This window comes from Neolamprologus brichardi, chromosome 7 (assembly GCF_056152115.1).
Source record: "Neolamprologus brichardi isolate AB-2024 chromosome 7, ASM5615211v1, whole genome shotgun sequence".
NCBI classification, from domain to species: Eukaryota; Metazoa; Chordata; class Actinopteri; order Cichliformes; family Cichlidae; genus Neolamprologus; species Neolamprologus brichardi.
Window position 1 is genome coordinate 66,969,557 of NC_142110.1, and position 143,774 is coordinate 67,113,330.

At 42.4% G+C, this 143,774-nt stretch overlaps 8 protein-coding genes across 10 annotated transcripts in view; 3 read left to right on the forward strand and 5 right to left on the reverse strand.

Annotated features, from left to right (window-relative positions):
* Positions 1–437: 437 nt before the first annotated feature.
* Positions 438–8,793, reverse strand: LOC118455224 (peroxisomal trans-2-enoyl-CoA reductase). The gene is made up of 6 exons (XM_087844199.1): positions 8,524–8,793; positions 7,285–7,392; positions 3,958–4,097; positions 3,741–3,837; positions 3,048–3,172; positions 438–2,212 (listed from the first exon to the last, which is right to left on the reverse strand). The coding sequence occupies exons 1-6, from the start codon at positions 8,606–8,608 to the stop codon at positions 2,036–2,038; spliced, it is 732 nt and encodes a 243-aa protein (XP_087700325.1). The 5' UTR covers positions 8,609–8,793; the 3' UTR covers positions 438–2,035.
* A 934-nt stretch (positions 8,794–9,727) lies between these two features.
* spata2l (spermatogenesis associated 2-like) lies at positions 9,728–13,870 on the forward strand. 2 transcript variants are annotated; one of them, XM_035913477.2, is made up of 4 exons: positions 9,728–10,444; positions 11,169–11,518; positions 11,595–11,888; positions 12,009–13,870. In XM_035913477.2, the coding sequence occupies exons 2-4, from the start codon at positions 11,171–11,173 to the stop codon at positions 12,903–12,905; spliced, it is 1,539 nt and encodes a 512-aa protein (XP_035769370.2). In that variant the 5' UTR covers positions 9,728–10,444; positions 11,169–11,170; the 3' UTR covers positions 12,906–13,870. The 2 variants fall into 2 exon arrangements, with proteins under 2 accessions (XP_035769370.2, XP_006803998.2); XM_006803935.3 differs by having other exon boundaries at positions 9,728–9,966.
* A 748-nt stretch (positions 13,871–14,618) lies between these two features.
* On the reverse strand, positions 14,619–17,157 carry pdf (peptide deformylase, mitochondrial). The gene is made up of 3 exons (XM_087844202.1): positions 17,055–17,157; positions 15,349–15,959; positions 14,619–15,249 (listed from the first exon to the last, which is right to left on the reverse strand). The coding sequence occupies exons 1-3, from the start codon at positions 17,057–17,059 to the stop codon at positions 15,092–15,094; spliced, it is 774 nt and encodes a 257-aa protein (XP_087700328.1). The 5' UTR covers positions 17,060–17,157; the 3' UTR covers positions 14,619–15,091.
* Positions 16,502–31,333, forward strand: LOC102779684 (uncharacterized). Its single transcript, XM_087844200.1, has 9 exons — positions 16,502–16,622; positions 18,456–18,577; positions 18,786–19,009; positions 19,113–19,214; positions 20,331–20,432; positions 21,106–21,219; positions 22,341–22,449; positions 22,721–24,369; positions 30,910–31,333. Exons 2-8 carry the CDS (start codon positions 18,472–18,474, stop codon positions 23,929–23,931), a joined length of 1,968 nt encoding a protein of 655 aa, XP_087700326.1. The 5' UTR covers positions 16,502–16,622; positions 18,456–18,471; the 3' UTR covers positions 23,932–24,369; positions 30,910–31,333.
* Positions 31,334–32,124: 791 nt separating this feature from the next.
* Positions 32,125–43,743, forward strand: tat (tyrosine aminotransferase). Its single transcript, XM_087844201.1, has 12 exons — positions 32,125–32,243; positions 33,877–34,181; positions 34,285–34,389; positions 34,520–34,587; positions 34,763–34,921; positions 35,359–35,497; positions 35,582–35,634; positions 40,224–40,376; positions 40,531–40,659; positions 40,867–40,950; positions 42,881–42,979; positions 43,070–43,743. The coding sequence occupies exons 1-12, from the start codon at positions 32,239–32,241 to the stop codon at positions 43,208–43,210; spliced, it is 1,440 nt and encodes a 479-aa protein (XP_087700327.1). The 5' UTR covers positions 32,125–32,238; the 3' UTR covers positions 43,211–43,743.
* Positions 43,744–50,166: 6,423 nt separating this feature from the next.
* LOC102797781 (phosphatidylinositol N-acetylglucosaminyltransferase subunit Y-like) lies at positions 50,167–50,576 on the reverse strand. The gene has a single exon (XM_006803936.3). The coding sequence runs from the start codon at positions 50,567–50,569 to the stop codon at positions 50,357–50,359; it is 213 nt and encodes a 70-aa protein (XP_006803999.1). The 5' UTR covers positions 50,570–50,576; the 3' UTR covers positions 50,167–50,356.
* Positions 50,577–50,721: 145 nt separating this feature from the next.
* Positions 50,722–52,033, reverse strand: pyurf (PIGY upstream open reading frame). Its single transcript, XM_087844569.1, has 2 exons — positions 51,780–52,033; positions 50,722–50,860 (listed from the first exon to the last, which is right to left on the reverse strand). Exons 1-2 carry the CDS (start codon positions 51,980–51,982, stop codon positions 50,725–50,727), a joined length of 339 nt encoding a protein of 112 aa, XP_087700695.1. The 5' UTR covers positions 51,983–52,033; the 3' UTR covers positions 50,722–50,724.
* Positions 52,034–75,947: 23,914 nt separating this feature from the next.
* Positions 75,948–143,774, reverse strand: part of galnt18a (UDP-N-acetyl-alpha-D-galactosamine:polypeptide N-acetylgalactosaminyltransferase 18a) — a 232,302-nt gene continuing 164,475 nt past the window's right edge. Inside the window, exons 7-11 of one of the 2 annotated variants that reach the window (XM_087844204.1) lie at positions 133,455–133,640; positions 131,566–131,703; positions 115,107–115,202; positions 96,383–96,547; positions 75,948–81,375 (exon numbers count right to left, since the gene is read on the reverse strand). In XM_087844204.1, coding sequence (XP_087700330.1) covers positions 81,229–81,375; positions 96,383–96,547; positions 115,107–115,202; positions 131,566–131,703; positions 133,455–133,640 — 732 coding nt within the window. In that variant the 3' untranslated portion in view covers positions 75,948–81,228. Of the gene's footprint in view, positions 81,376–96,382; positions 96,551–115,106; positions 115,203–131,565; positions 131,704–133,454; positions 133,641–143,774 lie in introns of both variants that reach the window. The other variant, XM_087844203.1, reaches the window with a different exon arrangement.

Below are 143,774 nucleotides of genomic sequence, written 5' to 3' on the forward strand. Positions count from 1 at the left end.
CCAACCCCAGGCTTAAACTGGTTTGTTTTACTTACTTTACTGATTTCACCCAAGTCAGGGTTCAAAGAAAATACCAATTGTAACCAACAGAAAGTGTCAGAAACTATTCATGATATTCCCAAGAAGTCTGTTCAGGTCTTCTATGGTTCATGGGAGGCTTTCACCTATCCCAGCTGACACTGGACAGGAGGTGGGTACACCCTGAGCTCCATATAATGACTAACAGTGAGTAAGAGGCAACCACAGGTCACACCTACAGCAGTTTACAATAACTAAAACGTGCCGTACATGTCTTTGGACTATGGGGTGAACCGGAGAGTTTGGATAAGCAGAACATCCTACAAGCCACAATGCTAACCAGTGCTGAGGAAGTTTTCTAGGGAACGCCACACCTCTGAGCAGTGATACACCTGAAATAAAGTACACAGGGTCAGCAGTATTGTCTATATCTTGTTTATTTGTGTTTGTAAAACGTTATTTTTGCATTTTTGCACTACGAAGAGGCTGAAATTGCTCAAGCTGCTGAATCTGTAACCAGGCAAATGTCGCAATTTTCATCCAGTTTAGCTGCTATACTTGGATCAAAGCGCCGGCTGGATCATCTGACTGTATCTGAGCTTTCCAAAACCAACAGTCTGACATGTTGTATGAACTTGCTCATTTAAAGCATGCTGCAAACAAAGCGTCTCCTCGATGATCTAAAAGCTTCTGAAAGGATTTACAGAGGTGGCAAAAAGACGTGATGTAACTTTCTCTCACGCCTTTAAAACAAATCCAGAAACTTCGCAGAGTGAAGTGAAACACTGAAGCTCTCAGAGAAGCGAGAGGGAGGAAGTGGATGCAGCGATGGTAAACTTTTAACGCCACCACTGGGATCATGTAGCAACACGTTCTCTTTAGTCGTGGATGATACATTTCAACCATACTGAACTCCTAAAGTCTGTCAAGATACATCCACTACGGAGCCCCGCAGGGGACATGGGAGAAAAAAAAATTAAGACGGACTTTTGCAAGAACAAACTCGGGATCTCGCAAACCTTTTGCGAGATCTCGCAAAACAAACTCGGGATCTCACCGCATTCTTCCCGTTAGCTCAAAGCTAACGGGAGGTCGAGACCTACTACAGCCGGGAGGAACACCGCTTTCCCGGCACATCGTGCCTCGACCTCCCGGTCAGCTTCGAGCCAGCGTCCGAAGAATGCGGCTAAAACATTTGCGAGATCTCGCAAACATTTTGCGAGATCCGGAGTTTGTTTTGCGAGATCTCGCAAAACTTTTGCGAGATTCCGAGTTAGTTTTGCGAGATCTCGCAAAAGTCCGTCTTAATTTTTTTTCCCCATGTCCCCTGCGGGGCTCCGTAATCCACAGCTGAAGTGTGAGAGTTTGTTCTCTTCAGCTTTTTAACTGGACCGGGAGGTGTTGCCATGGAAACACAGTTACATTTAGTGCTTCTTTGAGGCCCGGCGACCTCGCTGAAGACAAAGAAGATTTTTGTCTTGCGCTATTTGCATGTTTGGACATTGGGGCTTTGTTGGTAGTAACAGCCACCTGCATGCTGCTGTAGAGCTAGCGTAGTGGTCAAAACTTCCACTCAGTACAGTCTCTGTCTGTAGATATATTTACATTTTGGACCAGTTGTTGGGATCTTGGCTAACTTGGCCACAGTCGTTATCAATGTGAAGTCATTATTTACCTGCTCTGTCTGATTATTTGGCCTTAAGACGTCTACTTATACCAAAAATATTTAGCAGAAGGAGCTGTGTGTCACATCTTCTGTTGATGGCAGAACAGACTATGTAACAACGCACAGAAACAGATAATAGGAAGAAGGCGTTGGTTTTCTTACATATCCCATAAAAAGCACATGCTGAGAGAAAACTTGCTAACGATGTGAGAACAGGCAGGAAAATATGCGACGCCTAGCATGGATGGGTTTCAGAGTTGTGTGACAGGAAATCAAAGGAGACTATTTCTGGAGAGTGCAGGAGAAGAAGCAGTGCGATCCTGTCCAGGTGAGGCTGGAGGAAGGTGGGGTCTAAAGGTTCCTCTCCAGAAGGACGCTCTTTAAGTCTGCAGGGCAGTTGATGGTGAAAACGTTGTGGGCGGTGTTTCGTCTTTCGATCAGGGCAGCAACAGCCTCGCCCAGGTCCAGATGATTGAGGAAGCCGGGCGCCATGTGATCAGGAGTGGCTACACCTGTGTTAATCTTCACCTGTCAGAAGAGAAGAGGAGAGGGGCTGAATGCAAGAGAGGGATGACTGCAGGATGTAGAGCAGGTCGTCTACTTATGTCGGGGTTTGTGCTTCGAGCTTTGGTTCCTCCTGTCCTCATAAAACAGGTTTCAACCTCTGAGTTAAAGCTGTGGGGAGATTAATCAGCGTCCTGTGAGGAAGCACTGGTAGTAAGATCAAGTTTTAGCTGTGAAATGGCTCATCCAATCATCTCACAACTACTCTCAACAGTTTCCAAAGGCGATTTCTGAGATGTACGAAAACATCTGATGCATCAGGTTGGAGGTAGAGACGAGCAGTTCATCTAGTTTGCCAGGCGTCAGATCAACTTCTCTGATCTTATGCAGGAGATCAGGTAAAGTTTTGATTAATAAGGGCTGATTTCATCAAAGTTGTTTTTCTATTTTTGCATATTCCTGACTAAATATGCATGTTTGCACAAAGGCAGAAATATGCACGTGCACTATTTAGATAAAATGCCTGATTAACTTCTGTCATGCACGATTACAGAGTAAGGTTATGTAATGTGGATGTGTTGAAATGTGAGCTGGTTCTCACAAAGGCACCGAGGAAGAACTGAATCTGCATGGGTGGTAAAGTGGTGTCAGTGTTACAGATTTCCCCTGAGTGAGCAAACGCCAAAGAAATTCAGGGCTGTGCGTGTGAACACGAGAAAGCAGAGAGAATTACATACGTAGATGATTGTGGAGCCAGGCGTGTGAATTGAGCTGCAAGCTGACTTCTTTTGGTCAAGTCTAAAGGGTCATGAGTCATGTTAGCCGACAGCCCTGCTGTGCAATCCCATTAATATCTCACCTGGTTGAGTTTGCAGGGCACCTCGGGGTACTCCTCACGGAGGACGTGGCAGAAAGCCAGGGTGCTGGCAGCGCCCACTGTGAGGAAGCCTGTACCAGGCATCAGCAGCTTCTCTCCTGCTCCTCCTGTGGCAAAGCAGCAAAACGCTACATAAACACACCAGGAATGCAAGGCGAGCAGCTATCGCAGGTGACCCTGCACGAGAGGCAGGGCACACCCACGGACGCAGCGAGTCCGTCAGAGTGGGAGAACATGCAGTGAGTAAAATAACACGGCAGCTGTTTTGCTGACCCCAAGTGGACGGAGAGAATAAAGAGAGAAAACTTGTCTGATCCTTTTGGTACATTTGAATCTGAATCTATCGTTCCAAAGATGGTAATGCTACCATCCAGCTACCACTAACCACGCGCCCAAACAGTCTCCATGCTACCCAATCACTTCTGAGCAAAGTCACGGAGAGAGAGGAGAAGCATCGGTGAAGCAGAGCTCAGCAACGTCGCCCTGAGGTCTGCCAGATGCTACCTCAGTACTACTAGAGAGAAGTAGAACAAAGGCAACGTAGCACTGCGCCACACACGGACCGCCTCATCCCACTGAGCAAACACACGTCGTCGCTACAGGAGAGGAGACATAGGCGACATCAGCAATACATCGACGTCGTGGCGACGGAGGGTGCTGTCTGCGATGCCTCACCTGTGATGAACGTATAGGTGCAGTTGGAGTCGTCCCTCACCAGCGGGTAGAAGGCCTTCCATGACACAAATGTGCTGAAAAGCAACGTCTCAATCACCTGCAGATTTCACAGGAAAGAAAACATCACAGCACCCCAATGTAAGTGTTTACATGCTGCATGAGTTTAAAGTGAGGCAGAAGAAATGAAATAAGTATATTGGAAAGTGTGTGTACTGACCCAGTGTAGATCTTTGAGGGACTGGGTGTGTGGGGGTCCTCCCTGCCACCAGCTGAAGCCCAGAGAGGAAACTATGTCGGTGACTTTGCCCACCTCCTTCAGCAGGGCCTGCTTCGCCTGCTCGGCTTCCTCCTCTGAGCCTGAACACAGAGACGCTGGACTTCAGGAGAGGACAGGCAAACGTGTTTTCTCTAATGAGTCACTGAGATCGGCATCGATATAGAACTTCAGCCCTACTGGGGAATAACAAGACTCTGATTGTACATCGCAGTAGAAGATAAACACCTCCCTCACCTGCTTCTGTGATGTCATCTCAACTATCACTGACGTTTTCTTAATAATGTTTGGTGTGTTTATGGGGTGTAAGCCCTTTCCATACTGGATACTGTAAGCTTAGTGGCACCTCCACCTAATAAATCAGCAGCTGAAAACAATAATTTGACTAAATCTGAAAATAACAAATCACATTAACGTTCCTTTTTGCACAGGACGCACACTTGATAGGTTACGGCAGAGGTGGACGTCGCTGATGTTCGTTACCCCAAGGTGCAGTCTTTTGCTAAACCCAAACAAGCAGTTATCAGGTCAGTAAATCATTTCTGAGACAATTCAATTCAATTTTATTTATATAGCGCTAAATCACAACAAAAGTCGCCTCAAGGCGCTTCATAGATACAGAGAAAAACCCAACAATCATATGACCCCCTATGAGCAGCACTTTGGCGACAGTGGGAAGGAAAAACTCCCTTTTAACAGGAAGAAACCTCCAGCAGAACCAGGCTCAGGGAGGGGCGGGGCCATCTGCTGCGACAGTCGCTAAGATGCAGACAAATGATGACAGAAGAAATGGGAACTTTATCACATTGTACGGTGGAGGATTTGTACTTGAATACAAGCCCACAGACTTCTGAGACAGGAGGTCGGTTGGGTTTAATCCCCCCCCCTCACTAACACACTAACACTGTGCAATTACAGCAGTTTGAAATGATCAATTTGTTCTACTAACAGAACAGTTAAGAGTGTGGTGTCATGTCTCTAAGCTGATTATTCAGTACTAGAGATGGACCGATCCGATATTACGTATCGGTATCGGTCCGATACTGACGTAAATTCCTGGATCGGATATCGGAGAGAAATAAAAAATGTAATCCGATCCATTAAATATCAAAAAAGCACCTCACAAAACTTGCGACACGGCGTAACTCATAACCGTAGCGGAGCAGTGTGGTCACGTGATGCAGCTGTGTGTATTTGTAGCCTCACCAGCATTTCATCTCCGAGGAAGTTTTCCCAGAGAGAAGTAAAGCAAGTGTGTAAGTTCATCTCTGAATGTTTGTAAAGCATTCCCACGTTAAGCTTAACAACAGATATATGGAGCGACTGCCTCTTCTTGCTGCTACTTCAATCATAAACTGATCAATGATCAGCTGATCGTCTCTCTTCTTTGTTTTTGTCTCACTTTGCACCAGAAAGAGGAAACCAGCGGCTGAACAACAGCAGCACGTTTAAGCTTGATCAGCTGTTGTTAGAATTTATTTAATATTATTTCTACACCAGGATACTTTTCTACAGCTGACGTAACTGTGCAGGGGCGGATCTAGCAAAGTTTAGCCAGGGGGGCCGATAGGGCATGAACAGGGAAAAGGGGGCACAAAGACATACTTTTCTTTCTTATTCTCATTTAAAATGTTGAGCTTTTAATAAATAATTATCTGAATCTTACAACCAAAGTTTTAATCTGATGTAAAATATATAGAAGTCCATTACTGTGTATAGTAACTGTTAAGTCTAATATACCCTAGTAAGCTAGACTACTATACCCTATTAGTTAGGTTGCTTAATATTTCTGCTAAGTCCTCTTTAAAACACCAGAATAGGGAGGATGGAGCAGGTTTAAGTTTATTAGATTGATCAGTTTTGCTGAACTATGAAATATTTTGGGTGCAGTGTATTTTTTACATACAGGTATAACAGAATAGCTTTAGTGTTGTTGTTTATTTAAACTTGAGTATGAACTTATACAAAAAGCAGCAAGATATTAAAAAAACAGTTTTATTGATTAAAAAACACTATATCGGATTCATATCGGTATCGGCAGATATCCAAATTTATGATATCGGTATCGGACATAAAAAAGTGGTATCGTGCATCTCTATTCAGTACAAATACGAGGGGACGAACCAGCAGGGCAGCACTGACATGTCAGAGGCTCAGATGGAAAATTCTGCAGCTTAAATTGGCCGCCAAACAGAGAGGGTGTGTTTGGTGTTGGACGTGAGGAGAGGCAGGCGTGTTGGTGAGGTTGCCTGCCTGAACTAGCTCACAGGCTTTGCACCATTGCTGCTCTATGAGCAGTTGGAGACTGTGTGAGCGAACGAGTACAGACGTTTTTACATTTTCATGCAAGCTGGACGACCCGAGTCTGAAATAAGAATTTACAACATCAGCTCCACTTGGCACAAATTTGAAGGGTCACACTGGAGTCATAGGAAATACCTGAGAGTGCACATGAACAACTATGTAAATGTTCCTGAAGCTTTGCTTTTTTACCTGTAAAGTTCAGACTTCTAAATGATGAGTTCGGTTCATGCAGCTTTAACCTGCATGAACCGAACTCTAACTTCTGGAGTGTGAACTTGCACAAGACGCTGTCTGCCCTCCATTGCTGAGCAAACAGTCCAGGGGAACGTGCCAATTTGGCAATCTGGGCTTTAGTCCAAGCTGAACATGCAGACTGGAAAAGCCAGGATTGAACCACCCACCTTCTGATGAGTCGATGATCAGCTCTAACTCTCACCTATGGCCCCACAGAAAGTTAGTAATGAGGAGTGCCTGGAGTTCATTCAGCTGATGTGGCTGAAACATAAGTACTGCCTCTACACCCTTATTCCTGAGCTCACTGTTAAAAAATGGCGCAAAGAGGTTTTTGAGTATTTTCTACAGATAGCTCATACACATACACAACCTGATACTAAGAATGAAGGTAAAATGAGATTTTCTCATCAGAGTTGGTGACCATGTTGGAAATAAAAACTTCATTTTCAGATCTCTAACCGGCTTTCTAATAAAAGAGTAAATGAGCCAGTTATGGTGCTTGTATCCACCTGAGAAAGATTTCCCTGCATGTGAGGGTTTCTACAGATTTAGTGCAGTATGTTGCCACTCCCATACTTTGCAGGCTCTCTTTTGCACATTCTGACTAAACACAGTTTGGATTTGTATTTAAAGTGTTTGCCGGGGAGGAATCAGTAATTATGCGATAAGAGCTGCGGACAAGCGCAAACAATCCTCAGAGCAGAGACGGGCAGGATGAGTAACCTGACTTACCCACATTTCCCACTATAGTGGTGAGGTTATCCTTTGTGTTGGGAGAGACAAACGATCTGAGTTTCTCCAGGCGGCTGCCGTCCCTGGAGATCACTGCAACTTTAAAACCTTGACACACAAACACACAGAGACAGTAGGATGGAGTGAACCTGTGTTGTTGTGCTGCTTCTGTCAAGGTCATCAGAAAGTGAAATCTGACCGGGAAGTTGACAATAACTTACTGCTCAGTTCAAACAAAGAAGCTTTGAGCATGCAACCAATAAACTCTCATCTCAGCTTCTTCCTTCCTGGAGGCACAGAACGGTAAATGCCCACAACAGATTCCAGCTTTAAGAACACAACAGAATCCAAACAGGGATGAAGCTGAACTGAAATTATGCTCTTTTAACTCCCGCCATAAACTGTAATTTAGTTTAAGATGATGATGATAGGAGTTCAGATCAATTTAGATATGATTTTATGAGACTGTGCTGATAAAACCACCCACACAGCAATCCCAGATATGACAAAGCCAAACTGTACAATGACACACACAATGACACACACACACAACTGCCTGGGAATGTTTATTCTGTCTTTACTGTTCCAAAGATTTCCTGATGGGACATGCTTTTATTGACAATGAAGCATTATTATGAGAACTCCATTGTGTCATATTGGTAAATCCCCCTAAGTCTTGATTAAAGGAAGATTAAAGGAACCTGTACAGTAGTAGTGGGAACAGCCTGTTGTTTTTGACACGTCTATGATTATTAATCCAACATTTTATTATCAATATTAGATCATTTGTGTTGCAGTTTAGTTTTTTGAGAGTGGAAGGGGATTTTTGGTAGATCAGTTGTCACATTGCGCGCTCAATTTTATTTTTACCCTCATAAAAATGTGATAAGCGGACCTGTCGGTGTAGAGCGTGGCATAGAAACCCCAATACAGTGAACCGGCAGTTTTACGCACGCGGGTGCGTGCACTTATGGCGGGTCATTATTTAATTGTCTAACAATTCAGACACAATAAAACAATAATAATAAGTATAAAGTATAAATAAGTAATAATTGTTTTTATTAAAAGTGGCCATACCGCACAAAAATCCTCACGCGTAAAAGCCAAGGGGAAAGACACCTGCGCGTAAAAACGCATAGATGTCCCAAAGATTTATCACATTAACAATTCACCGTCCTCTTCTATTTCACTCAGTTTATTTTCCCTGCCAAATGTCCTTCGAGCTACAGAGAAGCTTACCTTTATCCAGCAGTCCTTTAACGATCCCGGAGCCCACCTTTCCCGCTCCTCCGAGCGCTAACACAACCCTGTCCGAGTTCGACATGCCGACTGTAGCTGCACAGACCTGCTGGAGGATGGAGGGTGGAGGATGACTGCGAAGTGAAGCTGCTGGCTTGTGCAGAGCATCCTGGCCGGACCGGGATGCTTTAAAGGATCACGGGTCCGCCCTTGTCTACGGGGTCACTGAAGCCACGCCCATATTCTGTCTCCGTGTGTATGCGTATCCTGGCACGGCTAAATGAAAGGACCGGTGGGGAGATTTAAATGTGGGAAGTGGGAACATATACTGAGCGTGAGGGCACCTTTCAGGGGTGAGGCTAAATTCAGATTTGTGACCATTAATTCAGGCAGTCAGTTTATTGGCTCGATGACCAGTTTAAGTTACTACTGAGTTCAACATAATATTGCACATAATGATCTAGAAAGGTGGTAAAGCAGCATATGCTCCATGATGGGCCTGGCTGTTCACCGCTTTATGAGTATGCAGTCAGGTCTGCCCCGTGTGTGGTGTCAGATTGTGGCAAACTAAGATGGGAGCAGCAAAAACATTCATCTCAAGGCTTCACAAAAAGGTTTCTGTAAACCAGAGATTATGGTTACATCCATCTGTTATATACAGTCTATGTTAATCTGAACTCTGCATCAAATGGGCTCAAAACAAACAAAACCCCGAAGGTGTTTCAAGATTTTGACAGAATTTACAGCCTTGATTGGGACATTCTGTGACCTCTTGTCACTTTGGGTAATGAACTTGTGGTATATTATCAGGAATTATATTTCGTTAGTGCAATACAACATTTATACTTTTCTCACAAATCTATTGCTCAGAACTAGATATAAACAGAAACACATTAAATCCGCCCTAAAAACAACCACAGAACAAATACTTTTACAATTTATTTGTATAATGTATGGATATGTTCCCATCGCACCAGAAAAACTCTGCTAAAGAGTTTAAACTAGCTGCTCACCTGTGATCATGTCAGTAAACGTCCTCACAAAGACAGGAAGACGTGTGTTTGTGTGTCTGCGTGTGCCGTGTCAGTGGTTCATGCAGAGGTGAGGCTGCTGCAGCAGGTGAAATGCTGCCATCTAGTGGCTGAAACTAGACGCAAGAAAACTGTTGATTTAATCGATTTATTCGGTAGCACACTTTGCAGCTTCTTCCTGTTTCCACCTTTTCTGTATTTCAGCCCGTTTTTACGTCACTTTTCTTTTAATTTAAAGTAATTGTTCCACTGTTTCCACCCACCTAACGGCACATCCAGGAACAACTACCAAACACACCCTGTATAAACTGGAAATCCCGTGCCACGTGACAATGTTTACGTTACCCAGATAATCGAGCAGATTGTCGTGCGGCCGGAGTCGCAAAAACAGCTGATTACGTGCCAGGAACAGGTGAGTCTGTGTGTCAGACACACGTTTTATATCGAACAAAGCCAGACTGGCCCACCTGTAGCCAGCTGCGTTACGTTAGCTTCGCATACCTACGAACTTACCTTCTTCATGTTCTCTCAGTCCGAATTTTCCTACAAATTATACCGGTTTTCTATTGCCTCGCGCTTTGGCTTAAAAACACACATTTTAAAACTTAAATCGTTACGTTTCCAAGTTTATCGGGAGCGTACGTGTAATTCGGCGTGTTTTCAAAACGACATAGATGTCTTCTTAATATGAAAAATGTACATCTTCCTTGGGGAGGTTCAGCCGCTTCCTCGCACTTCCTGGGTATTTTCCCACACAGACTGAGCCTGACATCACACTGGAAGGTTGATAAAAGTTGATTTCGCTTTCGTCGACGGATTATATGTCGGCCGAACTGAAGAACAGCTCGGTGCCAAGCTTCCCGGCGCCACTTCACCGCAAACTGGATAAAGTAAGGAAAACAAGCCGGTTTACAATGTGCGGGCGGGGGGTGCGTTCACTGTCCGACCCGTAAGTTCTCTGGGGTAACTAAAGTAGTAGACGCGGCTAAGCTAATGCTAAGTGGGGCTGTTAAAAAAGGTTCTGTTTTTCTCGTTGATGAGCTTGAAGTTCCCGGATGTTCCCTGAAAACACGTTAAAGTTTGTTAGATGTAAAAAACACAAAGTGAGTCAACTTATTTTCACTTATTGTAAAGTTTCACTTTCGTTATTAACATGTGCGCAAAACGAGCCGCAGCTGATACAGAGTGTGATATTTAATGAGGCTAAAGGTCGAAATGTTTTATATTTCCAGTGGCCACAGTTACGTCAGCATGTGCTGCAGACATAGCAGGAACCTGGAAAACACCTGTGTGTGTGTGTGTGTGTGTGTGTGTGTGTGTGTGTGTGTGTGTGTGTTTAACTTTAGTCACACTGTAACTCTTTATTGAATAGTTACTAACAGAACAGAGAAATATGGTGCTTCTGATGTTAACAGTCTGTAGGAGGTTCCACTTGCTGTCAATCCCATTGGAGTGAAATGAGGTGTAATTCAATCCATAGGACACTCCCTCAGTGACATCTGTTGACAGCGGGCACTGTTAGGTCGATGCACAGCAATAAGAAAAAAAAGTGACTCAGTTATTAGGATCATCTTGGTTTATTTTTGTCTCTCTCTCTTAATAAATGGATGAAAGAGATGAGCTTCTCCCGGAAGAGAGACGTAGATCTCACGGGCGCCTACGATCGCAGTTTGGAGCGCCAAATCGCGGAACGGGGCTCGAGCCTGCCGTGCAGAGATGAGGAGCTGTGGAGAAAGGTGGAGGGACTTATGAAGGAGGGAAATGCTCAGAAGATCCACTGCCTGGGTGTGGATCCACTGAGGGTGATGGAGGAGTCGCTCAAGGCAGTCACAGCAGCAGGATGGAGCAGACGAGTTGGAACCAGAGGAGGCCTGCAAGGCCTGGCCAAAGCCTTCGAGGTGCTGGAGCAAGCAGCCTTGAACCTGTACCTGGCTTCCTGGAGGAAGGAGTACGCTGTAATCCAGGTGGGCCAGAAGGAGAAAAAAGTTCACGTGTTAAAATAATCAATCTGATTTTAAAGTTTTACATTTTGTGTCACAGATGTACTCCGGCACGTTCACGCACTACATCACCCCGGTGCTGTCGACGGCTCAGATCGAGAACCTGTTCAACCTGTTGGGGTACGAGCTCGGCGCGTCATCGTCTGAGCAGCTCCATCTCCAGACGCACAGAGTGAACTCCACCTCTTCGGATACCCTCCTTCAATTGTCTTGCGCCTTCTTCCTGGCCCGCTGCGAGTGCCACTTTCTTACAACGGCGCTGGGGAAGCGCTGCGGTGACACCCAGTGGGAGCTGAGCGCAGTGATGGAGAGGCAGCGAGGAAACGGCCTGCAGGTATGTGACGCTGATGCTGAGATCTTTTGGGTTTTTTCCAGCCTTGGTGCAGCCAATCGCTTCATTGTCTGCCTCAAGCAAGCTGTTTTAATCGACTTTATTACTTATATCTCCCTACAGGTTGCTGTGGAGAACACCAAGAAGATGCTGGAAGTTGGCGAGACCCTAATGGAGCAGCCCGATGGAGACGTGGATCTGTACACCGATCCAGTTAATGAAGGGGACCCGCAGATGGTTGTCAACAACGAAGAGAGTCCCTGCTCATTCATCTGGACGACAGCGGACAACGTATCACCCACCACTGTCCAAACACACAGCAACGGAACGACATCATCGTTCCCACCGCGAGAGCCGAACACCGGCAGAAACTCCTCGGACAGCAAGAGGCCAAGCTGGCGTTCCCCTGGTGCTATGAGGCTGGGTAAAACAAACTCTGAGCCTCAAAGTCTGCAGGTAGATCCAATCGAGGCTCTGAAGAGCGAGGATGGCGACTCCAACCTCTGCAGGTGCGTCCAGAACTCAGATTCTTGTTCTTACTGCTCTGAATGCAAAACCCTGCACGATGAGACCTGTGCGGTCCTTACGATTTGCAGAAAGAATGTCCACAACGTGAAACAAGTGAAGAAAATGCCGAGTGGAGGCCTCAGATCACCCACTCTCACTGGCAGCAGTGCAGCAGTGAGCTCCTTACCTCTGAGTGAAGACCCCGCATCAATAATTGCACTCCCTCCTGCCATCGCCTACCACGAATGCTGCGATCTCAAAAAACCAGACCCTCAGATCCTGTGCCACGTGTGCAGAGTCTTCCACTCTAAATCCTGCAACATGGCGAAATCCTGCCAGTCACACCATGGCAGCACACAGCTGGGACAGTGCTCCTCCTGTGATAAGTGGTGCTCCAGAAAGCCTCTGGTCCTGTGCAGATACTGTGGAAACGAATATTGTAGTGCCTGTTGGTTCAGAAATCCAGTTACATGCAGGTGCGGCCAAACATTTGACCAGTCAACATCTGTGTGATAAAGGTCTGACAAGCTTTGCACTTACGAGATGCATTTAGCAAAAGTTACAGTGACTTAAATCTGCGTACTGGAACTGAAAACGCTGCCTTGAAGTTCTGCCATTGTGCCATTTATTTGATATTTGCATGTAGCCTCTGTGTGGTGTGGTTCTGCGCTCGCAGGTCGCTTTGCGGTAATGTTTGTGTCCTGCAGCAGACTGCAGTAAAAGGGTCAATGTGCCATTAAAGTGTATGTGTGGTAAACGTGTGTAACATGGGATGAATTGGCGCGATCACCGCGGTGTGGTGGGTATGATTCAATATAAAATCAGTCAGCATTTAAAATGTAATTGCTTCATAACTAACACTAAGAACCTTAATTTTTCTGTATTAGAAGTTTTCAAATATTATTTTTTGGCAGGTTATGTGGCTTTCCTCATTTTTTTTTTTTCTCGAGTAATCATTTGGCCGAGTGCTGAAATCTGCTTGTTTTTGCCTTTAAGGTGACTTCACTTGTCTAAAGCACATTTTCTGAAATGTCAGTGGCAGCTGGAAGCTTTGTTTTCCTAGCTTTTCCACTGTCGCCTTAATGCAACATCTCAGGAACACTTTAAGGGAGTCTTTCCACGTTTAGGACAAACATTTGTTTACACCAAAGGATTTGTCAAACTGCATTGTACTAATCCTGCAATGTAGCCTGACATGCACCCTTCCCAGAAATGTAGCTGCACGGCACAGCGGCGCCGACCTCGGCGGCGGTCATGCGTCTGTGTGATATTCATACACGGTGCAAAAACAAAAGGATAACACTTCTTTCTGTAAAATCCTTTTGTAACCACCTGGTGTCAGCCTTCTATCAGAAACTTTTCCTGCAGTAATTCACTGAGCGTTATGTTTGAAATGAATTTGTGTTGCTGTCTTTAAAGACGTCTTGTAACTAATCCGAGTCTGTCTCTGTTTTTTATCACCATTCCTGCTGTTGTACTGTGACAGATGCTGCATAGCTCATAGTTACTAATGTTAGAATATCTCATGATTTTGCATCATCTCGTGGTTCAAAGTGATATTATATCTATTTGTTATTGGAACCAAAAATGTTCATATTTGGACAAAGATCACAGTAGCCAGAGCTTGGTGCTGCTTCGTCCTTTTTCAGGTGCTCAAGCACTCCCAAATGTCTTCACAGCACACTTAAATAAACTATAGATATAGTAGTAATAATGTTTTTAGGATCATTTTTTCTGATATTATATTTTGCTAACTATCTACAGCAGCCAGGATAGTCCAGTGTTGTTGATGTCATGATGTCACAGTGCTCTGACAGAGGTGCTGCTGCTTTAACAGCAGATGACATCATAGATTGACTCGTTTTTGGAACCGGCCCCCCAGTGGCCATTAGAGGAACTTCTGGCATTTACCCACATTTACTTTTAAATTTTTAAATTAAATGCCTGAGAATTTCTTTGTCTTAACTGGCTCAACAAAACCTAAAACCTCATTTTGCGATATGAAGGAAAAAAACAATGGTTAGCCACTTTGCTAAGCTAGCCTTTTTGTTTCAGGTTTGACGCGTGCGCACATAATAAGGGGAAGTTTGTGGGGTCATGTGACTCCTCCCTCCACAAAATGATCCCTGTGAGCGTCCCCTACTCCAAACAGGGATGTTGTCAGAAAATAAAACTATAACAGTAAAATGCTAAACTGTTGGAAAGTTGGTGATTTTTGCACATTTTAATTCAAATTCAGTTCAATTTAAACTGAAACTCAGGTTATGTGTTCATCATTACCACGGTGGTTTAGCAGTTTGAGAAGTTTGTGACACAAAACTCTTTAAGCTTGACAAAGCTTCGCACCACACCCCTCAGGTATCCTGTAGACAAAAAAACAGCTTTCATAACTTCTATAATTAACATTTTAATGACACAAATAATTGCTTATGTGTTGAAAACCAGTTTCCACGCTTTATAAAGCAGCAATATTTTAGCCCACGTCAGTGTTTTGGTGTTCCAGCTGTTAGAGCCTTTTAACTGAGTCCTGCCCAATCGTATCTTTTCTTCACTATGATGGAAGGAAACAACATTTAAAGATCCATTCTGCATCCTTTCAGCATTTATTGTTAAAGTACAGATCTGTGGTCCACAGAAACCAGAAGACACGTTCACACGTGCATCGCTGTTAGCCAGTCTGCCCTGAGCAGGTGTTCACTCTACTCGTTGTGTGCCTGCCAGTTGATATTAATGAAGGTCTTTGTGTCCATGCGGTCGACGTAGAGGACGCCGTCCAGGTGGTCCATCTCGTGCTGGACGATCCGAGCCGACCAGCCACTAGCCTGCCACGTTACAGCTTCGCCATTTTCATTGAGACCTGCAGGGTGAGAAGACAGAAGCCCGAGACAAAGGCACACCTTAAAATGTGGACGCTCTTAAATGAGACGTGTCACTGTTGAGCTTTAAGCATGCGTACCAGACACTTCCACAGACAGGTAGCGGGGAACCGTGGCAGAGAAGCCCGAGATGCTCTCACAGGCCTCCTGAAACAGCAGCGTCCGACCATCCAGCACCCTCAGCTGTGGGTTCACAAAGATCCTTAGGGGCTGGACGGAGAGACCGCGGACCTCCCTCGTGGCAGGCGAGCTCTCTTCCAACATTTTTTGGGGATATTCCAGAGCCAGGATCCGGAGTGGCACGCCAATTTGAGGCGCACTCAGTCCCACGCACTCAAGCTTCCTCATTACTGCCACCATAGTTTTGATGACACGCTGGATCTCAGGTCCCGTTACAGCTGAAGGGTCCACAGCGGCTGCATGTGAACGCAGCACCGGGTCCCCTACCTGACACACGTGGCTGTACGGAGGACTGGGGGGGGATATGATCTTGCGTTTGACGTACTGCAGGTAGGAGCGCACTTTGACGTTGCTGGATAAGGAGCGTCTACAGGGTGAGGTGTGTGGAAGACGGGTGGAAGCTGCTGCCATCAGGCTCAGGGCTCCGGAGCGATGGCCTTTAGATGCATACAGTCTGAACCCGGTCCAGGAGAGCTGGAGCAGAGACGCCGAGGACGTGTTCATGGTGGGACTGAGACAGAGACAAAAGGAGGCCATTTAGGTCAGTCAGAGAAAGCAAAGATATCTTTTGAGACTTTGTTGACTTCCATCAGTAAGAAGGTTTAAAATACTGCTCATTCTTCTTTTAAGAGCTCACCACAGATCATCACATCTGCCACCGCATCTCTAGCATCCCCATGCCTGTTTTTTGCTAGTGCCACCATCTCCAAACCATACAGCAGATCTCACCACCACCTTCTAAGCCTTCTCTTCAGTTGCATGCTTTCCTTCTGTCATAAATCACCACTGACACTCGCCTCCACCCACTCCACCCTGCCTGCACGCTCTTCTTCACCTCCCTGTGTACTGTACAGTCTCTGGAAACCACCCAAGTATTTAAACTCACCGATCTTCTCCTCCTCTCATTCACACAGGTAACCATACAAATAAAAAATAAACTGTGATGTCTGAAAAACTAAAGCGGCCGTAACAACACTGCTAAACTGGTAATGGTGCCGTCATGAAGAATAACAAAAAAACTCAATTTCCCAAGTCGCACCTGTGTTTCCGAACCAAAACAAAGATGGCGGACACCGGCTAACACGAGAGGGCCGCAACTTGGAATTTTTAAAAAATCTTTTTAAGTGTTTAGTGGACAAACATTTTATTTTAATGACTACAACTAACACGTCCGGTAAGTCTTATGGCCTTCTTTATTTTCAAGCATCGCCGTTTGATGCAGAGAGCTCGATGGTTAGCTCTGTCATTGAAATATAAGCTGAAATTGAAATATAAGCAGTTTGTAGCCCAAGAGCTACAAACTGCTGCTAGCATTAGCAGCCACACTTAAGCTTGTTTATATCGCCGCATGATTTCTTACATCACGCTCTTTAATATTACCCTCAGCACACATCAATGAGAGAAACACCTGTTTAGCGTTAAGTCATACGCCACCTAGCGGTTTGTCCGGGTGCAACGAAACATACGCGCCAGTTCAAGAGCGACCGTGAGCTGTTGAAGCTAGGTCGTTAGCATGTTGATGTAACAATGAATAAAAATAAAAAGTCAGGTAACTGTCAGCACTGACTGAGCGCAACAAAAATGAAGCCGTGCAGCTTCCCGTTACCTCATAGAACCGTCTGAGCTCCGCTGTGGATTAGACAAGACCACATAGTTTGGAGGGTGAAGTCAGGGCAGAGACATTCACGGCTCCGGTAAAGTTCTTCCTGGTCAACCACGCTTTCACAATAAAAGTCCATGTGCTTACCTATGTAATAGAGCAGCCCTTTTTTGTCATTGTGCATGTACAACGAAATATGGGCCAATTATGGCCAATAGAAAAGGCACACATGGGAGAACAAAGTGCTCAAAAGTAGTGAAAAGGACTTGATCTAAGTGTACAGTGCATGTGTGAGTGAATTACTCAGACCGTGGCTCGGATCAGATGATTGTATCACGTAAACACGTTTTGTTATAAAAACAAATAGAATCACTAGACACATTTATTGGCTGCATAGATATTAATTATCATAGGAAATTAAATCTTGATGACTGATTTTGAGCAATTCTTATACAGTTAACTAGTTAGTTAAAATTTAATAACGTATAAACTTATTGAAGAAAGATGGAAACACCTTAATATTCATCAGTTTATATCTCTATATATCCATATACTGCTTTAACATTTATTTCTCCTTTTTATTTTATATTGTACTGTGTTCAACTTTACAGCAGATTCATCTCAAACTGGTAAATGTCTGTTAGGCCTTTAAAGCCTGAACCATTAAATAGTTGACAAATAATAATGATACTTTTTATTTTAGAATCGAGTTGAATTGAATTGAATCTTCTCACAATTAAAAAAACTTGTACTCGAGTTGTAACCCTTTAAAGCCAAGCATATCGTATTTGATACATGTGTTTTTGTGAGTTTATGAGACTTCTACATCATCAGCGTGACTTTTTTTACCCTCAAAAAATGATATAAATTGCATGACACATTTTTAATTACTAAATTGCAAACATACGGCTAATGTAGCAAATGTGATACAAATTAAAACTCATATATGCAGATTAAAATTTGATATATTTTTAGATATATTTTGTCTAAAGGTTCAACAAACACTCCATTATCAAAAAATGAAAGATTTCTGGCTGTTATTTGATGGTTCAGGTTTTAAAAGGTTACCTGGTATCATGTTTGCTGAATCTTTGTGCAATCTATTAGTTTTTCGAGGAGGGAAAAAATAACACCGATGACAAAGTCTGAAAAACTCAAATATGAAGCAAATATGACACACTTGGTGTTACAGAGAGAGACGGGGTTTCTTGCTTCCTAAGCTTTTATTTTGAAATGCTAAATAAAGGCATGCAAAGGAAGTTATTTGCAACATTTTTTTTAAAAAAAAAGCCGGGGATGTTCAGATGCGTAACATCCTCAACTTGCCGGTACATGTCCCGCTGTGGTGGTTCGGGGGTTTAAGTAGGTGCAGCGGGCTGATGCTCTCCTCCGTCTCCCTCCACACAGCCCGCGGAGCTGAGCCATGGACGGAGGGGATCTGCGGGCTGGACGCATGCAGAGCTTCTCTAAGCTGCCTGTGTGGATCATAGAGCATGTCTGGACTCACAAGATGATGGATATACAACAAGGTTGGTTCTGGGGATTTTAATAAAACGTTTTAACACAACAAAAACTTTATTGAACACCTTTGTCTGAGTGTTTTTTTTATACTGATGTAGAAGAAACGTATACATGAAACTTGCAAAGCTAATCTCAAACAGCAGAGACAAAGAAAGTCTTAGAAACAAATGTATTTTATTGCTTGTGACATGCTGGCTTCATTTTGTGCGCTCACAGTTTTGGACCTGTCCAGCTGGCCAGATGTGGACTCCCAACCTCTGAGTCTGGACGACTCGTGGAGGCTGCGCGTCGTCTCTGCTCAGGTCTATTCCATCATAAAGAGCAGGGACCTGGAGCACTTTGAGAGGGTGATAGGTTTTCTGGAAACCACGTACCGACTTCTACCCAGACTGGTTCCTGCCATCAAACACATGAAGATCATGTTTGGCCTCAAGACCATGGTAGGGAAATACGTAGTGGTCCAGTAAGCATGTACAGGAATGTGAAATGGGGTTGTTTCTTCGTGAACGTTCACCTCCTGGTGGTTCCTGTGTCTCCTTCCAGGTCATTATGTGGATGCTCAAAGAGGGCCGGGGAATGGTTGACACCGTGTCAAAAATCGGCCAGTTCTTCCCGAGCAAACTCCCCGAGTACCAAGACCAGTGTGTAAGTGACCTGCCCTGCACCAGAACTAACTGGAAGCCACTGTTGAACTGGTGGAGACCAAAACTGAGTTAAAAGTATCTGCCTTAAATTATGCATAACTCACCGAACAGCTCCGAACCACTGGGGCACCGGGGGTGTCCCGTTGGGTCTGAAGACTAAATGGGGTACAGGATCGGACTTGTTCTGGCGCGTCCAGGCTTTGTTATGTTCATGAGCTTGTATGTGCTGCTGCTGTCGTGTCCTGCTGAGGGAGGCTGCTACCTTTGAGCAGTGTTGTTGTCCGTTGGAGTTTCCCAGCAGAACTCAGCACTGGAACACAGTGATGGCTGTTGTTCACCTGTCAATGATTTTATTATTGTGGCTGATTGAGCTCTCATAAATGTCTTATACATGTTGCATCGATTGTTTCCTTTAAACGAACCCCTTAGACATCAGGAAGAACGATAGACGGATGGATACATACTTAGAAAATGATTGTGTTACAGCAGGATTAAGAATATAAATGATACATTTTTATAAGAAATATTCAAGAAAGTTAAAGGAAAAGTTCAGACACCAGACAGGAAGCATCAATCTCTGGATGTCTTCCATAGTTTGTGGGGGGGTTTTCCTGCCTCCCTCCACTCACCCCCCAACCGGTTGCTCAGATGGCCGCCCCTCCCTCAGTCTGTGAGGCTGCTCCTTCCCACTGTCGCCAAGTGCTCATACTGCATTGTTTGACTGATGGAGTTTTCTCTGTATGTTGTCCTGACAAAATAAAGTGTTGTGAGGCGACTGCTGTTGCGATTTGGCGCTATATAAATAAAATTGAATTGAACTATTTGTTAGTTTTTGCCTCCTCACAGATGGCACACTGGTGGCGTGCTGTCATAGACTGTATATAATAGATGTACTTCATCGCTGTGACCTCACCCGTTCTTTCTCTTTCGTCTTTCTGAAGCCTCGAGCGAGGCTTTTTTATTCCGTAAATAAAGTAAATCGTTCATAACATTTTGTGTAGTTGCATATTGAAAAATGTGATAGCATACCTGGAACTGGCTTTTGGGAACAGTTACAGTTGCCTGCATGAAAAACTTTACTTATATCAACAGGTGATTCTATGTGTTCTTTGCACAGAGCCAACGTGAAATGTTCCTCATGAGGAAGAACCACCTGGACTTTAGGACTCTGGCACAAACACTTGCTATGGACAAAGACAAACTTGAACATTACATTAAGGTAAATCTCCTTTAAGTGATTATGAGACAGATCCAGAATATTCTATATACATTTCAGTGATTCGTGCACATTCAGCACATTTCTAAATCATACAGTTTGGGATTTGTTGGATAAATTCATTGCAGTTTCCCCAAAGTTATGCTTTGAGACACACTGCTGTCGGGTTTGATCAAGCCTCGAATGTTTGGAATTATCATAAAGGCAACCTTGCATGTATTTGTACAACTAGATTTCTTAGTAGAGAAAAAATGAAGCGGTCCTAACTGTGGCCAGCAGGGTGCGCTGCAGAGCTACGATGTACAAAATCTTTCCGTGACTGCAGAGTCGTAGGGCTGCCAACCTGAAAAAGTGATCAAGTGTGGAGGAACAGTAATGTGCTAGAACTTTGGACATTGGCTGCTCGTTCTCAGTCTTTGTACCACTTCCAGAGAAATGTTTTTTTTTTACACTTAGCATGAATCGTTCAAGCAGTTTGACAGACATAAAATCACATTTTTGCACCAACAAAGTGATTCCCAAACACGTCTTTCATGATTGCATGCTCAATCATCCAGGTAAGGAAAACCCAAAAAGTTGATTCTGCCCATCTGGACGTAGAAACGGGGTATGGCTCAAGACTTTTGCACTTATTATGCTGACTTTAATGGGATGATGCATTTTGTCTGTCTTGCAGAATGACATGGACGAGCAGTATGGGGAACGGTATGGCCAGAAAGTCGAGGACAGGCTGCTGCATTATCTCCATGAGCTGGATGCTGTGTTACAAGGAGATACCTACATTGATAAGGTGTGTGTGTGCATTGTTTAACCCTTTAAGACCTACCATAGAACCAAGTCCACCAGAGCTTATATTATATTTTTACATACTGTGGAGCCATTTTTGGGAGCATTTCAAGTTGATATACATCAATACAACCATCATAGCCCAAATTTTAATAATATCTCTGCATTAAGTGCATAGTAATTACATAAATTGCAAAAAAATGCAATAAACTACAAAAAAATTTAAAATTGTTTTTGTTTTTTTAACATATATTTCTAGTTAGAGAAATTTAAGAGGCTTATCCCTCAAAACTGTAAATACAAAAAAGTTGCACAAAATAGTTTCCCACCACAGGAAATTTATTTTGAGTGTCTTCATAGTTTTATTTTTGAAATACACCAATTTTTATACACTGCAGGAAAAACGAAAATAAATATTATAATGCAAATTTGCAAAAAAGCAGCATATGCATCAAAATAAACTATTTCCAGCAGTGCAATATGAGTCCTAAGCATCCCAGAAACCACACAGAAAGTCATGAAGTCAAAGATAACTTTTAAAAACACCAGTATAGGCTCATGAGGCCCTGATGGTAAAAAAAACTACATTTCCGCGAAAATGACGTCACTTCCTGTTTCGGGCAGGTCATGGCGGACATGCGATAGTTCGTGCTGATGGACGTAGGAAGTGTTATGAACAGCTGATCGGATCGGCAAAGCGTGTTTCTGGAATATTATGTTTTTGTTGCTGCAAGTGCTTTTTATGCAGTTTTTGCAAAACTATATGTGGAAGGAAACTGTGACCGAGGACAAGCTGATGGCATAAGATGTAAGTACAACTCCTCCGGTTTCATATGCAAAAAAAATTATTGCGCTAGTTCACGTGGTTGCAGAGCTACCGGGATTTAAAAATAGTTACGCAAAACGGAGCGTGCCGCTCTGACCGGTTTTAAAGGGTTAAAGATGCGTTTGTAAAAATGAGAGTTTGAATGTAGATAAACTGTCCCGTTGGCTCTACAGCGACCTCATGTGGTCAAAAACTCCACAAGTTTCCTTTAAGAATGTTGATGAGGGAAATGAAGACGAGCAGAAATGCCAACAGTGAGAATGTCTCGCTGTGATGACTGAACATTTGTGCTTCACTAGATCCTGAAGAAACAGAGCCCTGTGACTGAAGAGGAGAAGCTCCTTTTAGAGGTGATAAGCTCTGACTCCACCACCATAGCTGCGACCCTGAAGAAGCTGCTGCACTGCGGTAAGAAACAGCTCAACATGAAAAGTTCACCTCAAGTTTCTGTCATAAAAAGATAATAACTTTATATTTTATTTAATTTTTGGGTCGATTTTCTTTAGCTTTGAGTCGTGGCTTTTACCATTTCTGCTGTTTCTTTTTATTTATGTGATTTTCTCCTTTTAAACTGTATATTTTTACTGTTAGGACACAAGCAGGATTCGATCTTCTCTGTGTGGAATTATGAATATCCACTGTTATCAGTATCAAGCGTGTCGCTGTTTTCTTTCTTTAGATGCTGCTTCCTGTCGTCAGTCGTCGATATCTCGGTCGCCTCAACTCTTTAAGTCGGCTTTAAGCCAAACAAATCCAGATGTTCATCCAGAGGAGGCTCCTCGCGACGTGTCCGAAGATGGCTTCAGTTTTTCGGACAGGAGCTCAGACGTTAGAGGACATCAGCAACCAGAGGAGGAAGATGAGGTAAACAAGAGAGCGGAGGAAGAGGGCAGCACAAGTGTTCAGGAGGCGGCCCCCACCCCTCAGTTCTGCTCCAAACACCAGCGATGGGTGAAGAGCATCCTGCGGGGATGCTCGGAGGAGCTTCTCCTTCAGCCCAACGTTTCCTCATCTCCTCTGCTCTTCCCGTCGTCGTCTTCTACTTCTTCATCGCAGGACCTCACACCATCTGACCTCCTCCCCTGTCCGTCCGATCAGCCACCTTCGCAGACCCGCAGCCCTCCTCGGGCAGCAGTCCGAGCATCCAGAACAGCAAAACCCAAATACAGGCGCAGCTCCGGGTCACTCGGATCCTCAGGCGACGCCTCACAAGCACAAATCCTGCCTCAGGCCTCGTCTGCTCGGAGCTCTCCGCTGCCTGCTCTGCTGTCACCGGTGGTCCGACTGGTGAACATCGGCTCCTTCGAGACGAGCTGTAAACACCAGCACGCATCACCAAAGCAGCTTCTTCTGGCAGCTTCTTCCAGTTCGGAGATGCTAAGTTCTCCACATCACACCTCAGGAAACGTAAAAGACAACAACAGTTCACCTCCCTCTGCCTGGTGTCGCTCTCTTCGCCATCGACAAAAGAACAGCAGACCTCGATCAGGAGCCGCCCGACGCTCCTCCTCTGCCGCAGGCAGGGACAAAACCAGCCGAGGCCTCAGAGCTCAGCTGAGGCTATCGCTGCCCAGTCAGGGTGTGCTGCTGCACTCCAAGCTGCTACAACCCTACGTGAGTCTTACCAGGCTGAGCTCTGAGCAGTGTCACCTATCGACCCAAAGGAAAGCCTCAGCCGGGCAGGAAGAGCGCGTGGAGCAAGGCAGCGACAGCGAGGAAAGGAGGAAGCAAGAGGAGGAAGACTCTTCCTTCGATGTGAACGCTCTTTACTCCACTGATTCCTCAAGCAGTGATGGAGAGGAGTCACCTGACCGTGACCCCGATTATAGACCTCACATCAAAAAGAAAAGACTTCTGTTAGAGTATGAAAATGCGAGAGTGTCACGGTGACAGCAGCTGAACTAATTGAGGAGTTTTTAGAGTATTTTTAGATGCCGCGTGAAGATGCAGCCATCAGTGCTCTCTAATGATCGGCCTGTTCTTGTGAGCCAACATGGTTCCTCTACGCTAACTGAATGTAGATGTGCAAACACAGAACATAGAATTGTTTTAAATAGATTTGTATCCCTATTAAAATTTGAAGAATGTAGCACTCAAACAGGTTCAACTGAAAGGAAAGAAAAGCTTCTTGTAAACGTTTGTGTGGTGCAGCTTTATTGTAGCAGGCGTGTATCGAGTGTTCTGGTTTATGATAACAGGTCTCTGATTATATAAGTAAGAATAAATAACCCAGAGGGGATCGTTGTATTTTCGTAATGTGTTTTGTTTGGCTCCGTCAGCAGGTCCAACATTTCAGGACTTTTACCCCTCCTGGAAGTCCAGACCGAGGTAAATGTTTTTGATTATATAATTTCCATTTGCACAGCCAACTTTTGGCTTCCTGTTTTCATAGAAATAAAAACGAGGATACACTTTTTTAACCTCCTATTAAATGTAAAGTTGTTCTCAAAACGTTCTCCAAGTGGGGAACCAGCTTCTTATAGAAAGCACGTATTACTTCTATTTGCACCAGTGCAAACCTTTTCACTGAGCCGCAGCACAGAGCGCTGCTGTGTAACGATGTGCTCTGACTCTGTGATGGTCAAAGCTGTAAAATCAAGTTACACCTGAGGGTCATCTTCAGTTTACACACAGTATAAAAGCTCAGGAAGCTTTGAGCTGATGCACAGGAACCGACTGTGAGGCTGCAGACTGTGGCTGTATCCCAATTCAGGGTCTGCAGCCTTAACGATCCTCGAGGGCCGCGTACTCAAAGACCGCTAAGGCCGGAAGTGCGAGGCTTGTGAAATGGGACGGTCTAGCCTCCGTCGCGCAGCCCAGGTTGCCTAGCAACCATGATACTAACAGCTGGAAACGTTTCATACAGCTTTGTTTGACAGAAATGAAGGAGAAAATCTTTTGTTCATTTGTTTGTTTCTACATGAGCTTTGATCATTCTCTGATTAAGCTCAGCTATTGAACGGCGTATATTTTAAAGTAAAGGCTTTAAAACCAAGTTAGTACAAACGTCACTAATGTCACATAACTTTGCCGACATGTGGCCAACAGGAATGTTTTAATGTTCTTCGTTATTAAACATTTGCACATAAATAAGTGACATAATATTCAGTACTTACTTAAAGTTTACTCTTCGGCCGCCCCTCATCCGCCGTTTTTTTTCGGCAAAATTATCCACACCCACTGCCGCGCTATGCATTCTGGGATATGTTGGGCCACGAAGTCTGCACCTCCACGTCCTTAAACTTCAGGGAAATGAAGGACGCATTTGAGGGCCGCATTTAGAGCAGCCTTCAAATTGGGACAGCCTTCGTCGCGTCGATGTGACGTAATCGGCCTTAAAATGTGGCCTTTAAGGCTGCAGACCCTGAATTGGGACACAGCCAAAGAGAAGATAACGCAGACTGGAAGCTCGTCCGTTTGTTCAGATGAGGTGAAACTAGAGCTCTTTGGCCACAGAGACGCTGCTTATGTTTGGAGGAAGAACAGAGAAGCGTACAACCCAAAGAACACCTCACAGTGAAACGTGTCAGCATCTGAAATAAAACCAGGATGTTTGGAAAAGCTGTGTCAAAAATTCTTTTCTCACAAGTCTTGGAAATACTTAAAAAACTGTACATCCTGATGTCATTTGTGTGGGTTGCATCTGATTATGGGTATATTTGCAGTTCTCATCTGGTTACAGCAGCGGTCCCCAACCCCCGGGCCTCGGACCGGTACCGGTCCGTGAGTCGTTTGGTACCGGGCCACGAGAGTTGAGGCTCAGGTGTGAAATGTATAGTTTTCAGGGTTTTTATCAGTTTTCAGCGTTATTTTGTTATCGTTTTTATCGTTTACTCGGTTTTCCTGGGTCTTTTCATGTGTGTTATGAATAAATCATCTTTTTTTCAGTACTGGTACTAGTTTTATTTTGTTGTATTTATCCGCGACACCTTAAAGGCCGGTCTGTGAAAATACTGTCGGGCATAAACCGGTCCGTGGCGCAAAAAAGGTTGGAGACCGCTGAGTTACAGGTTCCTAACACCTCTTTATTTTTATGTTGTATTTTTGTTTAAGCTATGACACCAGTCTGTCCAGGGCTAACACACACAGACGGACAATCACATTCACACACACAATTAACCCCACTGACTGCATGAGTCTGGACTCTCTGGTTACTCCCACAGAGGAACATGTCACCTCCACACAGAAAGGCCGCGCGTGGGGTTCAAAACCAGGATTTTGTTGCTGCGAGGCAACAGTGAGAACCACTGCAGGATGATGACAGAGCGACTAAAACAGATGAATATTTGCTGGTTGGTGGTGTCGTGTGGCTTTAACACTATGAGCTGTGCTGTAGTGCTTTTGGTTCTATCACTGCCAGCACTGCTTCTAATTGGTTTTCCTCTCTGTACTCCAAGGACCAATCACTGGTAGTCGTGTATACTTTTCCTCTGCAGGATATCTACAAGTCACGGGTCAGCACCGAGGTCAACCATCGTCCCACCCACTGTTTGCAGATGTCTATTGGAGGGAACAGTAAATAAGCGCAGCGTCATGGTGGGGGGTAAAATGAGGACATTGTTAACTAGCTTAGCTCATCCTGGCCTTGAATGATAGAGCCAGGATGAAAAGATAAACAGAACAAATAGCTAGTGCAGTGTTACCTGGAACTACTTTCTTCTGTGGTTTTTGAGTCATCACCTTTTGTATATCTCAAAAACCATCAAGGATGAAAGCCTGAAATGATCACGGACTTGCTTTATTTTGCATTTTTGTGAAATATAATTAAACGCCATTCAGAAATTGTCAGTAACTATCTTTTGCAATGTGATTTTAGGACAGGATACAAAGGAAGATGAGATGTACGTCACGTGATGAACTCTGACCCTGTGATGTGGTTTCACACAGTTTGTGTGCAGCTAAACGCCGTCCCCGGAGGCTTTTTAACCTGTAAAATCAGAACCTGCAAAGCTAACAGGTTGCAGATGTCAGACGTGTTTTCTTCATGGAGATGTAGGCCGACACAGACACAGAGTTTACTGACATCAGCGATGTGGTGGAGAAGCACAGGAAGGGGATGAGCAGGCTCTACTTCCTAAGGAAGTTAAGATCCTTCAGTGTGTGCGCCAAAATGATGAGAGCTGGTACCCTAACTGAGTGAATCGATTGGCTGTGGTGGAGAGGACGTGACCGTGACAGTGTTGTTCCCTGACGGATACTGGACATACTGGACATACTGGACAGGCAGCAGAGCTCCTTTTCAAACAGACCGATTCAGTTTTGCTGCCTCAAACACAGAGACAGAAAACCTTCACGCCTCATGCTGCCACCTTCTATAATCCAGTATATCTGCCACAGAGATCATGTGACCTGTTCGCACCTGCAACACAATCTAAATCACATCGAGGTGACAGTAATCTCGTTATTCGCCATTATAAACAAAACGGAATTATTACGATGATGATGATTTCAGCTACTGTCAGTGCGTCCTGTTTTATTTTCATTTTGCTGTGTGCGGTGTTGGGGAGTAACGGAATACATGTACCGCCGTTACGTATTTAAAATACAAAATATGAGTAACTGTATTCCGTTACAGTTACCGTTTAAAAAGGTGGTATTTAGAATACAGTTACTTTGTTGAAATAAATGGATTACACGGCGGTACTTCCCTGTTTCATATTGTGGCGGGTCAGGACTGTTTGGGTTTTGTTTGACAGCTACGTTCTGTTGTTCCAGGCGGCAGCGTTACGGTTGCCATGGTTACAGGGTGACGCTCTCTCTCTGCGTGTTTCCTGGGTGAGAGAGGCCTTTTTGTTGTTGTTGTTGTGCTAAGCTAATAGGCAGAATGCTACAGGTATAGCTCTAAAGAATGTAGCATCATAGGCAGTGTAGTCCGTGCTGCAGGGAGAATGGACTGCCATACACGTTATGTGTCTGTGAGCGAGGGAGGGAGAAAAAGGAAAAGTACGAGCTGTCATCGAGCAGAAACGGGAGCTGGAAGCATGTAAATATAATAATAACCACTGCAGCCAAGAAGAGAGCCTGACGAGCCCAGTTGTAAGTAAGCTATTAAGACTCGACTGTACACCGTGTTCGTGTTTTCCTCCAAAAACAATAAGTTCTGTTGGAGCAGCCTTTCAACGCCTCTCTCTGTCTCTGCTAGCAAAGTTGACCCAGACAACAAAGTAAAGCTAGTTTTCAGCTACGAGCCGACACAGAACCCACCGTATTAGCCAGAGGTCCCTTTACTACGGTTCGGAGCCGCGGACCTTCAGTAACAGTAATAAATCACAGCAATAGTACATTCATGTAGTTGTAAACAGCATGATAATATATTAAGTAATCCAAAGTATTCAGAATAACGGAATACGTTACAGAATACATTTTGGGGCATGTATTCTGTAATGGAATACATTTTGGTAAATGGTAAATGGACTGGTTCTTATATAGCGCTTTTCTACTCATCTGAGCACTCAAAGCGCTTTACACAACTTGTGCATTCACCCATTCACACAAGCACATTGATCTAAGTGCTTTCTAAGTAACATTCACACACATTCATACTCCGATGGATGCATCGGAGAGCAATTTGGGGTTAATATCTTGCCCAAGGATATTTGGCATGCAGACTAGGGGAAGCCAGGAATCGAACCACCAACCTTCCGATCAGTAGATGACCTGCTACAGCCACCCCCCAATACATTTTAAAAGTAACCTTCCCAACACTAGCTGTGTGTGTAAATGTAAGTCCAGAGACGGTCATTTCTGAGCTTTCCCATAAGACCTTAAGTCCTTTCTTTCATTGTTGTTGGTGTTGCTTCTTTAATCATATTTTTCTGAGCTTTTGCTGATGTTAAAATAAAGTGACTCATATGAAGCACTCACATTGCTTCTTTTTTGCCTCATATCAGTCTATTGGCTGATATCACCAGATGCTGGTGCATCCCTGCTGAAAATGAATTTAGTAATTTTTCTTTATTTAAATAGGATTATGGTCTCGGCTATTCTTCTTGGCCTTCTGTTGATCAACAGCCACACGAAACTTGGTGACACAAGCAGTGTTGGGGAGTAACGGAATACATGTACCGCCGTTACGTATTTAAAATACAAAATATGAGTAACTGTATTCCGTTACAGTTACCGTTTAAAAAGGTGGTATTTAGAATACAGTTACTTTGTTGAAATAAATGGATTACACGGCGGTACACAAGAAGCCAAAATATCTGATTACTAACTCTTTCTCTTATTTGCTCAAACAATATTTTTTATGGATCTGTGAGTTATGGGATGAACAAGAAACAGGGTTTTATATATGTTTACAAGTATAGATTTATCTGGCTCCTCTAATAAGACACATTTCCTCACACATGAAAAAGCAAAAAAACAAACAACAAATGATAGAAATTAAACAGGGAAAACACTTTTTTTCTGGCAGTTTTTGTTTTTCAGCATTTTGAGGGAGGAGATCACCACCACAAAAACAATCCACCCTCTGTGAAAGCACGAAACCCTCCACAGGGCAGCAGCAGATTAAAGATGGGGCAGAGGCTGTTGCTTTTTTGTAAACAGGAGTCACTCCCTGCTGGTCAGTGGACATAACGCTGGCTTCACCTCTCAGACCTGAAAGCTAGAGGAGAGTCTCCTTTTCATTGACATTATTTTGAAACGACTGCATGATGCTTGACTGATGGGCCGTTGCATAAAGAGCAGTTTCCCACCTGTTCACTGGCAGCCGGTCAGAGCACTCGCTGTAACTGTCGAGCATTAAGTGTGTTTGGTTTGAAGTTCTGTTTGTCTCTCGGCTATTGATTGAGAACACAGTGATCTGGCTGGCCGCACACATAATTGCATAACATGTTTTTCTCAGTCAAGCATCAATCTTAGTATTTCACAGCCTCCATGAATCAGTAACTTTTTGTCTTGGTACGGGACGTAAACACGTAAATGATGCGCAGGAGCTGCAGAGACTGTAAATTGTTCTAAGGTGGTTCGGTTTGGAGGAGTTCACTGACCACTCGGTGACCACACAGACCCCAAATCATCACTCCTCCTCCACTGTGCTGACAGCTGCTCTGAGGCCTTTCCTCCAAATGTTCTGCTGTGTATCATAGACAAACATTTCCACTTTGGTCTCATCTGTTCAAGAAATTTTGTGCTTTGTTTAGATGCAGCTTTGCAAACCTGAGTTGTGCTGCCATGCATTTAACATGCTAATCGAGGCCTGTAGAGTCTGAGATGGAGATCTTTTTGTTTTGCCGTTTACTTGAGTATTGCGTAGTCTGACCTTGGGGTGAATTCGTTGGGGAGTTCTCACTATAGAATGATGGACTTGTTCTGAAATGACCTCTGAGATGGATGAGCAGCAGCACTTTGTCTTTCCTTCTTGGCGTTGTGTTAATACACACGAATGCTGCAGATCTCCAAACTGCCAGGACCTCATCACTTACCGATGATCAGATAATCTAGTGCATTTGATAGACAGCATCTGGCTGCTGCTTACACTCTTAACATCACTAAGGTTGGACTTGTACATTTTCATTCCTTTAAAAAGGACGAGAAAGGTTGAGCGTGTCATGGTCCTGGGTCATTTGACCCAGTGTTTTGCATCTTCCTGTGTTTTGTACTATGATTTATATATACAAACTGAATCATCATAAATACATTATTTTATAAGTTTTTACTTTGTTTCTTTTATTCTTCATTATCATAGCACTAGGAATAAATAATAAGGGAAGGATTATGGATCAGCACCAAAATGCAAACTTGTGGCCATACAGTATATACAGTATTCTGGAGATCACTGCATGTGCATGTGTGCGCGTGTGCGTGTATGTGTTTTATGTGTATAGATTTTTTTAAAATTATTACTCATGTTATATTATTTTCCAGACATGCCCCGTAAGGACACGAGGAGGAAACAGTGACAAAAGCAGCTGTGTGAGGCTGAAGGCAGTGGATCCCTCAGCAGCTGGATTACAGGACAGGTCACAATAACACATGTATCAGTTGTTGCATCGCAGAGGTATTCAGGTATAAAAACAATAATAAACACAATTTCTTGGTTCTATGACATTTCTGTAACTGGAAGGTCGCCGGTTCGATCCCCGGGCTCTCTGTCCTGGTCGTTGTGTCCTTGGGCAAGACACTTTACCGATGGCGCCTCGCTTCTGTCAGTCTGCCCCAGGGCAGCTGTGGCTACAACTGTAGCTGCCTCCACCAGTGTGTGAATGTGAGAGTGAATGAATAGTGGTATTGTAAAGCGCTTTGGGTGCATTGAAAAGTGCTATATAAATCCAATCCATCATTATTATTATTATTAAGTGTGGATAATTAAATAATAGTTTAATACCAGATTGCTAGGCAGAGCCTAGTTTATTTTCTCACAATTTTTTTCATAATTTTTCTGTTGTCTTATGGTTTTATGTGCATAAAGCAAAGAAGAAACCTTGTTTATTTACGAAGCAGTGGAAGGTGATGACATCACTTTGATTTTTCCCGGGAAAAGCTTTGATCTGGATGGTCTGATCAGTGCTGGGATGTAGACTCATTCATTTCCATGGAAGAAGGACTCTTCCATGGAAAGTGCGTTTACTGGCCAAGTATGCTCAAACACATACGAGGAATTTGGTTCCGGTAGATGGTGACTCACAGCAGTGTAAATCACAACAATATGTAAAGGACACAACACACACACACACACACACACACACACACACACACACACACACACACACACAAGTGTATTTAGGTCATTAAAAATTAAAAGCATTAACATGTTAGTAATGTTTTGGCATGAGATGAAGATGACTCTCACTTCCTGCAGATCTTCACATGTCCCCGGCTGTGGGACTCATATTTGCAGTTCACGATCAATAGATTTCTGCCCTGCTATCAGACCCTCGCTTTGGCGCCAGCTGATTCTGGCGTGACGCACTGAGGCGGTCTCCCTGTGCGTGAGGCCAACTCCTCTCTTTCACTGCTCCTCCACATGCTGATTGATGCTGGTAAGGTTTTGTGGTGGTATGGTTCTGGTTAGTGATGCAGGAGGGGTGTGATGGTACAACCCTCAACCTCCACCAATAGAATTTTGGGCAGGGCTCAACACCCATTTTCAGGGATCTCCTATAAAGCCGGGTTTGTACATCCTGGCTTCTGTTCTTTAATTTAACTGAGAGCGATTAAACTGCGCTGCTGCTTTTTGGAGACTTTGACTAAATCATGAGGTAAGTAAACAACATTATTATTATTATTATTTTTAATTATGTAATTTCATTAATTGGCAGATTTAAAATCACGTGGCATCCTGATAAATTACAAGTTTTATCTTATTTTAAGATTTATATTACACATTACAGCACTCTTATTACAACTGGATAACTTTATGCTTTAAACCACTTAATACTAAAACGCAGCTTCTTTGTAGACCGATGAATCTATGAATGAATTATCAATGAAATATTAACCTGTGAATGCGGTCACTTTCATTTATTACAATCTTGAACAGAAAAGCTTTGAAAGTGTAATCCAGCAAAAGACATCAAAATCTGAGCAGATCAATAATTCACGTTGATGAGGAAAATATATAAATTGTTTCTTGTTTTTTCTTTTTTTACGCACAAAACCTCAATTTTTCAAGTCTTTTTTTTTGTACCTCATAGATGTTTGTTCACAATGTAGGCGAGACCATTAACAACTCTGCAAACTGTTACAGTATATATATAGTATAGTACACACACACACATATATATATATATATATATATATATATATATATATATATATATATATATATATATATATATATATATATAGTGTGTGTATATATATTAGTTTAAAAAAAAGATAATACCCCATAGATAATACGAAGGTTGTTGGAAGATTTTTAGTATTTTATTTTAGTATTTTCCAAACACAAAGTTCACACAGCTGGAAGTAAGCAGGAGTAATCAGGCCCAATATACACCAAGAACCCCCCCGCTTTTTTTTTTTTGTCTGTAGCCATTTGTTCATATACCAGAGATGACGGAGCCAAATTAAAGAAATGAAAACAGAGTTGAACAATTAAATAAACTAAGTGTATTTAAATAGTTATAGAAAGGAATTAAATGCATCAACATCAAAAGGCGAACCCAAAGGATTAATTCATTTATCGTATTTCATTGGACTCAACTTATGCCACTGTTCACACTAAAAACACAAAAGTTAAATTAAGTAGAGCAATTAAATGCATAAAAAATACAAATAAAGATTCTAATTAATCTAATTAATGTAAAATGTTCATATTCATTTGAGTTAATTTTTGTGTTGATTTAATTGTTTTTAAAATAAACTTTTAATTTGACATACTTTATGTATTAATTGGTAAATGTATGCATGTACGTATTTATATATTATTAGTTGTTGGTGACCGCTCTCTTTAGTAAATAACTAAACAAATAAATAAATAGAAATAAATAAACATCTTATAATGCAGAGGAATCACTGATGATAAAATCAGTCATAATAAAATAAACAAAGGAACTAATGAATTTATAGAATTAGGATTTTTCTGCATTGGTATTTATATGCATTTGTATCAATTTACATATTTACAGAAACTGGAAAAAAATAAATTAAATAAAAAAAATACGTTTACATTAAATAAATATATTAATAAATATGTCTGTAATACAGTTACATATATATACGGAAAAATTAAATAGATATAAATATGATAAATATCAATACATATTTTATATATTTAATATATAAATATTGTATATACCTCTGTAATCTAGGAGAGTATAGATACAAAGTATGGCACATTACAAGTCTGATTAAACGAGTCATTTGTTAATCCTGTGCTGGACTCTTTAGTTCCAGGATGGAGACCAAGTCTTACAAGGTTCAGATGAACGGGAAGGGAGTTTGTGGCAAAACTACGGTAAATGGAAAAACCCTAAATGAAAATGGAGTGAACAGAAACGGGGTGAACGGGAATGGCGTCCACCATGTCAACATCAAAGGCGCCTTATACCCGATCAAATCTAAGAGCCGGAGGCAGAGGTGGGAGGTGAAGCCGTCGGAGATGGCGAACAACACGCTCAACCCCATCAGGGCCATCGTGGATGGGATGAAGCTCACCCCGAACCCGGACAAACCCATGATCGCACTTTCGATCGGTGAGGAGATTCCTCGTAAAATTCACTTTAGATTTGGGGGGTTTGCCTCATGATTAATCTTGTTTTTTTCTAACTGCTGATTACCCTCACCTTTGCTCCTCAGGGGATCCCACCGTGTTTGGAAACCTGCCCACAGATGGCGCAGTGCTTCAGGCCATGAAGGATGCCATAGACTCCCAAAAATACAACGGCTATGCTCCCTCTGTCGGTGAGCCATCCCTAAAGTGAAATGATGTGAAAAGATAGATGCAAAGATAAATATGTTGTTCTAAGAGCCAGCAAAGCGCAGAAGAAACTGTTGAACACATACAATCATGAATCTCTGCGTCCACTGACAGGTTACCTGCAGAGTCGGCAGGCGGTGGCAAACGTCTACAGCTGCCCTGAGGCTCCACTGCAGGCAGAGGTGCTCACTCCTCACACACATCTGCCCCTAAATCTGAAATGTGAACTACACCTTTACTAAAAACTCAGCAGCAAATGGCTTCGGCGTCAATCTGCTCGTTACAGTGGATTGTTTTGAGTTCCTGTGTGAAATTAACAGATTCTCTGAACTAAAGAAGACCCCGTCTCTCTTCCAGGATGTCATTCTGACCAGCGGCTGCAGTCAGGCCATCGACCTGGCTATCAGTGTGTTGTGCAACCCAGGAGACAATATCCTGGTACCGTGCCCAGGCTTCTCCTTATATAAAACTCTGGCTGTTTCCATGGGCATCGAGGTCAAACTCTACAACCTGCTTGTAAGTGTGGGGACAGTTTATCTGTTTTTAATGCTGGACTAAACACGAAACACTTTTTGGGCTGGAACGGTTACGATTATTACATTTTAGTCTTTTCAAGTACATCAATCATGGGTAAACTAAAATCTGCCACACACACCAAACTCTTAACTCTGTTAAAATGAAGTCAGTCAGCTTGTCTGTTAATTTCTCCCAGATTTCACATATTTTAATGACCACATCACAAAGGAACAACAGAGCAGGAAACATGTGAATGAGGCTGGTGACGGCGAAGGCTGTGGAACACACAGCATTTCTGTTTTCTGTTAACTGGATTCATTTATATCAAAGAATCCGATTTTATGAGCATGTAATTTGTAAAGTTACTAAAGTAAAAGTGGCATGAAAATAATATACAAGTAATGGTGCATAAATATGTATTATGATTATTTTCACAGCCGGAGAAGTCGTGGGAGGTTGACCTGCAGCACATGGAGAGCCTGATTGATGAGAGGACTTCCTGTCTAATCATCACCAACCCATCCAACCCGTGTGGCTCTGTTTTCAACAAGAAGCACCTGCAGGAGATCCTCAAAGGTTGGCTGCCCTCAGAGTGCAGAAGAATTCCAGTTTTGTAAACAAACAAACACAACATCTCTCAAACATTCTTCCTTTGTCCAGTGGCCTCCAGACACTGTGTCCCCATCCTGGCCGATGAGATCTACAGTGATATGGTGAGTGTAGCAGCTGTCGACACAAGCTGCATCTCAGCACAGGTGGGCTTGGCTCGTGCAACACCAGCGAGGCACTTTCTTTTTGTTTTAAACCACAATGACAGTAGATGTTCTGTTCCAATTGGTGGCATTTGCCCTGGCTCTGCATGCACTGATGTACGTGCACAACCTCACATCAGCACATGGGGGGGATTAGTGCCTCTGTGCAGGCCGGTGGCAGGGAGGTCAGCAAGGACAAGCAGTGGATAGATAAAGATTTAAAGTGAGACCGCAGCCATGTTAAAACATACAGTCCAGTACTAAATATAAAAGGTAAATCATTCTTGCTCATACTCTTCACATGTTTCTATTTTATCATTTTGTCGTCAAAACTGTCAAAGCCACAAAGCGTCACACAAATGTTTTTGGACATTTAAAGCAAAAAAGGAGCAAAAACATATGATTTGAACATTTGAACAAGTATCGAGTGTACACTCACAAAATAGTACTAGCATTGTATAACCAGCACTGCTCCAAAAGGAGTTATGTTGACATTATCTAATACGTGTATGGTTTGTTCACCTGTGTGGAATATTACATTTCATTCAGCTTCATTTGGATCGCACCAATTTACAGCAGTTTTCTCAGGGCAGCTTAAATAGTGAGGTAAAGACCCGAGCAATCAGAGGATCCTCTCTGAACATCTCTTGGTGATGGTGGGGAGAAAGACCTGCCTTTGAACAGGAACAGACTTCCTGCAGCAAAACTGTGGTCTGTTTTTCTAGGCCCAGTGACCGATGACTTACAGGTTTTCTTTAAAGATTTCAGGTTTGATTAAATGGAATAAAGCTAGAACAGATTTTTGTCTAATAAACAGAATTAAATTGTATTAATTTATTTTATTATTATTCTTTTATTTTATTTTATTTTATTTTGTTTTGTTTTGTTTTGTTTTATTTTATTTTATTTTATTTTATTATTATTATTATTATTGTTTTATTTTATTTTATTTTATTTTATTTTATTTTGTTTTGTTTTATTTTGTTTTGTTTTGTTTTGTCTTGTTTTGTTTTATTTTTTATTTTATTATTATTATTATTATTATTATAGTTGTTGTTTTATTTTATTTTGTTTTATTTTGTTTTATTTTGTTTTATTATTATTATTATTATTATTATTGTTTTATTTTGTTTTGTTTTGTTTTGTTTTGTTTTGTTTTATTTTGTTTTATTTTATTTTATTTTATTTTATTTTTTATTTTATTATTATTATTATTATTATTATTATTGTTTTATTTTATTTTATTTTGCTTTATTTTGTTTTATTTTTATTTATTTATTTATTTTTAATTTATTAATTTTATTTAATTTTAAACAGAATTTACATTTTTATTTCTCATCAGCTTTGCATTATCAGAAACTGTGAAATATTCCCGTTTCTGAAGATTCTTTCAGATATTTTTTCAAAAGCAAAACTTTTCCAACATATTAAAACAAATCAATGTCTACTCTACATCGAAGGATAATAGGGTCTTAAATATTGTTATATTCAGAACTAAATATGTTATATAAACCTTCCAGTTACAAATCCTTCTCTGCTCATTATCAGCAGTATTGCATTTGCTCATAATAAGAATAATAATGTAGAGTAATGTTTATGAGGACAAGCTTATTGTCCTCACATTTGCTAAAATATTTTCTCGCACTTGAAAATAATAAAATTAGATCTCCGCTCATAAAATGTGAAAAGTTCTTATTCTGCAACTCTTCTTGAAACCGTCAGTGATGCAACACATTTTAACATGCATATCTTATAACATCAGCATACGTGGTACAAAGATTCTGCATCTATGTCAGTCTGGGAAAATCTGCACTGGTCAAAGTTTAGTTGAAGGTCATGCAAATATGTCCACAGATAAGCAGACACACTCTCTGGCAGCCATCAGATTGTTTGTCAGCTCGCAACAAATGGAGATGAGGCAACAGTGCAGTAATTTTCCACTGAGAATTCAAATTGATCTGTCAGAACACCTTTATTTCCTTTTTATAGGCTATAAGCACATCATATGCATTTATAATAACTATATTTTAAAAATTAGATGTACATGTAGAGTGTTCTACCTCTGTCATAAAAGGTTCCCGAAATATTTGAATTTACACTCGTTTTTTTCTTTCTTTGTTGCCTCACCTTTATTCTCCAGGCATGTCTCTGCTAAATGTCACCAAACAGCTTAAAAAAGAAGAGGGAGGAGTGTTGACAGTAGACAGTAACTATGATGCTTTAGCATCTTTTAGTTCGTGGGGGTTGTTTTGAGGAGTTTCCGATCATCTGAACTTTGTCTCAGTTTGGGTCTTGTTCGGATTTATTCCCAAAAGACTTTGTTACATCTGAGCTGTTTTGACTTTTGCACTTTACAATGAGTTGGTCTGTCTAATGAGTGCAAACGAAAACAATCGATCGATCAGTCATTTAAGAGGCATTTAGTATATGCATGCTGCACACGGCATCGTCTGTGATATTTCCTTTGCCGTCTTCACACGTTTTCATCTCAGCTCTGGAGTTGAGATGAAGATGTGTGCTTTTGTGGAAAAACACTGGGAAGCCTTGTGTCGCAGTGAACTTGCTGACTCGCCTGCTTGATGATATTAAAGCTGAACAAAAAAAACTTTTGAAAGCAGTTTTTGTGTGTTTGTGGGAGCTGTTGTGAGTGCAGTAGTTTAAAGTCGGAGTTACTGGGTTCTTCCACAAACCACCTCGCCACCATTGGACCGTTCCATAATGAGCATGTGCAGACCAGAATGACTTTGCACTTTTTTGGCTGCATGTGTTTGCAATTACTGCAGCTGTCTGGTTTTGTTACAGAAGAACCTGGGGAGGAATGGGGGCCGTGTGGTGGGTGGAAACGTGGCCTCAGTGGTGAGGCCTGTCTTTCAGTGAGCGGGGGATAACGGCAACTGTGAGCTGCAACACCGAGGACGTTTCAGGCAGTGGGTCAGTGCCCCTGCCCCTCACCTCTGTAAACCCTTCGGTGATAAATTGTGGTTTTATGGGGCACGTCTGCACAGTCAACATGCTCTCTGTGGAGATGTTTGACCTGCCTATGAGTCACAGTTATAAACCATGCACACAGTTGCACGTGCATTTACTCCATTGTCTCCATCAAGCTTTGTATTGCATCTATGTTGAGCAATGCTTTGCATTTGTCCTCCTCTTGATCTGAGAGGCATTTAAGACATTTGTGCCAGAAAACGAGTTATGCAATCACGTTAGTGCAGCTGTTATGTCATTCACTTCAGTCTGGCCAATAGGATACGGGGTAGTGTCTTTTCTCCACGTCACGCAGCTTTAATAAGAACCAGCTTTCTGTGGGTGAAACGTTTCTCTTAGTGGTTACCTCAGCATCGGCCTCTTTAACTCTCTTCCTTTTGTTTCTCTCTGGTATTTTTGTGAGACTTTCAGGAAGAATATTCAATTCAATTCAATTCAATTCAATTTTATTTATATAGCGCCAAATCACAACAAAAGTTGCCTCAAGGCGCTTCATAGATACAGAGAAAAACCCAACAATCATATGACCCCCTATGAGCAGCACTTTGGCGACAGTGGGAAGGAAAAACTCCCTTTTAACAGGAAGAAACCTCCAGCAGAACCAGGCTCAGGGAGGGGCGGGGCCATCTGCTGTGATTGGTTGGGGTGAGAGAAGGAAGACAGGATAAAGACATGCTGTGGAAGAGAGACAGAGATTAATAACAGATATGATTCAATGCAGAGAAGTCTGTTAACACATAGTGAGTGAGAAAGGTGACTGGAAAGGAAAAACTCAATGCATCATGGGAATCCCCGGCAGCCTACGTCTATTGCAGCATAACTAAGGGAGGATTCAGGGTCACCTGGTCCAGCCCTAACTATATGCTTTAGCAAAAAGGAAAGTTTGAAGCCTAATCTTAAAAGTAGAGATAGTGTCTGTCTCCCGAATCCAAACTGGAAGCTGGTTCCACAGAAGAGGGGCCTGAAAACTGAAGGCTCTCCCTCCCATTCTACTTTTAAATACTCTAGGAACAACAAGTAGGCCTGCAGAGCGAGAGCGAAGTGCTCTAATAGGGTGATATGGTACTACAAGGTCATTAAGATAAGATGGGGCCTGATTATTTAAGACCTTGTATGTGAGGAGCAGGATTTTGAATTCTGGATTTAACAGAAGGCCAAAACAGGAGAAATCTGCTCTCTTGAAGGGCTATATGAAGGGCTCTCTTTGAGCTGCTTCAGTCAGCAATAGTTGCTGTGCATCTGCAACTTGCTTTGCAACCCACCTCCAGCCCTGGGTCTTCCCGTCCTTCCTCTGATCTGCCTGAGAAAGTTTGGTCTCTCTTTAATAACCGAGCCTTCGTGTTAATAACATAATTTCAAAATTACCAAGAATTCCTATGATTTTTTTCCACTTATCTCCAAGCCCTCTCGTTTTTCACTGTGGTGTCAGTCTGTGGGAAACCCAAACTGATCCAAACAACAACAGCATGCCTCAATGAAACATCTGTAAACGTATGAAAGTCAAAGGAAGTCAAATATCTGCATATGTAATATAAAGTTTTTATTCTTGTTTTTGCCCTCAGGTTTTCCCAGGATGCAGTTCTCCTTCAATGGCATCCCTCAGCAGTGATGTTCCCATCCTGTCCTGTGGCGGTTTGGCTAAACGCTGGCTGGTGCCTGGCTGGAGGATGGGATGGATCCTCATCCATGACAGGAATGATATATTTGGAACTGAGGTACTTTTTATTTATTTATTTATTACAGTTAACTCACGATTTGACCTGATGGGGGAAGCGTTGCGTGATTGTTTCAATACTCAAACCCAAACACACAATGATATACAATAATTTGCACGTTACATTTACCCGACTGCCACGTTTCTTCGTTCAGATTCGACAGGGTCTGGTAAAACTCAGCCAGCGTATTCTGGGAGCCTGCAGCATCGTTCAGGGGGCGCTGGAGCGAATCTTCAACAACACTCCTCAAAGCTTCTACAACAGCACCATCAGCTTCCTTAAGGTAATGGAGAGAAGTTGTTTTAATATATTCCACCTTTATAATTTACTGGAATTTGAGTAGCAGTAGCTGACCCTGGTTCCTTTTTTGTTCCTTCAGTCCAAATTCTTGTTGTTATGTCTTAATTCTGTCTCAAAATCACATAGTAATGCACATTAATATGCATCACATGACACTGTGTGAATGGTTGATCTTTTTTTGCTTCCTCAGTCTAACTCAGAGATTTGCTTCAGCAAGCTGTCCTCTGTCCCCGGCCTGACCCCTGTGATGCCTTCAGGAGCCATGTACATCATGGTGAGTGTTGAGCGTGTGGTTTGCATTCAAATTTCTGAGCCATGATCATTTTCTCAATCACATTTAGTTCACTTATCATCATCATTTTTGCAGTGAACTGTGCTCTGTGCCCAGGTTATCACATTTTATGGGAAATTTCCACAGTGTCAGGATTTTGCAAATGACTCACACTTAATTCAATTCAATTTTATTTATATAGCGCCAAATCACAACAAAAGTCGCCTCAAGGCGCTTCATAGATACAGAGAAAAACCCAACAATCATATGACCCCCTATGAGCAGCACTTTGGCGACAGTGGGAAGGAAAAACTCCCTTTTAACAGGAAGAAACCTCCAGCAGAACCAGGCTCAGGGAGGGGCGGGGCCATCTGCTGTGATTGGTTGGGGTGAGAGAAGGAAGACAGGATAAAGACATGCTGTGGAAGAGAGACAGAGATTAATAACAGATATGATTCAATGCAGAGAGGTCTGTTAACACATAGAGAGTGAGAAAGGTGACTGGAAAGGAAAAACTCAATGCATCATGGGAATCCCCTGGCAGCCTACGTCTATTGCAGCATAACTAAGGGAGGATTCAGGGTCACCTGGTCCAGCCCTAACTATATGCTTTAGCAAAAAGGAAAGTTTGAAGCCTAATCTTAAAAGTAGAGATAGTGTCTGTCTCCTGAATCCAAACTGGAAGCTGGTTCCACAGAAGAGGGGCCTGAAAACTGAAGGCTCTGCCTCCCATTCTACTTTTAAATACTCTAGGAACAACAAGTAGGCCTGCAGAGCGAGAGCGAAGTGCTCTAATAGGGTGATATGGTACTACAAGGTCATTAAGATAAGATGGGGCCTGATTATTTAAGACCTTGTATGTGAGGAGCAGGATTTTGAGTTCTGGATTTAACAGGAAGCCAAAACTCTTTGGTTTGCAAGTTTCTAAAGTGACGCCACACAGTGTCCTGAAAGAACACAGAAAGTCTACATGATTAATAGTTCCCCTCTCCATCAGTCTGATTTCTGTTCCATAATGTAAGCACACTTTTCAATGTTTTTAAGTTGGCATATTAAAACAGAAACTTTACAGAAGCTTTTAGACCTTTAATTTATACTTTGAATGAGGTCTTTAAGCAGCAGTTACAGCTTTAATCTCTACAATATTTATATTTATTTGCGTTCATCATTCATCTCCCTGTACCTGCTGCACCCCACAGCACGATGATGCCACCGCCGTGCTTCTCTGTGGGGCTAGTGTCAGCAGGTAATGAGTGTTATGGGGTTTATAATGAGTTTAGGCGTGTCCATGTGCAGATGTGAGATGTAGATACATGGACAAAGTGCTACTATGGCAACAAATAGTTACATTTTGGCCTTTTGGACAGGTTGTCATAGTTTATATTTCTCTTTGCCCATAACATAAAAGTCTGATTGATGGGGTGCTGGTGAGATGGTGGTGCTACCAGCAGGTTCTCCAGGACTTCTGAAGCTCTATCAGAGCGACTGTTTGGGCTCCTGGTCACCTTTGTGATCAAGGACCTACCTGCCTGGCCAGACTGACGGATGTAGGAAGAATCCTCACGGTTTTAAATTTCTCCCAAAGTTTGGCCGCTAAGCACCCGGGGACACTGTTGGCAGATGTCTGCTTCACCATAGTTTTATCAAAGAGATCTACTGAGAGTTTTGGTGACGTGAAATAAAAATCCTGGGATTTGATATCCCATGTGAGAAATTCTCAAGTCTCTCCAGTCAGATGATTAAGGATGATTCAGGCAAATTTAATACAGCTGGGAACACTTCGGAACTACAAAAAGGGTCTGAATACCTTTAAAAATGAACGATTTCATTGACTGGTGGGAAACTTCAAAGTGTGCACACTGTAAAGGAGTCTGGATGATGTCAGCATTCAGAGTTCAGAGGTTAGACCAACCATGGTGTTTACATTTTCCAGGTTGGGATCGACATGGATCACTTCCCAGATTTTAAGAACGATGTGGACTTCACCGAACGGCTGGTGACTGAGCAGTCTGTCTTCTGTCTGCCTGCTTCGGTAAGACGCCATCACCTTTCCTCTCACTGCTGATTCGTCGGTCCTCACGCCGACATATTACTAAACTCCGTCCTTCCTGACGCTTCACAGGCGTTTGAGTATCCCAACTTCTTCCGCATTGTGGTGACAGTCCCGGAGGAGATGATGCTGGAGGCTTGTGCTCGGATCAGGGAGTTTTGCCAGAGCCACTATCGCCCCCCCAGCCGTGACAGCAATGACCTGGACCAGTAATGCAGGGGCGCTGTACCAGTCTCACAGCTGTCCCACCACAACAGTACCCTGAAATCTTTTTTTCAGAACCTGCCATGGCAACAAAAAGCATGCAACAGCATATCTAATGGTGTAATTTTTTATGTAGACTCTTAAGAAATGAACAAATGTGATATTTATATTTTATACTGACAGCTTGTATTAACCTGTACTTGTATATTTGTATAAATTGTAGTTCACTTACACACCTCTTTGATATAATCTGCAGCTAGCTTCTTTGTTAGGTTATGCTTGCTCTGAGCTACAAGTAGAGGAAGTGAATGTGTTTGTTTGTGTTTATAAGCCTTGTATACTGATAATCACCTCCATCTATCTATCTATCTATCTATGTAGATAGACGAAGTATAAATATTGTGCATTATTTTCAGACAGCATTTTGTTTTGTGCCATTGTTAACAGTTAATATAATAAACTGTACTGACATAACAGGTAAAGGATAAATATTCAATGTTAAAGAAAAATCGCAGAATAAAATATAAATGGAAACAAAATAATCCTCCTCTGATGATTTGAATCAAAAATTTCACATTTGGATTCATTGCTCTATCAGACAGTTCAGTTCCTGCGTAACTTTCACAGCCTTTTCTTCCCGTTTCTTTAAGAATGGCGTCTCGACAGCCACTCTTCCACTGAGAACGTTTGTGATGAGGCTTCAGTGAACAGTAGATGGATCAGCTGAAGATCCCTCAGGTCCTGTCAGGTCTCTGCTGGACGTTTTCCTCATGACTTTCAGATACTGTTTATCTGCAGACAGTATTTTTAGACCCACCAGTCCTCAGTTCAAAGTGTGCTATCTTTGGCATTCTGCAGAAATTCAACCAAAGAAACTGGAACAAATGATATTTTTGCTACAAGCAGTTAGTAACAAAGTGTAAACATTTGTTTCAAATTGGTTCTTTGCTAAGTTGTATCTACACAACCCTGTTTCATCCCTCGGGTTGGGAGTATTTTTATGCAAAATTGATTCATAGATCAGTGTAAATGATTTAACAAAGAAAAACTTTAAAAGAGATTCAGAAAGAGAACTGCTGCTCAACAAGAAAGTCTGTCTGATTCCTACGAAGCAACATATAAAGAAACGAGGGGTGACTCAAGACTTTTGCACAACTGCAAAGCCAAATAGAGTTGATCAGCATCAGTCACTACATGACAGAAACACACGGTTCATGTTGTTTATCCATAACTGATGAGGCTTATTGAACAAAAACATGTTAAAATGAGGTTTTAATCGTTTTAGTCATCTTCGTTTCTTATCAATTCTTATAAATATTTAGAGAACTTGTGTTTACAACACAGTTGAACAAATATTAGGACTCATAATATGATCATTTTTTCATTTTCCAGAAGCTGAGTTTTGTCTCTGGATTAAAATATTTTTAAAAATATTTGATGCAAAACAAATTATTACAAAAACAACACATTTCAAGGGCGATCGTGGCTCAAGAGTTGGGTGTTCGTCTTGTAATCGGAACGTTGCCGGTTCGAGTTCCGGCTCGGACAGTCTCGGTTGTTGTGTCCTTGGGCAAGACACTTCACCTACCGCATACTGGTGATGGTCAGAGGGGCTGATGGTGCAATATGGCAGCCTCGCTTCTGTCAGTCTGCCCCAGGGCAGCTGTGGCTACAACTGTAGCTGCCTCCACCAGTGTGTGAATGTGAGAGTGAATGAATAGTGGAATTGTAAAGTGCTTTGAGGGTCTTGAAAAGCGCTATATAAATCTATATTTAGGTAATAAAAAAAATAAATGATTGACTAGCACTCCAGTAAAATATTAAACTTACATGCATGCAGTTATGAAGCTTAACTTTAGTCCTGGCTTAACTGATTTGGTCAGAAAGAAAACAAATGAGTTTACCTGTGCAGGTATTTTATCTCATGTTTGAGCTAGCTGGGACTTAAAGACTGCCTTTAATCTCCTTATGCACACCGAATGTCCTCCATCACTGAAGCTGATCTCTTACATGCTGCTCTATCCAGAGTTGGGACCAGGAAGCAGAGTTGCAGTCTTACACGCCTCTCTGCAGCTTCTCTCCTCCTGCTACCCCCCCAAAAACCCATCTCCATAGAGACTGTGTCTGCTTCCAAAAAGACAAAAAACAAACTAAAAACCAGCAACAAACAACTTAAACATTTACAAAGAAAGAACAATACAGTATCCACATCTGAACCAAAGAGTAAAACAGTGAAATGTGGATTATTAAATATTAGGTCTCTCTCCTCCAAGTCTCTGTTAGTACATGACTTAATAAATGATCGACAAATTGATTTACTCTGCCTTACAGAAACCTGGTTGCAGCAGGATGATTATGTTAGTTTAAATGAATCAACACCCCCGAGTCATTCTAACTACCAGAAATCTCGAAGCACAGGTCGAGGGGGCGGTGTGGCAGCAATTTTTCACACCAGTCTATTAATTAATGAAAGACCAAGACAGACTTTTAACTCATTTGAAAGCCTGATGCTTAACATTATCCACCCCAGCTGTGTAACTCAGAAACCAGTCTTACTTGTTATCATCTATCGTCCACCTGGGCCTTACACAGAGTTTCTGTCTGATTTCTCAGACTTTATATCTGATTTAGTTCTGAGCTCAGATAAAATAATTATTGTGGGTGATTTTAACATCCATGTAGATGCTAAAAATGACAGCCTCAACATGGCATTTAATCTGTTGTTAGACTCAATTGGTTTCTCTCAAAATGTAAAAGAACCCACCCACCACTTTAATCACACTCTAGATCTGGTTTTAACATATGGCATAGAAACTGAACATTTAACAGTGTTTCCTGAAAACCCTCTCCTGTCTGATCATTTCTTGATAACATTTACATTTACAATAATTGATTACGCAGCAGTGGAGAGTGGACTTTATCAAAGTAGATGTCTTTCTGAAAGCGCTGTAACTAAGTTTAAGAATATAATCCAGCCACTGTTATCATCGTCAATGCCCTGTACCAACACAGAGCAGAGCAGCTATCTGAACGCTACCCCAACAGAGGTCGATTATCTTGTTAATAATTTCACCTCCTCACTACGTACGACTCTGGATACTGTAGCTCCAGTGAAAACTAAGGTCTCTAATCAGAAGTACATGACCCCGTGGTATAATTCTCAAACACGTACCCTCAAGCAGACGACTCGTAATCTGGAGAGGAAATGGCGTGTCACAAATTTAGAGGATCATCTTTTAGCCTGGAGAAATAGTTTGTTGCTTTATAAGAAAGCCCTCCGCAAAGCCAGAACAGCTTACTATTCGTCACTGATTGAAGAAAATAAGAACAACCCCAGGTTTCTCTTCAGCACTGTAGCCAGGCTGACAAAAAGCCAGAGCTCTTTTGAGCCAACCATCCCTTTAACGTTAACTAGTGATGACTTCATGAACTTCTTCACAAATAAAATTTTTATCATTAGAGAAAAAATTACCAATAATCATCCCACAGATGTAATATTATCTACAGCTACTCTTAGTTCCATTGATGTTAAGTTAGACTCTTTTTTTCCAATCGATCTTTCTGAGTTAACGTCAATAATTACTTCCTCCAAACCATCAACGTGTCTTTTAGACCCCATTCCTACAAAACTGCTCAAAGAAGTCCTGCCATTGATTAATTCTTCGATCTTATACATGATCAACCTATCTCTAATAATCGGCTATGTACCACAGGCCTTCAAGGTGGCTGCAGTTAAACCTTTACTCAAAAAGCCATCTCTAGACCCAGCAGTCTTAGCTAATTATAGGCCAATCTCCAACCTTCCTTTCATATCAAAAATCCTTGAAAGAGTAGTTGTCAAACAGCTAACAGATCATCTGCAGAGGAATGGTTTATTTGAAGAGTTTCAGTCAGGTTTCAGAGCTCATCACAGCACAGAAACAGCTTTAGTGAAGGTTACAAATGATCTTCTTATGGCCTCTGACAGTGGACTCATCTCTGTGCTTGTCCTTCTTGACCTTAGTGCAGCATTCGATACTGTTGACCATAATATTCTATTAGAGCGATTAGAACATGCTGTAGGTATTACAGGTATTGCACTGCAGTGGTTTGTATCATATCTATCTAATAGACTCCAATTTGTGCATGTAAATGGAGAGTCCTCTTCACACACTGAGGTTAATTATGGAGTTCCACAGGGTTCAGTGCTAGGACCAATTCTGTTTACATTATACATGCTTCCCCTAGGCAGCATCATTAGAAGACATAGCATACATTTTCACTGCTATGCAGATGACACCCAGCTCTATCTGTCCATGAAGCCAGATAACACACACCAATTAGTTAAACTGCAGGAATGTCTTAAAGACATAAAGACTTGGATGGCCACTAACTTTCTGCTTCTCAACTCAGATAAAACTGAGGTCATTGTACTTGGCGCTGAAAAGCTTAGAAATTTGGTATCTAACCAGATTCTTACTCTGGATGGCATTACCTTGGCCTCCAGTAACACTGTGAGGAACCTTGGAGTCATTTTTGACCAGGATATGTCCTTCAACGCACATATTAAACAAATATGTAAGACTGCGTTCTTCCATTTGCGCAACATCTCTAAAATTAGAAATATCCTGTCTCAGAGTGACGCTGAAAAACTAGTTCATGCATTTATTACTTCCAGGCTGGACTACTGCAATTCATTATTATCAGGATGTCCAAAAAACTCACTGAAAAGCCTTCAGTTAATCCAAAATGCTGCAGCAAGAGTACTGACAGGGACTAGAAAGAGAGAGCATATTTCTCCTGTTTTGGCTTCCCTTCATTGGCTTCCTGTTAAATCCAGAATTGAATTCAAAATCCTGCTCCTCACATACAAGGTCTTAAATAATCAGGCCCCATCTTATCTTAATGACCTTGTAGTACCATATCACCCTATTAGAGCACTTCGCTCTCGCTCTGCAGGCCTACTTGTTGCTCCTAGAGTATTTAAAAGTAGAATGGGAGGGAGAGCCTTCAGTTTTCAGGCCCCTCTTCTGTGGAACCAGCTTCCAGTTTGGATTCGGGAGACAGACACTATCTCTACTTTTAAGATTAGGCTTAAAACTTTCCTTTTTGCTAAAGCATATAGTTAGGGCTGGACCAGGTGACCCTGAATCCTCCCTTAGTTATGCTGCAATAGATGTAGGCTGCCGGGGGATTCCCATGATGCATTGAGTTTTTCCTTTCCAGTCACCTTCCTCACTCACTATGTATTAACAGACCTCTCTGTATTGAATCGTATCTGTTATTAATCTCTGTCTCTCTTCCACAGCATGTCTTTATCCTGTCTTCCTTCTCTCACCCCAACCGGTCGCAGCAGATGGCCGCCCCTCCCTGAGCCTGGTTCTGCCGGAGGTTTCTTCCTGTTAAAAGGGAGTTTTTCCTTCCCACTGTCGCCAAAGTGCTTGCTCATAGGGGGTCATATGATTGTTGGGCTTTTCTCTGTATCTATGAAGCGCCTTGAGGCGACATTTGTTGTGATTTGGCGCTATATAAATAAAATTGAATTGAATTGAATTGAATTGAATTGCTCCATCTGCCTGCACAGTGATGGAGCCGTGACACAGCTAGTAATAACTTTTGGCTGGTCTGTGGAGCCTCCTACTGGGCGATGGGAAGGTTTGTTTTCCTGCCACACTGTGCAGGGTAACCAAAAGCACTGTGGAGGAAACGATGACCATCCTCCACAGATTCATTAATGAATGAGATCAGGGCAGGCGTTGCAAGCTTTGCACCACTGTGCTGCTGGTGCAACTGCAGGATGCTATATCCATATTTCACCTGGGAAACGAATAAGTCATAAAAGCAATATCTATCATCAAGGGTAACTTTAAAGGCACCAAACGTAGCATTGACAGCTCCTCATGCAGCCACGTGGATCTCACGTTCGTGCAGTTTGCATGATTAATCCAGTTTATGGATCGATGTGCACATACATGCTCAGTAAATGTCAAACTACACAGAGCCCGGCCACATAAAGCCTGAGGTCTTTCTAGATATACGTATATTGTGTAAAGTAGAGCCAGTGGAAGTTTGCTCATGACTCATGATACAAGTGCTCTGTGTGATGTTGTCTGCAAAACTGACAAATCAAACAAGCAGTGACTCTTTTCAACTTTCTCCAACTTAAAATGACCGTCAGCAGCTCAATGCTGGGCGTCTCTGCTCATACCAAAAGAGCACTAAGACACGCTAATTCAATAAAATAACCAACCTGCCTCTTTCTGTTTCACAGAAGGATGAGCAGCTGTGAGGAAAGAAAATCGAGAAGAAACAGCATGACTGTGAGAACACAGAAGAAAAGAAACAACTTTAAAATCAAAGTTTGAAACTCAAAAGCAGGAATCTGCAGCTTTCTACACTCTGACCTGTCTCCATCGTAACTCTTGATTCAGATTAAAGTCCTCAGACGTCACAGTTTGTGTATTCCAAAAACTTTTCCAGCAGACACTGCATCATTTCTGCAACACCAGTTTTCGTGGCTTCAGGTGAAGAGCAGCGTGTGTCAAATTTGCATTGCTCTTGAACCTCGAGCTCAACCCGAGTCTTTGAGCAGAAAGTCAGCAGCTCCAATGCTGCCAGATCGCGTTCCCCTCTATGATGCACGCTGAAGGCTCCTGCTGAACGTTCCCAACATTCATCACAAGAGGAATCACACTTTCATGACTTCAACATGAACTGTGGTAGAAAAACACATCTGAGGACGGTGTTGTGCAGCGCGACTTAAAAGTTTTGGGTGTTCTGTCATGTTTGAGCTGTCAGGCAGGTTTGTCTGAGTTCCACTTTTAAATATCAGCTTGTGAATTTTCCGAATGCAGTAAAACTGAGACACTGCAGATCACAGCACAGTCGATTCTGCACAAATGTAGTCTGTTATATATTCAAATGCATTCATTTAAAACGAGTAGATGTTCCTGTTTTGTGAAGTCAGGACTCAAGTATGGAAACAGTGGATTTGCATAAAGATTTTTATTATTTGCTCAGAAAATATACAGCCTACTACTTTATGTGCAAACGACATCCAGGGGTTTGTTTAACAGCTGTAATGACTAACATACTGTGTCTCATACTCTAAATGTCGGGAGGACAAAGGGCTTAAAAAAATGAAAGCCACTTCAGATGTTTTACAACTGTGTGAGGCTAGTTGTGCCTGAAAAGCTTGATCCCCATCCAGCTCCAGAGGTGGAAGAAGACGTAGACGGGGATGGTGACGGGCAGCAGCAGGCTGTAGAAGCACAGACTGCTGCTGCTGGTGCAGCCCTGAGGGAAGTTCTCATCCACCGCCGCAGAGTAGAACAAACCAAAGAGGGACACTATGGGGACCAGTCCCACCATCACAGACAGGGACAACATGTTTGCAGATGATGATGTGTTACGTGCGCTTTGGCTAGAATGGCAAAATACAACTGAAATAATCCAACACCTCAATTCTATTTAGTCAAACAGTTTTTTAAAGCCAGCGTCCAGTTTGTTTTTGCTCAGGTCAACTCAAAGTGAAGGCTTTTCTGTTACTGTGCAGGTGTGTCTGAAGCATCTTTCCGAATGAGTCTGGCCTCCTGAGGGATCATGTTGGGAATGCCGTCGATGACAGGATAGGCAATGCCGAGCTCCTCGTTGATCAGCTCGTTGGTCTTAGGCTCGTATCTGTGGAGGAATAACGTATAAGTCTTTCATAGCACTTAAGTGCTGATATTTCCTACAAACTGTGAATGCAGCAGCAGCAGCAGCCGTAGTTCATGTGAACTTAATAAAACCATGACACACACATGCAATGCTTGTTTTATGTTATCATATTTATGTAAGCATTTGGGTGTGTGTAAATAACACCAGCACAGATGTGCTCGTGTGCAGCCTCAGGAAATCAACAACAGGAAGCTCGATGATCATTCATTTAAAAGTTTTAGAAGATAAACCTAAATATCTAAATCTGATCTCAGAGAACTTTTCAGAAAAAAAGATTCAGTGGAGGATAAGGATAGTACTTAAATAATACAATTTACTGACATGCATTATAAAGTATAAAGTTTGAGAAGTATATACACATATGGTCCTGAAGTCTGTAATGGTCTTTGTGGTGTTTAAGAGCAGGTTATCATCAGTCTATGGGGTCTGAGTGTGTGAAGAGTCTGAACTCCAGTCTGTTTGGTGATGGTGTTAAATGTTGAGCCGTAGTTCACAAAGAGCTTCCTGGCGTAGGTGTTGTGTGTCTATGTGAGTGAGGGGCTGTGTTGAGAACCACACAGATGTTCAGCTAAATCAGATTCAGGCATAATTTCCATTTGTTTTCACAGATGTAAAGTATCTGCGAAGGCAAATGACAGACCCTAATAAGCCAGCCAATCAGCAAGTACATCGCAGTGTTGCGTCAAACTGGACAAGAACTGAACAAATTAAAAGGCTCAAACTGTTACACATTTGAAAGTGCGTGTGAGGTGGTGCCGTTTGTCCTGTTAGAGAAAAACACGGCTGAACAACAGGGACAGAAAAAAGCAGAATACAGTGAGAGTAAACCAGAGCGTGTAAATATTAGTAAGTAACCTGAGCACAGGTCTGTGTGTGTTACCTGAGCGGTTTCTTGGACAGCGGACATACGAGGACCTCCAGCAGGGCGGCGTCGAAAGGCGGCTGCGCTTCGTCCTTCACGTCCGTAAAGCTCCTCACCGGCGCGGAGATGGCAGCTACCCTCCGTAATAACGGCGTATTTCTCACATTACGCTCAACAAAGAAGGTTTCAGTCAGCAATCTGCTCAAAACATTCTTAAACATGACCACAAAGTGCCTAACCACCGCGTCCAAGTCTCCAACAGGAAGCACAAATCCGCGTGTAACCGTGAAATCAGTCCGCTTCCTGTGACTCCCTGGCCCTTTCGGGTTTAAAATGTTCCGCTTTTTCACTTATTTAATTAAAATATCTACCACGGGCTTGCTCACATATGCAAACTAACACATTATATTTAACACGGTAGATACCACTGCTAGTCGTACATGTCATTTGGTGAACGTTTGTTCGCGCAGTTTCCACATTTGCCCGCATGGTGGCAGTGTTCCACTGTTAGTGTCCCAGTGTTAATTTCATTCAAACTTATTCTGTGTGTGGGCTTTGACCAGATGTGGAAAGAAAATAATGACAAAACAAACAAAGAAACAATAAACATTAAATTAATATGAAAAGCACTGATTTGGTCAGCTAGACTCCGCATCACCACAAGGAGAGATCTCTATGCTGCCACCATACTGTGGTAAATATCCTTAGAATAATAAAAGTCACGGCCACCCTAACAGTGGCTTTAAGTGAAGGAAACTAATGTAGATACACATTTTGTGAATTTTGCAACAGTTGCTGTTTGGAGTCTGATTTCTTTTAAGCCCCGTAGATGTCCCAGGAATGATTTCCCAGCAGGTTAGAGCCATACAATATTAAACATCATGGTAGAGCTCAGTGCCAGCCAGGGCAGAATGCATTCCCTCCCATCCATATGGCTGAAGATATTGCTCTGAGACTTTGTTGGCAGGGCCCCAACCAACTTGTTTTAAAACTGCTTCTAGCTGTAATATGTCCCATATATATATGTATATATATAAGATGGGCCTGCTTGAGAGGCATCCATCATCTCTAACACAGACTGAGGCTGAAATGAAACTGAAAAAGGTCGACACATGTTCAAGCCAAAATGCAGCACATGACTGGCTGATTGTCATTATTGTTCTTTAACAGCAAAGTAAAGCAGACATGTTGAAAATAATACAGAAGAAAATATGCTCTGATGGTCAAAATATCCCATTTATCAAAGAGATCACACTAGAGATGCCTGCTGACAGCAGAAAAATCACTGCCTAATGAATTCTGGGGAACATCTGGACATGACCGGCATGCCACCAAACATCCTGCTCTAAATGAACATTTCTCTTGAAGTGCTGATGTGGGTTCACAGAGCTGTTTGGGAGGAGCATGAGGTGATTTATACCATGAGTGAACAGACTCAGATTTTAAAAGTTTGTGTTTTGCTTTAATAGAAAAGAATCTCATTAAAAATCACATTGACATTTTCAGTGTAACACATCCATCCATCTTCTGGGTGCTTGACACAGAGCAGGGGAGCTGCAGTGTGGGCAGAGATGGCCAGACCTCCCTGTGCCTCTCAGCCACCTCCTCCAGCTCCTGTAGAGGACATAATCTCTCCCAAAGACACCTCACCTAGTCAGATACCCGAACCATCGCAACTGGATCCTTTCCATGTGGATGATCCACATTACTGCCGACACTGCACAGATCTGTCTGTCAGTCTCCTCCACTGTTCCCTCACTCTTTGATGTGACACAATCAGAACTCCTACTTTTTCCAACTGAGACGTGTGGACTCAGACACTTGATGAATATCAGAGAAAAACAGTTGAGATCCTTTGGCCACCCTCTGCCCTTCATGGTGTCCTGGAGAGTCCGTGTACTGGTTAAATCTCAGAGTCTCAGTTTTTATTGTCTCATACATATTTCAAGGTATAGAAGCGTGTGCCCAACCAGTCTAGATATAGTCTTGTTTGGGAATATGAGGGATCTGATCCTCCCTGAAGGACTGTAGTGAGAGCTTGGCTCACATCGGCTGCAATAACTCAGAGTGGCAGCTGGATTCTCCCACAGTGGGAGGATCATCTATTCTGTCATCAGTTCAGTTCATAGATTTTATGAATTTTTAAGGATAGAAATTGTAACAAGCAAACAAAGAAAACAAAAAATGGACCAAAGTCATGTAGGAAGTAAAATAAATAAATAAAATAATGTTTTAAAGGTTCATTAACCTTTATGAGTTATAACACATCCTTCATATCTCTTAACCGGTTTTCTGCAGTATTTGAAACGTCTCGCTTTCACAGTAAATCTATTTTGAAATAACAAGTGTCAACACATCTTTGGCACAGTGGCTACAAAGCCACACTGGGGGGCTGGAGCTTATCCCAGCTGTCCAGCGAGAGGCGGAGTACATCCTGGACAGGCTGCCGATCTGCGACAGGACTAACACGCAGAGTGAGACAACCACACGCTCTCACTAAGGCAAAGAGGCAAAGATACGACAGCATTAGATTGATTGTACGAGGCCAAGACTGTACAGGGTTTGGGTATGAATACAGAGGATGAGGAAACAATCTGATCTGAGGGGTCATGAGATGTTTTTTGGAAGAAGAGGAATTCCTCTGATCCTCCACAGATTATTTTTGATAATGATCATGTTTCTGTTTTTAATCATTGTGTTTTCACCTGGAAATAACAGAGTCTGATTAATGGCGCTTTGTGGCACGGTCAGCAACAACACTCAGGTAGGCTGTGGCATTTAAATGATGCTCTGGGCCAAAGTGTGATATAAAAACATCCCCACACCATTACATGGACCTGCTGATACAGGGCAGGATGACTTCCCCCGGCAACGTTTTTCCGATTTGCTGTTGTCCAGTTTCGGAGAGTCTGTGTGAACTGTAGCTTCAGTTTCCTGTTCTTAGCTGACAGGCGTGGACCCGGTGTGGTCTTCTGCTGCTGTAGCCCATCTGCTTCAAGGTTCGACATGTTGTGCATTCAAAGATGCTTCTTTGCAACGCTGGTTTTAGCGAGTGCTTATTTGAGTTGTTGCCTTCCTATCAGCTTGGAGCAGTCTCCCTATTCTCCTGTGACCTCTGGCATTGACAAAGTATTTTCACCCAGAGAACTGCAGTGCGCTGGATAGTTTCTCTTCGACAGACCACTCTCTGTAAACTCCAGAGGTGGCTGTGCAGGAAAATCCCACTCAAAATCACTCAAATCCCCTTTCTTCCCCTTTCTGATTGTTAGTTTGAACATCAGCAGGTCGTCTCGACCATGTCTACACGCCTGAATGCATAGAATAGCTGCCATGTGATTGGCTGATTAGATACTTGCATTAATAAGCAGTTAAACAGGTGTAGGGTTTCTCAAACCTGAACATGACAGTGAGTCGAACAGAGTCCCTCTGGGATCTGGTGAAACAGGAAATGTGAATCATAGATGTGCACAGAGCAGCAACTGTGTGATGCTATAATGCCGATATGGATGAAAACCTTTACAGCACGTTATTAAATTGATGCTATGAAGAATTAAGGCAAAGATCCAGTCCAGTACGAGCACGGTGTACCTCGTCAAGTGAGCGGTGAGTTCATGAAAAGGCTTTTGTAAAATAAAAATGAAATAAAGTGTGAAGTAGTCAGACTCGAACGTCGAGGAAGGTGGTAGGGAAGCAGACTGTGCAGACGTTTCAGGTTTCCAAGGTGAGCAATTTATTTACAGTGAACTTAATTTAATGTAACTTAACCAAACGTCCCCCCCCCCCCCAAATAAACTCTATTAACAAAACTCAACATAACATGGCTCTCCTCTCCTCTCCTCTCCTCTCCTTTCATCTCCTCTCCTCTCCTTTCATCTCCTCTCCTCTCCTTTCATCTCCTCTCCTCTCCTTTCATCTCCTCTCCTCTCTCTATCTCCTCTCCTTTCATCTCCTCTCCTCTCCTCTCCTCTCCTCTCTCTCTCTCTCTCCTCTCCTCTCCTCTCCTCTCCTTTCATCTCCTCTCCTCTCCTTTCATCTCCTCTCCTCTCCTTTCATCTCCTCTCCTCTCCTCTATCTCCTCTCCTTTCATCTCCTCTCCTCTCCTCTCCTTTCATCTCCTCTCCTCTCCTCTCCTCTCCTTTCATCTCCTCTCCTCTCCTCTCCTCTCCTTTCATCTCCTCTCCTCTCCTCTATCTCCTCTCCTTTCATCTCCTCTCCTCTCCTCTCCTTTCATCTCCTCTCCTCTCCTCTATCTCCTCTCCTTTCATCTCCTCTCCTTTCATCTCCTCTCCTCTCCTCTCCTTTCATCTCCTCTCCTCTCCTCTCATCTCCTCTCCTCTCCTCTCCTTTCATCTCCTCTCCTCTCCTCTCCTCTCCTCTCCTCTCCTCTCCTCTCCTCTCCTCTCCTTTCATCTCCTCTCCTCTCCTCCCCTCCCCTCTCCTTTCATCTCCTCTCCTCTCCTCTCCTCTCCTTTCATCTCCTCTCCTCTTCTCTCCTCTCCTCTCCTCTCCTTTCATCTCCTCTCCTCTCCTCCCCTCCCCTCTCTTTTCATCTCCTCTCCTCTCCTCTCCTCTCATCTCCTCTCCTCTCCTCTCATCTCCTCTCCTTTCATCTCCTCTCCTCTCCTCTCCTCTCCTCTCCTCTCATCTCCTCTCATCTCCTCTCCTCTCCTCTCCTTTCATCTCCTCTCCTCTCCTCTCCTCTCCTCTCCTCTCCTCTCATCTCCTCTCCTTTCATCTCCTCTCCTCTCCTCCCCTCCCCTCTCCTTTCATCTCCTCTCCTCTCCTCTCCTCTCATCTCCTCTCCTCTCCTTTCATCTCCTCTCCTCTCCTCTCCTCTCCTTTCATCTCCTCTCCTCTCCTCCCCTCCCCTCTCCTTTCATCTCCTCTCCTCTCCTCTCCTCTCATCTCCTCTCCTCTCATCTCCTCTCCTTTCATCTCCTCTCCTCTCCTCCCCTCCCCTCTCCTTTCATCTCCTCTCCTCTCCTCTCCTCTCCTCTCCTTTCATCTCCTCTCCTCTCCTCTCCTCTCCTCTCCTCTCCTTTCATCTCCTCTCCTCTCCTTTCATCTCCTCTCCTCTCCTTTCATCTCCTCTCCTCTCCTCTATCTCCTCTCCTTTCATCTCCTCTCCTCTCCTCTCCTTTCATCTCCTCTCCTCTCCTCTCCTCTCCTTTCATCTCCTCTCCTCTCCTTTCATCTCCTCTCCTCCCCTCCCCTCTCCTTTCATCTCCTCTCCTCTCCTCTCATCTCCTCTCCTCTCCTCTCCTCTCCTCTCATCTCCTCTCCTCTCCTCCCCTCTCCTTTCATCTCCTCTCCTCTCCTCTCCTCTCCTCTCATCTCCTCTCCTCTCCTTTCATCTCCTCTCCTCTCCTCTCCTCTCCTCTCCTCTCATCTCCTCTCCTTTCATCTCCTCTCCTCTCCTCCCCTCTCCTTTCATCTCCTCTCCTCTCCTCTCCTCTCATCTCCTCTCCTCTCCTCTCCTTTCCTCTCCTTTCATCTCCTCTCCTCTCCTCCCCTCTCCTTTCATCTCCTCTCCTCTCCTCTCCTCTCCTCTCCTCTCCTCTCATCTCCTCTCCTTTCATCTCCTCTCCTCTCCTCTCCTCTCCTCTCCTTTCATCTCCTCTCCTTTCATCTCCTCTCCTCTCCTCTCCTTTCCTCTCCTTTCATCTACTCTCCTCTCCTCCCCTTTCCTCTCCTTTTATCTCCTCTCCTCTCCTCTCCTTTCATCTCCTCTCCTCTCCTCCCCTCTCCTTTCATCTCCTCTCCTCTCCTCTCCTCTCCTCTCATCTCCTCTCCTTTCATCTCCTCTCCTCTCCTCTCCTCTCCTCTCCTCTCCTTTCATCTCCTCTCCTCTCCTCTCCTTTCCTCTCCTTTCATCTACTCTCCTCTCCTCCCCTTTCCTCTCCTTTTATCTCCTCTCCTCTCCTCTCCTTTCCTCTCCTCTCCTCTCCTTTCATCTCCTCTCCTCTCCTCTCCTCTCCTCTCCTCTCCTTTCCTCTCCTCTCCTCTCCTCTCCTTTCCTCTCCTCTCCTCTCTCCTCTCCTTTCCTCTCCTCTCCTCTCCTTTCATCTCCTCTCCTCTCCTCTCCTTTCATCTCCTCTCCTCTCCTCTCCTCTCCTCTCCTCTCCTTTCCTCTCCTCTCCTCTCCTTTCCTCTCCTCTCCTCTCTCCTCTCCTTTCCTCTCCTCTCCTCTCCTTTCATCTCCTCTCCTCTCCTCTCCTCTCCTCTCCTCTCCTCTCCTCTCCTCTCCTCTCCTCTCCTCTCCTCTCCTACTACATCTCAGTATTAACAAAAGGAAAAACATTCAACAAATCCCTTTAAACCTTAACACAAACAAAAGGAAGCATCTCTATGGAAAAAGAAACCCCTCCACTTGGTTTGACCCGCTGATGTCATATGTGACATCATCAGGACTTTAAAATGAGGAAATGCCAGGCGGGCGTTTCCCCACACCTGACCCTCATGAAGACTGAAAAGACAAACAAAGTAAGTATGAACAAATGACTTAATCTGTAACACAATAAAATATAAAGAAACATGTAACTTAATTTGCAGATTGTTTGATTTCCCGGCAACAGAACGCTTACACAAACAAACCCGGGCTAGTGAGTGAAGCTATGTTACTTGACAAATAGCAAATCATAGCAAATACATAGAAACAGAATAATGTGTACAATGTGCAAAAAAAAAAGGTAAACACATGGGACAAATGGAGAGCATTGCAACTGCTCCTCCACTTTGTCACAGATCGTCTTAGTGCTCGTCACAAGAAGACGACGTCACTGGACTCTCTGACGCCTGCACACTGACGTCTGAGGCATCATTCAGGAACAATGACACGATTTTACAGTAAAGTGATGATGGTGATAGTGGTCAGGCAGCGATGTTCTCAAACATAACCCGCTCCACAGTGTGCAGTGTGATCCATGCTGTTACAGACGTGGACCTTCGCAGCACTGAAAACATGTTTAACGTGGAGTTTCCTCGATAAGCCCCTAATCCTGCATCACAGTACAGCTCTCTGTTCCTCACCTGGACTGTTTGCTTTATCGACTGCCTGCTAGCCTGTTAAAGATTTGGATTATGCACTTTTACTCTGCTCAACTTGTACATTTAACTTCTTTCCTTTTGAATCTGTACAGATGCTGGAAACAAACAAGCTAAAAATAGGAATAGTGTAGTAGGAGTTTAAAGAAAGCATCTAAGAAGCCGCTTCTTTGCAAATGTTTTGCATTATTATATTTTGTACTTACTGTTAGCTCACCAGTGCATTACCAGTGCACACACCATCTGTGCTTTGTTTCTCTTACTGTTTCCCGAGAGGCTTTGCATGCCTACTTCAAACAAATAACACTCGGTGACACACAGAGTGGAACTGCCAGAGAGTCGGATATAAGACAGAGAGAGATGAAAGTGTTGTTTGTCACATTTGGAAATTAAGTCCGAAACTTAAAGTAAGAAAGCCACAAGTTGTCAGGGCTAGTTGAGCTTTTGTTCGGTTTACTCCCGCCTGGAGAGATTGGGCGACAGCTGATCGATCAGAAGAGGACGAACCATGCGGCGTTTAAATCAGCGGATGTTTTGACATTAACAGCGAACGACAGTAAATCCATCTGCTGAGCAAGCCCCGAGCTTCTGGCCTGAAGAGTCTCTATTAGGCCAGCAGCTGCGGTGATCTTTGCAGCTGCCTTTGCCAGAATCATGCTGCTGCACATGCTGGGTGGCTGCTGAATAAAACATGCCTGTGCTTTGACCTCACAGCTGGACCTCAGCGACACGGTGGACAGTCCTGATTTTAGGCCCTCAATCAAAGCGTCCTCTAAAGAAAACCTTGGAGTCTGATGTAAAAACGGCCTCGCGCTTCTCCGCTGACAGCACGGCCTCACCAAAAGGCAGCGCAGACTTGGCAGCGAAGTTAACGGCTCCCTGCCAGAGCTGATACAACGCTAATAACTTCGAAGCTTTCTGGCCTGGGAGAAAGAGCTCTCGTAATCTCTCTACTCAACACTTCACCTTGAAGTGGCTAGCAGAATTAGACCTTCACTCCTGCATGCATAAGGTCACACATCCCAGTTTGAAAGACTGTCTGCTTCATATTTCGCCAGAGGTGTGCGTTCTTTTAAAGGAGATCCTCAGAGACAGTAAAGTCTCTGCGAGTGGGGGACAGAGCGGTGCTTGAAAGGCATCAAAGCGTGGGCCGTTTCACAACTTGAACGATATCTTCTTCATCAAACCTGATCCTCCCAGCGATGGCTGACAGAACGTTCATCAATCCCACATTTCCTCTGAACTCCCCACAGCCAATCACCTGTGCCTAAAAGTTCTCATTGATATCTTCTGTGGCTGCTTTCAGGTTTGCTCACCTGATTTTACCGGGAGGAGGTTTAAGAGTGAGCAGTGACAGACTTGGCAGAGCTTTCACAGCCCAGTGGTGATTTATGCTTCTTTTATTTCTCACATTTTTTCCTCCTAAGTAGCTGTCATGGTGAGCGCACAGAATCCTGCCTGTTTTAAGAACGATACAGTGAATCCGTGAAGGCTGCACACCTTTAAACAGGCTTTTGTCACATAGTGGAACACGTACGCTCATTACTAAGCAGTGCAGGGCCCTGCCGGGGAGAGTGTTAGCCAGGTTCATTTTCTTCATGTTTTATACTTATGACTTTCATATGAGTATATGCACGCAGTCAGAAAGTTACTGTTTAAAAAGAGGAAGAGGCATAGGGGTGGGTTTTTATAATCGATTTATCGATTAAAATTGATTCTGGCTTGGATAACGTAAAATTGATTCATTAAAATCCTGAATCGATTTTTTAATATAAATTTATTTTGCCCGAAACGCCAGAATCTCTGGTGAAATCTCAACAACCACCAAACAGCTAAGACAGTAAATGAGAGCAGGAACACGGATTCTGCACAAAGACTTAAACACACAGCGTGACCCGCGGATCAGAATCAGTTAGATGTCACCTTTCTCACGGTCGGGGCTGAAAGCCGACAGCTCGCTGATTCTGATGTTTCAGCGGCTCCGCGCTTTGTGTTCACGCCCTTTATGCGCTGATTCTAAAGCTGTTAGTTTGATCTCCAAACATTATTGACCGAACCAGCAGCAAAAGAAGATCCAAACTACGCTTCACATAAACATCGTCATGTATTCACTCTGACTTTTACTGTTTTGCTTCAACCACGATGCACAGCTCTCTCTCTCTCTGTACTGTTTTCTTCATTATTTGCTTGCTTGTTACGCACAAGTCTACCGTTGTTTACAGCGCTGTCGGCCAAGTCTTTTTTTCTTTTTTTTTATCTACTTCCGAAAAGAAAACCTAATTTCTGCCGTTCAACACTGAACAAATTTAAACTTTTTAAAATTATGCAAAACGCTTAGCCGTGTCTCTAATCAAACCGCTGTAACTTCAGAGGTAATGTTCATGTGTTGATTAATGGTTTTCTTTTGTTTTTGATGTACTGCAGAATATTTTTTATAAAATCCAGAACAGGAAAATCGCCTTCATGTTTTTCTGTGTTTTATCTTCAGCTACTTTGACACAAAGGCCTCTGCTGTGATGCTCACACCTTTGATAAAGTCTTGCGTGTGTCAGCTTCCTTTTTATAGATACAAAAATATGTAAATGTACTGATCTGAATTATAATATTTCTGACTGTCAAAATATCCCAGATTCAAATCGAAGTGAATCGAATCGAATCGAATTAAATTGAATTGTGGATCAAATTGATTCGGGACCTTGTGAATCGGAATTGAATCGATTCTAGAAATCAGTGACGATACCCAGCCCTAAAGATGCAATCACTGAATGCTCATCGAGACCGCGCAAGTGAGCGACTGAAGTGGTTTGTTTTAGTAAATCAAAAGTGAAGAACAAATAAAATTCATTATTTATTTATTTATTAAAAATATGTTTATTAAGATTTTTAATATAAAGAAAAACAAAAAACAAAACAGACAACACAATGATAAAGTACTAGTTGATGACCTCTCCCGGTTGTGAGTATGACTTGTTTTGTTGTCTGTCACAAATAATGAAACCTGTGTATACAAAACATAGTCTTGTGTTTTAAGGAGAGGGGTGTTACGGCCCTGGGCCTTGGAGGGAGTGAGACTGCCTTTTTGTGTTCATGCAAATCCATGTGTGCCGTGACTTGTGTGTGATTGGTTACTGGGAGACCCGTGCCAACCCGCTCTTATGCAGAATGAAGTGTGCCAGACCACACGGACGATTGGCTGCCCGGGGATCCCGTGATGCTCCAAGAGGCAATCAGTGGCTGATCGTGCCCACCTGTGGCTACAAAAGGCTGGAGGTCCTTCACTCAGTGGCTGCTGCTTAGGACCGAACATGCAGTTTGCCCTTCGTGCCTCCAGTAACACTGTGAGGAACCTTGGAGTCATTTTTGACCAGGACATGTCCTTCAACGCACATATTAAACAAATATGTAAGACTGCGTTCTTCCATTTGCGCAACATCTCTAAAATTAGAAATATCCTGTCTCAGAGTGACGCTGAAAAACTAGTTCATGCATTTATTACTTCCAGGCTGGACTACTGCAATTCATTATTATCAGGATGTCCAAAAAACTCACTGAAAAGCCTTCAGTTAATCCAAAATGCTGCAGCAAGAGTACTGACAGGGACTAGAAAGAGAGAGCATATTTCTCCTGTTTTGGCTTCCCTTCATTGGCTTCCTGTTAAATCCAGAATTCAAAATCCTGCTCCTCACATACAAGGTCTTAAATAATCAGGCCCCATCTTATCTTAATGACCTTGTAGTACCATATCACCCTATTAGAGCACTTCGCTCTCGCTCTGCAGGCCTACTTGTTGTTCCTAGAGTATTTAAAAGTAGAATGGGAGGCAGAGCCTTCAGTTTTCAGGCCCCTCTTCTGTGGAACCAGCTTCCAGTTTGGATTCAGGAGACAGACACTATCTCTACTTTTAAGATTAGGCTTCAAACTTTCCTTTTTGCTAAAGCATATAGTTAGGGCTGGACCAGGTGACCCTGAATCCTCCCTTAGTTATGCTGCAATAGATGTAGGCTGCCGGGGGATTCCCATGATGCATTGAGTTTTTCCTTTCCAGCCACCTTTCTCACTCACTATGTGTTAACAGACCTCTCTGTATTGAATCATATCTGTTATTAACCTCTGTCTCTCTTCCACAGCATGTCTTTATCCTGTCTTCCTTCTCTCACCCCAACCAATCACAGCAGATGGCCCCGCCCCTCCCTGAGCCTGGTTCTGCTGGAGGTTTCTTCCTGTTAAAAGGGAGTTTTTCCTTCCCACTGTTGCCAAAGTGCTTGCTCATAGGGGGTCATATGATTGTTGGGTTTTTCTCTGTATCTATGAAGCGCCTTGAGGCGACTTTTGTTGTGATTTGGCGCTATATAAATAAAATTGAATTGAATTGTGCCTCTTTGTTGAACTTGTTCATATTGCTGAACTTTGGTGCATGCTTGAACTTAGACTGATTAGAGTTTTGAGCTGCTAGCTGGCTGTGAGTAGAACTTTGTGATGCTGGCTTGCCTTAGTTAACCTTTAGTTTTTACTCTTGACTGTTTTTTCTTTATGTAATAATTGTTTGCCCAGTGGTCTGTTGAACAGCCCTGTCGGTTTTCTGTTTACTCAGTTTTGTGTTGGGGGCTTGTGTATGTGACTCCTTCTCTGACGCCTAGCAGAGGGGGTCGTAACAAGCACGTTATGAAATGGCTGTGTGGAGACGGCTGGACAGGCCCCTGGGTCCCTCCAGCAGAGACACACAAAGGCTGGTGAGGTTCTCCAGAACCTCCAGCGGGAACAGACGGCTGAAGCGGTTCCCCGGACCCTCCAGCAAAGACAGGCTGCAAATCCTCTGGCTCATCACACAGGAGCGGTTCTCCAGAACCTCGAGCAGAAATGCCGTCCTGTGGCGAACGCCGCTGCTTAACAGCGAGCTCCGTCTGCCGCTGCGTTGGTGTGGAGAGAGAGAGAGAGATAGCAAGCTCGGTGCCTCTGACGTGCTCCCTCCACACGGCTATGGTGTGGCCCAGATAAGTGTCCATGGAGAACTGATGAAGCTGGGGGTTGGTCGTAATCATTGCCTTCACCGCGTTCAGTCCCACAGCCGTAGCCTGTAAGCTGTCGGCCTGAGCGATGCAGTCGAGCAAATCAACCACCCCCTTCATCTCAGCCTTAAAGTCCGAGGCGGAACAGTCTGCGGGGTCCATGTTCTGGTCGCGATCTTCTGTTATGAAACGGCTGTGTGCAGGCAGGAAAAGGACCCAAAGTGCAGACTCCGGAGACAGACGTTAAAACAAAACTGAGAATACAAAATAAGCGTACACAGCCAGATGAGGGTAGATCACGACACGGACACAGAGAAACACAGGGCTTAAATACACAGAGGGAGCAATCAGGGAATGGGTAACAGGAGGGAAACACAGCTGGGACAAATCAGGGCTGACGAGACAAAGGAAGCAAAACCAGATGCATTAACATGAGACGGACTTTCAAAGTAAAACACGAAACATAACTGTCAAAAGATTTTACCTTATTACCTTCATGTTTAGCTTATTTGAATTGCACAGTAATGCCTGTACATAGCGTGTCAGCAAATTCTTTAGCTGGAACAAAGTGATCACATGAGGAAGTTGCTCAAGTTTAGACAACACCCACATGTATTGTTTTAACCCACTACAAGATCGTTAATCAACTTGTCCATCTTTGTCTTGCAAGGCTGCATCCTGTGCAGCCTCGTATGCAATCACCAGATAAGAAGTTGTTTTTTCCTAACTTGTACTCCACCCATGAGTAAGCAGTATATAATAAAGTCTGACCAGATGCCTGGCGCGCTTTGCCTGCACGTTTCTGTAGTCGACGGAACGTGGTTAGGCAATCGTCCATGTACATGAATTAACTCTGGGCCCGTGATTCTTTGCTTTCCTGAGGTTTTTCTCCTTACAATAACACAGAGACTTGACACAGGGATACAGCAACTATGGAACAGAACAGAGACCAGAAGAAACAACTCTGGTTTTTGCCTTTATTTATCATTTCTAGTCTTTTGGTTTCTTTGTCAAAGTACAATAATAATGAAAACTCTAAACTCTGGGTCAACGACCCAGGCACCCTAACACAGCAAGGGCAAAAAAATCCCCCCATAAGGTAAAAAATTACACTGCATAGATACTACTTCAACACTGGCAAGATACAAAAATAAAACACTAGGGTGGTAGACCGAATTATCGATCAAAGAGGATTTTGTTTTAATTAGTGCTGTCAGCGTTGATCTCGTTAAAATGGCGTTAACGCCATAGCCGCATTAACGCGGCAAATCTCCGTTAGCAAGTTAACGTGGATTGCCCGGTGCGTGGAGCTGGACGCTGCTAACGCGTTAACGAGCTAACCGCGCTAACGCGTTGATGCTGTGTAGCCCCACGCATGAAGCGATTCCCGATAACTCGCTAACGGAGATTTGCCGCGTTAATGCAGCTATGGCGTTAATGCCATTTTAATGAGATTAGCGCTGACAACACTAGTTTTATTACATGATCTAAAAATGGCTGCCACACATTAAAAAACTTACTAAGTTTGTCCTCTAATGTATATGTGTATCGACCTGTTCGCTATGTAGCTAGTTCATGCTACTAATGCTACCTGTTATGCTACATACCTGCTAGCTTTAAGCTAAACGATTTGGTGTTTGTGATATATCGTTGTTGGGTGTATTGGCAATCAATGTCATGTACTGTAAGGGTTTGGGAGTAGTGTATGAAACTCGTGCATGTAGATGTTCATATAGGAATTCCCATTTGTAGTTCTGGTTAGATTCGAAGAAAGCTAATGGATCATAATTCATGACTTAGATGTTTATTACATTCAGTATTCTGTATATGTTCTGTTCACAGACCACACACCCACACCCCTCACCACTCTGTAAGCCTGCGGTTGCATTACTGTGTTGCTGTACTGTGCTGTTAAGCGGAGGAATCACAGTAAAGACGGTACAACCTTTATCTGTGCATCCTGTGTGTTCTGACCGACACCCCAAGGTGAACACCACTGCTATTCAGCCAACGCCTATACAGTCCTGGGTTCAACCCAAATTAACACCCAATTCTCTCCATATGCAGTAGAGCAGTCAGTTCTGTCAGCCACGTTTTGAATTGAGGTACAATGTCAGACTTCCAGAGAGTCAAGATCATTTTCTTAGCAATTACCATTCTGAACAGCAGAGCTGTAACAGTGAAGAGGAGGATCCAGACAATGCAGTTACTGGCTCTGGCTCTAATGTGCAGTTGTTCATATCAGAAAAAACATTTAAAGATATCCAACCAATAGTTATGCAATTTGGGACAAGTCCAGAATAAATGGGTAAGAGAGCCTTCTCCAAGTTTACAACGATCGCATATTAGACTAATGGAAGGAAAAATCCTGTGCAGTTTAGTTTTTGACTAATGAAGTCTGTGAAGCACTTTGAATTGAATTAACTGATGCCTTGCATTTATAGAATAAGAATGGATCCTACACACCTCATCTTCAATTAGCAAACCAAGCTCTTCCTCCCATGCTGTCTTCAAAAAATCCGATTTAAAAGTCAAATACTCTGAAAAAGCGTTTGCAAAACCAGAGACCAGCTTTTTAGAAGCCGGGGAGCTCAGAAGGAGCTTAAAAATTAGCTCCTCCTCCGTAAGAAATAGAAAGTTGATGATACTCTGACGAACATAGTTTCTCATCTGTAAATAATGGAAAAAATGTGACATAGGGAGAAAGAACTTGTTCTGCAACTGGGTAAATGATGCAAATTGCCTGTCAATATATAAGACTTTAAGAGCAAATATACCTTTCTGTGCCTTAAAAGAGGCGTCTAAACATGAGGGTGGAAATGCATGATTACGATATATTGGAGTATGAATCAAAGTGTCTGGTAGTGCACAACCTTTTTTGATCTGACTAAAGATTTTAACGCTGTTTGAAACTATGAAATTATTGACCTTGTTCACGGATTAGAAGATCAAAAAAGAAGAGTAAGAAGGGAGCTATTCTCAACCCCTTCAGTGCCAGTGAGCAAGAGTTCTAGCATTCGCAGCCCAATAATAAGACTGAAAACGTGGCAGACCAAGTCCCCCCTTAAGTTTGGATTCACATAGATGAACTTTTGATATCCTGTGAGTTTTAAATGGTTATACTACTGAGTCGATCAATTTGAAAAATTGCTTATTCAAAAAGATAGGCAAGTTTAAAAATAGGTATAAGAATTTAGGGAGAGAAACCATTTTGATTACAGTAATGAGACCTACCATGGAAATAGGTCCTTTTTCAGTTTTCCAACTTGTGCAGAATAATTCAACTAGATCAATTAGAAGATCCTTAGGCAAAGCAACACCCAAGTATTTCAATCTGTCTGTAATTTTAAAAGGCAAAGTTTTCAAAAACTCAACTTCCAGGTTTGCAGTCAAAGCCACGAACTGACTCTTCTGCCAGTTAATTGTATAACCCGAGATTTCCCTAAACGACCTCACCAGATCCAATAGTACAGGAACAGATCGCTCAGGATTTGACAAGAACAAAACTACATCATCCGCATATAAAGAAATGTAGTGCTTGATATTCCCAATCGGACAGGGTCAATGGAGGGCCCATTCCTACTGGCTACTGCAAGAGGTTCAATAGCAATTGCAAAGAGCAAAGGGCTCAAAGGGCGGCCTCGTCGTGTCCCGCGGTGTAAAGAAAAAGGCGCTGATCTATCGTGATAGTAAGAATGGAAGAAGTGGGATGTTTATATATCATATCAACCCATGATATAAACTGTTTGCCTAAACTGAACTTTTCCAGTACCCCAAGCATATAGGCCCACTCGACCTTTCAGCATCTAAGCTCAGCACTGCGATCTTGGAAGCCGCCCAATGCCCGTTATACATAATGTTCAAATTGATCATTTATGAGAACCACAGACTGTATATAAAGAATGGACACAATACAGATCTGAAGAGTGAAGCCAAAGCTGAAGGTCCTGAAAGTCTGCAGTTCTTTAACGGCCAAAGGGCAGTTTGGAAAAATCCTTTACTTCCTCCATTAGAGACGGGACGCCTGACACCGACGCCTGTTTCAATGTTGACTTTAGGTAATTTGATTACATGTAATTTTGTTCCATAACTACAATATAAAATGTTAAATTTAATGCTCAAAAGAAATTACTTGATTGATTTAATACAATTCACTATTAATTATTAAAATAAACATTTGATCTTGTGTTTTTTTTTTTCATGCATTTTACTCAAAATTATCTCTTTATGCTTACTGAGGGTGAAAATATTTTTTTTGAGTGTACTGAGGCAGACTCCTTGTCAACACTGAGGCTTGTATCGCAGTGATCATGTGACTCACGCTTTCATTTGTTATAACGAGAGGTGAAATGCTCCATCCTTCAGTTATTCATCTTTTCATCGGCCCAGCTTTGGCTCATGTTGGAGCAGACCTCGTGCCAAAATGTGCGTAATCAATAATGTTGCTAGGCAACCTGGCCTGTGACAGTAGCTTTTTAATTTACATCAAAATGACGTCCTCAGCATCCTTTGACATCCTGTTTTTTTAAAGCCCAAAATTCAGCATTATAAGCCCAGCTTAGCAAATGTCTGATGATGAAGTTTTATTTTAATTTTAACACATTTTTAACCTTTTTAGCCCACCATAGGCCCAAGACCTTATATTTTTACATGCTGTACCATTTTTGGGAGCATTTCAAGTTGCTATACATCAATATACCATTATATCCCAGATTTTAATATATGTATGCATTAAGTAACTACGTAAATTGCAAAAAAGTGCAATAAACTACAAAAAAAGAAAAATATATATATATTTTTACACATATTTCTAGTTAGAGACATTTCGAGGTAGATCCGTCAAAACTGTAAATGCAAAAAAGTTGCACAAAATAGTTTCCAACTACAGGAAAATTATTTTAATTGTCTTTATAATTTGACAGTTTACAAAAAAAACCAGCACGTGCATCAAAATAAGCTTTTTCCAACAGTGCAATTTAAGTTCTAAGCCACCCAGAAACTATACAGCTGATCGGATCGGCAAAGTGTGTTTTGGATTATAATGTTTTTGTGGCTGCCAGCGCTTTTTACACGATTTTTGCAAAAAGCCATTTGTGGAAAGAAACCGCGACCTGGGAAGTTGAATGCATAAGATGTAAACACAACTCCTCCGGTTTCATTTGCAAAAAAAATTTTGCGCTAGCTTATGTGGTTGCAGTTATACCAGGATTTAAAAATAGTTATGCAAACTGGAGTGTGCCCACTCCGATAGGCTTAAAAAGGTTTTTTTAAACGGCTGGGGTCAAAATGACCGCTAGACACTTCTAGCGGTTAATATTTATAATTACAACTGGCCACTAGATGTCACTAGAACGGTTTGTCTTTGAAGCTTTAGATTTTTTTTTTTCTGATACCAGGAGAAAGTCTCAAAGATGAATCCACGGACTCACTCGCTACTTCAAACATCCAGATGCTCACTTTATGACAGCGTCCATTAGAGTCAAAAAGAGGACGAACCACCCAACAGGCTTGCAGTGGCTTTTTTTCTCCATACGTCACTCGTGCAGTTTTAAAACGTCAAGTGACAGCAAAAACACATTACATCCATCTTTTGCACACAGTCTATGGTAAGAACCAGCTTTTAAACACAGGCGTAATCATAAAAAAATCTTTAAACGATTTTGACTGACCCACATTTTTTCACAGGACTGTTTAAAAGTTAAGACTTGGCTTTGGGGTTAAACTTTGATTTGGTCAGGTTGAGTTTAATGTAAATGTTTGGCACTTAATCATAATGATGAAACCTAAGAGGGTAAAAGGCTTGAAAATGTCAATGAATGACCTCAAAAATGTGTCAACCGTGTTTGTGTTTTAATGCATGCAGCAGTGGAGACACTCCTGACACAAGAGTCACTTCTCCAAACGGCATCAGATGTGATGCTGTGCTCGTTCATGTTCACAGCACTACACGCTGACATAGATGCAGAGAACGTGGACAGACAGACAGAGATTCCTACACTTATTAGAAACGAACCGTAGTCTCAATTTCTTGTAATGCTAAATAATCCAGTTTCTGCCATATTAGCAAAGTAAAAGACTTCATTTGAAATTTTATTACCTCATTCTATTTGTAGGAATCCATTGCTCGGGTCCATTTCACATCCGCCTTGAAACTCAACTAGCTGAAGTTATGTGTGCCTAACTGTAATAATGACTGCACTTTAACAAAGTGTTAAAGTTAACAACTGCCATGCACGGAGAACGAGAGGAAAAGTATAATGTATTCCTGAGCTCTCCCCATCTGGCCCGCTGGAGCTTATTCCACAAAATGAGAATCTTTTTGTGGAACCGAATGGCACGTGAGAATTCAATGTCATTCCACTGTGGGTTTGAATTCTGATCGTTCCCTTTGCTGAGCCCAGGTTTTATCCAATTAGAAACAGAAGATTAGGCCCTTTCCCTGCCAGCAGAGCTTTCATTTCCATGCTGAAATATCGCTGATGTAGCATTGGCTCCTTAATCTGATAATCAGATCCCCTAGAACTTCCTCTTTTTTGTGCCCTTCTTGTCTCCCGTGGACCTTTAATCCTCCTCTCTGTTGCCCTTTTCTCCTCATTCTGCACCCCTTATCATTTCCAAGCATTTACTCCCCCCCCCCTCTATTTCCCTGCTTCCCTTTTCTTCCTGTACTTCTTCTCTCTTCCATTCAACACATTCGGCTGCCAACAAAGATAAAAAGCTAAGCTCTTTCTAATGCACCTGATTGATGGACAGGCACAGATCCAATGAAGCGTTGCCCTTCAATTAAGCTTCTGTGGTCACCTGGCAACAGTGTTAACGAAGTGTACCCTTCAATTAAGTCTCAGCGGTTACTCAGCAGAAGCCTGAGCCAATGAGGCGTGAGCAAAGGTTGCTGCTAAGTCGTTAACGCTCCCTTCAAGGCCCCAGAGTGCAGCACTGGCTTTAATCACTCAGCCGCCATTTAGCGCTGTTGCACAGATGTGTGTGCGCGTGCGTGCGTGTTTATTATCACGCGCGCTCACGGCTCATTGGAGGTGCTCGTAACATCAATGCCTTTGATGTTACGAGAGGCTCTGAGGCTTGTTTATGAGGTGTTCATGGTAACTCCCCCCCCAAACAATACAGGTGCAGGGCTTCGGCTTTTATTGCAAGTCATCCTTGGAAATGCTTTATTGCTTCTGGAGGCTGAGCTTTAAGCCTTTCTGGGCATCTCTGTTGTGCTTGAAGAAAGGGCCGTGTTAAAGGATGGATTCCTCTGTGGTGGAGATGCATCTGCATAATGATATCTATTAAAAGAGGGGGAGGCAGTGCAGGAAAAGTGGATTAAAAAGAGGAGAGGATGGGGTCTGAGTGAGGAGGAGTGAGAGGAAGAGGGAGGGCGAGCGGCGAGGATAATGACAGGAGGCGAGAACGAGTGGGACAGAGAGAAAGAGTCCAGGCAGCTCATCGGTGGCCTCACAAGAGAGTGGGCTGCCGCCTGGAAGTGATAATTAGTGCATCCTCAGAGGCTGCGAGGCTGCACAGGGCCACTCTTCTCCCCCAGTTTAGCTGCACTACAGAGGATGAACTGCACCAGTGAGGCTTTATTATCTTTGTCTTTGGTCTGGGTTGTTTTCCCCAGAGCATCATAACTTTGGAAATGATGAGAGCTTTCAGACCTCAGCCCTTCACTGAAATGGAGAAATATTTTTCAGACAGCGCTCTCTTCATTTCCAGATCTTGTGTTTTTGTGACATCACAGATGCACTTGTCTTCTGCTTTTCCTTATTTTCTGTCATATTTACTGTGTTTCAACGTTGGATATTCATATTCAACATGGACACCCTTTGAAATAATGTGATCAGTGTACGTGATCCAGACCACAGACAAGCAGCCTTCAGACGAGCCTCTGGTCTCTTTTTGCTCAGCAGTGGTTTTCTCTTTGGACTCTCCCATGGAGGCCATTTTTGCCCGGTCTCTTTCTTATGGTTGAATCATGACCTCTGACCTTTACCAACGCAAGTGAGGCCTGCAGGTCTTTAGATGTTGTTCTGTGTTCATCCTGGTGGATGAGTCGTTGATGCACTTTTGGAGTAATTTTGGACTTTTGGACAACATTGAAAAGTTATTATTTTGAACTGTGAACGATTTTCTAGTGGCGTCCAAGATACAAAACATTAAGGTGGAAATGAGTAGAAAATGTTCACTTTAATCATCATGTTGTCACCATTTATGTTCTTGCTTCCCTGCTGTCACGACTTTATCGGCAACCATTAATAGCTCAAATGAGTTTTGGCTCATTACTCTTGTAATACAGGAAATAGAGGAAAAGTTTTCACCACACACAAATCAAACTTGAACGCCCTGGATGAAAGTTAAATCACTGCAGCAAGCTTAGATAGGCGTTCTTTCTCTCAGAACCTTACTGAGGATGCAGTTTAGTTCTGTAGGAATGTCATTTTCAAGAGACACGTCTGAAAGTGAAGCAGTTCAGTTATTCTGCAGTAACTGCTGCAATAAAACAGGTATTACAAACCTGACAAAGTCAAATCCCAGTGAAACCCCAAAGTCCCAAATCCTAAAGAAGGTTTGAAGCTAGGTGTCAAATCTTAAATCAGGTCAAAGCTTCAGCAAATAGCAGCTGAGACGTAGTCAGGTAACCTCCGATCAGGTAGAACAAGTCCAAGCCAAACCTTGTCAGGGCTGGTAGCTTGTAGCCAGTGTTGGGGAGTAACGGAATACATGTACCGCCGTTACGTATTTAAAATACAAAATATGAGTAACTGTATTCCGTTACAGTTACCGTTTAAAAAGGTGGTATTTAGAATACAGTTACTTTGTTGAAATAAATGGATTACACGGCGGTACTTCCCTGTTTCATATTGTGGCGGGTCAGGACTGTTTGGGTTTTGTTTGACAGCTACGTTCTGTTGTTCCAGGCGGCAGCGTTACGGTTGCCATGGTTACAGGGTGACGCTCTCTCTCTGCGTGTTTCCTGGGTGAGAGAGCGCCTGTTGTTGTTGTTGTGCTAAGCTAACAGGCAGAATGCTACAGGTATAGCTCTAAAGAATGTAGCATCATGGGCAGTGTAGTCCGTGCTGCAGGGAGAATGGACTGCCATACACGTTATGTGTCTGTGAGCGAGGGAGGGAGAAAAAGGAAAAGTACGAGCTGTCATCGAGCAGAAACGGGAGCTGGAAGCATGTAAATATAATAATAACCACTGCAGCCAAGAAGAGAGCCTGACGAGCCCAGTTGTAAGTAAGCTATTAAGACTCGACTGTACACCGTGTTCGTGTTTTCCTCCAAAAACAATAAGTTCTGTTGGAGCAGCCTTTCAACGCCTCTCTCTGTCTCTGCTAGCAAAGTTGACCCAGACAACAAAGTAAAGGTAGTTTTCGGCTACGAGCCCGACACAGAACCCACCGTATTAGCCAGAGGTCCCTTTACTACGGTTCGGAGCCGCGGACCTTCAGTAACAGTAATAAATCACAGCAATAGTACATTCATGTAGTTGTAAACAGCATGATAATATATTAAGTAATCCAAAGTATTCAGAATACGTTACTCTCATTGAGTAACGTAACGGAATACGTTACAGAATACATTTTGGGGCATGTAATCTGTATTCTGTAATGGAATACATTTTAAAAGTAACCTTCCCAACACTGCTTGTAGCTAGTAGCTAATGTAAAGTGACATCATAAACTAACTAAATAAAAACTTTCGAGGCCTACCTCTTTATATGTGAGCGAAGCCTTGAGATTGTCAGAGTCTTCCTCCCCTCACCCCAAACCGAGCACGGCAGATGCCCCTCCCCCATCCCGAGTCTCATTCTCTCCGAGGTTTCTTCCCGTTAAAAGGAGTTTTTTCTTCCCACTGCCGCCAAATACTTGCTCACGGCAGGTTGTCCGATTGTTGGAGTTTTCTCTGTATTATTGTTCGGTCTTTACTTTACAATACGAAGCTTCTTGAGGTGACTGCTGTTGTTGGACTCCAATGAGTTTGCACAGATTAACGTTAAATCAGAAACTTCTCTGTGTTTAGTCAAATAAAACTAAACTCATATTAAGGTTTCCACATATCTGTAGCTTTATGGTGACTCAGGTACAAGCCTAAACTAGCCTAACCCCAGGTGACAATCATTGTGCAAATATATGAGTGATGCATGAACATTGTCGTGGTGTTTGTTACCGACAAATTCATAAAAAATAACTTTAAAGCTATCTGAACCCATCTGAAAATGTGCACTTTATTCTGCACCATGATGGAAAGCATTCTTGCTTTTCATAATGAGATTACTGTAAAGCCATTATACAGAGTGCTTTGCATACAGTATCGTTCAATTCCCTTGCTTAAAGAAATGGCAACATGAAATATGAAATGTTTGTGCGTATTTGTGTGCATGCAAATGATGGCCTTTATGTGACAGTGGGAGCGTAAACAGCCGCATTACCGGGACTGATGTTAGCAGTTCTCAGAGAGTGCCGCTCATACATGTTTCATGATGTTCAGCAGAGACACTGCTGCAGGAAAATGCATGGGCCAATGCAACATTTAGTTGGTGCAGGCACAAACTCATAAAGATATGAGTTGAATGAGACTTCAGTCATTTGAGATTTGGAGTAGTTTCAGTTTACAGTACTTTTCCTCTCCACCTACACTCATAAACACACAACCTCAAATGTGTTTGTCATGATTGGGTATAAAAGGAGCATCCCCAAAGGGCTCAGCTGTTCACAGGCAAGGACGGGGCGAGGTTCACCACTTTATGAACAACTGCGTGTGCAAATAGTCCAGCAGTTTAAGAACGTTTCTCAATGCACAATTGCAAGGAATCTTGATTTTTCTACTGTCCATAACATCATCAAAAGATTCAGAGCTCTGCACGTAAGCGGCAAGGCCGAATAAGAACACTGGATGCCCATGACCTTCAATCCTTCATTTGGCACTGCATTAAAAACCAACATCATTCTGTAAAGCTATTACTACGCGGCCTCAGTTAACACAGTTCATCGCTACATCTACAAGTGCAAGTTAAAACTCTACCATGCGAGGCGAAAGCCATATATCAACAACACCCAGAAATGCTACTGGCTTCTCTGGGCCTGAGCTCAGCCGACATAGACTGACGTAAAGTGGAAAAGTGTGCTGTGGTCTGACGAGTTCACGGTTTTTGAAAATCTTGGGCCAAAGAGGAAAAGGACCATCCGCACCATGCCCCTGTCCCAGTTTTTTTGGAACGCGTTGCAGGAATCAAATTCAAAATGAGTGAAAATTTGCAAAACAACAATAAATTTGATCAGTTTGAACATTAGCTATATTGTCTTTGTAGTGTATGCAATTGAATATGGGTTGAAAAGGATTTGCAAATCATTGTATTCTGTTTTTATTCTTGCTTTGCACGACGTCCCAACACTGGAATCTGGGTTGTACATCCTCAGAACAGCTGAATCCACTGTAGTAACTATTTTCCATTCTTCTGAAAAGAAGACTTTATGTCATGTCTCCTTATTCATGGTGTTTACACACAGATTAAGAATAAAAGAACAATTTTTATTTAGACCTTTATGAATCAAATAATGTTAGCTCAACAGTGTTTAGTATGGAGCCCCGCAGGGGACATGGGAGAAAAAAAAGAATTAAGATGGACTTTTGTGAGATCTCACAAAACAAACTCGGGATCTCGCAAAGGTTTTGCGAGATCTCGCAAAAGTTTTAGCCACATTCTTCGGAGGCCGCCAGCTCGAAGCCGACTGGGAGGTCGAGGCACGATGTGCCGGGAAAGCAGTGTTCTTCCCGGCTGTAGTAGGTCTCGACCTCCCGTTAGCTTCGAGCTAGTGGGTACCAGATCTCCGAAAAAGTCGGAGCACTTTTGCAAATATGTGATGTCTTGTAAACCGAGCAGGTATCTGACGTTTACACAACTACATTCACGCCTCAAACTATCTTAAAGGTGTATTTTGTGACCCAGAAAGAGGAATATTACAACTAAGTAGCTGCCGCCATTGTTGGAATTCAACTTTTGCGAGATCTCGCAAAAGTCCGTCTTAATTTTTTTTCTCCCATGTCCCCTGCGGGGCTCCGTAGTTTAGTGATCAATATCCATCACAAAAACACAAAGAAAAAAAAATCACACAGAACAAGTTTAGCCATGAATATTTTTTTTATTTTCGGTAATTATAAATATCTGCTTTAAATACACTAACAAAATAGCTTGGACATTTTTCATGACTCGATATAGTAACAGCTTCCCAAAAATTGAGATACTTTGAAAATTTCAGGATCTACAAACCTGAGCCACAACGAAAACAAAAGATCAACAGAAGGTTTGGTAACCGATGCTACACAGTAGCTGATAGAAGATGAACAGCTCCAGTCCTCCACGAGTTACCAGCGCCATGAAACGCGTTACCGACACGTCAGCAAGCTCCGGCTGAAAACAACACATCTGAATACACAACAGCCAGATTAACAGTTCGACTTCATCGTCTTTACGCGTTGAATTATGGACAGACAGCGTTGAATGATTGGGAGATTGACTGCAATGCACTTATATTTGATTAAAAGCTTCACAACAGTGTAAAACATGATTCAGCAGAAGTAAACACACATATCCAATCAGCAAAGGTTCATGTACTCTAATGTAAAGAAAATAGAAAATACCCTCACATGTATGGAGTTACATTTGTGCCACAAGTCAGTGCAGACGTGATTTTTGCCATGTGACAATCAATCTACTTCTTCCTATGCTTAGAATTGAAGCACAAATGACTCTCCGTAAGTCAGAGCAGCATCTGCTGTGCTGATTAACTCCGCGCATGTTGGTGCCAGTTTCCTCCTAAGGGTGAGGGAAGGAAACTCTTCTTTGTTGGTACAAGTTGTTGCAAGCATCGTTTAGCTGTACACACAATAGGTGTCGAGAGAAAGCCACCTGCTCCCGGTTCCCTTTGTTCTCATTAATATTACATGTCGTAAATGATGCAAAGCTTTCAGGGAATTACATCTTTAAAGAACAAAACGGAACAACATAACACACACACACACACACACACACCAGTGTTTGTATTGATTTTGCTTCCTGTTTGTTCCCTTTTCAGAAACTTGTCAAACTTAGCAAGATTTCCATCTGTTCAGTTACTTTTGGTGATTCTGCATTAATTCTGCACGTAATACCTTTGAAAAGCCCACACAGACGTGCAGAAAGACCTCACTGCAGCCGAGTAGGTGGTGGAGGATGGATTGTCGTGCTTGCTCCTATTTTAGTGAACTGCTAATTCTTTCAAAGAGACACCGAGGTCTTCCTCTCGGGTGTCGCTAATCCCCTAAACATCTGATCGCGTCAGAAAGTTGCAGTTGCAGTTTGTAGCAATGCTATGGATGCGGTCTCCTTCCTTACAGATGTTGATGCTGTGTAATTTTGTTTTGTTTCCTTCCTTCACCTGGATGCTGAGGTCATGCCAGCCGCTGATTTTCCTTCGTGAGCCATCGTGGAGGCTTTGGCCACTTTCAGTCCACTTTAAAGCTGCATTTAATCATCTGAAAAACTGTTTTCCTCGATGAGATCAGTTTAAAATTCAACGCTGGTTGTGGAAACGGGGAACTTTTAACACCTGTTTAAGGAAGGTGTAGGTTGTGTTGCTAATCTGTCTTTAAAGCACTTTTTGGTGGTTTAATGACCTGTTTGGTTTGAATCATAGTGAATGGTAGGGGTGCAACGATACTCGTATCGATATTGAACCGTTCGATACAGTGCTTTCGGTTCGGTACGCATATGTATCGAACAATACAAAATTTTTAATTTATTTTATCAACTTTCCTTCTGATGGTGCTGTCTGTGGTGATGGTGAGCGCTCAGTGGATCTGCGCTCGACAGTGCAGCCTAGGTGGAGTAGTCGAACGCAGATTCACCGAGCACAGCGCAAGCTAGCGAGACAGAAGCTAAGCTCGTTGCAACATGGCAAATTGAACCTCCCCCACCCTCATTCAGATCTAGCGTTTGGAACAATTTTGGTTTTCATGTGACGTATGACCCTGAAGGTAAGCGCGTCATGGACTAAAGTAAAACAGTATGTTGGATGTGCCACGAATGCTCAATTACATTGGTGGGAACTAGTGCGTTAGCGCAGTTAGCTCGTTAGCGCAGTTAGCTCGTTAGCGCAGTTAGCTCGTTAGCGCAGTTAGCTCGTTAACGTGTTGGCCGTCCAGCCCCACGCACGGGGCGATCTGCGGTAGCTCGTTAACGGAGATTTGCCGTGTTGTGGCGTTAACGTCATTTCAGATTAACGCTGACAGCACTAGTGGGAACACAACGAATATGACTGCACATTTACTCCGACATCATCCTAGTGCAAAGACAAGTGGAAGCAGACAAAAACAACAAGCACGCATGCTACAAACTTTACCCGAGTCATTTAGACAGCCGTTAGCACATGATTCTCCTTATGGGGACCTGATATGTTTAATATGCTGCTGAGAATATAGCCCAGAAGAAGCGTATAGTATAGCTTTTATTTTGGAAAGAGACATTTCTCTGTAATAAACTCTCTTTTCCAAAGATGAGTGATTTCTCCATCAGATAGATTTATTTTTTATTACTTTGTTTCAGCAACATTAAATTTAAAAACTGTACTTTTGAGTTAAAATATATATTTATAATTTTAATAAATGACAAATTAAAAAGGCATGAACATTTTCTTTTTGTATCGAAAAATTATCGAACCGTGACACCAAAGTATCGAACCGAACCGTGAATTTTGTGTATCGTTGCACCCCTTGTAAATGGCTCTCGGTCTTCTGATATTAGTTGCTTCAATGTTCAGGACAAACCTTCTGTAAACCAGCTTTGAGTTTTTAGGCTACGTGAAACTTTGACAGCAAACAATAAAGGTGTCTGATTATCCACAGCAGTCGCTCTTGACTAAAAAACAGCTGTTTAAGTGTAACCTATGATATTTTACTGTATATCCAGCCTACAAGCATCAGTCTGGTCCATATTTCCCAGCCTCGGCCAACAGCATTCAAAGTTGAGAAAAACAGAGCTGTGGTGAGAAGTTTGCATCCACTCATCCCAGCCATGGATGTCAGGCTAATTTGGGGTGGGATGTTTTTTTACAGTGGGGTGGCTGTATGGTAATCTTCTTTGATGCAAAGCATGAAATGGGTGCACAAGTTTGAATTTATTTTGGATTCCTAACCAGCTGAGTCTGACATGAGAGCGACAGTTTGGGTCTTCTTTCAGACGTCTGCAAAGTGGTGACACATCTGGATAATTTATACAATTGTTTGAACTGATGATCTTGGAATCTACAGATGTTTAGAAATGGCTCCAAGAGACTCTCCCAAGTTATGTAAATCTGCATTTTCACAAATTCTTCCCTGGACCGTCCCATTGCGTATGGGCGAGTGCAGTCCTTTGTAATGATACAAAGAAACTACCAGTTTTAATCAATCATAATCACCAAGTTAATGGGCCTTAGCCTTTATGTAGACTTCTGACCATGTGTCGATTATAGAAAATCCAAAATAAGTTTAAACTTGTGCACCCAGTTCTTATCTTTTAAGTCATTGAAATGCAGCGATTCACCCTGAAAAAAAGAACAGCTCAAAGAAATGAGCCTGAAATTCAGACCTGTGATGCCTGGATGAAAACAACCACAGCTGGATTTGTAAATTCATAAAACTCCAAATATCTGTATTCTACTGTGATCTTTTCATACTTTTTGCTGTGTATTCTGGATGAACAACCATCCAAGGTTATATTTTCATTCACGTGGCAGAAAACGAGCGGGCAGCAGTGACCTCTAAATCCAGGGAAAAGAACGCCGCGTTTCTTGTTGAAAAGTTTAAAATTGAAAAAGGAGGAAGTGTCTGAAATAGGATAATAAACATCTGAGGTTCTGCACCTTTATGCTACACCTACGCAGGCATTTTCAATTATTTGTCTTGATTGGACATCTTCTGAGGACTGTGTAGGAGTATTGCCGACATGCTATGATAAACTACGGACCTGAAACCAGGTTTATTACACGTTCTGTGGTTTTTATTTCTTCTGAATATTTAGCCACCTCAACAAATTAGTTTAGGTGTGACTTTGACCTGTAGTGACCCCAGCAGTCACCATGATTGACTGAGCACTCTCATCACTGCGTCTCTGCTGTAAGACCCGACTCTTAAAAGCCGGAGCGGTCGAGGAGAGTGCTGCGGCCACGTCTTCTGCTGCTCTAAGGTTTCATTGTGTGATTACTCTCTTCAAACGCGTTGGAGAGGCATCCTTTATAAGGTCAATGAGAAAAAGTTGATGGGAGCAGTTAGTAATTTACAGACAGCACAGATGCAGCCAGACAATGTGAGGATGAAAACTGTAGTCAGACACCGAGCTGGGCTAACGTGAGCAGGGCTGATTTATAACAAACCTCCAACATATTAACAAAAAGTCTGGTTCTGAAAGGGCAAATGTGCACATCATTCCCACTTTTTCCATATGCTGAGGGATAATGCAGGTATCTATAAAGTCAAAGCAAAGCATCTAATACACAGCCACCTGTGGGCAACCAACACGACATCTGTAGGCAGGTGTTTCCAGATTTCTGTTTATAAGTGTGCACACGCCAGAGTGATTGGCGGTTCTGTCTGTAAACCATTTAATCCCACACTCTGAAACCCCTGAGTGACGGTGTTTCTATCACAGTGCCAGTTTAAATCACTCTGTGGTATTCTTCATTAGACCAGCTCCTTTTTAGTGACATCAGGAAATCTGCAGCACCTGCTCGGTCGCTCCGCTGCAGTCGAGCGGTGATGCTAACGATTTAAAACCTGCCCTAAAAATCAAACGTGAGCAACACGCCAGCCGCTTTGCAACAACACGCTCGCCTCACATCTGTCCGTCTGCACGCAAACATATTGAACCGCACTCACTCAATTTGCTTTGAGATTGTGTGATGAGGCTGTGAACTTAAACTACCTACTGGGAGCCAGAATACATCACAGGCCCGCTCCTGCAATAACCAGACTGCTTACATGATTTCATGAGCCTGTCTCCCGGAACAAGTGGCTGTATTTCTCATTTCCATCGCAGAGTGGGGAGTTTTAAGAGCTCTGGCTCCATCTGTGAGAGTCTCTTCTCCCAGGTCATTGGTATAAAATGGTTATTAGGTTACTAATGGTCCGTGTCTGATTGAAGCACATCTGCTTCTTTGCAGATTCTCCTTAAAAATAAGTCCAGTACTGAAACTAATTTTTTGAGAGCTTAGTTTGATGCTGAGGTCAGCGTGTTAGTCCATCTCTAACTGGACTGTCATTTTATGTGCACCAGACCTCTATGATGGTCCATCCTGGCTTTGGGTCAGTTTGGTTTTTGGTGTGAAGTGGCAGACTTCCTCAGTTATACCAGTCCATCACGTGAAAGGTCTCCTGATGTCTGACTGGTGTCACTACGTTCACTGTGGCAGGACAGTCAGTATGTTGGTGATGGTCCATTTCTGATCCGTGCAGTCCTGAATTGCCAGCTGGAAACTGAACTCTGACTGCCGGCTCTCCACCAGCTCCAGACAGCGCTGCGACTCAATGTTTTGGATGGGACCACCCTGGAGAGACAGAGACAAATGAGGTGAGGGACATCTCAGCATACAGGCAGGACGGGTGTGACGTTCTACTGGTGTTTTTTGACGAGCAGTAACCTCCATGGCTGAAAAGCAAAGCGCACGAGTGTCAAAAACTGCAGTTGCTCTAATGGCCACTCAAGTCAATTCCTATAGATTCCAATGTAAAAATGCACAATTTCAGCATTATAGCCTGGCTATTATAGACTATTGGCTATATATAGATATTAGGGGTGCAACGATATTCGTATCGATATTGAACTGTTCGATACAGTGCTTTCGGTTCGGTACGCATATGTATCGAACAATACAAAATTTTTAATTTATTTTATCAACTTTCCTTCTGACGGTGCTGTCTGTGTTGAGCGCTCAGTGGATCTGTGTTCGACTACTCCGCCTAGGCTGCACTGTTGAGCGCAGATTCACTGAGCGCAGCGCAAGCTAGCAAGACAGAAGCTAAGCTCGTTGCAACATGGCAAACTGAACCTCCCCCACCCTCATTCAGATCTGGCGTTTGGAACTATTTTGGTTTTCATGTGATGTATGACCCTGAAGGTAAGCGCGTCATGGACAAAAGTAAAACAGTATGTTGGATGTGCCACGCAATGCTCAATTACATTGGTGGGAACTAGTGCGTTAGCGCAGTTAGCTCGTTAGCGCAGTTAGCTCGTTAGCGCAGTTAGCTCGTTAAGGTGTTGGCCATCCAGCCCCACGCACGGGGCGGTCCGCGGTAACTCGTTAACGGAGATTTGCCGTGTTGTGGCGTTAACGTCATTTCAGATTAACGCTGACAGCACTAGTGGGAACACAACGAATATGACTGCACATTTACTCCAACATCATCCTCGTGCAAAGACAAGTGGAAGCAGACAAAAACAACAAGCACGCATGCTACAAACTTTACCCGAGTCATTTAGACAGCCGTTAGCACATGATTCTCCTTATGGGGACCTGATATGTTTAATATGCTGCTGAGAATATAGCCCAGAAGAAGCGTATAGTATAGCTTTTATTTTGGAAAGAGACATTTCTCTGTAATAAACTCTCTTTTCCAAAGATGAGTGATTTCTCCATCAGATAGATTTTTTTTTTTTATTACTTTTTTGTTTCGGCAACATTAAATTTAAAAACTGTACTTTTGAGTTAAAATATATTTATCATTTTAATAAATGACAAATTAAAAAGGCATGAACATTTTTTTGTATCGAAAAAATATCAAACCGTGACACCAAAGTATCGAACCGAACCGTGAATTTTGTGTATCGTTGCACCCCTAATAGATATATCTATGTATGTAGACAGGGTGGCTTTAGTTCAGGAGGTAGAGCAGGTCATCTACTGATCAGAAGGTTGGTGGTTTGATACACCAACATACACATATATAAAGTGCACCATCCTCAAAAGCAGAGCAACAATCTCCATATTCATGGAGAAACAGGAAGCAACTTTTCAAATGAAACGTTTACAACACGCCTGCCATAAAACGTATGAGGCAGTTTACAGCAGAGCTGTCAGCATATTTTGACCTCGGCTTTGGACTTTTGCCGGTTTAAGACTGTAGAGTGAGTCCAGACTGACGCCTTATTGGAACCGTATTAGTTACCGAACACACCACACACAGATGGTCTTTGGTAGTATTTTGTGTATGTACGGTCAACTAATGTCCAGTAATATTTAAACATTTGGTGCTATGGTAATTATACAATGAAGCTAATATTTCATTATTAGAAATTCAGCCTCCACAGGTGATTGATGTTTATTACATAGTGAGTATTTTACCATTTAATTAACAGTTATTTAGATGTTTTGGCAATGCTGCTCCTCCATCGGTGCCAGTAAAGCTGACTGAAGGGAACTGACCTGAGAGACGGGGACACAAAAGCTTGTGTGTCTGTGTGCACGTCGCTTCACAACAATGTCATTTTCAATAAGAGGCTTGCTTCACTGTCTTTGAATGCACGCTGAGCTGCTGCCTCTCCATTCCTTGAACAATGCGCTGGCACCTAAAAGTAGGTCCTTAGTTATGTGGCAAACAACAGTAATATGTTTTAATGAGCCCGAGCGCAGTGAGAGCGGAGACTGAACCAGCGCTGCTTTGAAATCAATATGCTCGACACCTCCCAGCATTACGGGCACAAGCACAAAGGAACAGCCATCAGTAGCAGCCTGAGGACAGAGCTGACTGTACAGCAGTGTTTTCGTGTTCCTAAACACACCGCTAACCCTGCATGCTGTTCTCGAACGCCTGACTGCATTAGAAACACAACAAAAAAGCGGACCTGTGCATGGCGCTAACACGGTGCTCTTAGCTCTCTGAAAAGGTATCGATTGTCTCTGCTTGCTGTTCTCTGTGCACAGCTGCTCAGGCACAGAGCTGTTTACCCACAAAACCCAAACTGCTGATACGTAAGAGTGACCAAAGCATACATGCACATATATGATCTGTCATAAACATGCATTCATGCAGAGAGCGGGACAGAAACGTGGAGCTCCATCTGAGATTTGAACCTGACCTTACGCTGACCCCAGGCTGATCACCGTGGCTCTGGATGTGTCCCATCATACACTCGCAATACTCGAGGGCTTCTTATCGAAGCTCAAGGTAAGTATGTGCAACATTTTCACAGCCAAAAAGGAGAAAAAGTGTTCCAAAGCACACTTTCTAAGAGCACCTTTATGCATGAAAGAATATAAAAAAATAATATAAAGAATAAACCTCTTTAACAAGAACTTTATTGTGGCGTTTGTAATTTTATCATCCGTTTTGAGCTTTCGCTAAGCCTGTTTATTATGCTCAAAGTATGACTGCATTACTGCTTCTTCACTGACTAATGCTTTGTGTTTTGCATTTTCCTTCACCTGCACCCAGAGACGACACACATTCCTCGAAATCGACTAACGTGCTTTCTGAAGTCCTTCTGGGCTCCTGTTTGGTTTCTTATTGTTATGTTTAAAACACAAGGCCTGAAAGCAGGAGTCGGGGCTTAGGGTGCCATGATGGCACCGGTTCTGACATAAACGGTAGTAACCAGACCGAAAAGCAGCGCACATTTCGGTGCTTTTTTCCCTGAGCTGTGATACACTTTAGATTCTAGCCAATCATTTTACGTTTCCGAGGATAGTAGGCGGGTCCAGGTACGTACATTGTTTTAGAGCAGAGCTACAGATTAAAAATGCCCAAGGTGAAGTGTCAAAGTCTGGCTGTACTTCACAGCAAAAGATGCAAACTCAGCAGCTGCAACAAGTGCTTTAAGCTGATACTGTGATACTGTCAAAGGAGGTAACACCTCAAATCTGATGAAACACCTGGCGACGCATAGCGTTTTTTTTAAAGCCGAGAAATGCGCCGTATTTGATAGCTTGCTGCGAGACCTCACACCGAGCACATCTACTGCGGGTGTAGCCGTAGCCCTGCCAGTGTAGCAGAAATGATGAGGATGATGATGCAGCAGCAGCCGTTCTTCTCTGCGTGAGTAGCTTAATGTTGTTCGTGTGTAATTTACGTTGAGTAGGCTAACCACGTTATTACATTAATGCATGTAAGGTGAGCTAGCAAACACCATCATAGCTACATGCGGCTGTCTTCTTGTTTGATGGCAGATACTCCCTTCACCCTGGACAAAAAGGCTAAAATGACCAAAGAAAAAGTGGAAAACAGTTAAACATGAGAGGTTTTTGGACAAAGTTTGTGTTTTTTCCATGGTTTAAGCTGCTTCCAGCCAAGAGTGATACCATATATGCCCCATAGCTGCAGAAAAGGCTAACATTGTTATCTTTTTACAAAAAAACAGCTGAACATGAGAGGTTTTTGGACCAATTTTGTGTTCTCCATTCTTTAAGCACCAGTTTGAGCACCGTTTAAGCACCGGCACCGTTTCAAAAGTACCGGTTTGGCACCGGTATCGGATAAAACCTAAACGATACCCATCCCTACTTATTACCTTATTAATTTTTGGCATTATAATACATGCTGCAAACCTCACCTACCCCAGGGCAAAACGTAGATGTACAAGGGCCAACCACCAATGTGGAAAACAGTAGAAACCAAGGTTATTATAAGTTAACTAAAACTGAACTAAAAAACTAAAACTAGATGTGAAAATACATTTTATTTAATTACAAGAGAAATAAAAATGATACTTTTGAACTAAAATTATTTCACAAATGTAAAAAAAAAAAAAAGACCTAAAATAAAAAAAACGTGTTGTGAAAATATTCTTAGCTTTAGCGTCTGTTAGCTTGGTTAAAGTGGCTGTGAGACGAACATTTTCAAACAATAAAAACTGAACTGAAGTAAGAAAATTCACACTGGAAACTAACAGATGCAAAAAAAAAGACGAGAAAACGAGAAACTACTTAGAAAATACAAAACTATAATAACTGTGGTGTCAACATTTCTGATGCACAGGTGAGAAAAACCTCTGATGCTCTTAAGAGGAAATTTTTTTGCACAGATTACTTCGAGCTAACCCTAAAACTGGCCACCCAAGTCTTATATCGCATCAGATTTGAATTTGTTTTCTAGATATTTCTTCCCTTTATGCCCTTTACAGACCTGTAACTGAGGTCAGGTCTTGTGTCTTGCACTGTGAGCATTTTTGCCAGCTTTCCTTCCTGGATATAAAAACCTTATTAATATATCACACATCTTTCTATATTCATGTTCTCATTGTGACTTGCTGCATTTGGATCCTTTTTTGTCCAAACTTATATATTTTCAAATTCATATTTAAGCAGAGGATTTTTCTTTAGAGGGCATGAAGGGGGCAATTTGACTCAGAGGCTGTAATAAAGGGCGACACAAATAGGAGCCTCGTTGGAGATTAAAAGGGACATCCTTCTGAAGTGTTAGCACTTCCAAACCCAGGAGTAGATAATAGCTTCATCCAGGAAATACGCTACGAGCCATCCCTCATTTCTTTTCATTTTGCTTTAAAGCAGCCAGACTGACCATTTTCACAGGACAAAGCATAACAAAGGGCACCGAATTAAAGGGAGAAACAGAATTGTATCTCTACATAACACACAAATTGGCAAAGAAACAATGAAATTTGATCTTTATCGCTGGTACTTTGTCTCTAGAAAGCTGTCAAAAGAAAAACATATTTGTTCCCATTTCTTCACTTGAATCTATGAAAAATGCCACAAATATTTCAGTTTGACAGAAATAAAAAAGTTTTCTTTTAAACAATAACGTGATTTCCAAAGACTTATTAGCTGCAACCTTGGGATATCTCACACGGTGTGCAGAGTTTCCTCAAACTGTAGAAAAACAACAAGAGGAAGACAAACAGAGAAATGACAGACCTAAAAAACTCCCTACAGCAGATGAAGAGCATCTGAAGGTCACGTTGTTAAGAAACGGGAAAGAAATCTGTAAAGACCTGATAGAGAAACCGAGAGCTGATTCGTCTACTGTTCACTGAAGGAAGTGTGGCTCTCAAGATGCCATTTTTCAGACCTGAGGTGTGTCAAATTGTACAAGAACATGAGACTGGCAGTCAAACACAACACTAACTACATGGCAACACCATCATACCGCCGTCACCATTTGACAGGATCAATATTTGACAGCACGGTGTTGTTAGCTCGCAAAAAACCAGCAAAACAAAACAAGTAAATTCATGAAATTCAGTCAGAATCGAGTCTGAAGAAGATTGTTCTTTCAAGCTACAGTTTTATATTTGTCAGGCACCTCCCTACCTTTCCACACTCATAAATGGAGTAACAATAATAATATTAATAATAGATTGGATTGGATTTATACAGCGCTTTTCAAGGCACCCAAAGGTAAAGTATCTTGCCCAAGGACACAACAGCCAGGACAGAGAGAGCAGGGGGATCGATCCGGCAACCTTCTGGTTACAGATGAGCTTCCCAACCCCCTGAGCCACGGTCAGATGAGTTTTTATAATAATGGTAACACATTTTCTCTCTATATAAGGAACGTCTTGATGCATTCTCAATAATCCAGGAAAGTAAATCTCCAAAAGTTGATTCTGTTCATCTGGACGTAGCGTTTTTGTGGGAGAAATGTTTCGTCATCATCCAGGTGACGTCTTCAGTCCCAGCTGACTGCAGGTAAACCTACACATACGGATCAGTATTTAAGGTTTGACTCTCATCATCCACTGGAGCACAAACTGGGCGTCATCAGGATGCTACAACACAGAGCAAACACCATCCCCACAGACACAGCGGCCAAGGAGGCAGAAGAACATCAAGAAGGCCCCGAGTAAATGTGGTTATCTCAGCTGGACTTTTGTCAAAGCTGGAAAGGCTCCTAAAGAAAGCTCCAGCTGATCCAGGAGAGAAGGACAACCGCTGCCCACCTGTAGTGATCCCATATGTGTCAAGAGTATCGGAGCAGCTGAGACGCATTTTTTCGAAATACCGGGTCTCTGTGGCTTTTAAACCCCAAAACACGCTGCACTAAAAATTGGTCCACCCCAAGGATCGGGTCCCCCGACACAAACAGAGTAACATAGTGTACGCTGTTAAGTGCAGGAGGATTGGCAGGATTTATACATCGGGGAAACCAAACAACCTCTGGCGAAGAGGATGGCACAACACAGAAGAGCTACCTCGTCAGGCCAGGACTCTGCAGTCTGTTTACACCTACAGGCCAGTGGACACTCTTTCAATGATGAGGATGTAACATCCTGGACAGGGAGGAACGCTGGTTTGAGCGCGGAGTCAAAGAGGCCATTTACGTGAAAAGGGAAAGACCATCTCTGAATGGAGGAGGGGCCTAAGGGTCCATCTTTCGCCATCTTACAATGCTGTGATTGCAGCCATTCCCCAACTCTCTGAATGGTACTCATGGCCATTGATCAGTGGTCTTTGATCAGTGGTTGTTGATCAATGGTCATGAGAATTTGCATAATTAAGATTAAGGAACTGACCTCACAGCCCATTGTTCCTTCAGTGGGCTGGTTTCAGTCATTATGCAAATGTCCTGTTTATAAGATTGAAACCTGCAGTCAGCTGAGACTGAAGAAGTCACCTGGATGATGACGAAACGTTTCTCCCACAAAACGCTACGTCCAGATGAACAGATTCAACTTTTGGAGACATATAAGGAAGTGTGGTGTTTAAGGAAGAGCGAGACTTGTAAGCAGACATCAACTCAAAACAATCTTGTTAAAGGTGAAGCAGAATCCATATAAATTGATGCAGGTGTACTGTTGAACACATAGAGCTTCACACATGCTACCCCCCACCCCGCCAGCCCTCATCCAAGCACAGAGCAGGCATTGGTGAGAAAGGATGAAAGCAGGAATTGGGGTGGATGTGGGTTGTAAAGCGGCTTGCAGATAAAGAAGCCCAAATATCAAAAGCAGTGTTACTGAAAGCAGTTTGAAGCCTGAGTAAATGAATGTGAGACAGAGTGCACGTACTCTGCCAGAGTGGGGATGACATTTTCAAGTTTCCATCATCTTCTGCAGTGGGCCGCTAATGGGACGTTATAGCAGGAGGAAGCAATCACAGCAGTCTTCCTTTGATGCCTTTTACTGTATATAGTATAGTAGAAGCAGGCTTGTGCCCCATTAAAGTAATCACAATGATCATTTTTGCCTCCTCTGCTGAAAACCAGTCAATTGGCTCTGTCTAAGTGTTTGACCTCCTGAGTCACTTCCAACAAATGTACTTAAAAAGTCTATGTGCTAACTCTGCAGCTAAGACTAAGTGTACAGGAGCGGAGCCGGTGTATATACAGAATCGCACACATTGATGTTCCCCTATGCACAGACACAGGCACAGGCACATATATACAAGCACAGAAAAACATGTGGCATTTATCCAGCACCATGTCCTCGATGCTGCAGCGAGCCCGCCTGTCATTCTGCAGAGTGCAGCATCGGACCGCACTATTGATTCCCTGCTATTAAGGCGGGAACACTAGTTAATCAGTCGGTCAGAGAGCCAGTCAGCCAGAAAGCTATCAAGCAGCCAGTCAGGGGGTTGGGCTGGCAAGTCAGACGGTCTGTGAGCCAGACGCTCAATCATCGAATCATTCACCTCGAAGGATGCGGTGAGTAAAAGCACCCCGAGAAGACAAAGATGCTGTGGCAGCAAGCGTGAGATGCTAGAGTCTGTTCATGCTAAAATACACCCAGTTTACTTTTACACGAGCAGAACAGCAAACATCCCAGAGTGTCTCAGCTTGATACAGATCCAGGATCATCTACAGATACAAACAGCCTCGCGGGCTTTCTTTGATACAAACGGTGATAGCCTTCAAAGTGCTTTGTGACATCTGCTAACATTTCGTTTACATTCAGCTCACATCTTTTGTGATTCGTTCATTCTTTCCACAGCTGCACATTATTCTGTCTCTTTGTGACAAGAAAAATATACATAAGAAAAGATTTTTTAAAAGTACTCACAACATTACACCCACAGGCGGCACTTTCTGTTTATTGTTGTACCCTCGACAATCCCAAGCACATGAGATTTTCAGCTGGGAGCAGGCTGCTGTTTTCAGTGAAACAGCTTTGATACAACCATTAATGACCATTTACAGTCTCCTGCCTAGGGATGGGTATTGATAAGATTTTCACGATTCCGATTCCATTTTCGATTCTGTTTAACGATTCGATTCTTTATTGATTCTTTTTAAAAAAGGAGAACACTAAGGTCGATTAGCTTAGAACTTTGTCTTATATCTTCTCTTTGAACAAGATAGAAATTTAGGAGTAACATGGCCTTACAGACCCAACAGTGAGATCTTAAGAGATCCATAGCCTACGGCTCTTCAATGGGGCGTCACAGGGTCCCCAGGAAAAAAAATTGTAAATGTAAAATAATAAAATAAATATTCTTCTGTAGCAATAACAAAGTTTAACATAAATTATTCTGTAGCAATTACACAAGAATATCCAGTAATGTCCCTGCCTACAATTAAACACATTCACTTACCGAAAATCATCTGCTGTGGCAAATGGGTGGAAGCCTTTGACCACAAACTTAGTCACTGCTTGGTGACATTCGTCTATCCTGGCCTGAAAGGAGACGCTAACGGCAGACTGCAGCGAGAACTGCCAGCATCTGAGCCAGACTCTGTCTCTCATCACGGTCACCTAAATGCACAGTAATGGCAGGTTTTGTAATAAGGCAGATCGCACTAACATAATATGCACTGTTAGTTGATTATTTACCTGCCGCATTAACGGGAGAGGACGTGCAAACGTTACCGCTGCTGCTGGGTTGAGATTCACGAGTCCGGAGCGGAATTAAAAACACCTTTTGCATATTCGTAGTGTTTCCTCCCTTAAATCAAATATCTACTTTGAAAGTTGCCGTGTTGTCATCCGTTCTCATAAAGTATAACCAAACTTTTGAGCGTTTGAGCTGCTTAGGCGCCATGTTTCCTGCCAGGTAAATGACGCTCCGCAACGTGGTGACGTCATTCGGGGCGACTGGAATCGATAAGGGAATTGTTTGCAAAAATGGCAAACAATTCCAAGGAATTGAAACAGTGGGAACCGGTTCTCAACAAGAACCGGGTTTCGATACCCATCCCTACTCCTGCCCCTCTTAAAAGTAGCCAGAGGAGCGTAATATGGACATAGATTTAAGTTTACCTCAAACACAGAAGGTGATGGACCTTTTCTGAAGAGACTTTGCAATCTGGCTGATAAATAATAGTGTCGTTCGTGTTTAAATACAAAGGTTCTGTACTCCGAGTGAATGCGTTGCATTATTAATGCGGCGAGCCATGACTCATCCTTTAGAGAGAACAACAGGGCGGTCTTCCCATGGTCACTGCGCGGTGACAAAAAGAATATTATTTTAAACCCCCATCTCTGCACTCATGTTGGAACAGCTTCACTTATCTAACAAGAAGGTTCGACCTGTTTTCACACCCAACTCCTAAATACATACGTTAGCATATAACGGGTCGGGTCAGCTTCACATTGTGATGCATCAGATCCTCCCTTAGTATGAGTTTTTTGCAGGTTAGTCCAGCAGACCCAACAGGAGTCCCCAACAGCTGAACGTGATGAGCGGAGTGGTGGTTCGACACCATCGCTGGGCTCATGCATGTAAATGACGTGAAAATGGAAACGTAACTTTGTAACCAAGTAAATGTCCGAGAGGCAGAGAGTGATCTCATCATTTCCTCAGAGATTATTAAGTATTCGGATAATGTGAAAGAGTGCACTGTTGTCCAATGTTTTGATGCTAAATTCCACCCTCCTCCTCATGTGGGGTTTAGCAGGTTTTGGTTCTTCCTCACACACAGAATCTATGCTAAACCTGTCATAGTCCCTTTGGTAGGTCTATGATTGGTCTTTCTATTAGTTCTATATTTCCTTCTGGGTTTGAGAAGCTTTTGAGGTTCACGTTTCTTTCTTTTCCCTTCCTTCACTCTTGTCTTTGGTTCTCCTGTTTAATTGTGTCCCTTCAGTCACGTCTCTCGTTTGATTTTGGTAAGTGTGCTCTGTGTCTTACGCCGACTCTTACTTTCCCATCTCGTTTGGTTAGTTGTCTGCAGCTGTGTTTCCCACCTGCTCCCACTTCCCTCATTACCTTTTGTTTGAATTGTCTCAGTGTCCCCTTGTGCTTTGTAGAGACATTCACATATAGCTACATGCTGCAGATCGTGTATAATCTCTTGTTTTCTCATCTTGGTGTTATTCATGTGTCCTGCGTTTGGATCCCCAACTTACTGCAACAATCACACAGCCTTAAATATGACAAGAAACGGGGTTTCCCTGTGCACAGGAAATGTGTACCTGAGAGAATATATAGATATGATAAGAAGGGTTTCCTGATCAAGTGTTGCGAGTGACCCTTGGAAAACCTGCACAGCTGCACTGGAGGTCCTTACATGCTTTATGTTTTTGTTATGAATCAGCATTAATATACAGAGAGCAGACAAGGAGGGTAGAAATAACTTATAACTGGTCACTGAAAAAAGTGCATTCTTAGTGGGTCCACTTTGCAAATATGACGGCTGATTCTTAGAACGACTCTCTCTATGTCTCAGCTTTGATCTGAAAGCGAACAAGCCTCGCTCAGGAAGCTCTCAGAGCAGCTCGCCTGATGAAACGCTCTGGTGTTGCTCTTCTATCGTGCAGTCAGCCTGAAGAAAGCAGCTCAGCTTGTGCAGAATGAAACTTTTTACTGGGTTACCCTAAGGTAAGCGGTGCCCATAAAGGGACAAATAAAAGCAGAGCAACAAAACAAAAAGCTGATGTAAGAAAATTCACCCTTATCACAAAACACTGGCTGCTGTCGGGCAGAGTTTTTGATTTTCTTCCAGACCTTCTTGCTCTGTTTCACTGTATTGATGGCTGCTCCCTTGGGGTTAAGCTCAGTTCAATATTGTAAAAGATCTACTTATCAATAATTCACAAATACTGACTGGCCGCTTCACATGGATTGCTGCCTCCCTCCGTCTCTGCTTCGCTTCATCGCCTCGCTTCTTCGCAGCATTGCCACGAGCCTCTGTCGTTCTTTCCTTTTATTTTCTCGCCTCGTCTCTTTCTTTCATCTCGTTTCTTCATTTTGCACTTGTTCACTTGTGAGATTCTCTGTATACCTCCTCTTGCTCACTCTTTATCTAAACATGTACTTCTGAGCAGGGGAGACTTCAAAAACCAGAGCCCTTTGTCAGCTGCACAATCTACACTCTTTAAGCTTTTCCTGCAACAACACTGTCAATTTCAGACCAAAAATACACAACAAATGCATAGAAACGTGTATCTGTGCTGCTCTGATGCTGACTAAGTGCCTGCAGCCTCTTTGTTAATAAAAACATCCTGAAACCACAGCTGTTAGTTCCCTTTGAAAGCTAATGGGCATTAGTGTCCACCCTGAGGCGAGAACAACAGTGGTTTCTAACATGAAAATGAAAACGATGTGAAACACATGGTGGGATAATCCAAGCTTGAGCTTAGGTTGCTAGCATGAGCTGATAAGCATAAATCATGATGGGCACCTTCAGTAACTTGCACATGTTGCTCATGTTTTTCTAATTACTTTTTTAAAAACAGCTAAAACATGCACGTGTTATGGCTCGAAGCTAAAGCTGCAATAAAATGATATTTTATTTTGATCAAACTTTGAGGCTACCTCAATAGAGATTTTTTTTGTTTTAAGCGTAGCTCAGTGCTTTGATTTTTCAGACACAATCTATTATTAATCTGACTCCCAGCTGTAGCAGAAGGCTATCGCTCTGTTATTAGAATTACTGCATCTCAGTTTCATGAATTTAGTCCAGTTGGTTTAAGATCCATGTCTGTCCAGACTTTACTTTTGGATGTAAAATGGTGTTATGTGTCATTTTGTCTTATTAGATGCGTTAAATTTGGTCACTTTGTGACTTCTAGAGTTATGAGAAGAGAAACACATCTCATGCTTTATCCAGAGACTGTACACAAAAGATGGACATACCAGGTTTGTGAATATTTTGAAGCTTCAAAGTTTCATTTCAATCATCTTACTCCTTTTAGAAAGTAAATAGAAATAGAAAGGCAGCTCATCAGGTAAAGCTTGCTAACTTCACAGCATATTATATCAATAGTGCATGAGTGCAATTAATATATTAGTATTAAGTAAATTCAAAATCAGCAGCAAAATCACAACAACAGTTGTCTCAGGGCACTTTATATCGTACAAAGAAAACAGAGGAACCCCAACAATCAGATGACCCCCTATAAGCAAGTGATCTGGTGACAGCAGGAAGGAAAAACTCCCTTTTAACAGGAAGAAATCTCCAGCAGAACCAGGCTCAGGGAGGGGCGGGGCCATCTGCTGTGGTTGATTGGGGCGAGTAAAGCCTGAAAAGTAGAATTTTACTCATCAAAACTGAAGCTCAAACTACTTGGACACATTGAAACATCCAGTTATGAGCTTCTGATTAGCTGTGGGCTACAGCTGCCTACCTGACCACATCAGCCACAGCTCTAACTTTAAGTCTTAGAAAGATTCAAACTGGATGTGAGTTTAAATATATCCCTCATTCAGGTATCATAAAGAGGAAATTTAACCATAAAGGCTGAAACGGTTTAGAAAACAGGATGATGTGACCGAGGCCACCAGAAGAACTGTTTAAAACTCGGTGCTTGGTGTTTTCTGACAATGACTACTGATCCAGTGTAATTACATAAACATTACTTATTGTTTTTCAGTGTAAAATCTCCATAAGAAAGGACAATAGAATAATTTCTCTATTTGGAGCAAATAAGGAGAAGGAAGTTACTTTTCAAGGATAACTGGAAAGCTCTTTTCTCTTCTGCACATGAAACGTATAACTTTATGTAATTTAACTTTGTGGGACTGAGAATTATTATAGTTGCAAATATATTATCGACTCTTAATGAGGCCATTACTGGTGCAAACCCATATCCAGTTCATCACTGGTAAACAAATGAGTGCATTACTGCTAATGGAAAGAGGATCAGAAGATGTAACAGTTACACTAACTTTTAACAACAACATCTCATTGGCGACAAAGATCCGCCTTTACCGAACCCTGATCCTGCCCATTCTACTTTACGGCGCAGAGACGTGGACGATGCTCAAACACGACCTGAGCAAGCTCGACGTTTTCCAAATGCCTTAGATGCGTTCTCGGCGTTTCCCTTCGCGACCGTCATTCGAATGACACCATCCTCACCAGCTGCGGCAGCCAACCGACGATCGGCGACCTAATCCAGCGCCGCCGACTCCGTTGGTTTGGCCACATTTGTCGAATGGACCCGATGGCCTACTCTGGTTGACCCGCCCCACCGATTGGAGGGTGCATCGAAATGCACCAAAGAAGACATGGATGAAACAAATCCAGGATGATTTGAAGGCCCTTCGACTTGACCTCGAGCAGGCAAGAACCATCGCCTTAGATCGAAAAGCGTGGAAGATAATCGTTGGTCAAGCAAGAGAACCTGCGGCACCTACAGCAGCGTACTGGTTGCGCGGCAGACCACCGCCGCTGGTCGCCCACTAAGGACAAGAAGAACTTTTAACTCTTTTTTCAGTGAGATGGAAAATCTGGCCTGAAAAACGTGATCAGCTGGTGAAGTGAACGTTTAAGGTTTCGCCCTCGCCGTCTCTTCTGAAGTTTTTATACTTCCTAACATTTCTCGGGACCTTATTTGACTTCCCCACCATACTTTTTATGAAGAAATCCAACTTCTCTTTTGAACCCTCCCCCCACGGGGTTGTGCCTAATGGGTTTCATCTCTTTGACTTCTGACTTAAGTTGGGAGTGAGAGTTCTGAATCTGGCCGATGCTAATTAGGGGCTGATTCCCCTGCCAGAGCGCCTGGTAGTAAAACTACAGATAGTCAGGAAACTGGATGGTGAGGTGGTACTGTGTCTCTCAGAAGACTGGATGAGAATCGAGGAGAGGACGGGTCTGAATGATGGATAAATACGCCCCACCTTCAGTCTGATGTTTGGGATGAAAACAGTCCACGTACACACAGACGAAGCTTACAAACGCGCACACAGACCAGATGCCGAGGGCGTGAATGCGGTAGCGTCTTCTTTTTACTAATTATCCAGCTCCTTCTACTTATCTGTCACATTTTAAGACAACATTAAAAGTGTGAAGATAAAAATAAAAGAGGCTTGTTAAAAGTCAGAAATTGTGGACGTGTGAAAGCTCATTATGCAACGGAAGTAGATGTGCTTTTAAAATCGCACAGAATAGAGGAAAAATGATCCGTGCTCTAAAAAAACCAGGAGGGGTGCTTCTAAAGAGCCGGAGACAAAGTGGAGAGGAAGAAGCACGAATCTCACTCAATTATTGAGTAAAATAGAAAAGCATAGGAACCGCAGAGATTTGGTCCAGCAGACAAAAAGCAGCAGGAGGTTACAGCAACATACAGAATATCAAAAAGGCAAAGGAAGGAGATCAAAGCCTGGAAACATTCAGAGGATGCCCCTGAAATGGGCAGAACGCGTGCACATCTGGGGTTTGTTACGACCATGTTTGGCTGCAGTCGGCCATCTTTGTTTATACGTGCTCAAAGCTCACCTGAGTGAACGTCCAGGTGAGCTTCATGTGCTTAGTAGTGCCGTAGCTGCACTCCAGAAGCCTGGGTTTGCTGTTCACGTCAACCAGACACTTGTTGTCGTCATCGTCGATCGTCGGACTCAGCACTCCCAGGTGAAGCTGCTGGGAGCTGGTGTAGTACACGTTCTGCTGGGAAACAGAGGCGTGCAGTGATGAGACAAAACACCTGTAGGAGCTTCAGAGTAACAGTCATGGCAATACTAGACTAGGGCTGCCACAAACGATTATTTTGATAGTCGACTAATCAGATCATCGTCCATTGGATGTAAAACATACAGCTTATTGCACCAGCAGCATCTGCTCTTATATAACTATCATTAGCTTACAGCTTTAAGTGTTTAAGGTATGTGCTAACTAAAAATAAAGACAAGATGATAGTTTATTAAATTTTAATGAAATTTGCAGATTGTTTCAGTGAAGTTGAATAAACTCCTTGCTATCTAAAATATAACAGGACACCGGAGTAAATTCTGAGCATCTCACATTTCTGATAATCAGCTGTCTGCTTGACGTTTATTCAGCTGTGTAAAAACTATAACTTTAATCTCAGCCAAACCGATTTACTCAGAAACAAATAAAATACTAAAAAAAAGCCAAACAATAACATTTTTAAGTTATCAAGTGACTTATATATCATGTTTAACCTGAGTAGCGAAAGACGGCGGTGGGTTTGAAAACGATTTGCCGGGAGTCCAGTGTTCTCACGGCTCTAGTTAGCCTAGCCCCCGGCTAGCTATCAAGCTAGTGGGTAACAGACGTCTCCGAAAACGTCGGAGCGCTTTTGAAAATATGTGGTGTCTTGATAAACTGAGCAGATATTTGAGGTTTACACAGCTACATTCTCGCCTGAAAATATGTTAAACGTTCATTTTGTGACCCAGAAAGAATAATAAGAGTAATATTAAAACTAACTAGCTGCTACCATTGTTGGAAACTGAGCTGGGCTGCGCTATGAATTCTGGGACACAGCTTCTTCTTCTTCGGGGTTTAACAGCAGCTGGCATCCTTGTACATGCAGTACTGCCATCTTCTGTTTCAGTCCGTTATTACACTCTTAAATCCTACTACTTATTCCTGCGTCTTTTGTGATCTTACAAAGCTTCAAACAACGCGTCGACTATTAAATCAGTCGTCGACGATTTTGATAGTCGACGTAATCGTGACTAGTCGACTAATCGTGGCAGCCCTATACTAGACTACAGTGTAATAAAACGTTTGACAAATCAAGACAGACCAGCTGAACAGTATAAAAGTCGTCTGTATCTTTAAGGTGTATTGAAAGTGCAGCGCACTGGAGCCCAACATCATTAGTTATTTAGGCTTTTTCCTTTTTTTGGCCTTTAGAAGTCTCAAATACTCATAAGAATGTATGTATCATATATAATAGGCAGGTGTTAAGGGGTTAAGCTCATATTCTTTCTAATGGCCACCAGGGGGCGACACCTGTGTTTGCATAAAGACTTCTGCTCTATGGAAAAACCTGAAAACGTGACCTCAACACATTTTTGTTATTTGGGCTGAGTACATTCATTAGGAATAGAATTTAAGTTGGAATATGTTCCCTTTTTAAATAATTAATAATCAAGTCAAGTGGCTTTATTGTCATTCCCATCATGTGCAGTGGTACAGTACACAGTGCAGTGAGACAACGTTCCTCCAAGACCATAGTGCTACAGACAATCGAGGTCGGGCATATCTGGATATTTTGTTTTTGATGTACTATGTTTACTATACTCCACTTCTTTTGACACAGGACCACATCAAGTGCAAGTGTGCAGAACTGTGCAAAAATTGCAAAAAAGCAAAACAAAGACAGTTCAACACCAGCCAGAACAGAACGACACAGACACAAGGCAGTGCAACAATGACAGTGGGCTGTGCAAAAGACTGAGCATTGTGATAATAACGAGGTCCAGTCAGCTTCTAAATAAAACAGCTGGTAGAAACGTCCTGCAAAGAGCCGGTTTTTACTTCGAGGACTTTTTCACTATTACTTTAACAGAGAAGTTAAATCCATACTTCTGCTTGTATCAGAGTAACACAAACATCAGTATTTCTACACAAATGATGACTGTGTGATTTTCCCATCATTCACTTTTGTCTGCTCACTCCTGTAGTTTGTGTTTGCTCCCAGTTGGGATGTAAGTTTATCCAGTACCAAGCAGGGGGAAATCAGAGTGATAAATAATGTAATATAGTATTTGTTATCATGCTATAAAACTGGATTTAATCATTTCATTGCAATTATTAATAGATCCCCAATGACCCTGATGGTTCTGTTTCTTTTAGTAAATTGCATCTTGGGCATAAATATGTTTTTCGTGCTCTGTCCTCTGTGAAATAAACTGAACCAGGACAGCAGATATACCTCAGTTTTATAACGAAGCAGCTCTGCTGTAGCCTGTATTCACTGAGGGTTTCTGTTATTAGAGGTTAGCTGCAGGGAGGACTGTAAGTAGGCTAATTTCTGAATGCTAAGTGTTTTTTTTTAATCTCACCTGCAACATTTTCCAAGTCTTTTAACAACATTTTCACTTTTACTGCTTTGAAAAATAAACAAGCCACCTGTAACTGAACTAATTAGGGGGGAAATATTTAGTGGAAGGTAGGAGAAGAGAGGTCAGGTGCCAGTTGAATACTAGCTCAGGTTTTCTTTCCCTTTCCAGGTATGCAAAAGCATGAGGACATGGTAATGAATGCAATAGTTGGCCCAGTTCTGCAGCCTGCAAAATGTCTAGTGAGGTAAATCAAACACAAACCTTAAGTAGGTTGAAAATTCAAACCGTGTAGCGAGGCATGCATCCCCCCCTTCAAGTCTGACGGAACAGAAAAAGATGAGACAAAGAATCACAGACAACTTGACACGAGTAAAGCAAATGAGAAGGATCAAGGTCGACACGAAATCCAAACAAGCGGAAAAAGTTGAGATCAAGGAGCCGTGGAATAGCAGGCGCAGACGCGGCACTGCTGAGAACAAACGGAAACACCGGCTGAGCGCTCTGACTCACAGTGTGTGTGTTTCCACAGGAGTGTGCGACAGCTCGGAGGAGGTAATTGATGAGAATGATGACCGCCTTACAGGAACAGGACATTTCTAGATAGGAGCCATTATCACACTGTGAACCAGCCGCGGGGCTTTTAAGCTGCTGTTTAAAAACTCCCCGAGACAGACAATGGCACTCACTGATGTGTGCGTGCATGTGCTGCGAGTATGTCCGTGCTTTTTCTGTGGACTAATAAGAGTGATTACATTTGCATCCGTCAATAGATTGATGCTCAGCCTCCAACAGTGGGGCCTTAATGCTTTCTCCTGCCTGTCACAGCTATGGGAGAGCAGGAACAGAAGGATTAGCACGGTGCTTCTGCAGACACACAGCAGTCTCTCCTGACAGATGCACGCAGTAACGAGCGTGGACAGGAGAAAGCTGGGGGATTATTTTTAGTCTTCGATGTTTACTTTCAGCAGATGAGATTTTAAGAAAGAAAATCATTTTGAATTCATTAAAAAACTGTTTGTGACAAACATCAAATATATAAAAATGAGGAGCGGAGAGGCAGCTGGTCCAGATGATGTACCTGTGGAAGCATGGAGATGTCTGGGAGACAGGGCAGGGCGCGATCAGAGAAGAAGAGCTGCTGTGATGTAGGGTTTGGTGGCACTGACAAAAAGACAGGAGGGGGCAGAGCTGATGATGTAAAGGTCTTCCTTGGGAGTGAGAAGGATGGACAGGATTAGAAATGAGTCCATGAGAGGGACAGCGAGATGGTTTGGACGTGCAGAGGAGGGAGAGTGGATGTGTCGGTGAAAGGAGAGTGAAGCTGGAGCTACCAGGAAGGAGGAGAAGAGGAAGACCTCAGAAATGATTCATGGATGCAGTCAGATATTACATTTTCAAGTGAAAAGGCCATCTATTGGTAACCAGAAGATTTATGACTCGCGCAAGAGCAGCGTGACAGGAGGATGGCCATTTAAAGCCAGGTGAATTTTCTCAGACAGTCACGACTGGTTTCTAACCACAAACGCCCTTTAGCCACTTTCCCTTATTAGAAATAAAAATAAATGTATTTAGGTTGAGGACAAAACCTTCTGCCTCCATCAGCCCCGATCCTTAGTGAGGACTTCCTGTGACCAGGAACATGTTATGACCAGTGTTGGTCAAGTTACTTGAAAAAAGTAATCAGTTACTAATTACCGATTACTTCCCCAAAAAGGTAATCCCGTTACTTTACTGATTACTTATTTTTAAAAGTAATTAATTACTTAGTTACTTTTTAAAAACACGATTTACAACCTGAATAGGTGATAAAGTGATAGATCTTTCAGCCCAATTCTACTTTTTCTGCATAATCATCATACAAAATGTAATCAAATGGAAAAGTCTCTTTTTAAAACTTGTTTTATTAGTTTTAATCTTTTAACTTTATGCATCAAGCAAAAATTTAATTATCTGCAACATTCTCTGACTGGAAGAAATTTGTTTAACATTTAAACCTATTTTCTGCACATTCCAGCACATAAAATAAAATATTTTTTTGTGTTTACACTCAGTCTTTCAAATAGATGCAAGTAAAACACAGCAGAAAATAAATAAAGTCAAAGACTAGCGGTCCTGTTGCTCTATTTTCACCTGTAAAGCAGGAGTGGGGTAGGCGGAGGTTTACCCTGGTGCAGGTGTGCAGCGGTCAGTGGAAGAATCCGCGAGTTTCTCTGTGAGTTTCCCATTACGTCGTAGCTACTCGGTGCTTGTTTGGAAGTTTAGGGGTTTTTTTCGCTGTAAAAAAAAGTTTTCTTCCCACGCACAACGGACACTAATGTTTTTGTCACTTTTTATGGAATCAAACTCAAAGTAAGGTCAGTACTTCCACGCTTTAAACGCTGCACGCTCATACTCTCTCTGCACTCGATATATGATCCATTGTTGATCTGCACACAGCTGTTGTCACGAACGTCGCACTCGCTTACGTCACTGTCATGAGACATTCTCGCAAAAAATCACGGTTTTAGTAACACAGTAACGCAGCGTTCCTACGGGAAAGTAAAGGTAATCTAATTACCGTTTTTGCGATAGTAATCCCTTACTTTACTCGTTACCTGAAAAAAGTAATCAGATTACAGTAACGCGTTACTGCCCATCTCTGGTTATGACTGCAATCAGATCATGCTGATCCTTAAATATATCATTGGGCCTCAAAAAATGTCTTCTTAGTCGTGGTCTAAAGCGCAGAACCGGCAAATTTTTCTTTGTTGCTGTTTTAATTTGAAGGACTTTAGGAATCGTGTAAAATTTGCGTGTTTTTTGTGTCTTTCTAGGCACAGATGTGCTTCATTGTCATCCGCAGACGCATGTTCATAATTCATCCAGCAGACGCAGCAGGCTGGAGCTGGAGTTTGCATGTTACAGTATGTGTTTGCAAGCTCCATCTCTCGCCTCGTTGCATATCTATTCAGGGGAGAATAGAAGCAGAGCAGAGCAGGGCACCGGGAAGGCGGGGTTTAAATATGACGACTTCTTTCTCACCAGTTCCTCTCTGGAGAAAAATGTGTCAACTCCTTCAAAGCCGTGTTCTGATTCGACTCGGTCACTGGGAGGAGGGGGTGTGAATTTGGGTAGCTAATTATTTTAATTGCTTCTATAAGCTGTATGTCAAAACCACTGACTGATGAGCGGCCAAATCAGCGAACCAGACTACAGCGTCCCATTGTTTTAGAACAACAGCCCACACACCGAAAGCACCATCCATCTGTCTCTCTCTGTTTTTCCATCCTCGTGGAAGTCACTCATCGTCAGCTTGTGTCCATAAGGACTTGATGCTTAGCGTTGGATGGGTGATTCACTGACTCTCCTCATTCTCCTAAAATCTCACAAACAATGAGGATCAGGTGAAAACCTTTCTCTGTGCATGCCGACTCGTTCCCTAAGTTTCTCTGATATCACACAAACAGCTGCTCTGTCCTCTGGTTTTGTTTTGGTTGTTTGGGATACGCGTGGAGTCGTCAGCTCATCGCTGCCAGAATGCGTTTTATGGCTGCTTTCACGCACAGCGCACACTGTGGTGGCGTCTCAGTGTAAACAGCTCTGCTTCACTCTGCAGTCACTGCCGATGTCACGTCAGCAGATGCTACCACCTGCTGTTTCATTTTCATAATCAGTTTACGTCACCTGTCCGGCCTGGACCCGCCTCTTGCCCTGTGACAACTGGGGAAGGCCCCCGCCCCCCACCCCTAAAAGTGAAAAACAGAAAACTAAATGTGTACCAACTCTTCTTTTAATAGATGAGCTCCAATTGCAACATGCAACAAGAACAATCTAATCTTTCAAATGATCCCACTGAACAGAAATTGTCTGTGTGAGATAATCCTCAATAAATTGGAGTAAACAGAGACTAACGGCTAAAATAGTTGTTTGCACCTGCTTCTGTTTATTTCTCTTTTTTTGCACAAACATTACTAATGTGTCAGAGCTTTAAAGATATTGATGCTCATTCTGCAAATTAATGCTTATTGGTTGTAGGGCTACCACAAACGATTATTTTGATAGTCGACTAGTCACCGATTATTTTTGCGATTAGTCGACTAATCAGATCATCATCCATTGGACGTACAACATATAGATTATTGCACCAGCAGCATCTGCTCTTATATAACTATCATTAGCTTACAGCTTTAAGTGTTTAAGGTATGTGCTAACTAAAAATAAAGACAAGATGATAGTTTATTAAATTTTAATGAAATTTGCAGATTGTTTCAGTGAAGTTTAATAAACTCCTTGCTATCTCAAATATAACAGGACACCGGAGTAAATTCTGGAGCATCTCACACTTCTGATAATCAGCTGTCTGCTTGATGTTTATTCAGCTGTGTAAAAACTATAACTTTAATCTCAGCCAAACTGATTCACTCAGGAACAAATAAAATACTAAAAAAAAGAGCCAAACAATAACATTTTGAAGTTATCAAGTGACTTATATATCATGTTTAACCTGAGTAGCGAAAGACGGCGGTGGGTTTGAAAACGATTTGCGGGAGTCCGGTGTTCTCACGGCTCTAGTTAGCCTAGCCCCCGGCTAGCTATCGAGCTAGTGGGTAACAGACGTCTCCGAAAACGTCGGAGCGCTTTTGAAAATATGTGGTGTCTTGATAAACTGAGCAGATATTTGAGGTTTACACAGCTACATTCTCGCCTGGAAATATGTTGAACGTTTATTTTGTGACCCAGAAAGAATAATAAGAGTAATATTAAAACGAACTAGCTGCCGCCATTGTTGGAAACTGAGCTGGGCTGCGCTATGAATTCTGGGACACAGCTTCTTCTTCTTCGGGGTTTAACGGCAGCTGGCATCCTTGTACATGCAGTGCTGCCATCTTCTGTTTCAGTCCGTTATTACACTCTTAAATCCTACTACTTATTCCTGCGTCTTTTGTGATCTTACAAAGCTTCAAACGACGCGTCGACTATTAAATCAGTCGTCGACGATTTTGATAGTCGACATAATCGTGACTAGTCGACTAATCGTGGCAGCCCTAATTGGTTGGTCAAGAACTTCTACCATGATGTAATCTGTTGATGGCACCAAGTTTCCAAATGATATTCAGTCATTAAAGCTGCAGTTAAATGACCTCAGAAATGTCTGTGAGTATGAGGATGGAGGTGATGCTTTCAACGAGCTGCTGCTGGAAATTCTGAACCGCTGCTCATGTTCGTGTTTTTTTCTTTTTCCTTTCTTATCTTCATTCCTATCTATTCCTTTCCTTCAACAAGGACAACACATGTTAATGATCATTAATATACCAAACATACGAAGTGTAAACATGACAGATGGTAGCAAAACTGCTAATTTACATCTGTAGTCTGAGGACAGGTCACATAAAAGAAGCAAAAATCCAACAGGAAAGAGTTAAAAGTAGGAGTGAAGATTTGGGTGCTGTACGGTGTCACATCTCCCCTTACAAGAATATATTTTACTATAAAAAACCCTAAACTTTCATCGATACATAGAAAACGCTGACATTGATGTTGTAATGCTTGAGCTACAGCAGCATACAGCCCTGTTCATCCTGGATTATCAGAGTCTAGATTAGTGGGTGTGACACAGACACGTACAAGATGTTTATATTATAGAGAAGCTGTAACTCACAAATCTGTCTGATCCTGATTCAAAAGGCTGTGGGACTGATCTACTCCATCAGCTCTACGTTACTCCAACAACTTTTCTTTGTAGGTTTGTAATCGTTTTTGACTGAACTGCAAACTGCATCTGTTCCATCTTATCTTAATGACCTTGTAGTACCATATCACCCTATTAGAGCACTTCGCTCTCGCTCTGCAGGCCTACTTGTTGTTCCTAGAGTATTTAAAAGTAGAATGGGAGGCAGAGCCTTCAGTTTTCAGGCCCCTCTTCTGTGGAACCAGCTTCCAGTTTGGATTCAGGAGACAGACACTATCTCTACTTTTAAGATTAGGCTTCAAACTTTCCTTTTTGCTAAAGCATATAGTTAGGGCTGGACCAGGTGATCCTGAATCCTCCCTTAGTTATGCTGCAATAGATGTAGGCTGCCGGGGATTCCCATGATGCATTGGGTGTTTCTTCTCCTCTCTGCATTTAATCTCTGGCTCTCTTCAACAGGGTGTGTTTTGCCCTCTCTCCCCTCCTCGAGACTGGTTTATTCCTGTTAAAAGGGAGTTTTTCTTCTCCACCGTTACCAAAGTGCTTGCTCACAGGTTGTCATTTAATAATGGAGTTCTCTCTGTATTAGAATAGAGTCTTTACCTTACAATAAAAATCATGGCTGTTGAGTTGGGAGTTCGTCTTGTAATCGGAAGGTTGCCGGTTCGAGTCCTGGCTCGGACAGTCTCGGTCGTTGTGTCCTTGGGCAAGACACTTCACCTACCGCCTACTGGTGATGGCCAGAGGGGCCGATGGTGCGATATGGCAGCCTCGCTTCTGTCAGTCTGCCCCAGGGCAGCTGTGGCTACAATGTAGCTGCCTCCACCAGTGTGTGAATGTGAGAGTGAATGAATAGTGGAATTTTAAAGCGCTTTGAGGGGTCCCGAAAAGCGCTATATAAATCCAATCCATTATTATTATTATTAAAAAACACCTTGAGGTGACTGTTTTGGTGCTCTATAACTAGAACAGAATGGAAACTTGAATTAAGCTTCTCTTGTCAGCTCCCCTCTGCACATGTGTGAGGAGGTGAACTCAGTGAGCGATCAGGGAAACGACGCACAACACTCAGAAAGTCAGAATCAATCAAGAAAAGTGCGACTGGCACATCTCTAGAATCATTACGCTGAAAAAAAAAGCCCTCACTTCTCCGTCCATTTCTTAATTGGTCGTCCAGAGATAACGACACAGACACAGCCTTAATGACACTGAGCAGGCAGAGTGTGAAAGTGACTTTGCTTTATCTGAGACTCCCGGTGAGCTTATTACTGACAGTTAGGGATGCAGTTAGGCAGGCTAATCACTGGTGTTTCCCTCAGCCATCTGCTGCGGCGGCGGAGAGACGACGCGAACGCAACAGCTGCAAAGTTGTCTCAGAACATAATGAAGAGGTTTGTCTGGATGAGTGGAGCAGAAGGAGGAAGAGGAGGGAGTTTAAGAGAGAGCGCAAACAACGAGGAAGACTCTAAACACCAGCTGTTTTTCTCTAAAGACACCTACGATGAAACATACTATAAGCCCCTCCCACACACACACACACACACACACACACACTCCTCGTGCCTATGGTACGACAACTTTTGTTCGTGCCCCTGGTACACTGCGTAGAAGCACTTTGCCACCCACACACACACACACACACCCACCCACCCACCCACCCACACCCACACACACACACACTCTGAGCGCTCATTACAGTATCAGCACCGATCAGATTGATCCCACTTTTAATCGGCTTACAGTCATTTAAAAACAGATCAGTGAGATGACAATCACTCCATATCTCCATTTTATAAACGCAGCTTTTTAACGACGCACAAAACAAACTTGTCTATATGCGACTTATTTTTGTCTTTTTTAATAAAGAAAGTTACACATAGGAGGGCTGCAGATACACGAACAAAGAAAACATGTTTTTACACATCAATTTGGGCAAAGGTTAAAAGTTTTCTCGAGTCCAGTAATTGGGTTTCTCTGGCAGACAAACACCCACGTATACTATTAGCTGAGAGTTTTTAAAGTTTGGTAATTAGTTTGCGTTTCTTTGTGTTAAACAGACTCCCTGGTGAAATACCTCCATCTTAAATCTTTAACGCACAAACAACTTCCCACAAAATGATAAATCAGCGTCGCCTAAATCACAGTCTCGTTATAAAAGAAAAGTGACGGCTGGAGGAAACAATCTCCTCCTTCCTCGGCTGAAAGGCTTCGATGTGTCCCACCACTTGGTTTCTCTTTGTAGATGCCTGTTTTTGCCTTATGGACACTTGCAAACATCAAGTTCTGCTCCAAGATTTCCTGCAGCGAGTTCATTTCCGCCTGGACATACAGCTCCAATATCCTGGTAATATCACTGTGTGCATCCACAGAAACACACAGGAATGCCAGCACACAGTCATAATCACACTTCTTTGTGGCGTGTAAACCACAGCTGTGATAACATCCACAAAAGACGTCCTACTGGTCCAAAAATAAGCACTTAATTGAGCACCAGCTAGTTAGTACGTTCACACTGCAAAAAAGCCACACACACACACACACACACACACACACACACACACACACACACACACACACACACACACACACACACCGGGTAAACAGCCTCAAAGGTCTCATTTTCAGACTTCATTGATCCAGCCACAAACCAATCTTCTTAGCAAGGCTACACAATATTGAGGCTCCCATCAGATTTCTATTACCTGCTTAATTTCCACTGCAATTTCTCGCTGTTCTGTCGAAGGAATATTGTCATCCGCACCTCCTGCACACAACTGAAATTAGCCCTCGATCCAACAACAGCATTCATTTCCCAACTTTAGCAAACGAGACACGGAGACGGGCTTCCTGTTTAGAAACACTTGAGCGTGTGTGTGCAGACGGGCTGGAAACAGTTTTTTCACCTTTCAGAAATAACAGCTTGAAAACAATGTAACTTTTTTTTATTAAAGTAGATTTGTACAGCATGTTGACTTTGGGAGAAGCAATCATAATGGAAAATTGGACTGCACGAGTGATAACAAGTTGAAACTAAATAACTGCTCCGATGTAGCTTCACACTCAGACACCCACAACCAGCCACACACAGACACACACACAGTTGTTATCCATGATGTGTTCTTCGGGTTTTTGGAGTTTAATTTTAATTAATTTTTGTTTATTGTGAGCTTTCCTCTGTTTCTTGGTTCACTTATTATGTAGATTTGATATTCATGTATTGCTGCAGTTTTTCCAGTCGTCAGTTCTTGGTTCCAGTTTCTGTTTGTAGAGTTTAGAGTTTATTTTGTCCCATCTCACCCTCCTCTTTCTTTTCCCCTGTGTTTAGTTATTGTTTCTAACTTCCTGTTTTATTTTGGTAGTCATTTGTCTCCCTTGCCTTGTATGTAGTTTAACTTTTCTTCTCTGTTCTTCATGTCTCAATCTTGCAATAGACTTTTGTTTTTGCCACGTTCAAATCTCAGATTTATCCATTAGCATTCTTTTAAAAAGTTGGGAAAGACAGCTCTGCACTCTTTGTGTGGTTTGCTTCAGCTGGTTTGTGCCAGACTCAAAGTGTAATCCAAAAGGCCGCTCACCTCAACATTTTTCCTGCGGTCAGGTTTTGTTTACAGTCGAGCCGACTGAACCTAAATGCAGCATGAAGTCGATAGCTGTGGTCGTTCGCAGACACATTCATATAAGTGCTTTACTGAACACTTGCCAGCGAACTCCGCTCTCCGAGATCGCTCTCCGAGATCACTCTCCTCCTCTGTGTCTTAAATGGTCTCTCTATCCCACCTCGGCCCGTCTATCCTCCTCTTCCTCCCTCCCCTCCTCCGTGTCGGAAAACTCAGAAAGGAAATTGAGGAACGTTACACATCATTGACACTCAGCAGTTCATCAGGTATTCAAAGACATGTGCATCTGTTTACACACACACACATACACCTAATCTAAAGGACTGGACGAATCAAAATAAAAGGATCTGAACTGGGAATAAAAAGGACTGCTGGGAATAACATTACAAAAGATATTCCGCATGAATAAAGAGTAAAGAAGGAAAAGTATCGAAGGCACGACAGAAGACCAGAGGAATACTGAAGACTTTGATGTCTGCTATGAAACGCTTCCTGCTGCTTTCCGCTCTGCCTCCTCGGGCTGCGTCTCGCTGATGTCTAACAAACGTGGCGTCTTTTTGGCTCGAGTGAGGACGGCGCCGGCGCACTTTTACCAAGCGTCTGTATGAGCAGAGTTACTCACCGAGGCCTAAAATTTCATTAGTTTAATTCGAGTTGTGGCAGCTCATGCGTGAATGTGTATAAAAATATCCATTAACAGAAGAGATTATGGATTTATCCATTATATACTAACATCCTCTAATCCCGTGATGATTAGCACAGCAGGTACAGGAGAGATAATAACTCCCATTTCATTTTCTGTGCAGTACGCACTCGCACCTCTGACTCTGAAAGCCTAAATATCCGGGGTCTATAAAGTGATTAGTTCCCCTTTGCTGATTCTGTCCTGTGTAACGATATTCTGCTCCTATCTTCACTTATCCCAGCACAGCCCCTAAATATCCCTGTTATCTGAAGACCCTGCACAGAGCAGGAGGTAAATTATGGCTCGCTTCGAGTCGTTTTTCTTTTGAGGAAGCTGAAATTTCTTGAAAGAATTTTATTTTAAATCACTGTGCATTTTAACTAGAGATGCACGATACCACTTTTTTATGTCCGATACTGATATCATAAATTTGGATATCTGCCGATACCGATATGAATCCGATATAGTGTTTTTTAATCAATAAAACTGTTTTTTAAATATATTGCTGCATTTTGTATTCATACTCAAGTTTAAATAAACAACAACACTAAAGCTATTCTGTTATACCTGTATGTAAAAAAAAACAAAAAAAACCCACACTGCACCCAAAATATTTCATCGTTCAGCAACACTGATCAATCTAATAAAGTTAAACCTGCTGCATCCTCCCTATTCTGGTATTTTAAAGAGTACTTAGCAGAAATATTAAGCAACCTAACTAATAGGGTTGCAAACTCCCAGCAAAAGAAAATAGGGAACCACCCTCCAGCTCATGATGCTTAATCAATGTAATCAACTTTAATTTGATGCAGGGGGAAAATGCACAAAAATAAATTATTTTTCAAGAATAATTAAATAGATTCAACATCTTTCTTCTACAGAACTGCAGACTGCACAGATGGTATCTGTGTACTATAGCTTACTAGGGTATATTAGACTTAACAGTTACTATATACAGTAATGGACTTCTATACATTTTACATCAGATTAAAACTTTGGGTGTCAGATTCAGATAATTATTTATTAAAAGCTCGACATTTTAAATGAGAATAAGAAAGAAAAGTATGTCTTTGTGCCCCCTTTTCCCTGTTCATGCCCTATCGGCCCCCCTGGCTACACTTTGCTAGATCCGCCCCTGCACAGTTACGTCAGCTGTAGAAAAAGATCCTGGTGTAGAAATAATATTAAATAAATTCTAACAGCTGATCAAGCTTAAACGTGCTGCTGTTGTTCAGCCGCTGGTTTCCTCTTTCTGGTGCAAAGTGGGCCAAAAACAAAGAAGAGAGACGATCAGCTGATCATTGATCAGTTTCATGATTGAAGTAGCAGCAGGAGAGAGAGAAGAGGCAGTCGCTCTATATATCGGTTGTTAAGCTTAACATGGGAATGCTTTACAAACATTCAGAGATGAACTTACACACTTGCTTTACTTCTCTCTGGGAAAACTTCCTCGGAGATGAAATGCTGGTTTGAGGCTACAAATACACACAGCGGCTCTATCACGTGACCACACTGCTCCGACGTGCTACGGTTATGAGCCGAGTTACAACCTGTAGCAAGTTTTGTGAGGTGCTTTTTTTATATTTAATGGATCGGATTACATTTTTTATTTCTCTCCGATATCCGATCCAGTAATTTAGGTCAGTATCGGACCGATACCGATACGTAATATCGGATCGGTCCATCTCTAATTTTAACACCTAAATGTCTGTTCACTAAGGCTAACCAGGAAAGTCTTAGAAAAGTGAGTTTTGTTAGAAGAGCTGTGTTAACATCATATAAGGTGCATGAATAATACAGCATCATGCTGCATCCCAGAGGAGGGAGCAGGTTTGGCTCACAGGCTCCACTTTAGGCACTGCTGACTGGGACTGAGGGCGCCTCTGCTTTGCCAGAGGCTGAATACATTTACCTTATCTCTGATTAGCCTGAGCCAAACTCACGCTGCAAATGTTACAACTTTTCATGAAGCATCAACCTGTCAAACCTAATTTTAGCAAAACCAGCACACTTAGAACGAAGCTTTTTATTGACTCAAAAACCTTCACGGTGGCCTTGCCCGTCTCATTTTCTCGCATTTAAAAAATAGATTTAAAAAAAGCCAGTAAGAGATAAAAAAAAGGCACCACTCAATTTCTTTATCAGCTGCTGATTATGCCTTCCCCCAACGGAGAGAATATATGGAAGGCAAAAAGACGGGTGAGGGAGGAAATGCAAACACAGCTGTTTCAGCAGCTGATGCTGTATAACCGAGTATGACCCAGAAAGAAAGTCGGATGTTTCCGACATCAAGGCGCCGGTCAAAGCTATTAACTTTAGTGACAATGGAGGCGAGGTTCGGAGTGTCAGAAAGCTTCCCTCGATGCTACGTAGGCGTCTGCTTCTGATTATGTGAGCCTCTTTACACAATACTGACAATTTAATGTGAATTTTTAATTTTGTGAGGCTGCAGAGCTGCTCAAAGCAGAGACGAGTGGCAAAGCACAGTCCCGCTCGCTCACTTTCTAAATTGTTTTTCTCCGGTCTGCATTAAGGAGGCAATGAGCGTAGCCTTTACCGCCCCTCAGAATTCAATGACCTTAAATCTGCAGCGAGCTGATAGAGTTGTTGATTGGCCTCGGTGACTCGAGCAGAACTTTTCAGCTGCAGAGGCTAAAAAGTTTCCCGTCGCGACTAAAACAGCACGCAGAACCTTATTGGTGGTGGGTCTCCTCGCATTTCATTTTAAATCTATGGTGTAATTAGACGTCTAACTCGTGAGGCGTCCGTAGCTCAAAATAACTGATGTTGTGACTGTGCAGTCGCCTCAGTTTTAAGTTCTTAACTTGATGGACTCAGCTTATGATTTTTCTTATTACCTGTCATATCTATAATTCCAGTGATGTGCTCATATTATACAAGCCCAGAGTTTATGTACTTGTGAACTTTAGACTGTCCTAAGAAACAGATTCAAGCATTAATGGATTTTGGCATAAAAAACAAACAAAACAAACTGTTGTTGTTTACAAAGAGAGCGCATGTGACTGCATGTGAGAAGCGACAGCTCAGAGTTTTGCAGCAGCCTCTTGCACATGCATTTCTGGGAGATCCTTTCTCAAGCAAGAAAATCAGAACATTTAAACCCCGTGTGCCAGCTGATTTGCTAACGTTTTTGACGTGCAGTTTGGCGATAACTGAGAAAAAGCATCTTAACTTTTTGCACTTGATATGGTTGCAGTTACTGCTGCACGGAGGAGACCTCGCACAGATTTTAGAGCGAGTGTTTGAAAAGAGACGTTTCTCCAATCGTCTAAATTTATTTGCAATATCAGATAAACTTGATAAAAACTTCTGACCTGGAACTTCCAAGTTAAAGGAGTCATGCAACACCAGCAGTGACTCTCTGATGGGTGTCAGTCTGATCTGTGGATTTATGTTAACACACTTTACAAACAACATTTGTCCTCAACGACGTTTTGTGACACTCACATTAAACTCTTATAGTTTCAGCACCATGGACAGCGCACAAGGTTTTCATAGCGACCCACACAAACTCAGCTGCATTTTAATAATACACACACACACACACACACACACACACACACACACACAGTTTGTTTCATGCTACAGAAAGCAACGCCACAATATTGCTGCACAGCTTACAGTCTTTGGAGGCTGTTAACTACCAAACCCTGTTTCCATTATGGTGTCTGCCAGACTGCTGCTCTAGGTCTACACCTGTGTGACCTATGACCTATATTTGACCTGTAGCATATATTTACCGTAATTGTCGGGCTATAAGCCGCTACTTTTTGCACAAGCTTTGAACCCTGCGGCTTTTAGTCAGGTGCGGCTTTTCTATGGATTGTCCATGATTTTTTGTGATATCGTAAGAGGATTTGTTTTGTTTGTTCCGCTGTTCTCAGGCACTACGTTGCCTGGCGGAAGGATCGGGGTTCAAGAGTGGTATGTTGGTCACATGTCCATCTGCCAGGCAACATAGTGCCGTACAAGTAGCGCGAAAAACAAACTTCAAAGTAGCGCTACGTGTTCAGCGGGAGGCGTGGATGATGAGCGGCGATAAACTTGCGAAAAGCAAGTTATGCTCAACTCCACCGGTGGATTCTGACAGCGTGGAAAAGTGTGAAAACATCCACGATCACCAACGGATTTCGAAGCGCTGGACTGCTGCATGATGGAGAGCAGGACACCGCCACGGCCCTTCAGAGGGTGTTCGACTCTGACACTGACAACGAGGATTTGTTTGGTTTTGAAAGTGACAACGAAGGAGAGAAGCTGAGAGTGGATGACGAAGCCATCCTGAGCCTGTTCGTATCCGACACTGGAGAAGAGGACTTTGGTGGTTTTAGTGGAAGAAGAGAAAGATGGTGGTGAATGACTGACTTTTCTTCTTGTTAAAGCCGTGTCACTGCACCTGAGCCTAAAAGGTAGGCCAATCTATTTTTCTGGTGTGCTGTAGGTTATTCTTATGTACTACATTTGTTACTCAGTTATGAAGCACAGTACATGTTTAGTACTTGTAATTACAGCTACTTGTACATATACCTAAAGAGTCATGCAAATATGTACCCATAACTTGTTTTTCAAAATATTAATAAAAGGGGTGTGTCTCCAAACAGCCATCTCTTTCCTGACAATTCCCTTTGTGCATATTCTCTTACATATGATAAGTCAACATTGAAACACCTGCGGCTTTTAGTCAGGTGCGGCTAATGTATGTACAAAACAGGATTTCCCCCTGATTTTAGCTCGTGCGGCTAATATTCAGGTGCGCTTTGTAGTCCGGGAAATACGGTAGATGCTTTTCTGAATACAATTAACAAGCTGCTTCTGTCCTGTTGGTAAATTACCCAAAGTTGAATATCATCTCATAGTTTCTTGCCAGATTTGATAAGCTGACTGTGCCCGTGTTTAGATCTCACACGCTGGGCTCTGACTGCACACACGTCCCCCACCTGAGGATTAACCAGGGCCAGCAGAAGAAATAAAGAATTATGGGCAGCACTTTATAATACAGCCCATGACTAAGAGGCAATTCAAGGTATTTTACAAGGTATGAGGGGGTGACCAGTCAGGTTTAACAGGAAAGAAAGAAATAATTATGCTGTAAGTCGATGTAGGTACTGCAAGTAATTACAAGTAATGCAGTTTCTATGGTAATTCTGCTGAAAAACAATGTTTCTCCATCTAACATTAGAGACGGGCTTTACTAAACTGTCAGCTCTGTGTGACTTCAGTTGTTCTCTTTCACAGTTACTGTTTAAACACTTTCTAAATGCGTGTTTCCTTTCCTGTAAGTTGGCTAATCCACTCTGCAATACGATCGACGCCCTAAAAAGCAACAGTGTGCTAACAGTGTCAGACGAGGGTGTGTTGTTTGTTTTACCAAGTAGTTAAACAGAACTTTTTATTATTTCTTTCCTGAAAAACCTGATTTTTTACCACCTTATTCTACTGTACCTACCTTTAAGTATTTGTAGGGAAATATAATTACTTAATTTGAAATAAAATATCATGAAATTCAATTTTCCATTTTCCATTTTTCCCATTACAGGGGAATTAAGCCCTTTATCACAGGTGTTACTAAATTATACTGCATTGTGAATCATACAAAGCTACTCGACCGACAACAACGCATCAGATTACTCTTGCAGCACTGAATCCACACAACAAACTGACCACCTTAAAGCTTTTGTTTTAGTTTTCTGCTACGCACCTTTGCTCTCATTAGCATTAGTGTTAAGTGACAGCAACACACACACAGGCTGCATGGACCCAACAATAGGCAACTGACAGCTGAACTCAATCGCAGCGCCAGAGAAACTTTACACAGCGATAACACGTCTGTCTGCTGCTTTCAGGGGTTTTTTCTGCCCCCAAAGAAACAAAGCAATCAGCAACATCAAAGCGTGCTTTAAAAAGCTGCGTAATGACAAAATGTTTCTGTTTAGACTCGGACAACGTGCTAACTGTGCCGTCTTTCTGTTATGATGTGGAAAAAGATAACACTCACTCATCCCTGCTACATAATGCAACTTTATGCAAGGGTTACTCTCTCCAAATCCCCCATTTAAACTAACAAAGACTGCAGAGGACTCTAATTATCTGCTACTGACAGCCTCCCTTGGGGGATTTCTCTGTGTGATCAGTATTTATCAGTGTCTCGTGGATTCGAAGCGGACGAGAGCAGAATGAAAACCTGAGCCGACTTACTCACCTGAGGCGTCATACCATGGCACAGGTACATGATGGGGACGTTGTCGGTGTCAGGTCCTTGGTCCAGACACAGGTCGTCTCTCAAGCTGTTCTTCAACTGAAAAACAGAGTGAAAACTGACATTATAGGCAGTGAAGCTCAGGAATACAAAAGGACAAGACTGCCGACTAAACCGATTTCATAGAGCAAACAGGACACACGAGGAGGGAATGACAACGTGAAGGGGAACAGAGGAAAACTAAGGACTAGGGATGCACCGATACCGATACTGGTATCGGGTATCGGGGCCGATACTGTAAAATGTGTGTGTACTCATACTCGTAAAAGTTAACCGATACCATGAACCGATACCAACTTATTTCATTAATCAGAGGGTGGCTTGTCATTTCTGTTGTAGTTTTTTAGATTGACCACTAGGGGGACATCCCGCGCTAAACAGGCACAGGGTTAGGCGAGTGAGACTGGCAGCTCCAGATAAAAAAGAGAAACTGGAGGCTGCTGTAGCTAGGCTAAACAAAATGTCAGCAGTGTGGAACAGCCAACTTTAACTCAGGTTTTGGAAAAGCGATGAAAAATGTCAAGAGAAAATCCACGGGCAGTTAAAATAACAGAGGCTCGACTCATTTTATCGCTCTGGATGACCAGCCAATGCCGGCCGTGGAAAATCAGGGAGATAATGGTGCCAAAACTTTCTGAAGAGGTAAATACAAGCAGTGTGCGCGATGTCAGTCCTCGGTTTAACGGCACAGTGGACTGATGATCCACGGGCAGATGAGGAGTTTATTCGTCAATGCCGAATACTTTCGTTATTTTGTTTGTTTGTTTACAATATGGACACTCTGCAATAATTTAAAAGTTTATTTTATTCTCAAACCTAATTTGTATTTATTTTATTCCAAACAGAAGTGTTTATTTATTATTCTGAAAGCTCGAGACAGTGCCAATAGTTCAGTGATATTTTGTTAAATTACAATAATTTAACAGAAGTGCTTATTTTTCACTTGAAATTTTTTTGTGGTCATTTTTATTAAGATTTTATTTTTTATCAGCAGAGAATAAAATAAAACCTGTCTTCCAATTCATTGTATTTGTGTGTGTGGTAGAAGTATCGGTTTTTGTACTCTGTATCGGCAAGTACTCAGATCCAAGTATCGGTATCGTATCGGTTTGAAAAAATTGGTATCGTTGCATCCCTACTAAGGACCTAAATACATAAGACGATGGGCGACAGGTGGAAAACACACCCGGAACAAATCCAACTAACGAAACAGGGAAGCAAAACTAAACATAACGCACATGAGATGAGGGACTGTCAAAATAAAACAGGAAGCGATAAGAACACTGAGACTCGGGCAAAGACACGTGAGTTTGACACTCGCACGGGGAATAACAGACATGGAAACACATGACACAGCGGGGAGACAAAACAAAGCAAGCAACAGCCAAACTAGAACACAAGAACCACACAGGACAGGGCCAAGAGAGGAGGACACACCGAGGAGAGACTGGAGACGAAAGAAACAAAGCTAAAGAAGAATTAAGAACTAGAAATGTAACAAAAATGTAACAAAATCAGACTGAAGATCAGAATCTTCCACAAGTCTAAACAAACACAGGACCCAGAGGACCAGGACATCTAAGGTCTGAAATTAAGAACAAAAAATTAACTGTTTTTGTAAAAGTCAAACGTTGTGCATTTAAGAATGAAACATTTTTATACGTTATTTTATGTTTTTTCCCTCTAATTTAAGAGAAATGCCCCGTCTGTGCTGATGAAACTGCTTTTGAGTCCACTGGTTTTGATCCTTTGATATTTTGGAGGAACAACTTATTAAAGAGCTGTAATTCCTTAACCCTTCCTTTTTAATGGGCTCTTAATCCCCTCAAATTACATCCGAGAGAGTGCGCTTTAAACCCACATTCATTATTTTACTGTCACTTGAAAGTGTTTTGGGAGTATGATAAAGAAACCAGCTAAGACAGCGATGATGTGGTCCTTTCTCCACAACCATGAAAATGAAGACGTTAAAGAAAGAAGACGCTCTGTTTAAACGACGTGTCTGGTTTTCCTTATGGATACGTCTTTGCATTCCTCTCATAAATGGAAGACGAGTGAAGCCGTCTCCTTCTCTATCTGGCTGTCTCTCTACATTATTAATTACTCCATTATGACAGAGTGGTGCACTACACAGCTTTAGCTGCGTGGCTAAAGTAAAGACAAATGGAACCACTGCGGGCTAATTACTGCTCGCCAGGAGAGTTATGCAAACACTTTACACTAACATTCACCTTTTTTGGCAGCTGCAGAGTCATATTTCAAAAAGAAAGAGCATCTTTGCACACACAGGTTATTTCCTCAGTTTGGCCACGTTCCACAAAAGATTATGAACTAATTGTTCAGAGTAGGCAAAAGAAAAACTAAAAAGAACTTCAGGTTGTCCTTGCTCCGTCTATTCTGCTTCATGGCTTGTTTTCTGATCTCAGCAATTATCACACTGAGTGCAGCGCTATTAATCCCTGACCCTCAGAGAGGGAGGACCCTCCAGCAGGCCAATATCGCTGTGCATCGAGCCCATGTTGTAGCCAATATCCGAGTCCACACTACACATGGAAGGGTTTTGGCCTAAAGTGAATAATTTACCCCGGTGTCTGTAGGATACTGTTACGTTAGATATACCTTGGGCAAGATACTCAAACCCCGAGTCCTCCGATACATCTGCAGCATGTGCACAGAAAAACAGCAGTGGTGTGCACATATGAGCCCTAGCATTTTATAAATACAGTGGCTTGCTGCTCAAAAGTCTTTGGTGTGGTCATTAAATCTAGAAGGGAACCATAGGTCAAAATGCAGAATAATAATCTGGACCATCTGTAATTGTTGATCAGTTAATCGTGTTAGTTTCTGCTGCATTTCCATTTCATGCCATCACTTCCTTATGTTACTCTCTCAAAGGGCAACTTAAGTATAGAGTTGAGGTTAGTAAACTTTGATGACTTAGTCAAATCTGATGCCAGCAGAGGAGATAACAGTGAACGGTTAACAGTTTGAATCCCAGTCAGCGTATTCATTTCACTCTGGTAATCAGTATTAACTAATATTAACTATTAGCCAGATGTCTGAAACTACAGTGTCGATATCATAGCGTGAAATCAAACTGTTTAATGCAGCCTTGGTAATATACAGCAGAGATTTTTGTACTTTGACCATGTTCGCTTGAACACTTTACAGATAATAACAATCTGTTATGCTGCTTCATGATTCATGAAGTGTCATGAATCTTTGTGCGATGACTGATGCGCTCACACATGCATTATTTCCTCTGTCTCTCTTCCACAGCATGTCTTTATCCTTATGTCACCCCAACCAATCACAGCAGATGGCCCCGCCCCTCCCTGAGCCTGGTTCTGCTGGAGGTTTCTTCCTGTTAAAAGGGAGTTTTTCCTTCCCACTGTCACCAAAGTGCTGCTCATAGGGGGTCATATGATTGTTGGATTTTTCTCTGTATGTATTATTGTAGGATCTACCTTACAATATAAAGCACCTTGAGGCGACTGTTGTTGTGATTTGGCGCTGTATAAATAAAAATCAATAGAATTGAATTAGTCATGGTTTAGATTCCATGTAATATCAACGGTCACAGACCCGTGGATAACACGAGAAGAATAAATGATTCATTTATATTAAAGTAAAGATTTAAAAAATTGAAAAACCATGAAAATATTCGTAATCTTTTTATACAGTCTATAGTTTTTCCTTTATTTAGGCTAAAATTGATGAAATTATAGAAAAAGTGGTCAATGAAGTTAAGTTTCTTAATTTTTATCAAAAGCGATGTGTATAGTTATTGTTTCTTAAAACATAAACTAATAACTCAGGTCTCTAAATTCTGTATGTTTTCTGAGATGTTTTGTAACGGCGGATATGTAAAGCTAGCTCATATTCACGTAATATAGCTTTTGAGCTTTTATTTTGGTAACTTCCTGTACGACCGGAAGTGTACAAAAAAGACGGAAGAAAACGGAAAACTAATGCTAACGGAGAAAAGGGAGAGAAAAACATGGTTAAATTGTACAAAAACGAATGGTTGTAGCTACCGTCGACAGGGGAACAAGGTTTGTAATGTACATGATTTAATTTGAGCAATCTGAAACGCATAATATGTATTATATAGTTTAATAGAAAACGGTTAGACCAGCGTAATGAGCGGTTAAAATGGTGTTACATAAATAACATGGTAATTGTTTTATTTGTTTGTCTAGCTCTTACATTGGTTCGTTGTCTGATACACGGCAAGGAATAATAAAGGTCATTCAACAACCATCAGTTCTGGCCTTCTCAGTTCGACTGGATGCTACATGTTTTTTTTTCTTTTTTGTGATAACATCTTCAGTTTGGGTGACGTTTATCTAAATTTTCCATTCCTGCATGCTCCACACAACAAACTGTTTATTATCTGAAGTAAAATATTCACCAGCAGAGCTCTGATAACAGCGATAACCGCAGTGTCGTGAGGACTGATGTGATACGAATGCACACATTGAGGAAACCTGGCTGTTAATAGCTGACACTGAACTGATGAGCTTCGGTAAAAGTTCATCTTTGTGAATCTCACAGGTTTTCTTTAACAGCAGGTAAACGGTGAGTGGAGCCATCTTTACTCTAAAAAGAGCTGAGTTGAAATGTCTCTTTATGTATTCAAGCTCCGGTATGAGTTTGGTCGGCTCCAGGTTTATTCATCATTAACGTTGGCAAAATACAAACATTACTTTTGAAAGTTGAATGAAAAGCTCGATGGGTCCACATTCACACCAAACCGAGTCTCAAAGGTGAAGTATTTGGAGTTTATGATGAATGACAGACAGTTTATTTTCTCCACTTGCAGCACAGCTGGCCTCAGCCAACCTGCAGAACCCGCCGCTCATCGGGATCACGGATCGCATCTCTGCCTCGGTTTACTTAATGCAACCCATCGCCGCTCTGCGCTCCTCTGCATCACGTCAGAGACAGTCCTGTGGAGGTTTCAGTTTGTTTTTGATCCTTTATTGAAGGCTGAGTGAAGCTTTCTGTTTCACAATATCTCACGCTGCTTTCGGACGTATCACAGCGCTGCAATAATTAGATTTTTTATCGATCCCCTGAGGATTTTTACTTTTGTCCCATTTCATAGAGGGTCAGAGGTCAGGCTCGATTACACAGCCAGTGGCCGCAATGGCACCAGATGATTCAGTGTTTTGCTCAGTGGAGGTAAGGAAGCAGGAGGATTTAATAGTTGTTGAGATACATCAGTCTGGACTCCACCAGCTGATAACTCTTCCATCAATCAGGCCGTGCTCTCGAGTCCAGGAGGCATCACATCAGGGGACATTTCACTCATGACTAGGGATGGGTACCGGTATCCGGTGCCATGATGGCACCGGTTCTGACATAAACGGTAGTAACCAGACCGAAAAGCAGCGCACATTTCGGTGCTTTTTTTTCCTGAGCTGTGATGACTTTAGATTCTAGCCAATCATTTTACGTTTCCGAGGATAGTAGGCGGGTCCAGGTACGTACGTTCTTTTAGAGCAGAGCTACAGATTAAAAATGCCCAAGGCGAAGCGGTCAAAAGTCTGGCTGTACTTCACAGCAAAAGATGCAAACTCAGCAGCTGCAACAAGTGCTTTAAGCTGATACTGTGATACTGTCAAAGGAGGTAACACCTCAAATCTGATGAAACACCTGGCGACGCATAGCGTTTTTTTAAAAGCCGGGAAATGCGCCGTATTTGATAGCTTGCTGCGAGACCTCACACCGAGCACATCTACTGCGGGTGTGGTGCCTGTTATCGACCCGGAGTTAGCAACATCCCCCAAAAACCCGAAGAGGAGAGTCCTGGCCCCTAGCCCTGCCAGTGTAGCAGAAATGATGAGGATGATGATGCAGCAGCAGCCGTTCTTCTCTGCGTGAGTAGCTTAATGTTGTTTGTGTGTAATTTACGTTGAGTAGGCTAACCACGTTATTACATTAATGCATGTAAGGTGAACTAGCAAACACCATCATAGCTACATGCGCTGTCTTCCTTTTTGATGGCAGATACTCCCTTCACCCTGGACAAAAAGGCTAAAATGACCAAAGAAAAAGTGGAAAACAGTTAAACATGAGAGGTTTTTGGACAAAGTTTGTGTTTTTTCCATTGATTAAGCACTGCTTCCAGCCAAGAGTGATACCATATATGCCCCATAGCTGCAGAAAAGGCTAACATTGTTATCTTTTTACAAAAAAACAGCTGAACATGAGAGGTTTTTGGACCAGTTTTGTGTTCTCCATTCTTTAAGCACCGGTTTAAGCACCGTTTAAGCACCGGCACCGTTTCAAAAGTACCGGTTTGGTACTGGTATCGGATAAAACCTAAACGATACCCATCCCTACTCATGAAGGCAATTTTTGATGCACTTGTATTCCCATGCTATGCCCCTTTGCACTCCATAACATCTAAAATTTTAGTTTAGTTGACGTTATTTTCAGAAGTTAAAGGTCTCTAACATACAATACAGTGTAGAAGTCAGAGAAAACCATTCTTTATATTTCATGAGGAAAATGGGAAATAGAAGCAGTGATTTAGTAAAACATGTCAACATGAATGGAAATTAAGTAAATAAGGCAACAAAGAGCTTAAAAGTCAAGCTTTGGTGTGATCACCTTTTTTCTTCAGCACAGTCTGAACTCACTGACGTGGCCTTTGCTTCATTTCTCTGAGTGGTCTTCAGGAAAAGTTCTCCAGGCTTCCTGAAGAACATTCAAAGCCCTTCTTTGGATGTTGGCTAACATTTCTCCTGCAAGATGTTCCCACACTGCTTCAATAACGTCGAGGTCCGATCCACGACTGATGCTGTTCCACTCTATGTTTTTATCTCCAGGCGTGCTCTTACTGCGCCTGCAGTGTGTTTGGGATCGTTGTCATGCATTGTTCTTCATAATTCCATTGATTTTACCACAGACGTGCGACACCACCGGCTGAAATGCAGCCCAGACCATAACAGATGCTCCACGGTGTTAAACAGACGGCTGTAACTCTTCTGTTGTGGCTCTCGTCTGACTTCTTCCAGATTCATTTCCAATTGAATTTCTCTCTGTTTCCCTTCTTTAAGCATGGCTTCTTGACAAAGCACTGCCTGTGCTGTGTTCAGCGCTTGCCTCGTGTGAGCTGTGTGTTCTTGTAGCTTTGACTTCATGCTAAATAAGAGATGAGTGTGTGAACAGATGGTTGTCACATCAGAACGCATGTCGCGCTCTCTCCGACTGCTATCTTCCGCAAGATATTGGTTTTTTGGCAAATACGAAACCTTCCTATCTACATCTCTCACATGTCACCGTGGCAACGCTTTCCTCTGACACGCTCGAAGCCAAGCCCCGCACGTGCTCAGTAGTGTCAACAAATAACTCCGTCCGGCCCACATTGAGATTGAAGTGTTTATCGAACAACAGCACAAGAGGTGATGCGGAGGCTGCTTTCAGAACTGGAGATTCAATTGCCGCCGCTAATGTCCTCCACCCACCCAGCCGCCCCTCCACCCACACATCTATCAACACATAACTCTTTTCTTCTTCTATTCAGCAACAGAATTGATGTTCCACAGAGACGGGATAAAACTGAAGTCCTTTTTAACTACAGGTGGGAAAACAAAAATGGTTTGCATCCAGCTTGCAGACAACAGATGATTCAAAGTTATTTGAAAATAAAATAAAAGAGAGAACTTACACCTGTAGCTCTCCCACGAGATGAGAACAAGCATGTCCCATATGCCTGAAAATAAGAGGCTTCAACCTGGTGGTTCCACAGAAAATCAGTGAGTGCCTCATCTGACCCCCTCCAAATCAGCTATTTGTTTATGCAGCAATTATAGTATTCATGTAGTAAAATTCATAGGTGCAAAAGGATATCACTTGAAATTTCCTGGCCTGAAAATCACATCCAGGCTCTTCCACAAACCTGGAACCAAATCAGTTTCACACCAGCATCGATGAAGCTGAACTAAATATATTTAAAGTGACTTTTTACATGCGGCTAAAGATAGTCTGTCCTGAACAGTGTCGTAATATTTGTTCACAGATTGAAGTTCTGTCACGGTTCTGTATTTTGAGTTTATTAGGTTTTGGTTTAATTTTGCATCATGGATTGTTTTCTTGTTCTCTTGTTGTGATGATGATGATGATTATTAGAGTTTCATGTTTCTGTTATCCATGTTTTAGGAATTGTGGTTTCATGTATAGTTCAGTTCCATGTGTCATTTTCTGTCTCTCTGTGTTGAGTCCGTGGCCATTTCTCAATTCTCAAGTACGCGAGTCCGTGCTCGCGATTTGTACAATTGGTACACCAGCGTACTTGATGATGTCACAGGTCCGGAGTTTTTACTGCCGTCCCCTCTTAATTTAACTGTGAGTAATATGTTATGAAGCTTAACTTTAATCACAGCCAAACCGGTTTACTCAGGAACAAATAAAACACTGAAATAAAGCAAACATTAACATTTAGAAGTGATCTAAGTGACTTATATATCATGTTTAACCTCAGTAGTGAAATCTCTATTAATAAAAATAGTGTACATGTACATACGTGTACATACCTTAATAAAAACAAGCAGGTGAGATGTTAGAATGCTTTTATTTTTATTTTAGTGGACACTCAATACAATAGACAGCTGCTGGGGTTTGTTTAACCTGAGTAGTGAAAAGACCGCGGGGGGGTTGAAAACGATGTGCCGGGAGTCGGCTGTTCTCGCCGGCTGTAATAATCCTCGACCTCGCTGTCTGCTATGGAGCTGGCGGGTCACAGACGTCTCTGAAAACGTCGGAGCTCATTTGGAAATATATGATATCTTGATAAATCGAGCAGATATTTGAAGTTTACACAGCTACATTCTCGCTGGAAAAGAACTTAAAAGTTTATTTTGTGACTCAGAAAGAGTAATATTTAAAAGTTTTTAGCCCCGCTCGTCCGCCATTGCTGCGTTTGAGTTTTGGACGAAATGCATTCTGGGATATTTAGCTGTACCAAGTCACCACCGATGCATGCTCGATAAAACGGGCGGAGCGAGAACACATCCGGGACTTTTTCGCGTTCTCGGCTTGATGCGTACTTCGAATTGGAACAGTACTTGGTCTCCGACTGATGACGTATCACGAACACAAGTACGCACAAGTACGCATATTGAGAAAGGCCCCGTGTCTCTGAGTTGTGATTCATGTTTCCTGTTTTATTGTGAAAGTCTTTGTCTTATGTTAGTGTGTGCAGCTTTGTTCCCCGTCTCATTAGCCCTGATCTCTCCCAGCTGTGTCCTGTTGCCGATTCCCTCGTTACTACCCTGTGTATATAAGCCCTGTGTTTTCCCGTGCTCGGTGTCGCGTCGTACCATCAGATCCTGCCTGTGTGCTCCTGCTTGGTTTCATGGTTTGGTTTCTGTTTTTGTTTCATGCCAGCAACAAAAGCTGTGGTTTTCAGTTACATCTCGTCTCGGAGTCCTGCATTTGGATCCACGTTTCCACCTGCCCGCACACAGAGCCCTGACAAGTTCAGTCATGCACTCTGCAAACCCGAGTCCACTGGCTTTCTGGAGGGATCCAAAATGAATACGGATCACGGATTCAGACCAGATCCAGTTCAGCTCCGGTCGTTTCCCAGCTCATCCCGTCCGAATCATAATGGCTTCATTTCCCTGACGTGATTTGTTCCTTTGTTTAAAAAGGCTCCTTTGCTCTAAGCTATACTAATTTATGCAATATATATAAAAAGTGAAGCAGTTCTTATAATGTTATAATAATATATAATATATATATAATATATATATATTATTATTATTATATATTATAATATTATATATTATTATTATATTATATTATATATATATTATAATAGTATATATATATTATTATATTATATATATATATATATAATATTATATATTATTATTATTATTATTGTTATATATTTTACATATATATTATTATATTATATATAATATATATATAATATATAATAATAATAATATTATATATATTATATATATTATATATATTATATATATTATTATTATTATTATATATTTTTATATATATTATAATATTATATATATATTATTATATATAATATATAATAATAATGTGCTTCTTTTTAATGATAAAACTTTAGATGAAAAAAAAAACCTGGAAAGTTTACCTGTTTTGTTTGTTTTTTTTTCAGGAATCTGAAGCTATGACTGAACTGGAGAACATTAGATCAGAGGTTTTATCCAGTAATAGCAAAAAAAGTGAGGTTGTTACATTTCATCAGTAGATTAATCTTTTACTAAAAAATATTGAAACATAGAAATGATCATTAACTATAGAAAAAACTGTTTTTATTTATCAAACACTGTCTTGAGGATAATAACGTCACAGACCGTTTCTCCTGCCGGGTCACAGCTGAGTAATTCGATTAAAAATCAAGAAGAAAAATAAGATTCCAGCTTCATTTAATCAAAATTACATTTGGATAAATGATGACAGCAAATGTTCTAACAAATTATATATTTAGTATCAAAGTTTTATTCTGTCTGCCATGACAACCTTTTTAAACTTCCTGTTTTTTAATATAAACATGGCGGTCAGCACTGACACGTGTTCATGTTCAGGGTGAACATTCCCAGAGCTGATTGGAGCAACTCTGATCAGCTGTTCTGGCGGCTCTGAGTTGATTTTAAACTCAAAGATTGTTTTACCTGCTTCCGCGAATAGGGCTGAAGACCAAACCTCATTTCAGTTTACGAGTTATTATTTTTATTTCAGAGTAACAGAAGCATGCACTGGTACTGTGGACATTTTATCTGATTTCCTATCATTCAAAAAAACTCAAGAAAGTGAATTTTGGGCAAAGCTTAAATAATCATATCACCTGGTGGGATACGGTCAAAATAACCTGGAGGTTATGTGGGTTACTTTGTACCCACATTTTGTTACCAGGTTCATCATCTAGCTCTATCTTCTTTTTTTTTAACCCTTACAAGTGTCATGTTTCCATCTCATGTCTGAGAATCTGTTCCTAAACGGGCTGTCTTGCTCTTTGTTCTACACGACACCAATCAGGTATAACACTGTGGCCACTGACAGGTGAAGTGAATACCACTGATTATCTCTTCAGCACAGGACCTGTTAGTGGGTGGGATATGTATATTAAGGAGCAAGTGAACATTCTGTCCTCAAAGTTGTTTTTATGGAGGAAAAATGGACGAACATGAGGATCTGAGGAGGTTTGAAAAAGGGACAAATCTCTAAAACTGCAGATTTGTGGGGCGTTCCCGTCTGCAGGGGTCATGAAAAGCGGTTCAAGGAAGGAACAGGGGTGAACCAGCGACACGGTCATGGGTGGCAAAGGCTCTGAGCAAAAGATGATAAATAGTGTGGCTGTTTGTAAGAATATTCTTGCAGACTTGAGGAGGAGGAAAACTCCTTTACTTTGGGATCTTTTAAAGATATGATTAATGTGAAAAAGTTAAGGTAGGTTTTTGGGGAGGTTAATTGAAATTTTATTCTCATGTACTTGTTGTAAACTATCATGTGTATTGCCATATATTTTGATGCAATTTTTTTTATCTGTTGTTTTGTTATGAATTGCCATGAATTTTGGAAATACGGTTTGAGGAGCACAAAAACGAGTTTGAGGTGTTTCACCAGATCTCAGTCCAAACAAGTCCATCCACGGAGGACTATTTACTAAACCTGCGCAAATTTGCGTAACTTCCCTCAACCCAACACCTACTAGAATTACTGGCTTTTTTATTTTCTGGTGCAAGTCCCGAGGTGTTAATCTCCCCTGCTGATATTTTCACAGGTCGTCAGCTCGTTTCTCCTCCAGCTTTTGTTGTGCAAACCACCCATTATCCTTGAGGCCTGGTACATTTGCATTTGCTCACTCAGAGTTGCTCAGATCCAAGTCAGGCCAAACCTCTGTGTTACAACTTTCAGAAATGCCTGCTGCATCTATACAAAATATCCCACACATTGACTGACCTGCAAATATGAAGGACACACATTCACACCTTCCTTGACTCTCAGCACAGATCTTCCATTAGTCAAAGGAGCTTGCAAAGAAAAGCGTCTGGACTTCTTTGAGTTGCTTGAAGACGTTTCACCTTCATCCGAGAAGCTTCTTCAGTTCTAAGGTCAAATGGTGGAGAGTCCCAGATTTAGTTTCCCCCCAAAGAGGGACAAAAGGACCCCCTGATGATCCTCTAATCGCCTGAGCCAAGGTGTGAAACTGGGTGTGGGTCCCAATCAGCCAGAGTTTCGGGTGAGCTCATTGTGAAACCTGGCCCCACCTTATCATGTGATTTCCTGAGGTCAGATGGCCCAGGATGTGAGTGGGTGTTAAGGCGTCTGGGGAGGGAACTCAAAACTGGATTATAGATGGCAGAGAGTTGGTGTCGTAAACCATCGCCTCTGTTCAAAGATGGTCGCTCACAGTAAATCTGGGACTCCCCACCATTTGACCTTAGAACTGAAGAAGCTTCTCGGATGAGAGGTGAAACGTCTTCAAGTAACTCAAAGAAGTCCAGACGCTTTTCTTTCCAAGCTCCTTAGACTATGATGACCTGGATGACTGAGAACCTTCACAGACAGATCTTCCATTGTTCCATTGTCACTGTGTATGTGAGGAAGTGGCATTGCTTGACTACAGCACAGTGCTGTGCATAAAAGCAGACCGACCCAGGCGGGATAATCATTTCTTGTTCGCATTTCTGAGAACGCACATCAGGATGGCGTCCGTATCACTGCCACGCAGGAAGAACCTCTCCGCGCAACAGGCTTTGGCCTTGCTTCAGGAAATGGACGAAGCAGGATCTGATGGAGGAGAGGTTTCATTTGTCCAGCAGGCCACTGATACCTCCTCAGAAGAAACTGGAAAGGAGAACAAGAACCCAACATGCCTCCACGGAAGAGGCACCGTGGAAGCCCAGCCAAAGCCACACAGCAAAAGACGGCACTGTGTGGGTTGAAGAGGACATTGGAATGCCAAGTGCAGAAGCAAATCGCTCGTGCTTCACTGCACAAGCTGGACCTGCTAAGGTCTGCTAAGGTTTGTCACTGCCATAGTAGATATGATATTTATATAAACCCATTTAGAGTGAGGTTCATGTAAATTTACCATTCTGTATTTGTTTATCTTCCGACAGCGTAAGATTACAAGTGTGCTCCAAAGCTTCCTTTGCCTGTTAGACCTGGGAATGCTGCAGACCATCAGGGAGTGCACGGTCCATCAAGCCCGCAGAACAGAGCAGGACTGGAATTTGTCAATAGAGATTGAAAATGTGACGTTATTCAGGGGGTAAAACCGCAAAGGATTCTGGGAACTCGTGGCAAGAGGTACTAGCGCACACAGGCTTTCAATTGAAATCAGTTACACAGCGATAAAAAGAAACACAAAAAATGGCAAGAAGCTGTTGTATTATTAACTGCCGGTCGCATGACAGCCACGGGAAGCTGAGGGGTAAGGAGATCGGTTGTTATCGGATTACGTCGTTGAAGAGAAATTGTTCGAGCCATGTTTCCGAAGTAACAAAGAGCCAACGGATGGCCTGGATTGCAGCCATTCAAAGACCAAATATAACGTCCCAGAACACTCCAGCTCCACTTCACTTCACTTCACTTCACTTCAGCTTTAGTCTGCTCCAACATTTCCACAAAGGTCAGTCTTCTCTTGTAGTTAATACGTCATTTTTCTTAACATAATTGGTGATATAGGTTACAAGCAAGTCTGGCGCTGAACAGAAATTGTCGTGCTATGCTCCTTTGTTTATTGTGCATAAATAGTGAATTGTCCTGACACAATATTGCGCTTCGCTTCTGTTATTACCATGGTACATTGACAAAAACATATACTTTTATTCACAGAGTAAAACTGTTTTTTTGTATCACTAATTGCCCAGTACGATTACAGCATACAATATTATTGTCACTGCTACATTTCTGTAATGAACCAGAAATTATTTCCACTACTAATTAATTACCGTTGAGCTCAAAGGTCCTATTAATAAACGGTTAACGAATGTGTATTCATGAAGACGATTTGTGAGACTGGTAAACTGATGATACGTACGATGGTCTTTCGTTCTACACGGTGCATTTCATGGTCCTGTACCCATCCGTCAGTAAACTGTACCGGTTGTTGCAGTGACCTGAAGTTACTAAACTTCATGAGTGTATGCACTCACTCCAAGAACCGTATAGTTATAAATATGAGCGTGGTGAAAGTTGGGCAGCACGCTAACGTATTTTGTCCCTCTGTGTGCTCGTAAAGGTATAAACCTTTCACTGCTTTGATTTTTTCCTCGTATCTTTTCTTTGACTTTTCATCAAGTCTGTCTTTGTACGGTCCGGCATTGTTCTCCTTCGTTTTGTACATACCTTTTTGGGGGGCAAAGAAAAAGCGGTGCTGCAAATGCTTGCGTTTGATGCGGTACTTGGATTGTTTTGCCACGAGTTCCCGGCGTGCAATGCGCGAAAGTCACGTGGTCTGTCAATCTCTATTGTTGAACTGATGGCATTCATTTCAATTCTGTTTGTAAGAGCAATCATGTGTCCCATTGGTGCCATTCTAGATTGCTGGTCAGAAAGATTTCTGATTTCTGACCAGGGCAGAACAGTTGAAAACAGACACATTTGCGGCGATCTCCGACATCTGGACATGCTTCAACAAGAACTGTGCCAAATGCAGGGATGATGGACACTGGGTCTGAAATGCTGTAAAGTTTGTAACACTTTGAAAAAAAAAACCAGACTTGTGTACCCCTATATATTGTGAATGTGAGTCTTTTGTATTGATACAGCAGGAATTTCTGGTTGTAACACAGAGGTTTGGCATGCCTTGGATCTGAGTAAACAAATGCCAATGTTGCAGACACACACACACACACACACACACACAGCAAATCTGCATTTATTAGTCCCAAAAGTGGAAAATCTGCATTGTCATTGCAGAAAAGTGTACAAAAAACTGTACAAAAAGTACAGCATAGAAAGTGAACTATACAAACAATCTGGAAACATAAATATGGACACGTGTATTGAAAAAAAAAAGTATATATATATATATATATATATATATACACTTTGTTGTTGAGTCTGACAATGATTGGAAGGAAAGACCTTCTCCTGGTTCTCTCCTGTCTCCTGAATCCCTCCTGGTTGGGGGAGGGTATGTTTGCACAACAAAAGCAGGAGAACAATGGAGCTGAAGGCCTCTCAGCAGGGTGCTAGGAGGTGTTAGGTCCAGGAGAATTTATGCAAATTTGCGCAGTGATAGTAAATCTAATAGTCGGGACTTGCACCAGGAAAAAAAAGGCTCAGTAATTCTAGTGTTAAAGGATCTGCTGCTAACATCTTGGTGCCAGATACCACAGCACACCTTCAGGGGTCTAGTGAAGTCCATGCCTCGGTACACTTAAGTTACAATATGGCAAAAGTTTTGGTTTTTTCATCAATGCAGAAACTGGATGTCTACCCAAGCTACAATCCAGTTATACGTTTTAAAGATTTTATGGGTTAAAGGGTGACTGAGATCTCAATTAAAATGGCATTAAATGGTTAGTAAGTGGAATTGGTCCCAAATTAGTCATTTTCTTCCTCTATCAGCAGGAGCAGTCAGAGCAGAGGGATAATTCTGCTCCGCTTTCAACAGATTACTGTCATTTTTCAATTATGCAAAATCCTCCCACGGCCGTTAGCTGATGAGAGTTATAGTCACACAGAAGTTAAGTGGTAGAAAAAAAGTTCACCTTCTCCATACCCGCTGCTGTAATTTAAAGTGAGCGTGCAATTGCACTGAGGGTTAACAGAAAAGTTGGGTTTTTGCAGCTGGGAAGTTACAGGAAGTCATGAAGAGGTGTTTATGATACGACGATAACAGGGTGGGTATTATTTCTATTTTAGGTTATTTCTAAAAATCATCGACATGAAGAATCTGAACGAAACTCAAAATAAGAGGCGCACACTCGCAGGAGCCCAAGACCTAACTGTGAAAGTCCATTTGTGACCATTTCCAGATGAATCGCTTTGGGTAGAGGGTATGTTTTGTCACCACAGGGAATCAAAATAATTTAGCAGAGGCACTGATATGCAGAACACATGGTGAGAACCCCCATCACTTCTAGCAACTCAAATGCAGACTTTAATCACTGTAATATCTTTATTTTACACCAAAACATGAAAAGAAGAATCAATCGTATTGGATGCGAATCCAAAATCCAAAACTGGGCTGTGTGGGGTTCAACAGGCTGCCAGTCGACTGCAGGGCCAACTGTTTCACAAAGACTACAAATACCCAGGAACACATAACGTTCTGATTTGGGAATTATTCAGAAACCAGTGGGAACTCATTAATGAACAAACCCTTAATTCTGGATGTCAACATAGGCAAAGACGGAAATGCAGGTCGATCACAGGAACTCACCACGCCATAAGCAACTGTGTCGCTGTAGGATCGGAGCTCAGGGTAGATGTTGGAGAGGAACCAGCTGAACGGTCGACACCGGAGTCTTGACCGCAGGGCCTTCCTCTTAGAAATGTCCCCGATGTCTATTCCCGAGTTCTAGGCAAGGAAGTAAACACACACAGATCCAAGTTTTACATGCTGAGCATTTTACTGCCACCCAATGGCCTCGAGCAACACGACAAATACAAAAAGAACTTCAATTTTCTTACATTCGATGTAGCAACAGATAAAAACACGTGCAGAATTCAGGCGTCTGCGTCCTTTGAGCACTACTACATCCTTGGAATGGCAATGAAAGAGTCGGAAATGATAACTGAGCAGAAGAACAGCAAGGAATGTTTAAAAAGGAGCCTCACAGAGTCCGATACTCAGTGAGGAACAGCTGAAATTAAACAGAGACGTTAAAGCAGAATCTACATAAAAAGTATGTGAAATGTCCCCGAAAGATTGTTTTCCTGCCAAGAGGAAATTTACCCTACAGACATAAATTGTTCTTGGTCCTACAAATTTGAGCATCTACTGACCAATCTGCATTGAATCGCTGTAAATCTTGTCTGCAACACTGTGCTCATAGAAAAACAATATCAGAGAAGAGTTATTGCCGGGCTCGAGCAAACTGGAAGACAAGAGTGATCTACAGGCTTATGAATAATGAAACTAGCTATGAACTCAAGGACTACTTTGGGTGAGTTAGGTATTCGCATTAGACCTGAACACACGTGGTTGAAACATGGATACTGTAAGGCTGAACTAGTGTGAACTTTTTGGGATTATCAGGGTTTGGTTAGGTTTTGATAAGTCAGCTAAACCTGGTTAAGATCTTTGTTATACAGTATTCAAATGACTTGTCATCTGAAAATGTAAACAAACAGGAAGTAACAAAAATGGTAGTACCTCTAATGACCACTTGAGGGTGGGTCCAAAAGCAAATCGATCTCAATGCTAAAATGCGCAACGTTATGACATTAAAAGGTTTGATGGAGCTTGACACAGAATAAATAACCAAGCTCTCTAGTGTTATCTGCTAAGTTAACGCTCAATTGTTTTATCTAACTTTCATCACACATACAACTAACATGCTAAGAATTGTCCAAAATCCACAGCAAAAATGTAGCTTTTATATACAGTATATGCACAACAACCAGTGTTGGGGAGTAACGGAATACATGTACCGCCGTTACGTATTTAAAATACAAAATATGAGTAACTGTATTCCGTTACAGTTACCGTTTAAAAAGGTGGTATTTAGAATACAGTTACTTTGTTGAAATAAATGGATTACACGGCGGTACTTCCCTGTTTCATATTGTGGCGGGTCAGGACTGTTTGGGTTTTGTTTGACAGCTACGTTCTGTTGTTCCAGGCGGCAGCGTTACGGTTGCCATGGTTACAGGGTGACGCTCTCTCTCTGCGTGTTTCCTGGGTGAGAGAGGCCTTTTTGTTGTTGTTGTGCTAAGCTAATAGGCAGAATGCTACAGGTATAGCTCTAAAGAATGTAGCATCATAGGCAGTGTAGTCCGTAAGTAATCCAAAGTATTCAGAATACGTTACTCTCATTGAGTAACGTAACGGAATACGTTACAGAATACATTTCGGGGCATGTAATCTGTAATCTGTAATGGAATACATGTTAAAAGTAACCTTCCCAACACTGACAACAACAATCCTTCAGAGATGCATTTGCTTCTTATTTATGTGCCAATGACTTTCTAGTGGATCTCCATGGTGGCATTCACGGCTGCTAGAAGATATGTAACACAACCCCTGAACACAAATAAACATGTCCACAATAACACCCCCGCACACAGAGAGAAGAAGCACCACACACACACAGTGAGTGTGTTTACCTGCAGTGGAACGTTCCAGGCCATGTAGACGTGACTCTTGTACTGGTCCATCCAGACCTCAGCCACCCTCAGAGCGTTGCGGCGGACGTGAGCCGTCAGGTTCTCCGTGTAGGGTTTGTGGGCACGCTCGATGTGGGCGATCCGAGAGCAGGGCAGGACCTCTACACTGCCACCGCACTGCCACACCTTTGTTACACACACACACACACATAAATGTAAATTCCGACACGTGAGGACTGTGGGGACTCCCAAAAAAGGTAGAGATATTTTCAGCACCTGCCAGGTTACTGCCAGTTAAACCTGTGTCCCTGAATAGGAGATTAAAACCTGCTGAAACTGAGCCTGGATGATGGAATTAGCGTGAATAGAAAGGTATCACAGGCACACAGTGGTAATGCTTCCCAGATGCTGCTATTTTCACCTGTCTGCACTTGTTTGACAGTGGAAGCTGTCCTACAGCCTACGTAGGACTAGCCAGGCTCATGACACATGTGACAAATGTTATTTCAAGTCATACATGTTTTAGCAAACAACATTTGGTGTGTGTGCGAGGTAGCACATCATAGAAAACTCATCCAGATTCCTGTTTGGATTCTTCCTTCTTTTGGAAAAAAAGTGTCTTTGAACTCAAAGGTTTTCTGTGTGAGGAGATGATAAATAAAAACTTCACACCCTCAGCAGGTTCTAAAATTAGGTAAATACAACCTCAGAAGAAGTACAGCTACATGTGGGATATTATACCGCGTTATTATTTATCAGAATAAACACTAAAAATGCAGAAGCAGTGCCTGAAAAACTAAACACAACCTTCCTGCTTCCACTACTCACGATTCAGACAGGCCACAGTTAACATGTTAAAGGCTCAAGTTCATGACAGACATGGCTGGTTTGAAAGGGCTATCAGGGCCTCTTCTCATTAAAAAGAACACAGGAGCACAGCTTAGGCCTGGAAAGCTGCGTCTGAACAAACCACAAGACTCCTGCAACAATGTCCTTTGGACAGAGACCAAAGTGGAGATGTTAGTCCATCATGCACAGCAGCACATTTGGAGAAAAAGAAACACAGCACATCAGCACATCTCATACCAGCTGTCAGCAGCGTGGTGGAGGCCACAGACCTTCTAGAGTCAGATGTGAGGCCATTTGTCCCAAAGCTAAAGGTTGGACCAAACTGGGTCAACAGGTCAAAGATCCCAAGCACAGCATCAAGTGTCCAACAGAAAAGTATCCAGGTGCTGCAGTGGTCCAGAGTACAGACCTCAGCTTGACTGAGATGCTGTGGTGGGAGCTTCAGAGAGCTGTGCATACATGCATGCTGCAGAACTCACTGAACTAAAGTAACTAAGGAAGCTCAGAGCCTTTAATATGTGCAGCAAGATGTCAGAGATCTTTAGGTCTGTGGTGGCGAGTGCATCTATCCTCAGACTGACTCCACCTCGCTGCCGTAAGGAACACTACCATTCTCTTCAAAGCTGTATAATAACTCTTCGTTCTGTCAGACCCCAAACATATTTGTATCATACCTCCATGCAGCTGTTATTCTCATATTTAGAGAGTATTTATGATTTATTCTTCTTGTCCTTAGTGGGCGACCAGCGGCGGTGGTCTGCCGCGCAACCAGTACGCTGCTGTAGGTGCCGCAGGTTCTCTTGCTTGATCAACGATTATCTTCCACGCTTTTCGATCTAAGGCGATGGTTCTTGCCTGCTCGAGGTCAAGTCGAAGGGCCTTTAAATCATCCTGGATTTGTTTCATCCATGTCTTCTTTGGTGCATTTCGATGCACCCTCCAATCGGTGGGGCGGGTCAACCAGAGTAGGCCATGGGGGTAGCGGCTCGGGTCCATTTGACAAATGTGGCCAAACCAACAGAGTCGGCGGCGCTGGATTAGGTCGCCGATCGTCAGTTGGCTGCTGCAGCTGGTGAGGATGGTGTCGTTCGAATGACGGTCGCGAAGGGAAACGCCGAGAACGCATCTAAGGCAACGCATTTGGAAAACTTCGAGCTTGCTCAGGTCGTGTTTGAGCATTGTCCACGTCTCTGCGCTGTAAAGTAGAATGGGCAGGATCAGGGTTCGGTAAAGGCGGATCTTTGTCGCCAATGAGATGTTGTTCTTCTTCCAGACGCACCAGCGCAGGGAAGCGAATGCTGCCGCCGCCTGCCCAATTCTGGAGCGTATCTCCACTGATGATGCCACTTTCTTCTCCTCGACGAGGGACCCCAGATATTGAAATTGTTGGACTTGTTTGATCTGCACACCGTCGAGGTGGACGATCGTTGGTGAGCCGTCGGTGGTCAGGACTTTGGTTTTCTCGGCGTTAACCTTGAGGCCACTTTATGATTTATTAATGCAACTTGCAATTCTCTCTTACACAATGTGAGTCTTACTTGTACTGTTTTAATCCAACTTCTTTTTTCATCACTGTCGTAAATATATAAAGTTCCTCACCTCATCGTGTAAGGTCTTCATCAGGCGCCTGCAGCACTTTTAAATGTGTTGTTTATTGCAGACTTTAGTATTTTTGCTCTTGATCGTGAAAATAAAAACATGGTGTTAGAAAGGATCATAATAAGTCATGTTTAACGGCTAACCCCACTGGCCTGTTACACCAAGGAAAAACATGCACACTGACAAGATGTTACTGCAGCTGTAACTTCTGCACGGCTGTTGTTAACATCTTGCAGCAGTTAAACACTGACTGTCAGTGCTAAACAAAACCTTTCTGACAACGAAGTCGATACAGTACTCAAATAATGCTTTGATGTGGAATAATCTAACATCTTTCACCAGCTACAGGTATATTATTACTGTTTCAGCCCACAGCTGCGTATCTAAATGTTTACTACTTTGCCCTCCAGTGAGTTTCAGAGTATGATGCGATGTGCACCGTCTCAGAGGTGAAGGAATTACAAGGATCGCGGGTCAGTAGGAGAGAAGCAAAAGCCATCTGTGCTGGTACTTTCCCTACTTTGAGTTCTTCCTTCTCAACATCTCAATCCAATTCAAACCACTGCCAATAACAGCGAAGGACATCGTTGACTGATGTATGAGCGAGGCAGCAAATACATTGCAGGGTTACCTAGACAACGGAACTTGGAGTGTCCATTAGTGACCAGCTGTCAGCTACAAAGCAAAGTGCAACAATCAAGCTGCTTCAAATGTGGACCAATTTTCAGGAAAGAGCAACAATTCTCCAGAAATATTCTAGAATTTGTCACGTTTGGTCAGAAGATCATTGTACCGTTGTTTCCACGATAGCGCTGCTCAACACTGAGCTGCAGCCACCTTAGGATTTCACAAACAAATGCTGGGAAATGCTGATTTGAATAGAAACTCCTGTTCTCTCTATTGCAATCCTGCACTCCTGTGCATTTGTGTTCTAATCCCTCCTGCCGGCCAGCCTCCTTCCCTCTATCCCACCAAAGCAAAGCGCTGCTGCAGAACAACAGCAGGAACTGTGGCGCTGGCCTGACGCCCAGGCAGGGCCAAATTCAGAGATAATACATGCTTCTTTCAGAAATACCTCAACACTTTCTATAAAGGATTTACAACATGGGGTTAGAGTATAAGGAGCTATTCTTCGAGTATAACAATCTACCTCTGAGCATGTGGGTGTGCAGCGTGAGATAGAGAATGGCATCGGGAAAAAAGGGGGAAAAGAAAGAAGGAGAGATTCAAAAAAGGATATAAAAAGAGGAGGTGCTGGGATAAACACACAGGAAGATGAAGCGGGAATAAAGAGAGGAGATAAAGGGGAGGGAAATCTGGTCTTCAGTGATCTTTTTGAGAAGTCTTTTCTTTTTTCGGCTTTTTTCGGCTTTGTTTGTTACAGGGTCATGTGCCAAATACTACACAGCAAACATCACAGAGCATCATTATGACTTTGAGAACTCGCAGTTTGGCTGCGTGTGCATCCGCTGTCTGGGAAGTTGTGTCTGGCTGATTTGTACGGGTGTCACCCAAACAAAACGCAGCACATTTACATCCCTAATTGTCTCCCGGCCTGTCTTTTGGTGAAACGTGGAACAAATCTTGCTGTCAGACGTGTGTTTTTAAAAGTTTTTAATGAGAAAATGAGCAGCAAAATGCATAAACAAGTCGTGAATTATAAATCACATTGAGCGAAGACGACCACCCGTCGCGATGGAGGGAGAAAAAAAAGACAATGAGTGTTAAATATGCACAATATTACGCCAGCGCGGCGCAGATCAGGCTTCATGAAAGCAATCTTTATCACTAAAAGGAGCGTGCAGGCCAGAGATACGGAGAGCTTCTGCAGAAACCGAGGGAGCGCACGAACAAATCGCTGATAAAAAAGAAAAAGTCGTCCGTGTTTGGTATGAAGATAGAAACAGAACAAACGGAGTGTTTTCTGAGTTAAACCCGGGGCCAAAACCAACACATGATGAATTAGTTAGATTAAGAGCAATGCCCCCGGGACGTGTGTGCAGAACTGATTCTGTCAAAATATCACCGCCGATTTACATAATCATTGATCTGAAAAAGAGGCTTCTACAGCTGTGTGCTGAAATATTGACGTTCCCTGTCATTCCTGATGTTTTTATAGAAAACCACGAAGTAGAAAAACACATCAGAATAATGATGTGCGTGTCGAGGCGGGGGCAGTTCAGGCTTCAGATGGTCCTGTGGCACTGGAAGTGTTTGCTACAGAAAGAAAATGTCAATACTCTGGCTAACCTTTGGTTGCTCTTTCAGCTGCTCCAAAAAACTCCACACAGAGTTGTACACAGCAAATCCAGCATGTCCAAATTAACACTGTCGGATTTGATTTCAACACTATTAAAGTGTCTATATGGGTCCACACCAGAGAGTGTTAATTTAACTCTTTTTGGAGAGTTGGTACATTAACTCTGATTTAGTGTTAAACACCAAATCTGTCTGGAGTTGATCATTTAACACTTGGTGTTAAGAGTTTATATATTAACTCTCAAAGAGTATTTTAGTTTAACTACGTAAGAGTTATCTTCTAATTAATTCTAAAAAGCGGGAATTTTACTGTTTTGAACTTCTAGAAATTTCTTTTGGAAATAAACATTTACTAAAAAGACGCAATGGTTTTTGAAAAACATTTATTCTGAACTGTGCACCACAATTTCAAAACATTTTCTAAAGATGTAACAGTGTACATGTTCTCACTTTCATTAGAATTTTGTTTATCAAAAGGTCGGACATAGGTGAGCTGGTAAATGCAAATAACAGCATTCTCATCACTTATTTCTTCAGTACAATATGCATGTCCTTCATTCATCACTTTGTGGAACAAAACTCTGGAGGGATCTAAATGCTAACGTAGAACCCAGTCAGGACGTCTGCTACTGCTGTTTGCTCGTTTTTTTATGGGAGATCATTTTCAGGCTTCAATTAGCACCATTATACCAACATTTCACATTCTAGACATTGTTTTAGGTGTATTTGACCAAAGGTTTGACTGAAAATTCACATGCAAGCTTTTTTTCTGTGGTATTTGCCCGCAAACAATACCTTTCAGCTAGCTAAAACCGAATATTATGCTATCAGCGAGCAACATGGCTAATGCCTTTCAGCTAGCTGAAACAGAATATTATGCTATCAGCGAGCAACATGGCTAATACCTTTCAGCTAGCTAAAACAGAATATTATGCTATCACCGAGCAACATGGCTAATGCCTTCCACACAGCTTTGTCTCAACTCCAAAGAGCCACAGAAGTAAAAGCTAATAATAATAACTGAAACAATCTTTGAAAAAATGACTTACCAAGCATGGCAAACAACTCAAATATGTAGAGCAAAATGTTCTGAAACGGCTTCACTTCAGCTTCGATTGGAGCCTATGGTGCTGGGGGCGGAGTCTGTGAATTTACTCTATTGGTGTCATAGCCCCTGTAGGAGTTCAGAGTTCAGAGGTCAAGAGTTAATGTTTCCATTGTAACACCTCCAGATTTGACATAGAAACACTAATTTTTAACACTCGATTTTAACTACTATCAATTTATACGGAGCCCCGCAGGGGACATGGGAGAAAAAAAAATTAAGACGGACTTTTGCGAGATCTCGCAAAACAAACTCGGGATCTCGCAAAACAAACTCGGGATCTCGCAAAACAAACTCGGGATCTCGCAAAACAAACTTGGGATCTCGCAAAACTTTTGCGCGATCTCGCAAAAGTTTTAGCCGCATTCTTCCCATTAGCTCGAAGCTAACGGGAGGTCTCGACCTCCCGTTAGCTTCGAGCTAATGGGAGGTCGAGACCCACTACAGCCGGGAGGAACACCGCTTTCCCGGCAGACCTCCCGGTCAGCTTCGAGCCAGTGTCCGAAGAATGTGGCTAAAACGTTTGCGAGATCTCGCAAAAGTTTTGCGAGATCCCGAGTTTGTTTTGCGAGATCTCGCAAAAGTTTTGCGAGATCCCGAGTTTGTTTTGCGAGATCCCGAGTTAGTTTTGCGAGATCCCGAGTTTGTTTTGCGAGATCCCGAGTTTGTTTTGCGAGATCTTGCAAAAGTCCGTCCTAATTTTTTTTTCTCCCATGTCCCCTGCGGGGCTCCGTAATTTTACACCTCAGAGTTACATTAAAAGAATGTGACTCTACTTAGAGTAAAATTAACTCTAAGACTACTAACACCAAAGCATTTAACACTTTTGAATTTGCTGTGTAACCTGTCCACATCTACACAAAATGCTCCACAGCCCCTTTGAAGTGCTTCTACACTGAAACCGCTCCATTTGCTTCACCGTTGCTGTCAACCCTGCAGAGGGCAACTGACTCTTGGCCCCGTTTCAGCACACAGGCCAACAAGTAATGTGGGCAGAGCGGCCGACGGCAGAGGGGAGCATCTGATCTGGGTCAGAAAGACGTGCACTGCGGTCGTGGTGGCGACGGTGAGCTCACCCCCCCACAGAGGGACCCTCGCTACTTCTGCTTCACTGAATAAACCATCCAACTCTCCGCTGTGCTAATGTCAACAGGTGTTCAATTTGTCTCTGCAGTGTGGGCTTATGCAGAGTAATTATATGGCAAAAGAGCTCTATAATAGAGAATAACCTCACTGCATGATGCAGCAGCACTCTTGCTCTCTGCACTGTGAGGAGCTAAGGAGAAAGGCATTATCAGACCTGTAGCAGGCTCGACATTCATGCTTCATATGGAGAAAGTCACATCCGAGTCCTCCACAAAAGCTTCCCATGAGACAAAGGAAGGCACAACACAGCCAGTGACCAGACACATTTATATTCATGACATCATAGTGTGTTTATGACATCGGGTTGTAGCTGTTCTAAAGAAAATGCACAGAGCAAATATACGAAGTGGAACTAATGAGCCTGATTGCAAAACGCTGTGTGCTGGACTGGAAAGTTTGTCGGGTGAATAATCTTTAAAACAAATCGTCAGCCAGTTCTTTTCAAAGATGCCCTGCACCATCAATCAGAGCTCAGGAGGGAGCGAGTAATCCACTAACCAGCACAGCAGTGTAGCTGTGGGGTTCATGCACATGTCTCAGAATAACACTTCAGATCAGGAAGCAGCTGAAGAAGCAGCAACAGGTTCTGATAAAAGGGAAACTGTTAAAATCTGAAGGTTGAAGGAACAAATAGAAGAAACCAAAAGATGATTTGCCAGCAGATCCTGATTGATCCATGCATGCATCGCTCTCCTTTATTCTGACTTAAATCCAGTGACCCCTGAACGACATTCTTTGAACTCACTTCACACCTGAAAAAGAAGAAAAGACGACGCGAGAGCTGATTTGTGAGGCTGCAGATCTCTACATGCGCCCTGCTGCGTGAAGACACAGACGTCTGCTGCCTGAAGTTTTCATTATGAACCAATGTCTGCGTAGCAATGTAACTAATACCCTGAAACAATGCCAACTCTGCTGCTCGCTGTAACTTTATGCATGTGTAATGAGCCACTTTCAACTCTCTTGGTTAAGCTCTGCTCTCTTACATTAAACAGAAGTATTAAGGAGAAGAAATAGACGCGTCTCAGCTCGAAACATCTGGCTGAGCAACTACAGGAGCCAAAGGTTAGGCATGTATTCCCTCCTCATTCCAAATAATCAAAGCAGCAACTTTAACAACCACATAAGGTGCATAAAATATCATTATTTGAAAAATTTGAAAATTGCTCTTGCAAACGTAAAAAATAAATCCTGTCCGAGTGGTTCCTTCATTTTCTCTCTAACTGTCACGTCCGGTGTGGCAGACGTGTGGAGTTTGTAGAAAGGACCCGAAAGGCGGCAGCTCTGGTGCAGGTGAGTGTTTATTTACAGGAGTGGGTACAAACAGCAAAGGTGGGTGAACATGAAACTGGAAAACCTAAACTGGGCAGAGCTAAGAAAACAAACCTGAACGATGATGCAGGGAGGTCCGGGGAAATACATACGGAGAGACGCAGGGAGACCGAGGGGAAACAACACAAACGAACCAGCAACGAGGACGAGTAACACACACTATAAATACACACGGCAGGAATCAGGGGATGGGAAACAGGAGGGGAACACACCTGGAAGACATCACAGCTGACGAGGCCGGGGAAACGTAACCAGAACACACTGACATAAGACACAGACTTTCACAATAAAACAGGAACTTACACATGCAAGGACAGCCTAAGAAACGTGGACTTAACACAGGAATGCATGGGCAGAACCGAATAAACACTAAACCGAGGAAGAACAGAACCAAAAGTACAATAATAGAAACACAAAACGCTGGGTCAAAAGGACCCAGGATCATGACACTAACTTTTCAACACCTACAAATCTGCAAGCTGCAGAAGCACCTGTGTTTGTGACCTTTAATAAATGTGGTGCAATATTTCATATAAGTGCACTCTTCCTATTGGAGTTTAGACTGAGATAACGCAGCTCCTGCCAACATTCCTTTACAGGAAGCGTCGCACTCACAGCAGTTCGCCTGCGTTCTTGTTTACAGGTGGAGGGGTATAATTACTGGGGAAACATCCACCATTCCCGAGCAAATACAGGGAGCATCAGTCATCTTGGATGCTGGCAGGTCTGCTTGTGCAGCTCTTTAGCTCCATAACCTAAGCAATACCTTATTTTTCCACCAGGGGCAGCAGAGCAGACCTTTCACTAAAGGTCTCTGTTCATCTGTTGAAATATAGATACTGAATAAAGCACTGAAAAGGTTAAGATTGCAAGGAGGGATCCAAAAATAGTGGCGGTGCTGTAATCAGTCCAAACATGCATGAGGTGATTACTCTGAAAACACATTTAAATCGACAGATTTCAGTTTATTTCAGGCCAGTTTCTGAAACCACAGTTTCTGTTGGCTTGTCCCACCATAACTCAAATCAGCTTTCAGTTCTTCTCCCTCGATTCTGATCATTTAGCTCCAAGCATGCCTTCTTTAGATTTTTACAGTTCATTGAAGGCTGCCGATGTGGGTTTCTTTTACTGCTGTGTTTTAGAAGAATGGAGCCAGGGGGAAGGTGGCATTTAAAACGTCTATCAATGCATCACAAATGGATGCAGTCAGACAAAGTTAATGATAACTGGGCTGTATGTCTGTTTTAGAGGGAACAGTACAGTAACAACCAGAAACTTCTCTCTGTGTTTCATTTATTTATCTATTCTTTTCTAGACTTGGTGGTTCAGATCAGCATCAGCCCGGCCTGATAATCAAACCTGCCCGACACAGACACGGTTGCAGTAAATCACTCCACACCGAGCCTGAGTCAACAGTTTCTCCCCGATACATTCAGCCTCAACACTGTGTCATCCTCCCGGGGCTGATTGGCAGCCTCAGGATGACTGTGCTTGTGCAGAGCCCAAGACCTCTAGAGATCCGATTAGAGATAGAGTCCCTCTGGTAACTTAATGTTCTGATGGAGTTAGGCTGCCTGAAAATGAAATAAAATGTGTTGCTGCTCAGATTTGCCAGAAACTGCAAGAAAACTGGAAGATGTGGAAGTTACTGTCACGTAGCTGCACTACATTCATTATATTCATATAATTTTATCATATTAAGTTACAATTTGTAGTTGTTACATCATTAGTAATTAGCCAGTTTGGGTAATAGATGCTGCTCTATCAAAGGAAAGGTCATTCTTTTTCTGTATGCTAGGCGAGCCGTCCTTTTAGCACACTTTCAGGTTGGATGGTGACAGCAGCTGATGCTGTTGTTAGGCGGCCCACGTTACATGTGTTTGTAGGTTACTGTATGGAAAGTGCTGGCAGAGATCTCAATCGATGTAATTCAAATCAGTTTTACTGGTATATGCGACTGTTCTTGAATTTTAAGATAAAGATCCAAAAGTTAACAGCTCCTTATGAGCAAGAAAAACCCCCTTTTAACA

Coding starts and splice junctions, on each gene's coding strand:
- pyurf (XM_087844569.1), bottom strand. CDS start 51,982: ATGTTTAAGAATGTTTTGAGCAGATTGCTGACTGAAACCTTCTTTGTT. Junction 50,861..51,779: donor CTGTCCAAGAAACCGCTCAG/GTAACACACACA, acceptor ATTCCTCCACAG/ATACGAGCCTAAGACCAACG.
- LOC118455224 (XM_087844199.1), bottom strand. CDS start 8,608: ATGTCGAACTCGGACAGGGTTGTGTTAGCGCTCGGAGGAGCGGGAAAG. Junction 7,393..8,523: donor TAAAGGACTGCTGGATAAAG/GTAAGCTTCTCT, acceptor TTGTGTGTCAAG/GTTTTAAAGTTGCAGTGATC. Junction 3,173..3,740: donor CACCTATACGTTCATCACAG/GTGAGGCATCGC, acceptor GCTTTGCCACAG/GAGGAGCAGGAGAGAAGCTG.
- pdf (XM_087844202.1), bottom strand. Junction 15,250..15,348: donor CCTGTCTGTGGAAGTGTCTG/GTACGCATGCTT, acceptor CTCACCCTGCAG/GTCTCAATGAAAATGGCGAA.
- spata2l (XM_035913477.2), top strand. CDS start 11,171: ATGAGCTTCTCCCGGAAGAGAGACGTAGATCTCACGGGCGCCTACGAT. Junction 11,519..11,594: donor AGGAGTACGCTGTAATCCAG/GTGGGCCAGAAG, acceptor TTTGTGTCACAG/ATGTACTCCGGCACGTTCAC. Junction 11,889..12,008: donor AGCGAGGAAACGGCCTGCAG/GTATGTGACGCT, acceptor ATCTCCCTACAG/GTTGCTGTGGAGAACACCAA.
- tat (XM_087844201.1), top strand. Junction 34,390..34,519: donor CGGCTATGCTCCCTCTGTCG/GTGAGCCATCCC, acceptor GTCCACTGACAG/GTTACCTGCAGAGTCGGCAG. Junction 34,922..35,358: donor TCAAACTCTACAACCTGCTT/GTAAGTGTGGGG, acceptor TTATTTTCACAG/CCGGAGAAGTCGTGGGAGGT.
- LOC102797781 (XM_006803936.3), bottom strand. CDS start 50,569: ATGTTGTCCCTGTCTGTGATGGTGGGACTGGTCCCCATAGTGTCCCTC.
- LOC102779684 (XM_087844200.1), top strand. CDS start 18,472: ATGGACGGAGGGGATCTGCGGGCTGGACGCATGCAGAGCTTCTCTAAG. Junction 20,433..21,105: donor AACTTGAACATTACATTAAG/GTAAATCTCCTT, acceptor TCTGTCTTGCAG/AATGACATGGACGAGCAGTA. Junction 22,450..22,720: donor GAAGAAGCTGCTGCACTGCG/GTAAGAAACAGC, acceptor TTCTTTCTTTAG/ATGCTGCTTCCTGTCGTCAG.